At 46.0% G+C, this 103,160-nt stretch overlaps 3 protein-coding genes across 5 annotated transcripts; all 3 read right to left on the bottom strand.

Annotated features, from left to right (window-relative positions):
• Positions 1-9,255: 9,255 nt before the first annotated feature.
• DCTN1-p150 (dynactin subunit 1) lies at positions 9,256-60,662 on the bottom strand. 3 transcript variants are annotated; one of them, XM_077645940.1, is made up of 10 exons: positions 60,524-60,662; positions 57,129-57,210; positions 55,979-56,269; positions 51,572-53,142; positions 45,625-45,877; positions 42,639-42,874; positions 36,952-37,173; positions 29,310-29,452; positions 20,808-20,947; positions 9,256-10,179 (listed from the first exon to the last, which is right to left on the bottom strand). In XM_077645940.1, exons 3-10 carry the CDS (start codon positions 56,259-56,261, stop codon positions 9,773-9,775), a joined length of 3,255 nt encoding a protein of 1,084 aa, XP_077502066.1. In that variant the 5' UTR covers positions 56,262-56,269; positions 57,129-57,210; positions 60,524-60,662; the 3' UTR covers positions 9,256-9,772. The 3 variants fall into 3 exon arrangements, with proteins under 3 accessions (XP_077502066.1, XP_077502067.1, XP_077502068.1); XM_077645941.1 differs by having other exon boundaries at positions 60,406-60,612; XM_077645942.1 differs by lacking the exon at positions 57,129-57,210.
• Positions 60,663-65,177: 4,515 nt separating this feature from the next.
• On the bottom strand, positions 65,178-74,006 carry LOC144113060 (endoplasmic reticulum-Golgi intermediate compartment protein 1-like). The gene is made up of 9 exons (XM_077645955.1): positions 73,774-74,006; positions 73,150-73,284; positions 72,990-73,078; positions 72,808-72,926; positions 72,407-72,508; positions 72,263-72,323; positions 72,033-72,133; positions 71,831-71,953; positions 65,178-66,350 (listed from the first exon to the last, which is right to left on the bottom strand). The coding sequence occupies exons 1-9, from the start codon at positions 73,791-73,793 to the stop codon at positions 66,243-66,245; spliced, it is 858 nt and encodes a 285-aa protein (XP_077502081.1). The 5' UTR covers positions 73,794-74,006; the 3' UTR covers positions 65,178-66,242.
• Positions 74,007-81,139: 7,133 nt separating this feature from the next.
• Positions 81,140-87,740, bottom strand: Mettl4 (Methyltransferase like 4). Its single transcript, XM_077645954.1, has 8 exons — positions 87,527-87,740; positions 87,351-87,401; positions 84,668-84,885; positions 83,681-83,772; positions 81,892-82,136; positions 81,677-81,836; positions 81,524-81,615; positions 81,140-81,458 (listed from the first exon to the last, which is right to left on the bottom strand). The coding sequence occupies exons 1-8, from the start codon at positions 87,734-87,736 to the stop codon at positions 81,396-81,398; spliced, it is 1,131 nt and encodes a 376-aa protein (XP_077502080.1). The 5' UTR covers positions 87,737-87,740; the 3' UTR covers positions 81,140-81,395.
• Positions 87,741-103,160: the final 15,420 nt, after the last annotated feature.

Genomic DNA, 103,160 nt, shown 5'->3' on the forward strand with positions numbered 1-103,160 from the left:
CCAGGAACTACTGGTGCTGTGAGAACATAGAAGGTAACCAAGATAAAACCAGCCTGAGAGTGCATACAAATGCACTCAGATCCATGTAATGGATGTAAAGTGAACTCAAGGGCATGCCTCTACTGCACATCATATCATTGCTATGATCCATTGCTGAGCGCTTTCTACTATGAATTTTTTAAATATCATTTTGCTTCTGTTGCTTAGTTCTGCAAATGTGCCTTCTTAAGCGTTTTTACTGCAGTGTCATTCTATGCAGAAGTTGATGCAGGTGTGCCAGTGTTTATCTGGTTGTTAGTCTGTGTTCTTGTGGCTGCACTGAGGCTCGGATAGTTTTTGGCTGTTGCTCTATCATTTCATGGTTGGTTTATTGGTTTATGGGGGTTTAACATCCCAAAGCGACTCAGGCTATAAGGGACGCCGCAGTGAAGGGCTCCGGAAATTTTGACCACCTGGTGTTCTTTAATGTGCACTGACATCGCACAGTACACGGGCCTCAAAATTTCACCTCCATCGAAATTCGACCAGGTTAGCATGTCCATGACTATACTTGAACACAGGCTAGCAAGGCCACTGTCGACAATGCAGGAGGAGGTGGTGGGTTAACTGTTTCCACTGTACAGTGAACTAACTCATTGCATCATATCTTGTAACTCTCTGGTCCTTGTGAGTTCACATTTACTGTTGCATATAGTTTATGTATGTAGCTTTTTCACATACCCAGGCACCAAAAAAACACTGACGCACATGTGCAAAACAGCCACCTCGTCTTTCCTGGCTTACATTGCAGGTTCGTGGTCATCATTGTATTTCTGTAACATGCTGCCAGTGAACGAAGTATCCTTAAGCTTTAGTATACCTATATCGTCGTATACTATCTGCATAGGACAAGAACAATTGGAAGTCAGTGGGGAGGCCCTTGTCCTGCAGTGAGTGTAGTTGGGCTGATGACAATAATTATAATGAGATGCTCCTGGCTAAGGCACGCTTTCCTTCATTATATAAGATAAAAGATACCCTCAAATCATGGTTGCAGCACTTAGTGACACCTTGAATTAAAAGGCCCACTGGGACTACTGTATGCTTTTCTAAACGAATGATCTATTTTTTTTTTGTCACTACCATGTGGGCATGTTTTATCACAGGTGCCACTGAAATAATATACCATCATGGGCCAGCACTCTTGCTGAAAAGGAAAGAACATTGAGTGCATGTGCATCCTACACACATTCTGCGGGTCACACAGAAGACAGGCAGTGTTGTGCCATCTGATTGGCCCAGCATCAGGGGCTGAATTACTGAACAATCAAATCGCAAGTATGTCTCAAACGGATCCATTAGCCCCGCTCCTATTGGTCAGTATTCATGATTTGAACAGCGCGAACTACAAGGGACAAGAACTGAAGTGCGTCAGCAAACCTTCTGTGTTCCTTTGCGATAGAGAGATGAATTATCTCGGGAGCACCTGACGAATGTTGCGTTTCATGGTTTTTAGTTTTTTGTGTTGTTTTTTCCCTTTGTTTCTTCATATAAGAAAATTTCATTGAATAAACCTTTTAGTTGCGAGTCAGCGCTTGTCCTGTTTCCCTTCTTTTCTTGTCCCTTGTAGTTCGCGCTGTTCAAATCATGAATATCTACCAACTCGCCCAAATCAACGTTTTGCTAAACCATATTGGTCAGTATGTCCGCCATTCTGTGCCGACCAATAGGAGCGAGGCTTTGTGACTGTTTTGAGATTGTGACCATCCCGTAATTCGGCCCAAGGAAAGAGCTGCATTTGATTTGCTGGCAGCATTAAGTGTGCTGCAGTAGTTTCCAACATGCCAATGATGCTGTGGTGAGAGAAAATCGCAAATAACGAAAACTGCTAGGTGAGCCAGGAGCACTTTTAAAGGCACCTAAGACACTTCTAGGGTACTTTTTGGCCTCCTTTCAACTGCTCAGTGCTGTAACTTGTAATATTACTATAAGCCTTTTCATTATTCTTGTATTTTGTGCAAAAGGAGAGGACTGCAATCACTATCGTCAACAAAACAAAGTGCAGCACATTGATTTATGCTGGCAAAAAAAAAAATTGGTGCATCACCATTGCTGCATGAAGTGTGGCTCTACAGTTTCAGGCATGTTTAGAAGAAAGGGGAAGTCTTAGAGACAAATAACAAAACTGCTGATAGCGGTGGTGTAGAGCCCCATTAATAGTATATATTAAAGGGGCTCCGAAACGCCTTCCGAGGAGAGCACATTAACTCACTTAATCACTGCACTGTGTTGCCATGAAAACCAGAGTCAAATAATACTCTTCTGCACGCAGCAGACGACCCACAATCACGCGTCAAAATTGGCGAGCCCTTCCCGGCGACTTTTTCATGCTCGCACCCTCCTCCGTCCCCCGCATCTGCGTAGAAAAGGTGAGAGGTGGCCATTGGTTAGATTCTTTCAGACGTCAGGCAGCTACCGTGGCCGCGGCCAATAAGCCACTTAGCTCCAGCGGGTCGGGAAGCTAGAGCCCCCTTCACATCCTCTTTAAAGGGACACTCAGGGCAACTTTTGTCCCGTTTTTGTCTTGAGTAAAAATTAATTCTATGACTGTTCCTGGACTTATTATTGTTTGGCAGCAGAAGGCATATGTACTGCCAAGAGAATTGTATTTACATATTTTCCTGCCACTTGATTCAAACTATTGTCATCTACACTGAAGAGGACTCCGTAATCGTTTTGAATTCAAGGGCAGTGGTGCCTAGCCTTTGGTGTTCATCCCAAAGAAAACTTGCTGTGCAGCACAGTTTACTTGCAATTTGGCCTTTTCTAGCTTTAATAGCTATTTCAGTGCGGGTAGCATCTTTGTGGTTAAAATGCTGCAAGTAATATGCTGTTACAGGCAAACTGCAATTTGTCCTCAGTGTCCCTTTGAGGCTTGGTCAAGTGCTGAGATAAAATGGAAAAGATTGCAAAGAGAGTGGGCAGGCAACAGTGCCTTAGAAGGGCCTTGTCGCAGGTGTTATTGGCACATTTCCCACGTGCACGTCGCCTCTCAAAGAGTAATTAAGTTGTAAAAAGTATGGCCTCGTCTGGTATGAAAGCTGATACAGAGGTAGTACCCGAAAGCAAGAATTTATTTTTTGGAAAAGTACTTTGGAACTAGCTTGTTGCTAGAACTTAAAAACGAGGTGTGTTTTTGCGCTCATAGTTGGGCAGGAGTCGTTAGTTAAATAATGAAATATTCCCTTTCATAATGGGCCACCTTGTACACATGCTTGAAAACTTGGGTGTAAACATATTTTGTAATGCATGTGCCAAACAAAAATCACTCCCTGTGGTGTTTCCTCCATTTAAGCAACAATGTTTTGGTGCAGTTCAACCACACAAGTAAGGCGCAAGAGTTCAGTCCTGCCTAATTATTCATATGAAGCATTGATTAATGTTAGGGTGCAGGAAAGGCACCGGATATTTGTGGCAAAGAAATGCTGGCATGCAAACCAAACTTTCACTTGCACAGTTTTTGGTTCCTGTGAATACTGCAGCCTTAAAAGGCAAACATTGAAAGCGCAGCATAGTCCAATATAGCCGGTTACAAAAGCCAAAGCTGTTTTTCTTCTCAGCTGACTTTCAAAAAGTACTATAAGGAAGTTGACACTACTGCAGTGACCAACCTCTCTTGAAAGACAGTTACACCAACATGTGTGCTGGAAACATCCAGCAAACTGTTTTTACTTCAAGTGCATACATGATGTTTGTAAAAGATGTATTGTGAATGTATCCTTGTTCGATAGAACCACCACTGAGCAGACATCAACAAGTCATTGTCAGGCTCCAACTCTGGATGTAATCACTGAAGTCCAATTAGATGCCCTTTTTATAATCCTGTTATACACTGTACTATCTAGCTCGGATAAATGATTTATAAACAGGAAAATAATTGTTATGTTCCTCTGTGAGAATGGCATGATTAAATTTTAGATGTGAAGAATTAAGTAATGTGAGCTCAGCAGCTGCATATGCACGAATGCTGCTGTTGTTGTTGACTCAAATACGATGGCACATACCGACGGTGGGGGATTGGCCAGGGTTTGGTGCAGATCCAAACAGGAAAAAACTCATCCAGGTTTATCTCAAGCGGCTCATAAATATAGAGGAATCTGAGAGTAAAATAAAATCACGAATGCTATATCATGGACTCAAGTGATGTCCGTGTTTGCATTTCATTCTGGCCCACCATGGCAAGATGTTTGTTTTGAAGGCCAGTACAGCTTGCAAACAACTTAGATGTGACATATAACCACCATGTAGCAGTCATGATTGGTTTGTGGGTGCTAGTATGCAGTACACGGGTCAATACTCAGATGAAAACAGACTACACAGCAGCATACCAAGATTGTTGTTGTTATCCAATGTCTTTATTAGCTTTAAATCCTTTTTGAGTTTTCACATTCCACTGGTGCAAAGAGGTGACAGCAATAGCTACAACTACCCCCTCCCAAACGAGAGTGGGCACTCCTAGGCTCACTTGGACGACATTTTCATCGTGCAACATATTATGTAGGCAGTGAACAGTGCCATAAGATGTGAACAAAGCTCCGCATACAGTTGCACAGTAAAGAAAGCGTGCAGAGTGTCGTGGCTTTACTGCTTATTTCTAGTTTAATGCCTCGTTCATTAAAAAATGCAGTACCACTAAGGCATATACCTAACAAAAGGAACACTGCGTGGCAATTCTTCAAGTGTTTCGAGCTTGAAATGCAAAAAGATTGAACAATAGTCAGGACTGACCTTTTTTTTTTTGCTAGTGTTAATAATGTTTTGGAACATAAAAAATTTGACATTAATTAGAATATACTGTACATAAGAAGAGACTATGAGCTTGTCTGCAGTCTTCCATGCTTAGAACATTTTTCAGCCACAAATGTGAACAGTGCACACACAACAAAGTGGCTCTGCTGAAGGTGTTCTAGAGGAGGAAATGGAGGGATGACCAAATTGAAATGAATCTACTCAGCTTCAGGGATGACCTGTGGATATACACTTTTATTGAACACTACCTCATTGCGGCCAGTGTGAAATCTGTCCACACACGGCCGATTCGTTAGGAACATTTTATAGCAGGGCCTTGTTTCTAAAGGAACACTGAAGACAAGCTGCAGTTGGCCTAGATTGACAAGTCCCACTTTCTGATGATAAAAAGGCTACTTGCACTCTAAAGGGAGTTGTTGTAAGAGCGAGTACTGAAAGACAGGTGTCATCATCAGCAGATTTCACAAATACACTGCAGTGACACCAAGTGAGATCGGATTACACATCTGAATATCGGGTAACTTTCGCATTGCTACTGCCATTGAATCGCCACCAGGTGCGGCAGACGAAACGAAGTGTTTTGTAAGCTCTTCTGTTTCGACAAATGTGTAATGCAGTACGCCTTTGATGGCAGCCTCTTACACTAGCCATCTCCCGATGCTTCCAAATGATCGCTTCAGACGTCAACTCTTACCTGTACCGCTGGCATCCATTGTCTCACCGATGCAATCTCTCTCCCCTTACTTCGTTATCTGGCGAGGAACTCCTGACTAAAGTGGTCTGTGTTTGCTGCTAAATGCTACTGCGTTTAGAAAGTTATGGGAAGGGAGGCAAAACAAGGGGGAATTAGGATGTGCATGTCCTGTTGTGTTTATGTTCAGTTGCAGTGAAAAGTAAATTCCAGTGCTCATATTGCAATTGTCGAGCTATGCTCCTGACACCTGAACTACTTACTGTGTGCAGTTGCAATGAAAAGTAAATTCCAGTGCTCACATTGCAGTTGTTGAGCTATGCACCTGACACCTGAACTGCTGTGTGCACTTGCAGTGAAAAGTAAATCATTGCAATTGTCAAGCTATGCTCCTGACACCTGAACTACCTCGCTGCAAGAGGGGCAGGGGAACAAATGGGGAGAAAGCGTGTAAGGCCGACTTCCCCTGTGTGGGTGACGGGATAAGCCGAGCATGGTCAATCCACGTACACTCGGTCGTGCTTATTGGACGAGAAATGTGCGGGCTGGGAGGAGGAAACGGGTTAAAAGGCAGGGAAGTCTGTAAGGTTCCCAGTGTGGCGGCCAGCCGTGTTGCAAGTCCATGTAACCATTGGCTTCAGTAATGTTTTGAGTGTGCCAACAGATTGAATTGAGTCATGTATGACTAGCAGCCAAGTAAGTATGGCATTTGTGTTGTAGCTGCAAGTGGCTTAAATTCTGAGATGCATTGGACCCATAATGGCATCCTCCCTGCTAAGGAATCAAAGTAGCAGAGATTCTGAAGCAAGGTGGTCCTAGGTGCTGGAATGTTTTGATGACTGATGCACTACACCATACCACTGAAAGGTCACACAAAACATTTTGCATAAATGGGTATGAAGGGCTGTAACCACTGAAATATGGTGATTATTCAACTTTGCTTGTTTGAGCCAGTTCAGGAGCTCTCGCAGGATTGTACTAAGCTGGGTAGGCCCTAGAAGCATTAAATTTCGATCACTCGCATGCAATTTAATGCGAGGGCATTACTTGGCTTATTGTGCTAAAACCCCGCCGTCATCAGGAAGCCGTGGCATAAATGTGGCCCCCGAATGACATCATCCCTCCTGAAAGCAATAGGCCATTGCAAGTGTCACCGCCGCCACCAAGGCAAGAGAGAGAAACACTCCTCCTCGCACTGCAGAATGCGACTCTGCCCCTCCGCCTCGCCTCGACGAAAAAGCTTTTAAGCAGAGGCCCCCACTAACCCGAGCTGGACGCCAAAAAGTGTGCCGGAGGTCACGCGCTTTTGCAAGGGCTACTGGGAGTCTCTGGCCGACGACACAGCCAATAGTAACACTAGGCCCAGCAGCATCGTCTGGTACATTCTCTGCTGCGCATGCCATGTATGGGGGGGGGGGGGGGGGAAACGGCTTAAAAAAAATTTGAGGTAACAGAGTTCTTTCCTTCCTCCATAACACCACAACAACACAGAGAAAGGAAGCTCCCAGCCGCAGCTGGAAACAGGTCTGGGGGCACCCCTCCTTCTCCCTGGGGTAGCTATACAATACCCCCTCAGTCGAATAGCAATGCAGACCACATTCAAGATGGAAGCAGCTGGCCCCCTCCACCGCATGCACCGGGCCTGACGATGTGGTACATGTAAACAGTGGCGTGCCGCCTCCGCGAGACTAAAGGAAATACGATGCGACCCCCACAACTCGGCGACACACTCAGCGAAAAGTAATGCTCTCTCATTTACTCATCATTGATGCTTAAGTGCCCCCACAATTTTTTTTCATTTAATGAAAACATAATGTTAAGCTATGTTACGTCTTACCCACTTTTAAGCAGCCAGTTGGAACTGTGCCTGGTAATTAAATAATGCCCAGGTAAAGGAGACAATGCACAAGTAGCCTGCCACATTGTGAATGCCACTGCTACTATCTTGGGCGGACTCCTGCATATCTACAGCAAGAGCTGTAGCCGACATTCGTCATACCTTACGAAACACTTCTCGCTCAACAAGTTGTACTTTGCTCTGGCTGGCTCAAATCTCCCATACGTCTGCCCCAGGAAATGCCAGATCACCTGCTGCAACCGTCGAGACTGACAAAACTACCCACCTGTTCTATAGCAACGAGCACTAGTCTAGACTGGAGGTCCTCGACTATAGTGCTTATTCCCAAGCCCAGCAAACCACCTACTCTCCAAAGATTTACGCTTTATCTCCCTTACCTCGTGTGTGGGAAAAACGGTAGAGCAGATGGTTCAGACTTTTCAGGAACATCTCAGTGCCATTGACTTCTTTCCACACACACCTTTGCCTGCTTCTGGAGCAAACTTTTCTGAACACCTCCTCTGTGCAGGTTCACACCTTGGTCATGGTCAGTGTTTTAAATGCTTTTGATAACATCAACCATGATCACTTTATAGATTCCATCCAACACACCCACTGTGGACACAATACATATATTTACTTCACTGCGAAGGCAAACAGCCCAATTCAAACTACACGATACCCTCTCCAACTCTATACTATTCACACAGGGAACGCTGCGGTGTTGTTGCCCACACTTTTCAACCACAGCATGGCTCCCTTGGCCAGGCAACTTGCGCATCTATGCAGCCGTCACCCTCTGGTGCACCCATGGGCCACTTGGAGATGTGAAGGACACTCTGCAGCAGGGCTTGGACCTCATCTCTTCCTCTGGCCTTCACCTGATGGCAGAACATCTGAACTTCTCACACAAGCTCGCTATCAGCATGCTACACCTCTCCTTATTACATCCAGGAAATAAGCCCTAGGTATCTTCTTGCAGTATGCTAGGGATGCATCAGCTTGCCAGGAATTTTCACAACTGGGCCCCAGCAATCCCTTAGGTCGGCCCACTGACAAGCCATGGGACAAGTCTACAAAGGCAACTTGAAGCATTCCTGCAAGCAGCTTCAGGATGACCTCACCAACCTTCCTAGCCTTTACTCACAATGCCACATCCTTTGCAATGTTCAACCCAATGGCCTCATCACCCAGGCGCGCCTCTACCTCAACCACTTTCATCTCAACCCATCATGCCCCTTCCTCTATGCTAACCTAGGGCACAGTCTTTTCCTCTGTCCAGTCACTATTCAATCTGCCAGTTACCCCATATCTTGGCGTGCCTGGCTGAGTCTTCTGCACTGGAGGATCAACTGGCCTTGGTCCGTGAACCTGCCAACCTGCTGGGTGCTTAATTTGCTGCCTGACAAAAAAAGTATCATCCTACTACTACTACTAACACCCCCTTCTAAAATCACTAGGCCCTCAAACCAGAGTGATGAAGTCCAAGCAGCTTCGGTGCATGACATGGGCAATGAGCTGACACAGTCTTGGAGGTGTTACTGTCCCAACATCTGTCATGGAGGCTGCCATGTGGAACAACTTGCCAGGATCTGATTTACAGCAGGACAATTTGGGCAAGATTTTGAGTTCTGTGTGTGATCTGTGTGTGAACACGCAATAGATATCGAGGCTTGCTGTTCTTGTGTTCGTAATGAATGCGAAGGTTTTTCAGAGTAGACAAATCTTTGAAATTGCCCCCACGGTTAGGGCTGTCTTCTGGCTTTCACAAAAAATGTGTGAAAGAAATGTTAGTTAAACAACCGGAGCAGAAGGACGTCACTTCGCTGAACAGTGCGAGTGTCATACTCCCATGTTGCTTCTTTGGAAGTTTTGAATGAACTATAGAAGCTGCACGAGTGATGGAGTATCCATGTAACCCAGAAAGCTCACAGCACTGTTCCTAGTAATGAATTATTTATTTGTCCACCAAAAAGCATGGTACATTTAAACGTAGGATGTTGCAGCATGCAGCACAAAATGCACGAAGGCCATATAAAAAAAAGAGGCTGAAAAACTCTCATGAAAGGTTCCATTCCTCAGTATGCACATCAGGCAAGACAGCTGGCAAAAGGCATCTGTTGCCCTGATTACTGCAACTGCTTAAATATTCCAAGCTTCAACCCAAAATGCGTTTAGAGACAGTGCAAGGCTTGGTGCTAGGAGAGCTGCCATGAGTTATATTATCAAGTAAGCACTGCTACCCACAGTAACAAGAAAAGGACACTGATTCTGTGCGCATAGCAGAGCAATCTTGAACATCGTCTTGCCACACCGGTAGCCACTGGACTTGGTGCAATATGGCAGGGTTTTGGAAGGCACGCTAAACAGCTCTTGCATATGCCACAGCCAGCGCCTATATTTTCATTCCTTTGGTGCATTTAGCAGAGTAATTCTGAACGCCACACTGAGAGTAGCTATTGTGCCTGTAGAAGGCGCACCAGGGCAGGGTTTGGGAAGGCACGCCAGGCGGCAGCCACACGTGCCACGGCCAGGGCACGCAGCAACACGAGCTCATGCCGCGAGGCCTCGAGGCATTGCCGTGCCTCAATCAAAGCAGCCAAGTTGGGACCCTGGACAGGTGCACGCCGATTGCTCAGATCCACCACACGGACCTGAACGCAAAGTGCCAAGGCCTGGCTCTGAGCACGTGCCGCCTTGGCACATGCATCACGCTGCTGCTCCGCACGGGGGGGCACTGGTGCCAGTGGTGGCAGTGATGCCAGCAGCTGGCTCACACGGTGGCTCTCCAGCTTGGCCCTCTCACTGTGCACGTGTCGCAGTGCCACTTTGATGTCCTGCAGCTGTGGCCAGCTTGTGCTTGCTGCAAGAGGGACACATTGGGAGTCTGAGCCGAAAGTTCTCAAACTGGGTTCCTGAAAGGTTTTCTTGGGTTCTCTGCCCCCCCCCCCTTCCCCAGCACATAAATTCAATGAGACCTCAACATCCAATTTTTCACTAAATTCTGGGACCAGTCATACCGTAATTTTTCAGCAAAATGTTTCATTATACAGGTAATAATATTTAATAAAATTTGGGTATTTTTTCAGAGGCCGTGTGTCTATATTTCTTTTATGCACGCATGTTAGGCAGAATTTGATGGAAGCCTAGGCAGATGGAGTTCCTCAGCACCTTTTCAAAGCTGGTGGAGTACCCAAAGGCTAAAAAAAAAAAGACTGAGAAACTATGCACCATGTGCATTGGTACAAAACATAATCCTCAGCATCATTAAACCTTAGTTTGCTCTTTAAAAGAACCTCAAAAAGATTCATAAGACCACCACTTCTGAAGAAGCCAAAAGAATGTCATCTGCACTAATTTTTATTGTGATAGCATTTAAGCAGTCGCCGTGCAGTTTCCGGTTTCTCAGTAACTAAATTATTTGACTGGTCAATTGGGGTCATGTGACCATGTGGCGTCACCACAGCCTTCCCAACGTCACAGGTGGCAACCTGTCCACTAGATTGCGAGCAAACTGCTCGCCGTTACCAAATTCAATGCAGCTGCCACCTACCTGCCAGGGCAGTGGCGCATTGCTTAACCGCTGCACCACTACGCCAGTAAACATACAAGGTCTTCCTGCCATCTGTGAATGCGACTGAGAGGGTCAGTCATCAACCCCACGTGACCACCAGTGGACCAATCATAGGGCACCGCCAGATTTGAAAACCTGAAAACCCCCAAAATTTTGAAGTTGGCCCACCCCCCAAAATTTTGGAAGTAGGCCCAGCCCAGAAAATGTATTAAGATGGATTAGTGGGGATTAGTAAAATCCCATATGATAATCCAATGGAAGGTAGTGGAAGATTCCGGAACGTGATTACTCATGCATACCATTTAAGGGCAATGGAACTGGTTCCAACTGGAGTTTTTGCAGGAAAATTGCAAAGATAGACAAGCATTGTAGACACCATAGCAGGCAACCTAAATGCTATCACATTCTCTTCTGAATGTGGTTAAGAAGGCCTCCAAGTTTTTTTATTTGCCTTGTAGCCCTGAGACCAGAGATGGGCATCCTCACGAGGGCGAGCCCTCATGAGGGCGTCCTCACCCTCACCTCATGAGGATTTCACTCGGTGAAGTGAGGGTGAGGGAGGATGGCCGCATGAAAATTCGTGAGGATGAGGGTGAGGGAGGGCAAGATGCACTGTCTGAGGGTGAGGGTTGTGGTGGGTACTCCGGGCTAATGTTTTTTGTCAGTGTAGCCCATTATGATTTCCCATTTTAAAGCGCTATATTTAGGGTCAAGATTCCCGAGGAAGACGTAGTTTTTGCAGTCTGGAGGTGCACGAGGCGAACACGAAAAGATGTACTACACTGCTAAAAATGCTATGCCGAAAAAAGCAATTCAAAAATCCTATTTTTAAATATCCTGTAAGTCTTAGGTGAAACACCCTGTATTGTGCGCTAACAAGGGGGCATTGGCCGGGGCATGCGGGTGGCCAGCATTCCAACGGGAAGCGTGGTACCGCAGACAGCTTTTTCCTTATCAGCCCCGAGTCTGTCACATGATCACAGTGTATAGGTAAACATGTAGAAATTATACCTAGTAAGGCTGTTGAATTCCCAAGTTCTAAGGCTTGTTTCTCGGAACGAAGTCCGATTTCAACTCAGTGAGGTTTCAAAGAACTTGTTCCAGCGCAAAAAATGCTTCTCGATATTTCACTGTCAAATCAAAGCCTGTTGGCGGCGTTGGCGTGGAATCGTTTCATTCACACTGTGAGTAGTTCAGTACAGTCGTATCTTCTTTCTATTTTCGCTGGAATTGCAATATAGGAAAGCGGCGCTGTCATGTGGTGGGCAAAGCCAGCCACTCTATTCCTACCAACCACAGAAATAAAGCAGCAGGTTAACCACCTTGGTCTGGTTCATCGCTCGCTCAGCCTTGCATTGTACGACCTTGAAATAACAAGAACACCTCTTGGTTTATTTCACTCCCTGGTGAGAGCTCCTTCATTTGGACAGTTTTACCCTCCTTTCATCAAGAAAGGAACAACTCCGGCGCCGCACAAGTGTTCTCATCCCTCCGTGTGTGGTAACCCTCCCCTGCGGTCTTACCCGTGCAGAGGAGGCTACGCTTCGGAGGATCCGGGTCGGGGTTGGCCTCACACCTGCCGTCACTCGGAAGTGGCCTCAGTATCGATATTTCTTTCCTCGGCCTCGGTGTACGATAAGTGAATGCAAGGGCATTGAAGCCGCCATTCACCACTTACTGTGGGACTGCTCAGAGGGACTTTCACCGAGCAGCCCGGCTTCACATATTGCCTGGACGCAGGGATTCTAGCATCGCTCACTACTAGACTTCATAAAATCAGCTAACCTTTTTCCATTACTTTAATCATTAATGAATCCTTCATCACTCCTTCGCCCCTCGATGCCCAGTGGCAACAAATCTCGTTAATAAAAAAAACTGCCAAGCTCTCGAGCTGTGTTTGCACTGTGGTCCTCTTCATCACGTAGCTGCATTCACGCGTGTTAATTTGCCACTCTCTCACTCTATTTTGAAAGCGTGGTCTTCATCATCTTCCATCCGTGCGCGTGGAAGCGTCATCAGACGAGCACGCAGCAAACCACACGAAGTGGCGGGAGATTAGAAGCAGTGAAATTCAGAAGACCCAGTGCAATTGCAATGTCATCGGGTAAGGGTAACTAAGCGACGTACAAACTTTCGTTTTTCTGGGTCTATTCTGCACTTACAACTTACTGTAGTTGTTGTAATAAACACCACTGAATTGTTTTCTACATATTCTTGGCGTACATAAGTTTTTGTACACAGAAACAACAACGTGCTGACCCCCTTTAGCAGTCCACATAGATAACAATGAAATGTTATAAGCGCAGGGCACATGTATGCACGGAGTGCGTGCCAGGAGTAAAGGCAGAGCGATATTTTAGGGCCCAACTCGCAACTGTATTGGTTTTGTCGAACGTATTAGCTCAAGCAACTCACACACACGTACACGCATACACACAACAGTGTAAGCATCTAGCCTCTCGTCCAATAGGGCGTTGAGGGCTTGTCTTGTACGTTTACTACTGAGTAATATTGCCAGAAGTAGCAGACTACAAAAAATAACTGCAGTTATAAAAGAACTGTTAGTGAGGGTGAGGGAGGGCCGATGATGTGAGGGAGAGGGAGGGCCAGCAGATTTTTCGAAGCGACGACGGACGAGGGAGGGCCGGATAACTTTTCAAAATGAGGGTGATGGAGGGCATTGGATTCAAAAGTGAGGGTGAGGGAGGAAAAGCAAAAATGAGGGCATTTGCCCACCTCTGCCTGAGACACCTTTACGGCACTGAAATACCCCACTCAAAGAAGCTGTTGCTTGTACATTTACCATGCAGCACAAGGTCTTAATTTTCTTTTAAACTAACGCAGGCATGAGTGTGCTCTTGTCTCCACTTGCGCAAGAAAATCAACAAATGATGAGATATAATTCTCATAGATGCAGCCGATGCCACAAAAGTTGGTGCACTTAAAGGGGCACTAAAGAGGAAACTGAGCTCGACTTTTTACCGTGGGAACTTTATCTACAAGTTCCGAGCATTCTTGGAAACTTCGTAATATTGTCTAGTGCAGCCAATTTCTCTAATTTAAATCGGATTAAACGTCCCGGCTCCCTTTTTTTTTTTTTTACTCAACGGTGAAGGTAGGAGGAGTGAACTAACGCATGGAGTGCCTTTTAGCCAATCCTGTAGCGGCCTGCCGCTCTGTCACGGCGGAGTGATATGTAAATCAGAGTCCATGCGCATTTTTATTTCCGTGGGCCTAATTTGCAGCTATGTTGTCTGCCACTGAAGCAATTTATTCACAGAAACATAAAAAAATAAATAAAAGCGAAAGCGAAGCCACCACGGAACTGGCTGAAAGGCACTCCACGCGTTCGGTGATCCTCCTGCCTTCAGCGTTGAGTTCAAAAAAAGGCGGGAGCCGGGACGTTTAATCCGATTTAAATTAGGAAAATTGGCCGCACAAGACAATAATTCGAAGTTTCTAAGAATGCTTGGAACGTGTAGATCGAGTTCCCATGGTAAAAAGATGGTTTGGTTTGGTTTATAGGGGTTTAACATCCCAAAGCGACTCAGGCTATGAGAGACGCCATAGTGAAGGGCTCTGGAAATTTCCACCACCTGGGGTTCTTTAACGTGCTCTGACATCGCGCAGCACACGGGCCTCTAGAATCTCGCCTCCATCGAAATTTGACCGCCGCGGCCGGGATCGAACCCATGTCTTTCGGGCCAGCAGCCGAGCGCCATAACCACTTGGCCACCGCGGCAGCTCGTGGTAAAAAGACGAGCTCAGATTTCTCTTTAGTGCACCTTTAAGGGGAGACGTGGCTTTCAAATCACGAAAATCTAAAAAAATTCAATTTTAGAAAATATGAAATTTCGTATCTATAAGGTCTTTCTAATTATATCCAAAAAGATTTTCCCCGAAAACAGCCCAGAAGAAACTTAAAAAAAAATTTTTTTGTGACCATAGGTAGCAAAATCTGGCTGAGAACTCCGTGAAAATGGCAGTTTTCTCAAAAGTGAGTTTTTTGACCCAACTGCCCTGCTTGCAAAAGCGTAGCATGACAATGGCTTCATGGATTTTCATGCAGTTTTTTGCATTGTGTTCCTGGATAAATTTTATGCAGTGAAATTCCCGTATTTCTGAATTACTTTCATTTTTTTACTCTGTCACAGATTTGACATGACACTAATGAGTGCATTACGCAAGCATGTATATAATATTCTGTGTAGAAAAAACTCAAGTTGATAAAGATATTTGCGAATGTCACTACATGAACCATTCCTTTGGTTAAAATTTAAGAGCGACTCTAGGCTCCTACCATGTTTCATTGTCATGAAAGGCTTTCTGCAAGTTTGGTATAGCAATGAAGCACACAAAAATTTACGTCAAAACTGCTGAAGATATATAAGTGAAAAACTGTATTTATTCATTTAGTGCACTTCTCAATAAGCATGCCAAATTTCATCGCTCTATGCCAAAAGATAAAAAATTTCACCCATGAAACCCACATCCTCACTTAAAAGACAAGGAGAGAGCAGCAGGAAGAGTCTGAAGGCCACTTCGTGCATAAGCAAGGTGCCAAGCACAGCAAAAGTGAGAACAGGACTGCACTGCAACAAGCTTCAAAGCTGCAAGATGTGGGTCGCTGCTACACCTGTTCAGTATGTATAGTTAAATGCCCTCCAGGAGTGGGAGTGCCAAATGATAACCATGCCAGTAAGCACTGTTGCATTACACTGCTGAACGATCACAAAAATATGAGTGTGGCAACAAGACCTGAACTAATGGGCAGCATGGGGGGAAGGTGAATGGAGAAAGGGATGGAATGCGCAAAGCCAGTCTCTTCCGGGTCAGCCTCAAGACTTTCCAGGCTGCCATGATGGCAGCCAGGGTGACTGCTCCAGTGGTGTATTGGAGCAGTTCAACTTCCAGGGCTCACTAGCTGCATACAGCATTATACAGGGTGTCCCCGCTAACTTTTGCCAGGGTTTAAAAATATGCCACGGCACTCTTAGACAATGCGACCAAATGCATGTTGCTGGCTATCGTATGGAGCAAGTCACACTATTTTTGTATTGTGCTTAACTGCATAATTAGTCAAGATTAATTAACCAACGTTGCAAGCAATGAAGATAGGTGAAAAAATTCCATTGAGAAAGTTGTAGAATGGTCTGCAAAATGTCCAAATGAACAGTTTCTAACTTTCCATCTATTATGTATTAGCTTTTTTTCACTCACTGCAGATGCCCGAGAAATACAAAAAAATGCCACGTGACATACCCGCTTGCGCGCCGTGATTGCAGTGCTCTCAAACGTTCTGCGTAGGAACGAACCGAACATTTAGCCCAGTGTGCTGCCATTTAAAAGTTGACAGGGCAGCGACGCAGTAGCTAGCCGTGTGATTTACGCCAGTGGTATGCTTCCCTTGCGACGGTTCATGACAGCGATAAACAGAAGCAGCCCTTAACACTCGCGCTGGCATGAATCACACAGCTGGCATAAATCGCACAGGGTCATAGCCCTGGCACCTTTCCAGCAGCAGCACACCAAGCCAAATGAGCTGTTCATTTTTAGGTGGAACGTTTGAGAGCACTGCAATTGTGGCACGCAAGCAGACATGTCACGTGGTATTTTTTGTATTTTGCGGGCATCTGCAGTGAGAGAAATAAAGCTAATACGTAATAGATGTAAAGTTAGCAGCTGTTCAATCAGATGTTTTGCGGAGAGTTCTACAACTTTCTCACTGCAATTCTTCATCTATCTTTATTGCTTGCGAGTTGGTTAATTAACCTAAACTAATTATGCAGTTAAGCACAATACAAAAAATACTGCCTTGCTCCATACAAAAGCCAGCAACATGCATTTGGTTGCGTGGTCTTAGAGTGCAGTGGCATATTTTTAGACGAACTAAAATCAGCTGGGACACCCTGTATAAGGCAAGGGGGAATGTGTCGATCTTGCTCTCATGCACCACTGACAACCAAGCTATGATACAGCACAGGGGCATGTGCTTCTCTCCTTACACAAACTATTCTCATTGATTAGGGGCACCTTGTGGCTCAGTAGGGTGACAAACTTTCCAGAGGGAAACGCAACACAGGTGGTGTCCTTCTGACATCTAAATACTCTGCCGCACCCCTCCTCTGTTAGCAATGCATCTTGCACTCTTTTGAAGCCAAAGCTTCACTATGCTACCTTCCCAGTGCTTGCAGTTTAGACCTTCAAGTGAGCCAGAGGCCAAACCCCTTACAGCACCAGTGTCCACTGATATACATGAGACAGTTACTACACCATTTCCTTTCCTCAAAACCGGTTCGGGTGTCCACCCATATATATGCCAGACAGTTACTGCTCCATTTCCTTTCCTCAAAACCAATTTTAAAAAGCAATCTTCAATTTTTTTCCAAAGCAAAGGAAAGGCGCATAACTGGCCCCCAGGATGGCGGACACCTCAGTCCTGCTTTAAGCTATGTGGTGGCAGTGACAGATGTGCCCTGCATGCATTGGCATTCACAATGTTGTAGCAGGAACACAGCACTGAAGCTGCAGCACTGAAGCTATAGATGTCCATTGCCCTTAGCATTGACAATGTTCTAGACTCCGATGATTTTGAAGAAAGGAAGGCACATAACTGGCTCCCTGAGGCAGTGGACACCTCAATCCCACTTTGAGGTACAGTGGGGGGAGAGAGTTCTGGGCTGCATGTGTTAGCACTGATTTTGAGGAAAGGAAGGCTGCATAACTGGCTCCCTGGGGTGGTGGACACCTCAATTCAACTTTGAGGTATGTGGCGGTGGGGAGAGAGAGATGTGGGCTCCATGCATGAGCACTGACAACGCTGTGGCAGTGGGTGCCACTGCAGCAATAAGGGGCAGCGTCCATTGGGTGACTAACCATTAATTTTGTGGCAGTGGGTGCTACTGCAGCAATAAGCGGCAGGTCCAGTGAGTGACCAACCATTAATTTAACCTCCACCTGGCAGGATGGGCACATTGCCTATCCAGCCCAACCATTAATTTAACCTCCACCTGGCAGGATGGGCACATTGCCTATCCAGCGTGTGGAGGAACGCACTCAATGTTAGAGGCCAAGCTGCCTCTACCTACCTGATACACCACAGCTTTCGCTTTCTAACAAGGTTCAGCAGTAGTTGAACCGCAGCTAATTTTTTTGCAGTCTGTTTAAAGCCAGCTTGGTTGCGGACAGGCTAACTTGGACACTGCAATGCATTCATTTATACAGTTGAAACATGTTAATTCAACAGCATTAACTTGAAACTCCGAATAATCCGAAGTGCTCGCGCGGTCCCGGGCAATGCCCATGCAAGTCTATGGCATTGGACGCTTGCTAATACGGATGCTACACGTCTAGCACCGGTTAACTCGAACGGGCTCCTATAGGAAGGCTGTGCCCAGCTATAACCAGCACGGCAAGCGATCAGTAATATAGCCCAACTCAAACCTGAAATGCATGCCGCAGATTCACTCATGCACCTCTCATATGCATGCAACAGCATGCATGACGAAAAACGGACGGCCCCGACTCGAGAATAGTCCGACCACTAAGTTTTGGTTTCGGTTTTCTCGGCTTTGCACCAGCCTGCGACGACAGCTTCTATCGGTCACGTGTCAGCCAGCCAACCAAGCCCAGCTGAGCGTTTCCCTCGCTTCCATTCGCGTGGTTCTTGCATTTTTTTCAGTGCACCGAAGCTGCGTGCTTGTAATGTGCCATTTGCTGTTTGTGCAGCGCAGCCTCCTCACATATGACACAGCTGCTTTGAGAGGCTCCACTGCTATCGCGTCACACCATGAATGATGCCAGGGAGGGCCTGATCATATTGCAGAAGTTCTGCTTCGACGCTGTACACAATAAAGTATTGATGAAAATACAAAAAAGTCACTGTCACGTTGTTTTCATCTCAAAACCAGGCGATGTTTTTTCACCCCAAAATTTAACTGCGATGAAAGCGGTTCTAGTCAGTTATTTGGGTTCATTCGATAATTCAGATAACCGGACAATTCAAATATTTTTTCTGAAGTTCAAATCAACAAGCTTTTACTGTACGAACGATATAGGGCTGCAATGTGTAACCAAACAGCATGCATAACCTCTTTGCTATACAGTGGACTCCCTTTTTAAGGTGAACTGCGTTAAGCTAAATTCACTGACAAACTGAGCAGTTTTGGGACTGTTGTTTAGTTCCCACAAATAAAACAAAAAAGAAACAAATCTTGGTCAACAAGAACCACTGAACTTGTGCCCACACATTAACACAAACTCTCCCAGTGCAACAAGAGCCTAACTGAACAGGTTTGCATGAGCATGATCTTCTAGCATGAAAAGCAAATGTCGATTTTGGATGGCTTGGCACATGCCACATGATTAATCAAAGTAACTGACAGATGGAAGTTCAAGGTGCCAAATCTTGAATGTGGGGCAGGAAAGCACGGTGGGTGCACTAGAACATTCCAGCCAAGAGTGGCAATGTGCTCCACCGTCTCCAAACTGACATAAATCCTAGCATGCTGTACGGGAGCAACATCATTCTTTCAGAAGTAATACATTACAAGTACCTCAGTCTGGATCACTAATAATTTATTGTGGACAAAACACATTAATACTGTCAAAGCTAGCGTCTTTTTAAACCCTTTTTTTCTTAAAAGGGCTTTAAAATCTACTACACGAGCTGTACGATCTCTCGTATATAATGCCATAATCCGTCCAGCACTTGAATATGCTGTACCAATTTGGAACCCGTTCACTGCATCTAATATCAACAAACTGGAACATATACAACAAAAAGGAGCAAGATTGATCTTCAATAAACATGACCACGCTTCTGTCAGTGAGTTACTTCGACAATGTGGCTTCCCGTCAGTAAGCGAAAGAAATAGCATAGGTAGATTAAAGTTCTTTTTTCAGTTAACAACAGGGCATTACAGCATTAACACATCTGGTATTTTCACTTTCTCGTCTAGCTACATGACAACGACATAAGAGAACACTAATGCCACTAACTAAGAAATAATTGTTTTAAGTACTCATATTTTCCACGAACTACAGTTGACTGGAATAACTTAATGATACATTTAAAGAGAACTCATTAGCATCATTTGAAGAGCACCTAAAATAATTTACTCTATTTGCCTTCTTGTATATACAGTTATGTACATGTACCCACCCTGCCGTGGTCTTGAGCAAGACTGCAGCATATATAAATAAAATAAAAATAAATTAATGTGTTGCACGAAAAAGCTCCCTCCTTTTCTTGTCTGACCCTGCAAATCCAAATCTTGAACTTAAAGTTGTGGTGTAGCATTAAGAGAACATTTTTGCCAGATCCTAAATCCACCCGTTTCATTTCCTTAATGACACTGTCCATCACACTTCACCCACTGAGAGCTGCATCACAAACTTCATGCTGCCAGAGCACAAACTGCCATTCTGAGGGTCATATTGCTGATGCTATGTTTTGTGACCACTGACGGTGCTCTCCAGGAAACTCATTTTGAACTCATAACGGTCCAGCAGGTCTTTGGCAAACTCGCACACAGTACTGTTTCAGCTCCTGTTTGAACACCTGGGATACACCTTGCGCAGACTTTGCAATACTGCAACATTTTAAGTGGTGGTTCCAGTTCACTGAAGTGAACATCCAAATAAACAGAGTTTTCCACCCACAGCCCACCGATCTGCGCAGACGACACACGTAAGGCACATCGTCCAAAAATTTTTCGTCCCTGTCTCGGTGCCAGTTGCTACACTCTTGCCATGAAGCTTCCAAGTTCTACTGCTATATCGCCAATACCTGCCTGTGGTGACTTGGGCCACAAAAAGAATGACCCTTGTTACTCTGAAAGCACATCCAAGTGCCAGAGACTGATATTTACAGCATGTCTGCGGGACATCTGTTCTACCAATGAAAAACAGCTTACCAGGCAAGCCAACTGTTTCTGACAGTCCCTTGTAGAGAGTTTTCTTTGAGATCATTTTTAGCTTGTCTTTCAGCTCGCCTCGCTCTGTCTCCAGGGCATCTATGTCAGCTTGCAGGTGGTCCATGGTCTCCTCAAACTCTCTGCAACCAAGAAAACCGTACGTTACATCCATTATTTCGTTATGAACCACTCTGTTATAGCAAGGTTCAACTGTAGCTGTTTGAATTCATCATTAGAGTCTTGATAACACCTTAACACATGAATATTTTAAAGTTGTTTAAAATCAGTGGTAATTTCTAAAATAAAAGCACTGTTTTATCAATGCAATAACACCAGTCATGCACACAATTTTATTTTCTTTACTGGGCCACCTTGCTTAACAAGCAGTTGCTCACCCCATCTCCAGTGTCACAAAACTGCACTTTTTCCATCGAACGAGTAAATGCATGATCAGCCTGACAAAATTCAGTGCAACAGAATCTGTGTACTGCGCTAAGAGGCTACAAAAGCCAGAACACAAAACAAATGTTCTCTGCATGACATGCAAACTACAGTAAAACCTCGACAATATAATGCTGATTAATGCAAAATCCCAGACAAATCATAGGATTTCTACGGTCCCATAATTTGTAATATAAATTTCACTGTATAATTCGAACCGGCTGCTTGCATTGGTCTGGTTAAGTAATCTGAGGACATCGAGAACTATGCCCGAGTTAGCCGCTAACACCTGAATGGCCAGGTGTAACTGATAATTCGGCATCACATGATGTAATGATGTAATGACTGGCATGTGAGCCCGCACAGTGCAACATTTAAAAGGGCTCTTCAGTGCTGCTTCATGCTTTGTCACGCAAACAGCGGCAACATGCAGTCTTAGCGCATATCATGGCGATGCTACACTGGCTGAAGCAACAGTATGCAGTTCACAAGGCACTGGCCAATGTGTTTGGCGGCGTCCAGCAAGCGCAAAGCACAGCAGCACCAAAGCATTTTGTTTCAGTCACACTGCACTGATCTCATGAATACGAAATGCACTGCACCAGCTCCGGATTGCCCGCATCTCGATGGACTGCGCACGCTTTCTTCTCATCGCTTCTTTTCAACCAACAGCTGCTCCCATGGCACGCCCTTCTGCACGTGCTATGCCAGGCTGCACCAACCTACCGATTCGACATATCCAACCCAGGCTGCCCCCTTCGCACGGGCGGAGAACATCAGACTACATATAAGAGAGCCTGCAAATGGCAATGGGCTTCGCCAAGCACTCAGTTACAATGAGAAAGGCAAAGGTACCCAACCACATGCTGTGCATGTTGAAAGTGACTTGATCTACCTTCAGGTGACCGGCATTGACCCGGGACCATGACAAATCCAAACGAGCTCTTGCTGTAGGAGTTAATCGTTAATGTTGACTGCAGCTTTGTTGAGTGAAATGGCAGAGTCAAGAACTGCACATGGATGAACAATGTTTTGCACCTGCCTTTTTTTGTTTTGCTTTGGTTTTGGAAAATTCGACAACCTAGAAAAATCGATTTTGCACAAGACTTTAGTGTGGTAACAAATGCCTCTTGTATGTTTACTGTGTGTTCCCACTTTGATAACTGTTCAGAAACTAACTCCCTCATGATGTCTAACTTTCATTCAAAAAACGTACCGGTGGCCTACGTAATCACGTATTACAGTATTTATTATGTAAAGCAGTTTTTCAAATAAGAAACAATGTCAAGAACCAATTAAAAATAAGCACTGTTTCTAGCAGATTGGGAAAAATAGGGAAGTTTAAACGCTGGAGAAACTGTAAGCGAATAGCATTATTAGTGAGTCTTGCAATCTAAAGAATAGTACTTATGACTGCAGTTGTAAACATCAAGCACCAGCAGTATGCACAATGTTTATGCAGTCAAATGCCTTAAAATCAAACTACGAAATCTGTTTAATCAAGGAAGCCACAAGGTCTGGTGAGATCCCAATCTTTAATATGTGCTTTGAATGCCACTATAAAGCAAAAATCAATATGAAATTCTCACACCTTAGGTAGCTAACTTGGTGGTTAAAAATTTCTGAGGGCACTTAAGTTTGCTTACATGGTGGAATGCGAAAGCATGTCTTTTGAGGAAAGGGAAAGTTTTTGAGGAAAGGAAAGGGGCGCAGTAGCTCTCACATCTGGGTGGACACTTCAACTGCGTCTTAAAAGCATGCAACTGAAGATGCATATGCCCCTGTTGCAAGCTAGCCTACAACTTGACCAAAACATGCAAGTTATATGCAAAAAGGAATGCTATGACACCACCCGGAACGCTTTACGATGAACGAACGGTTGATCAAAATTTTGGTGCGAATGTAGTCAGGAATACTGCCACCATATTCAGGTCAGCCAGTGATGCCGTCGGAGAGATTTCATCTACACCTTCATGGATTAGGGGTGGGGATTGGGGTATGTTCTTGAAACCGGCATGTAGCTTACTTGTCACATGGCCTGAACTTTTTGCAATCACCTGTCATGTGACTTGATATGACGTCACATTACATCGTTGTCACGTGACTTGGCATGGCATCATATTACATCGTTGTCACATGACTTGATATGACGTTGACTCGTGGCATCACATGGTGCCATTTTGTGCGGACACATTTTGCGGCTCTGACCTTGAAAGTGAGCCATATAATGCTTTCGCATTAGTAACAAACACGCATTACAGTATCCCACCACCATGGCCTTTCTTTTTTTCCCTTTGCCCCTGGCCACTGCCACTGTAGCCTTCCTTCGCTCAGGGGGAGGGAGGGAACAAAAAGGAAGGAAGACCAGGAGGGAAGAAGCAAGGAAGACTAGTGGCATGGCTATACCCACTTTCTTCTTGTTGGCAAAAGAAAGAGGACTATCCTCCAATCCAAGGGTTCTCAAACTGGGTTCTGCAGGCTGCTTTTGCGGGTTCCACGAGCACCTATCTTGGCTCTCTCTCTCTCTCTCTACCCCCCCCCCCCCCCCCCCCCCCCCTTTCCCGTACACTTCTTGCAGGCACGTGCGGGCCAGACATAGCACTTGGTTTGTTAAAACGAATTCCAGTGTTAGCTCCTCCTAGCTCGTTCCTCAGTTTCACGCCTTCGGTGCTGCCGCTGTCCTCAGCTCAGAACATCGAAGCACGCCAAGATACTGTGCGCCAGTAACGGCACGGCATGTCTGTTTTGATGGGAACGCTGACAGCGATGGCTCGCCTGGTGAAATTGGCAGCCTACCAAGACACTGCTGCGCCAGTGTACATATGTATAGGATGGTGGCCTTCCATGTGTGGAAGGCACATAGCACACAAGCCAATGTGTGTTAAGTTTGAGAATGTGCACTTGTGCACGCGGCGATTGAAGCCATGGGCCACACCGCTCAGCTAGCCGAGTCAAGCCACGACAAAAAAAAAACGTGCACATCTTCTGGGGCATTTTTTCTAGCGATTTAATGGCATTGGCAGTGTCAGGGCAAAGTTTTGTTGCTGGTGATCCCATTTGTGCCAAAAAGGTAGTATCTGCCAAATAAAAAAAATGCCAAACACGCGCTGCTGCCAGAGCACGCAGCAGTAGATAGTCTAAGAAAGCCAGGCAAGCCGTCAGGTGATCCTTTGCACAGCCCAGCTGCCGAATGCACGAATGCAGTGGAACACTTGCCTTTGAGACTAGTTTTCGGCATTCTTGCTCAGGAGTTACGTTCTGAGCAAGAGTGAGAGATGGGAATTTAATAAAAAACTATTTGCTAAAAGCAAGAAAACAAAATGTCTACAAAAGCAAACGAAACGGTTAAAAAGCACAAAGGGTGTGACAATGTGACGCTTGTGACTACAGATTGTGAAGGGGCAGTGGGTTTCTTCACACATACTGAAGGCAGTTGGGGTTCCTTCATATAATGAAGTTGGAGAACCCCTGCTCCAATCAATGTCCGAAGAAATGACATCAGGCCCGGTGCATGTCTCGTCACTTCTCCACAGCGTGTGTGTGCGTGCGTGCATGGCATGCATGTGTATATGTGAGGGCATCGTTCAAATATGAAGTGAGGTGTCAGGGACTGTATTCCAATTTTCATCCCTTTCAGCAACACCTGATTGGCCGAAGCGCCGGAAGTGGATGAGTCGCCGCCTCCGCTTTCAGCTTTTTGGCCAATCAGGTGTCGCCGAAACAAACATTTTTGGAAGGAACGCAAATTGGAATATGGGACCACCCAGGTATAAAGTGAAAGACTGGCTTCACAGCTGATACGTGTGTCAAGGACTCTGACCAATATGATCATGTCAGTGGTAGTTGCTCCTTTCATTAAGAAAACAGGGGAGAAAAACAGTTTTTCACTAAACGCCAGTCTATTCTTTAGGAATAAAGCACTGTTTCTTTCAGTACATGCATATCCTGCTTTACAGGGGGCAGTAGAGGGTGTCTGATGCATATAACGGAGTGACCACTTTAAAGAGATTACCACGGCCCTGCCCACTTTGCTGTACAGGCATCTGACTGTATAATCTTCAAGTTAACCTTAGTTTGAAACATGAAGAGACTGGAAAGGCTTATTCATCTGTAAACTAAACCAAAAGGCTAGAGATATCTGTCACGCCATCAAGTTATGTATGGTGGTTACTAATGTTAAGTGGATTTTATCATAAATTCACTAAGTAGAAAATTTTCTCTCCAGCTTTACACCAGTTGCCAATTAATGGTGTTCGCAGGTACAGTTGCATGCAACCGTTAAATACTATATCTTGTACAGGCAGCGGTGCACTGCCCACAATCACCTAATACTGCTTACTTCCTGGCACATGCATAGCCTTGCACTGTGCATTCACTCTTTCCTTACTACTGCAGCGGTCTAGTGGTCTGGGCATCCTCCTCGCATGCGGGAGGTGCAGGGCTCGGTCCCCAGTGCCGCCGGGTACCAACTGGTGATACAATGGGTACAAGCTTTCCCCTGGTCTGGTGCTCGGATTCTTTAGGGTGAAGTGCTTGGGAAATGAGTCTTTGACCCCACCTTGAGCAGAAGAAAAATACCCTGTGCCATGGCGCTCTTTGGCCACAGATGCCCTTGCGCCATAAAAAATCCATCATCAACTCTTTCCTTACTTCTCCATTGGCCAGACATTTTGAACCTGCCGTCAAAAATTTAAGTAAGCACTCCTGGACAAGCTGCACCATCTGGTTTGCTTCTAAAACACCAGCTTTTTGGTTTCAGTTTTGTTTTTTCATTTTCTAGTGCGAGGAGGAGATGTGAAAAATGAAACTGGCCGCATGTAGTCCACCGGTCGGCGATCATGGCGTCTGTTGCGCTATGCGCTCCTTGAAGGTGAAAGGCTACATTGAGCACTTTTGTCAATCCTTATGGTGCCTCTTTTTTTTTACAGTAGCAGTGGCAAGTTAGACAACCGTGTGGAATGGTCGGCTTTCAGTTCCGATTGAGAGACTTCATACTCAGAGGCCCAAGACATCACTGCATGCTCACACGTGTTTCGTTTTACAGTTCACATTGTATTTTATGTACTACGCTTGATTTGTAATAATGAGAGTGGTTTTATTTGGCCTTTTAGGGTCTTTGTAATGTACTGCCAAGATATTTTACTAAATGCACCAGAATATTTTTGATTATGTTGATATCAAGGAAGGCCACACCCTCTTTTCATCCATAGAACCTAATCACTACCAACCAAAAAAGAAAAAAAAAGCAAATGGAGAAAAGGAGGAACTGCAAGCTATGCTAAAAAAAAAAAAATGATGGTCGATTTGCGTAGTTAGGCCAAATGTGAATTAGGTGCGCTAGCACTACAGTTTTCACTTCAATTCCGGTGTTCAGATCCAGTGTTGATGGATCGCCGTTGTTTGGACAGCAGTAATGGGTTAACGTTCATATATGCAGAATTAGTCAATCTCTACATTCATAGATCCCTGAGAGAGCCTTCCTACCACTCCTGGCACAGTGGTGCAGCAGTCAAGCGATGAGCCACTACCCTTCTACGGCAGGTGCTGCCATCGGTGGGACTTGGGTTGCTTGGGTTGGGCTGCGATACAGGTTGCTCTTTGCGAGCAGCCTCTTACGATTAATTGAGCGGCTGCCTGACAGGGTGGGCAGGCTGCTAACCTGCCCACCACTCGGTGGATAGGTCAGCAGCCAGCCACAAAAACGGACAGACGGACGGATGGACGGCTAAATGAGGGGAGTGGCCGCTGTAAGTGCTAGCACACTAAAAAAAAAAAGAGCGGAACTCAGAACAAGTGTAATGTGCAGCACATCCCATATTACAGTAGAACCCTGCTGTTACGTTTTTCACAGGACTGCGGAAAAAAAATGCACCAGCCAGGAAACATAGTAGCCTGGAAGCGCTTTTGAAAAAAATGTACATCGTTGTCTACTCCTAGTAACAGGAGCATTTACAATCGCTTGTATGCACAGAACGTCCTAAATGCCCCATGATGGCTCCCTGTCTACCTGAACAGCTCTTTGTGCAAGAAAGGCAGCAAGCAGCGAAGAGAGGGCGCATGGAGCAGGCAAAGTTTAGGCATGCAGCACAGTTTCATTTTCACGCCTTCAGTCGTTCGCGTTGCTGTGGTGATGGAACGACACCAGCAACTGCAACAAGGTTGACACTGCTGGTAAGTATGCTCAGCATCAACGTGGGTACAACACACCAGAAGACGCCGAACATGGTGGTGGCCAGGTGCTGATGATGTCTAGAGTTCCGCACTCGCTTATCTGCCATTGCCTTTCTGCGCGCAATAAATGTAGGCTGTCAAAATGCCGCGGCAAGGGGTAAAGCACTATCAGGAAGTGACAGTCACGACTTAGCATGCGAGAACTCTGCCACAGTAGTGACGTAACAGCTGGGTCTGCAGTGCATGGGTTTCTATGACAGCTTGGTTGGGACTGTCTCAGGAAAACGTAACAGCCAGGAAAATGCAGTATGCGGGAACGTAACTGGGGGTTTTACTGTTTTACTGTACCTCCACTTTATGTCCTCACACGACTGCTTTCTCTAGTGGCACAGTAGTCATGTTCCCTAACTTGAAAGGCCAAAGAAAGTGCAGTGTACTATGTACGCAGCTGAAGATCACAAGAATGGCATCTAAGAACACATGCAACATTTTGCATATTTCAATTTTTTTGCAATCAACTTCTGGTTTAATGCAGTGGCTTATTTTTGTTTTGCATGTATTTTTTTTTGTTACCAGCATATTTAGCCAATACTTTTTTTAAAGTTTTGCACACACAACTCTGACATTTTCTCATTTGAAAGTATAACCAATAAGCTACAGTTTGATGCTTTACAATGTGCAGTGCATTTGGCACCTCTTGAACAAATAACTTAAATAACAAAAGGGAGGATTGTTGGGCCAGTTGGTTCATGATTCAAAACTGAAAACGGCGCAAAAAACGGGACACTCTGCTGTGTGTGTTGCTTCTCTCTATCTTGTCCCGTTTTTCGTGCCGTTTTCAGTCTTGACTCAAAATTGATCATTTTTCCGTGGTAAAGAAAGAGTTAAAGGCTCAACCCACTGCTGCCATGAAGACTTTGCTTGCCCTGTGCCTATTCACTGCAAAATGCAGAAATTGATTAGAAAGACTCATTCAACTGTCATGGAACACTATGCATGAAGACACAGCGCAAATTATAACCACCACAAATGTGTCGGAAAAAGTGTATGAGCATACCTAAGCCCCTTCAAATTTCTTAACCCTTTAACCGCCAAATTAATTCCCAAAAAACATGCCCAACATCGCCAATCTTTTTCTAGTTATCCATGTAATTCTGGTTCTGAAAATATATTACTTCATTAGTTTATGGTTAGAATTAACATAAAAATTTTAAAAAGAAAAAGCTGCTTTTTGAGGGTTGCTTTCCCTCAGTGCATGACATATTAATGTGTAACAACTCACAGAAATGTGCCGTATTTGATCTAATACGCTGTAACATACTGCAAAGTGCATATACATTGCTTCATCCCAATGTAAACAAGGTTTCATCATTAGCAGTTAACGTGCATTACCCAGCGCGTCACCGTTGTTGTCATAGCATTTGTTTTCGTCGTCATCTGAAACAGTCTCCAGCTTGCAAACGAAGTTAGAGTCACCGTCAGAAACAAATTCTAGATCGTCAGCAATGCTGTTGTCAGAACTGCTCCAAGAAGTAGTTCTTTTTCTCTGAACATTGCTGCCACTGGCAATTTTCATGCATGACGCCGTTATGAAATGACTGTTGTCAGGCTTAAAACATGCGCTAAAGGTGCCAAATGCAAAACTCCCTCTACTGTTGAAAATTGCAAGTTATGCAAATGCTGGTGGTAACTTGTCTTTGGAGGTGGGAGCAGTGCAACATCGAACCGGAAGAGTGTGACTCGTCATTGGTGATATTGGAACAATCTCCCATGATGAGTACCATTTGTGTTGGCAGTTAAAGCGCTGACCCAGTGTCACCACAAGCTGCCTCTACCATGTCTTAAAATTACCTAGTGACCCAAGGACAACTATATCAAAGACTTGCATACTTTTCCTTCTTGCGTAGCCGCATCTTTGTCTCGTCCAGCTGCCTCTGAACCTTGTCAACTCGTTCATCACTGTCTCTTGTCAGCACCTCTAGTTTTTTCTCTGCCATGTCCTTGCGGACATGCATTTCACTGCATTCTTCACTCTGCAAGCAAAAGTAGGGTTCAGAATATTAGTCGCACAGTGAGAATGCATTTGTCTTGTCATGAATTCAATTCCAGAGTATCATATTAGCTGTATAATACAACTGCACAGAATGTAGCTTACTGCAGGCCAATCTGTCAATTGCAATGCATAAAATGCTCATTTACTAATTTCAAGTGAAAAGTATTTTTCGCTACCTTGCCTGTGCTCTCTTTCAGAGAACACAATAGCAATCCATTGGTGAAGGCTAAACCATGCAAGAAATTGGGCCTACAATATATCCTTACCTGTGCTTTGGATATGATCAAAGCAAAAGTGTATACCAATCCTTTCTGTACACATCTTCTACCACAAATGTTTCCAAAGAAAACATACAACCTTTTTATTAATATACTGGCAAAAAACTCTGCAAACGACATTTAAAGCAACTATAAACTCAGACATAGGATGACTCCAGGTTGTTAGATATGCAGATTTGAAAGGCTCCTGAAATGGTTTCAGATCAAGGTGGATGATTCAGGAATAAGGCAACTATTGAAACATAATTTTCTCACAAGAACTTCTGATGTGTGTGCTATATTAAGAGAGGCATGCATGACCAAAGACTGCCCTCCTCTCATTCCATAGCTTTCCTCCTCAACCTGTACACCTCAGTGGCTGGTGGTGTGCTCTGCCCAAAGACCACACTACCACCCTATGATGTGAGCTCTGCCAACTTCCAGCCGAGCGTAGAGGAGCACTTAGCCAGCAGAAGCGTCTCCCACTAAGCCCGCCGAACAAAGGTAGTGAGTTGGTTTCTAATGGCGCAAGGGCACCTTTGGCCAAAGAGTGCCATGGCACAAGGCATTTAATCTACTCAAGGTGGGGTCAGAGACCCCATTCCCCAGCATATCGCCCCAGAGAGGCCAGGGGAAAGCCTGTACTGATTGTAACGCTGGTGGGTACTGCATACTAGGTGGACGCTCAGGATAATTACCTTGACAATTGTACCTGCCTAGCCAGCAGCAACCGCTGCCTGCTGTCGGTGTCGTGCCCAAAAGAGTGGTTGCATTTGCTATACCATTGTGCTTCCCGAATAGTGTGCTGTATAAGCGACTCATTGTTAATTATTTCTGGTGATATAGAAACAAATCCCGGCCCTGAGCATAATGATGTTTTGGCAACGGTCTTAGCAACAGTTCAGAAGATTGAATTAGGACAAGAATCATTTAGGAGTGACCTATTTGCACTAAAGAACTGGCAGGCATCTGTCGATGACGAGTTGAGGCATCTGTCTGCCAGGATCCGTGCAATTGAAACTGACACTGCCGAGTTTAAAAACAGCCACAGCGCTGCAGTATCCAACTCTCCTCTATCTGCCTGTAATTTATCTGACAAACTGGACAATGGAAACACTACACTCCCACTGTGAAGACGCCGAAAACTGAATGCAAAGGTCGAATTTGCGTTTTTTCGTTTTTGCTGATGATCCTTCAGAGTCCTGGTCTTCTGCCGAGGAAAAGGTTATAGCACTCTGTACACATCATCTTGGTATCAATCTGGAACCGCCACAGACTGAACACACCCACCGCATCGGCCAGTACCATGCATATAAACGTAGGCCTATCATAGCTAAATTAACCTTCTTTAAAGACAGGCGACACGTTTTTGAAAAAGCCTATAAATTCAAGGACACCGAATTTTCTGTGCGTGAGAATTTTTCCACCCGAACACGCATCGCCAGAAAGAAGCTTCTCGAGTATGCAATATATATATATATATATATATATGCTTCAAACACCGTGATACAGCCTTCCAGATAGCTGAACCATGCACGAGTAACACACCCACAGAGTAATATCACGCGAGTTTCAAATGCCTTCTATCGATCATGATAGCTTAAGGTATCGCTCACTAATATACCACGTAGCATTCTACCCAAGCACACTGCACTGTGTTCTTATTTAGAAAACAACGGTAGTGACATCTTATTATTAACAGAAACTTGGTTGCACTCAGACGCTGCTGTATTCCTTCAAAAACCCAAAACTGTATCCTTGGGATATATTACAAAGTGGCAGATTCTACAAGCTCGTTCATTTCAGACTTAACCGATAACCTTAGTGCAATTAAAGCAAAATTTTCTGCAGCTCACATCTTCCTTTTGGGCGATTTTAACTATCCTAATACTGATTGGAATAGCCTAACGTCTTGTTCTAGCAACTCTAATGAATTCGTCGATCTCACTCTAGATTTCTCCTTTGTCTAGACAGTTCATCAACCTACCTGCGGTGATAACGTCTTGGACTTGATCCTAACGGCTGCTCCTGAGTACTGGAGCTCAGTGACTTTAGTGAAGGATGTAGTGATCACCTCCTTCTGGAGTTCACATTTACTATGCCTACTTGCCAGTGTATCACGTGGCCTAAATACATCTTAGGTTATAAAAAAGGAGGCTATGATGCCATCAACAGCAGTCTGGAAGACTTTTCCCGCACATATCTTCTAACTTTTTCTAACAGGTCGGTTAATGAAAACTGAACTTTGTTTAGGCTGACCAAAAATAGAGCTAGTTCATTCTCACAGACCGCGTATTTCCTCTCGTGTTAATATATAAAACCCTGGTTCCAAAGGGCATTGCACACGCTAAAAAGCAAAAAGAAACGTATATTTAGGAAAGCAAAATGATTAGGAACACCACAATCATGGCTTGCCCATACATAAAGCAGCTGACCAAAAATACTGCCATGCTTTATGCAAAGCCAAACGAACATTGTTTTCATGTGACCTTCAATCTCTGATCAAGAATAACCCTTCACAATTCTGGAAAACTATCTCACCCAAAAACCCGGATGCTCAAATTTCACTGCAAAACGACACCGGGGCACCCATAAGTAAAGAAGAGTGCCTGCTTGTATTTAAAACTTTTTTCAGCTCTGTCTTTACTCAAGAAGATCATTCCAGTATCCCATAGATAACCGAGGTTGACTATCAGTACATGGAACCTATAACTAACTGCTGCTGGAATTGCATCTCTAATCGATAATCTCAAGTTATCAACTTGCTGTGGCCCTGATGGCATAAATACTAAAATTCTTAAGAATGCCATCAATAATTCTAGTGTTATCCTTGCTCACATATTCGAACAGTCATTGTCTACTGGGGAAATACCAGATGACTGGAAAATCGTTAAAGTGGTTCTAATTTTTAAAGCTGGCGATAGAAATAATGTCGGCAACTACCACCCAATATCTGTAACCAGTATTGCATGCAAACTTCTGGAACACGTCATCACGTCATGTATCGTGTGCTAGCTGCAACACAATAACTTCTTCCCAGACCAACATGAATTTAGGAAGAGATTTTCGTGTGATACGCAGCAAATCGAATTCATTAACGAACTCTTTTCTAATATGGGCAAAGGTTTTCAGACTGACTGCGTGCTCGACTACTCTAAGGCATATGATCGCGTTTCACACTCCTGCCTAATAGCTAAACCGTTATCGCTACACTTACATTCTTAGTCTCATGGGTGCGTAATTTTCTCTCATTTTGCAAGCAGTTCACCATCGCTAACGAATATTCATCTGCTCTAACTGATGTATCTTCCAGTGTTCCCCAAGGCAGCATCTTGGGTCCATTACTGTTTTTAATCTACATCAATGATCTACCATCCAACATTACTTCAACCATTCGACTTTTCGCAGACGACTGCATAATATACCAGAAAATTCGCTCACCCTCTGATCACCTTGAACTTCAGAAAAACTTGGATTAGATCACTAAAGGTGTATCCTGTATCCAGACGGCGGGCCACAAACTGGCCCGCGGACCGATCACGTGGGGTCGACCGCGCGTGGCCCGACCGTGCCTGGCCAACGACAGCATCCACACGACGGACCAAAAGAGTAGGCGAAAAGGCAGGCCAAACCTCTGTGATCAGCTTGCAGCAAGGTTCTTCTCACACTTCAGCATTCGGCAACGAGAGCAAGCGGAATCCGCCGCCGCGGCAGCGATTCTGCCTAAATACCCAGCAGAAAGCTTGATCGGTCGGGGACAGATTTCTGCCGCGGCGAGGAGAAGGTTTAATTCCCACGGCGACAAGCATGGCGGCGCGCTTCGAAGCAGGACCACTGGCTTTGAACACAATTCATCGTTGTTACTGCCTTTTTTGTTTCGTCTTTTTTGTTTCGTTTACTGGCAATAAACGGGGCACCCATCTTCCGCTTCGTCTCACCTCGCCTATAAGAAGGCGAAAGATTTGCTGTATTTTTTATTTAGAGTGACGATTCTGCCCCTTCTAGGCTGAAGAGTAGCGTAGGTTTGTTGAGAGAAATAGTTCCCGTCCTAACAACTAGATGGCACCACAAGGCTGAGCTTATACTCCCGCCCGTGTTTGCATACGCTGAACTAAAAGTGAGAAATGTGAGAAATGCTGTAATGTGCCGAAAAATAACTGCGTTTAGCATACATGAGCATGCATACGCTTGTGACACGCAGACAGCGTCAATTTATGTTCTTTTCTAACCATATCTGTGTACATCGCAAGCGCCGACGTTGCGACTAATTTCGCTCGCTCTCGCCGCCGAATGCCCAATTATGAACAAGCCATAAAGCTGTACTAAGGCTAAAAAGTTAAATGTAGCGTCATCCGACCACGTTGACATGTTAACAGTGGACGCAAAGCTACTTTCGCTGGTGTCACCTCGACTGCCGGGAGTACTGAGCTGGGAAAGACCAGTGTGGTGTAGTTCCCAGACTTGATGTGTGTGAGTAGGCTAAAAGGTCCGTGGTCCGCTGCCAGAAAAAATGACCTCGCATTTCTCATGCGATTTGGTCCGCGGACCACGCGCAGACCTCGTAGACCGGAAGTGAAACCCCACGTGACCGCTAGTCCGCGGGCCAAAATAGGTCCGTGGTCCGTCGTCTGGTGCACATCGTGGAAACTGAAGCTAAATGCTGTTAAGTGCAAAAATGTGACTTTTACCCGCAAAAAGGCACCTTCAGCTTTCACATACTCACTCAACTTACACCCTGTTGCGCATACACCCTCATTTAAGTACCTTGGTGCACACTTGGCTTTCAATCTTTGCTGGAAGACCCACATACATAATATCGCTGTCAAAGCATCACATACTCTTGGCTATCTGAAACGCAGTCTTTGAGATGCCCCAATAACTGTTCGAAAACTAGCTCATCAGACATTTGTTTGTATCCAACTTGAATTCGCCTCATCCATCTGGTCACCGTATCAAGCCTATTTAATACAATCTCTCAAACGCATTCAGAACCGCGTGGCACGAATTATATTCCGGAAATATGACCGACAAACTAGTGTCACTAACATAAAATTATCGCTATCACTCCCGACACTAGACGTGCGTAGGAAGGTCGCTTTGCTTTGTCTTTTACATAAAATAACCTGTAATCAGCATCCTAGTACCCTCCCCATTGCCGACCACATCGCACATCCAGTCGTCTTTATAATCACCACAGTTTTAGGCGCATATTCGGTCGAACCACAGCTTTTAATTCATCAGCGCTGCCACGTGCCGTAGGCTACTGGAATGATCTTCTTGATCGCATTGCTGCCATTCATGACCCTGCAGCCTTTTAAGAGCAAGTACTGCTGTGGTTTTCTTAGTTGCTTTATACACTGCCTTGTACTCTGTTAATCAACTTTTAGTCACGTTTGTTATTTGTCACCTGTTGTATAATGATGCATGATTTGCTTTTGTGTCCTTCGCTTCCTGTACGTGACCCCCTCACACAGTACTCCTATTTGGAGCCTGTTAGTATCTTGAATAAATAAATAAATAAACAAACAACTGGGCCATCACTGCGCTGCGGGACAAAGACCTGCCTCATTCTGACTACACTGTCATTCATATCTCGCCATGAAACCTGAACTTAAAGCTCAGCTATGCCGCATCAATGCAAACACAGGCTTCCAGTCATATATGCTATACTTCTCATTGCAACGTTGCACCATGCCAGCAAAGAGAGCAGTGATTCACCTGGCTTTCCAAGCAGACTGGCCTTGCAGACCACATTAAAGAAAGAGTGGTATCTTGCAGGGGGGCAAACCCACAATGATGCACACTGATTACACGAGTAGGCAGATTGGTTTCACTCTCCACCAGTAGTGTTACATTGGCATGGAAATGCGCAGTTTGTCTCTTATCTTTATATGTATTTGTTAAATTAGCAAAAAATATTACGCAAGCAAATAGTATTAAAAACAAATTTAGTACTCAGTTCTGCTTGAAAAATAAGACTTAGTGGCGAGATCACTTCCAGATGATGCCTGTTACCCACTCGGCCTCCCAGAGGTAACGCTGGCTGAGAGTGCAAAGATATGGAGGACAGAAAACTCAGGAGGAAGCATTACATCCTGTAACTGGCCTCCACAAGCCAAGGCCTCTGGATGCCACTTTCTTTCCGATTCCTCTCTCGCAACATGCTGAACTCGGCCCCACGTGGGCCCAGTCCAGGTCATTAAAACGCACCACGTGCAGTCATGTGGGGGGGCTGACTTGTTGCCTTTTATTTTTATGAATAGGCTTCAAACTTTGTCTTGGGTTTTCCTTCCTCTATGTGTATAGAGAAGAGTTGTTCTAACTGGTTAAATACAATTTTTTTTTTTAAGTTGTAAATTACAGGGCATGTTTAGGGCTCTTAATCTTGACTCTAATGCTTCCAACCACCTCTTCTACAGATTTAACCCATCAGAATATATAACTTCCAAACCCTTTTCAAAGTTCCCTTAACCAAAAAACAAAGTGACAGTGTTGGTAAAAGAGAAAACGGCATAAACCACCATAGGCTCATTTGCATTGTGAGGGATGACGATTTCAAAATGAATTCACTGGTTAAGCTTCAAAGTGTAACTTTTTCCCTACCGTCAGAAAAATGAGGGTTTTGCATGTTCATTTCATTATAGTTTATTGAAACTTATTTGTGGGCAAGTGGGACACCTGCCAGAAGCAGGCTTCAGACAAGTAAACACAGAATGGCTAAATGCGGGGAATGGCCACTGTAAGTGCCAGCGCATTAAAAAGCAGCTTTTCACGCTGAACAAAATGGGGGGTAGCCAGCAGCTTGATTTTACAAATTTCCGAAGAAGTTGTACATATTTATATAGATGTACTAATTAATCAATATAATTAATTATTATAACATATATTACTATTAATAGATATATTATTTTATAGCTCCTTTAAAGTGAATCTAGGTGAGCTGACATCTACACACATAACAAACTAGCTCTGTCTTTCCTTTCCACTGACAAATATAATCTACCTTCCACTGCAAGCTTGGCTTTCTTACAGCAAAGCTACAAGCTGTGCAGACATACACTGCATCCTGTACCCTTTGGGCAGACTGCAGATGGACAATGTACTTATCTTACAATGCTATAAATGACACAAAGTGTCCCTTGTGATCCTATCACTGCAAAGACAAGGGACAGGGAACAGCTAGGAACGAAAACTTGCCTGCTGCCAGCTGCAAGATGCATACCTTTATCTTGAGGGCCTTCTTGAGGGCAATAATGTCATTCTCACGAGCTTCGAGACTGGAACGTACTGCTTCAAGGTCACGCGCCTGCTGTCGTGCTGCCTGAGCTCGCAGCTGAATAGGTGCTACATGCTTTGGCTGCGGCTCCTGTGGCTGCACTGCATCAACCAGGCGCTCCAGGGTGCTCACAGCTGCTGCCAGTGCCTCACGAAGGCAGTCAGGCCCCTGCACCAGCACATAGCCAAGCCAGCTCACTTTACTGCACAGCCAAGAGACCCAGTGTAATTCTTATCCCAAATTCGTGACCCTCGACAACAATACAGCCACAGAGATAATGTGCCAGAGTGATAAAGCTAATTCACTTGACACAACTGTGACCAGAAAAAGCAATGAAAAAGCAATGATAAAAAAGCAAGGGAAATCAGAAAGAAAAATACAAAGTACAAAAAAAAGCTGGACATGCAAGGAACATCATTTTCATGATGAGATGAACTCGATCAATGTTGCTGATCTTGAAGTTCCAATGGTTCGGTGATTCGGCAACACATAGCAGAACAGACTAGATAACTTCTTCGGAACACTGTGTACACTTTATTACAAAGGTAAAAATTACACTGGGCCAGAGTTGTACTAGCGCCGCTCTGCCTGCCAGATAATGCTGGCTTGACCGTCAAACTGCTGCCCAAGTGAAGTCTCTCTAGGGAGTTCCAAGAGACCCTCACCGTCTCCTCTCCAGAATCAATCTACCTCTTCTCTCATTTCATGCCAAAAAGCCACCTTTCAATCCGTTTTCCCAGAATTCTGGGGACCATTTCTTTTGCCAATAGGAATTCAGCTTGTTAGAGCCAATTAGAAGAATTTTGTTCAAATTAAAAGAGCCAGTGACAAACCGGTGCCCACGAAGGTGTTTTTCTCGCGAGCACTGTGTGCATTTCATGGAGCCATTATGTATGTCCGCTTCGGGTTATCGTACAGAGACACACACATACAAAAACGCCAGCAAACACACAAGGAAGGCGAACACAAAGTCGGAACCACGCGCATTGCCCTAGTCGTGCTCCCACCCTTAGCTCCTCGTCTCTGGGACATCCGGTCTGTCATGTGGTGTGCCGTCGAAAGCAATAAGGCATGCCCCCCCCAACCCACCCCCACCCCCCACTCGTCGGCTCTGTTTAGCAGCTCAAATGCGACCTTGAAAGGCCTTGGCCTTCACAGTCGGCCATAGTGCAGTCAGCTAACCGCTGTTCCTGCATGCAATTTACAGCATTTCTTGTAAAACAAACCATTCGAATGGCACCAGGGAAGGGGCTGCCCAAGGAGCCCTAACAAAAATGATAAAACAAAAGATTTAGCTAACTGTGTTGGGGTGTGAGCTATGCGATGGCCCTCTGCTCAACGGCCCACTAACCTTACTTAGCATCTTGTGCAATGGTCAGAACAATGAGAAATAGCTCACACCTTGTGTATACTCTGGAAGGTTAACTGGAAGGAAAGTCAGACAGCCGGAAAAACTGGACTTGCCCAGGACCGCAGTGATACTCTGAATCTCTTCTGACGAAGGAGTGCTTAGTGTTGAACTTCAGACGCTGGTTAGAGCGTACGAGCTTTGAGTCGAACTCTTCACTTGGAAGTGAAACACGAACCACCTTTGCAAGCTGAGTGTTCGAAACTAGGTTTGACCCTGAAAGGGCGCAGCGGGGTTTGCGGAGCCTCCTCCAAGCACACACCCCTGAAGAAGCCGGGCGCGTGGCCGGGGGTGTACCCATTTTTACCGGTGGGTGTCCGGCGGTGGGTTTCGAACCAACCACCTCCCGCAGCCAAAGCGGACACCCGTACCACTAGGCCACGACTACGGTAAAAAAAGGGCCACAAATGGGCTTCTACCGCACAAGGCGGATTTAGGGTTGCTTGACGGCAGAACTTATCTCTGATCCGTCAAGGCAACTGTGGTCAAGACCCTTTTCCCAAGCATCTCACCCCAGAAGAGCCGAGCACCAGACCGGGGGAAATCTTGTACCCATTAGAAAACCAGTGGGTACCCGGCGGCACAGGTAAAAAATGTTCACTCAGAAAGGGCCATTAAAGTTCCATGTCAGCTGTGATCCATGGATAGAAGTTTTGTACTGAAGAGAGAGTTTTCAGAGAAATCGCACAATATTGTTACGTGACAGCCAGCCGAAGAATGAGACGGGTTGGCTGGCGGCAATGAAATTATTCTTTGGCTGGCCGTCACGCAACATTTGGTGTGAGGTGGGGAGTTTATTCCCATCCTGGCCCTGGAGCTTCGGATCATGCATCAGCCATGGTCGTCGGCCGTGAGTTCTTGGACTGCATCGCCCAGATGTGCCCCAGCCTTTCAGACCCGAACCGATCTCGCCGTTGTTCCCCCGCCCCGTCCACCGCCCAGACCACTAGACACGACGAACTGAACCTGACGCAAAGACCCGACCTGCCGACCCGATCGACCCGAGACATTGCCCACACATGACGACACCGTTCCCCTGCCTATGCCGTTCGGCGCGTCCTGCGGCCCAGAAGCTTCGCGGACCAGGAATCATTCAGCCTTCTTCATCGTGGCGGCCAGCACCTCACCACTTTCTCCTTCCTGTCCCACCATCCTCTGAAGCGCATCACCATTTCGCGCATCTCTTTGTCACCGATCGGGACGATCGCTCGGCGGCCCCGGGTAGTATGACGAAGACGAAGCTAGCAGTGGAATGGGACGGAGCGCTCGCGCTAGGCCAGCGGCCATTAAATCATCTCACTGCCATCAGTCAACCTGTCTCATTCTTCGGCTGGCCGTCATGTAACAATATTAGTGCCTGCCATGCGACATTATGACAATGGCCACATTTATTGATTTGACAACAGCCACTGGTACACTGTGACCCAAAGCATCCACTTATCCCAGAGTGGAGCATCAAAACCACAAGCGTCCACTTATCGCAGGGTTCAAGTCAGTTTTACCTCATGCTTGCAGTCAATGCAAGTGGCATGGTGGTACTATCATTACCAGAAGACACACATTTGCTGTGCTATGGTTACTCAAGTGGAAAAGGATCCTCTAATAAGCCTCTAACTGGAGGAAGCAATGACCATGGTTAAAGCCCTCGACTTCCTGTTGCAGAAAATGTTGAATTCCGCGAACTGAAAACAAAAAATCCAAGAAATTCTCCGGTATACCAAATAATGCTTCAGGCTGCAACTCGCATTATATTCGGAACTAAGGTATGAATATAGTGTGAATTGTTTTTTCATTTTATCTTTGCAAGCTTTTCAAAGTAGCTGGTGCTGCGTGGGAGGCTGCGCACATTAAAATATTGAACGCTTTGCTTTGCTCGATTTTGACGTAGACATCTGAAGTGTTGATTTTTAAATATTTCTACATATCTGCTGCATCCGCATTTTAGCATGCAGTCTGCGTTTTCTGGGGTGGCCCTCGGCTATGGTTGGCTTGAACAGTTCGAGACAGCATTTTAATCATATTTCTCTTCATATGTACTCATAAATTCTCACACTCCCACATTGCGTTATATTCATGCAAATAAGGCAAAGTAGTCATTTCTCCATCACACTACCACTCCTACTGATGTCCATAACAACAACAGCATTAAAAATAGAATGTGGCATGTGACATACAATTCTGTGAAAAATGCTAAAATACATCATTTTTCATGGAATCGCAGAAAACTGGAGGCCTTAATTATGGTAGATGCATATAAGGAACATACATAAGTTCTGATGGAAATATGATAAAAAACGGGGGAGGGAGAGAGCGATGCCGCACCTCCTCAGTTGTTTACCCTTCCATAGTGCTAAGTGCTACTGTTGGCATAATATCAAGGGCTAGGAAATACCCAGCTTCTCTTTTTCATTTACACTTTCTTTCCATGAATGAGAGTACAGCTTAGCTTTACTTCTATACATCTATTAAAGGAATAGGGCCTGTGATACAGTACTACTATGGCACTGTAGCAAACAAGGTGCTGTACTACGCACTCTAATAACGAACTTGGCCTACTTTACCACACGCAACTTTACACATGAAAAAACAGGCACATTGACAAAATAACTACGTGATAAGAAGTCTCAAAAAGCTCTTTTATTAGTTGGTTGTCAAAGAATGTAACATATTTCTCTCTATGCAGCTACAATACTCTACTCAAGATTAAAAATGAGTAGCTTTCAATAACATACTAAAAAGAGACACCGCACTTTTACTTATCAGTTCAACAAGTAATATTCTGTTCACAAGAAACCTGTCCTATTACCACTATGTCATAGTGCCAGATAAAACTTGTCATGTCTAGTTTATTGAAAACAGGCAGCAAGCAGCAAATGTGGCATCTAGGAATCATAATTCTACACCATAATAAAGGACATAAAATTTTATTGAACACATCTGTAATGTACTGTAAGTGTCAAATAAACAAGAACTTGACATTTCACAGATGAATGCAAAGACAAAAAAAGCAACAACCAGCACAAAATAAACATAAATATGGCTTGCTATCCCTTCTTAAAAATGGTCACTGCACCCAAGAAAGGGTAATTAATCATGCAAGTTATCTACCTCAAAATCAGCTCATCTTTCATTTGAAGTCAATATTGCCTCTTCTCAGTAGTGTCACCTGCACACAAATCACGGATCTCAACTAAATGAGTTGCAAACAGTGACTAAATCTTTGTGGAGCATAGGCAATCTGTTGAAAAACTATGAATTGCACCTTTCATCAGCTGCTACCCAGACAACTCAGAAGAACTGACTACCTCTTCACATAGCATGCAACTTCATTGCACTGCTTGAGGGGATACAAGCACAGGAAAGCGTCACGTCTGCACATGGCAAAGGACATAAGGCCAGCTTGTTCACCAGAGACTGCCATCTTTGCAAATGTTGATGCGTATGCCAGAGAAGAGTTTCACAAAAGCTGCATTTCTCTCTTGCTCGAAGTCACGTTTATAGAGTGTGAACATAAACGTTTACTGGACCAGACTCTCATTGATCTCTTATAATGACCTCCACTCATCGCAGAGCCTTCCTAGCATCAAACATGGTTTTGTCATAGAAAGGCCCTTGATGGGCTAGCTGTAAGTTAGATGCGACAGTCCTTGAATACTACAACTTCTCTTGCTCAGTGAACGGCTTTCGGTTTGCCAAACTCAATGGTCGCACACAGCTTATTAGTCCTGTGGCATTGCACTTTTCTATACTTTCAGCAGAATAAACGAGCTTCCATCAATCACTGGGCTCAAGCACTTTTTATATGCTGTGCAAGTGAGTCACTGAACCCCACAGCAGTGTGCTCCACGAAGTGTAGATGAGCTCTATATCTCTACTCACTGTTGTTAGCTTGATGCTGGACAAATGAACTGTACTTGATTTATTTCAGCAGCTGTGCTGAAAACTTCTTTACATTGGGGGCACAAGATTGCTCTATGCAGGAAAAAACACTCACAAGGTGCACATCTTGCAAACTGGGTCTAATATCAGCTGCTTTGCTCATGTCTGTAACATGTAATGTACAGAACATACGCGAAAGCAGAGACATAATTCATTTTTCCTTTCCTATGTGCCCTTTGGTTAGAAAATTACTGAAGTGGAAGGTACAGGCAGCAATAAGACGGCACAAGGCAGAAAATAAATTTTAAAAGTTGGGTACACTTTTATATCAGCATCCCGTACACACCTGGTCCTCCTTGCCATAGACCCTGTCAGTGGCCTCATGAGCAAGCTCCTTGAGCTTGTCCAGGGGTGGCAGTGGCTCATGCTCAATGCGGGACGCTACGGCACGCTGCAGGGCACACGCCGCTTGTACCACCTGACCCAGGCTGCGCACCTCTGCCTCCAGTTGTTCACGTGCCTCAGCTCCTAGTGTCACAGGTCCTTCATCTGGGGGCAGCCGCCGGCGAACCTTGCGCACCGCTGCGCACAAAACTCATCACTCAACAGCCTGTGAGTGCCAACACAGTCACTCAGCACAGCACATCAGACACATCAAAGCACATGCTGGACTCCGATGATTAAAGCTGAGTTAAACAAAAATTATGGATAAATGAAACTATGTTTTGCTGAACAGGCACTTTCACTTTAGTGGCCTTTGCTATAGTGGTATTCAAAATACACGCAAAAAATGGCACCCTCACTAGGCATTGTGGCATCCTTCATTATACAGGGCATTTCACAGCTGAGGTGTTCGCTATCGAGGTGTTTGACTGAACCAAAGTTCTGCCTACTTCTAGTGCTTGAGGTTGACGGCCACAGTCATTAATGCTGCTCTGCAGATTGCAAAACTCACAAAGAATGCTCTTCTCGTGTAGTTTCTCCAGCCCATTTTAAATGATCCTTGACATAGTCTCTTATTTGAAAACTACTTAACATAGCAGATACTGCGATACCTTATTATGTAGGCCATTAGTAGGTTTGTTAAAAAGTAGAATTAGTTTCTGAACATTTATCAATGTGGGAACATGCAAAACAGCATACAACAAGAGGCACCGCTTAGTGCAACCACACTAGCTACCTCCTTTCCTTTCTTAGTTATTATGCTAGCCCTTTCCTACTAGAACTGCAGGCAAAAACTAGGTAGACAGAACTCACAGACTGGACCTTCAGCAAAATGTTTGTGAGTACAATGCACGTAAAAGAAAAAGAAGCCCTTGGTTATGTCTCGTTTGATTCCATCACTTTTTCACTAGATTAAAGCTTAAGTAAATGCCGCATTAAATTTCAGCCAAACCTTTGGTACACCGACTGAAACATGACTCACGTCCATAAAAATTTCATGCACATAAAATTCCCAAGTAGCCATTGGATATATTGCACTTATCATTGCACGGATGAACCAGCACATGGTAGTAAACAGAGGAGTCACGAAGAGCATAGCTGCTATCTTCTTTGCTTTCTTGGTGCTGGACAGACTTACCAGGACAGCATAACAACCATCTACAGCTCCATTAATCCACTAAATGTGCCGATTTTTCCTCAACTATTATAATTTTTTAAGCTGGGAAATGAATGAAAAGATCATGTAGCTTTTCGACAGCTGCTTTGTGTCAATGGGGGGAGTTTCATCTAGTGCGGATTCATTGGTGTCTACAGGGCAGCCTATGCTGTTCCCTTTGACTCCTTCAAAACCCTGTCATATAAATGAGGTGTGGCACAGTTCTATAGACACATCTGCACCCCCTTCCGCTGAACCATCTAACTGTTCCGGCCACGCTCCTGGGGGTAGCGCTATGCAGTCCTCCCATAGGGCCTCGAGGCAGTGACAGGCACTAAGCTGTATTTCTTGCGAGGCTGGCTGCAGGCGCACGGGGAGTTCTATACTCGTTTTCATACATAGCAGGCAACGCAACGGAGGCTGCAGAAGTAGTGCGTCCGCGAAAACATATTACTCCGCCACATATCATTCGTCTGTCTCGAAGCCTTGGTGGCTGTTGGCACAAAAACAAAGACTGGTATAAAACAAAGTGGTAGCATTGAGAATTACGGTCGAAGCTGTGAGGCACTCAGTACTTGGACCCTCTGGCTATAATTTGCACTGACTATGAACTATTTTTTAGGCGCGGATGGACTAAAGGCAACTCACCCTACCAACTGCGTATCAGACCGCCAAAGTCATTCTTACTTCTCAAAGTCTCGTTGACTTGGAGGACAAAAAGTGGTGAGAGGTAAAACAAAGTCCAGGAGATTGCCATTCACGGCACTTAAGATCTGCCGCAACAAAATATGCTTCTGCTCACTTTGGTCGTATGGCGAAATACTTTTTGAGCTCGTACTTAGCCTGCGCGAACAGGCGCGCTAGCTTTGGCAGCATTGCCTGCTATGTATGAAACAGAGTATAGACAGGCGAGCGACGAGTGTGGGACACGGCGCTGGATGCATGCAGCAAGGTATGTGAGCGCCCAATTTTCGCTGTCCCAAAGGCCTTTGCCAACAGACGTTTGCGTGCCTTGTGTGGCTGGTCCCTCCTGTCATAAGCCGACAGTTAAGCGCCCCTGCAAAAGCTGCAAACGCGCAACAAAACCCGTCGAGTAACCGCTGCTGCTGGTCTGAGTAAGCAATGATTCACACTAGAATTTTCCCGCCGCGCCGGCCTGCGCACACTAGCCCTTGTTCATGCGCACATCTGCTGCGGCCCACTGTCAGTTGCAGTGGATGGCAGCAGATGCATACTGGCTAAGGGAGAGCAATACAGTGCTGGTGTTTGTACCGTCGCTATCTGAGCAATAAATATGTATACTGGAAATGTTTCCAATTCCCTCTGAGTGAAAGCGCATGAGCACGGCAAGAGCGGACAGGACACCTTTAGGCATGGTTTTCGAGCCCCGCAGACTGTCTCTCTATTGGCACGCCACCATGACACGTAAGGAAGCCCACTCTTGGGCGCACATTGGCACCATGCGCGGAGGGATTTAAGTAGACGCCCACAATCTCTATGCCAGGAACTATATCCACTGCCAAGCTTTCAACTGATCATATTGTGCTAGCAGGAAGCATTCTGAGGAAAGAATCTACGTCCATTTTCACAACCTTCCTGATGCCCGAAAGTGATGGTAAACTATTTTCAAGTCTCTGAAAGTGCTGTCACTGAAAGTGCCATGACAAGTGGGGGACAATTTTTTACACTCTGAAAAACCAAGATAGTCAATAGGTCAGACATGATGCCATACCTTGCACCACGTCAGAGGCTGAGGAAAGGGCAGCATCGAGCAAGGCAGCAAGATCGCCACCCTGTGCGCCAAGCACATGACGCACAAAGCCCAAAGCACACTGTACAGCCTCACAGGCAAGTGCAAGGCATCGCAGGCTTTGGGTGAGCAGGTGTCGCTCATCTTGCCGCTCGTTGGATAGGTGCACCGCGTACAGGCTTTGGAAATAGGACAGTGCCCGCTCCAGGTTCCCCAGAGACACGTTCTCATCCAGCTGCAACAGAAGTGGCGTTCCAGATTTTAGAGCAAATGTGCCGTTTTTGAGTGCAGAAGAAACGATACTGCCACCAGTGGTAACCTATCACAGTTCACAACAGTGCACAGACCATTGCCACATTTATAATGACCTCGACAAACTTGCACTTGCCGTTCCTGCTCAGTTGTTGCCTTCAAACTATACGAATCGCAACTTGTGCACAAAAATTGGAGGGGACATTTAAGCTCCGCCTTAAGGGTATGATGTGATAGCCTAATGGGTTAATGCTCATATATACGGAACTGGTCATTCTCGAATTTACATTCATAGATCCCTGGAAGTCCTCCTACCACTCCTGGCGCAGTGTTGCAACGGTTAACCGATGTGCCACTGCCCTGTGATGGCAGCTGCTGCTACCTGTGAGGCTTGTGCAACCAAGGTTGCTCTTCTCAAGCAGCCTCTTGTGACCAGCCATTAATTTAAGGGGGTAAGCTGGTCTTAGAAAACAAAATTTTTGTTAATGAAGTCACAATAACGAAATCTTCAAGAAACAATATTTTTGCGTGCTTATTCCAAATATTTTATGTAAAACAAGTCCTTGTGCACTTATATAATATGTTATGTAACTTTTTGCTGAGCGCTTTCAATAAATTTTGCTGCAGGAAACTTGCTAGAACACATGGCATTGGCTTGTCTTGACATCAAGCTATGCAATAGGGGCAAAATTATTATCCTGCCTATCAAAGTTGAGTTACAGTGTTTTGAATCTGCCACTTCACAAATTTGAAGAAAAACTTGTATTCAAGATGATTTCAAAATCCTATAACTCACCTTCTATAAAAGGTAGGATGATAATTTTATTCTTATTGCATAGCTTGATGTCAAGAGAAACCAATGGCACGCAATCTAACAAGTTCCCTGCTGCAGAATTTCTTACCCTCGGCAAAAAGTTGCATAACATACTGCATAAGTGCAGAAAGACTTTTACATTAAATTAAATTACATATTTGGAATCAGCATGCAAAAATACATGTTCCCTGAAAATCTCATAATTGTGACTTCATTATTGAAAATTTATTTCTAAGACCCTCTTCACCCCTTAATTGCCAACTGTCACGGTGGTCAGTTTGATCACAATCTGGTGGGCAGGTTGTGATGACGTTACAATGTCACGTGACATAGATGGCCCACCTAGAATGCTTGTCCAGGGATTTTTCGCTCTCAATGCCGAGGGCGCCGACAACGACACTGGATTTTCTGCAGAACAGAAGCCGTAATGCTTTCGCGTCAAAAACAGCCTCCTGAACAGGGGTGTAAGACAGCCAAGTGGAAAAACGCATATTACTAGTGGTCATTTATAACCTCTCAGAACACAATTACAATAGTATTTTCACACTGCTGCTAGGTCACCTATGCAAGAATTTGAAACTACAACCAACACATAGTGCCCAAGAGTTACCTGCCACAGTGGCTCAGTGGTGACAGCTTTAGGCTGCTGTGCTCAAGGCTGCGTGATGAAATCCCACCCATCCCGACCGCATTTCGATGGAGACAAAATGCAAGAACACCCATGTGCTCTGTGATGTCCGTGCACGCTAAAGAATCCCAGGTTGTCACTATTATTCTACAGCCTTTCACTATGGTGCCCCTTACAACCCGTGCACAGCTTCGAGGTGTTGAACCCCCATGTACCACAGACCCAAAGAGTAGCAGCAGCTCCATACTTGTGCAGTTAGCTAGTAGGGTAACTTGCTGAGCCAACTAGGAAAGAGGACATGGAATGAGTAGTGGACATGCAACTGATTCTTTATTGAGTCACTCTAAGTTGTTACAAGAGCTGATTATTTTAACGCGACAGCGTTAAGGAGCTCGTGTCGCAGAAAAGCCGGTGTCGTTGGCGTCGGCCGTGAGCAAAAAATCCCTCCTCCTCCTCCTCACAATGTACGCCACTGCCCCAACAGATGGTGCGCGACGGCAGCGCCTCCCGCTCGTCTCGTTCGGGCGCAGTGGGGCCGTGTAGGCACGCAGGAATCACGCGGTGAGCGGCGAACAACGCAGCGCACATCCAAAGCGCATTCACCACAAAGCTTGCAGCTTGCTGCCCGTTCATTCGGCGCGAAAGCTATGCTGGCATTCGTGGCATCGGGTTTGTCGAGAACGATGTGCCGATGAACTACGACTGCAACTTGAGTCCGCGCATTTCGGCAAGGTGCTTGGCAGCGCTTCTACGTGGTTTGCCGCTCCACGCATTTGCTTCACCGTACGTAGCAGAGCGATTTGTCTAATGGGCAAGGCATCGCGCCGAACGGGCGATGGCGTTCCTTGGACTCCCTGGCAGTGCTGCAACACACTGTCGCATTCTACTCTTAAAGGCGAAGCTTAAGCGTCCTCCAATTTTTTAATAAAACAATACGTAGTTGCAGGCTCAGCATTATGATTTGTTGATTCCTTCATGTGTAATTAGTTTGCTTTCTGCTCTCAGGAGAGCAGCAGGGGACTGAACAGCATGAATGATGTGGCTGCTTTCAAGGGGAGACGCTGGTCTTGAACATTTTTATTATTAAAGACATTGTTATGAAATTAGGTGTGTATGTGTGTTTCTTTTTCCTGTTTTCAAAAATATAATTAGTTTCAGTAAACATCAATTAGTTCCAATATTATAGAAAAATAACTGAAATATAATTAGTTAAATTCTTACGGGTCGTTAAGACACTTTCTTCCCATCTTTTTTGGTTTCGATTCAAATGGGCTGCAGCCAAAGTTCCACCATCTGGAGCTATGCTAATTATACTGTTGTTGAAGTACATCATCATATAAAAATGTTAAATTTTGTCCAAGCACCATAATTATGAAGTATAGTTCACAAAATTTTAAACGTTTGACTCAGCCAATCAAAAACAGCATAGCTCCACAATTTTGTTCTTCCTGAATTCAACCGATAAGACTAACTGAAACAGCGCCATAAAAACATGAAAAAAATTTCTGTAAGGTTAGTCATGTGTCAAAAAACATGGAGCTGAGAAAATCGCATTTGAAGCGCGCGTGCCAGCCATTCGGGGTTCATTCTAGAGGCCTCAAAAAACAGTGGAATGGGAATGTAATAAAAATATTTCACAGTAGCAAGTAATACCAGGTAGTAGGAAAGGGGCCCAGCTTTCAAACAAAACCAAGATGGCAGCCATCTGGGACGCGGTCATGGGAAACAACGGGTGCGAAGTCCTGCTGCATTTTTCTCTGGAAATCGCCATTTCTGGGCTTTGTAGGCATGAAATATATAGATATTTTAGTAGTTGGAAGTCGAATTTCGAACTTGAAGCTTTTTAGGCACGAATTTTAGAGTGTACTGATCCCCAATATGGCAATTTGGCAAAATCGAAATTTTCGCATTTTTTAATCATTTCATGAGCCGCGCCTCCTCTTAAAGGGGCTCTGAAACGCCTCCCGAGGAGAGCACATTAACTCACTTAATCCCTGCACTGTGTTGCCACGAAAACCAGAGCCCAATAATACTCTTCTACACGCAGCAGACGACCCACAATCGCGCGTCAAAGTTGGCGAGCCCTTCCTGGCGACTTTTTCATGCTCGCGCCCTCCTCCGTCCCCCGTATCTGCGTAGACAAGGTGAGAGGTGGCCATTGGTTAGGTTCTTTCAGACGTCAGGCAGCTACCATGGCCACAGCCAATAAGCCGCTTATCTCCGATGGGTCGGGAAGCTCCGCTCCCAGAGGGGCATCAGCGAAGGAGCGCCGACCTTCCAGCGTGCAAAAAGTGACGAGAGGAGAGGGAAAGGCGCAAAGACGCTGAAATTCAAACTTTAACTACAGATAACTCAGCTTCTACAAAGCGCACTTAAAAAATACTTGCTGGACACTATTCGTGAAGTGGCGTGCTTCAATATCCCAGGCATGCCGCAACTTTATTAGAGCCCCTTTCACATCCCCTTTAAGGTCTGCAGGAAAAGTGGTGACCCAAGCACACTAATTTTGCCCAGCTGGAGTATGGCAGAAAAGTATGAAACCAGTACGGTCAAGTCCTCTTTTGGCAAGGAACGACGTCTTTGACATTCAGTAAGCACATTCATCCAGCATCATGACTAGTACAGCACTACTGATCCCCACACGACTTTGCCAGGATAAGGCGACTACAAGACCTAGTTTCAAATCCTTCAGCCTCCCACACAATAAGCAGGTCTCCCTTCAATTTTCAAACCTGTCTCAATGATGCTTAGCACTGCTTACCAATCATGATATGGAATAAACCCACCAGTTAAAGCAACCATGGCTTGGGCTTATCAAAGAATGTCAAAGCTTGATACATTTTTGTGTTTCCTTAATGTTTCCTTCTCCCTGCACAAGTATCTCATGACAGTGCATTTTGGGTACTCTGTAGCTACATTTACTAACAGGTGGCACTATCTCCTCACTACCAGCGCCATTTCCTGGTGACGCTGGAGCAGGTATGTGAAGGATTGTGTTCACCCTCTTTGGCTTCAGAACTTGGCATGCATAGATGTACCTAGCATGCTCCTGCTTCCCAGCAGTGGGACCTAGCCTCATGAGAGCAAGCACCTGTGTGCCCTGTCTGGCTTTGGACATCACGCCTAATCCAGCATGCCTAACATTTACCCATGATTCTCAGATTAGTTCGATACTGTCTTCATTTCCTAAACGCAGCTGCTGCAATCATCTGCTCACCCATATATCATTCACAAATGTAATAAATTCCATCTGTATCAACATCACCATTTTCTTTATTCGCGTGGACACGATCTGGTATGGCCATCTAGTAAAAACACGCAGAGTGAATATGAAGGTGATCTTTTTACAGCTTTAGCTACAAAGGTTCAACTGAGGACAAAAGCCTCAAAAAAATCAAACTGAAGTTGGCCTTTATCGACAGGATACCACGTCCTAATCACAAAGACCACTCTCGCTGAAATAGAGCTTTTATAAACTAGAAAAGACCACAAAACAAAACATAGGTGGTGTCATCACCAACTGATTTTGCAAGAAGACTGCAGGTGTTGACACTGAAATTTTGAAGAGACTCCCAGAGGCAAGGCTGAACCACTATACACTCCAAAATGGTGGAAACGAGTCCTTCTCAGTGTAGACGTCACAAGTTTGCATCGAGTGGAGGGAAAACTTTTAAATCCAATTTCTTCGCCATAAATGTGTCATTTTCACTGGACAAGTGTCAACAAGGCCAGAAATTACTGAGGAAAATAACTAGACAGAGTTGTCCTCAGTGTCCCCTTAAAGCACTGTACCAAAGTTCATCTTCCAGGAACACAAACAAATTACATACTCGCTCTAGTTCCGCCATCCTGCTCTGTCAACTTCACTGAAGAGCAAGTGACTGTTACATGAGCAGAGGTTCATTAGTCTACTTTGGCTCATGCAGACGCAGTCATCTTCACAGTGATCAAGATTGTAATGTTGTGTGTCCAACCGCACAACAGGGCATTGACTTATAAGGTGAACATGGAGAAAGTAGGATATGCAAAGCCAGTACACCTAGGACCCGCAAAGATTGAGGTTGGAAAAACTGGGGGCTTCTGTGCAAACATTACAAATAATGCAGCCAAAAATACAGCATTTGTAATAATCACACAGCACTATCCATAATGATGAACATGCAAAAGTGGCACGAAACCAAGTATACAATTTCAAGGCAAGGATGTTACCAAGTCCAGTATACAGATCGACCCACCTCATCCTTGCGAAGCAGCTGCACATACAGGTCCACCAGTCTCTCATGGCCCAGCATCTCTGGATAGAGGGTGGCTGTCTTGGCAAACAGTTCCACACTGCAACTGTCCAATGCAGTGGCATACTGGTGTAGTAGACCCTGCAGCCGGCCCAGCAGGAAGCGCACCAAACAAGCATGTGAGTACTGCACTGCCTCCACAGGCTGGCCTGGCCCTGGCACAGCTCCTGCCCAGCGCTGCTCCAGCTGCTTGGCCAGGATGCCACACTTAGCACCAAGGCGTGCCACCAGCAGCAGTGTCAGCACACCCTCGTGTTCATGTGCCAAAAAGCCCTCGGACAGGAAGGCTGTCAGGTAATCCACGTGCCGGTTAGACTGTGCCACCTCCAGACGGCGCAATTCCAAATCAACTGCACGAGCATGCGCCTTGCCCTGGGCCAGCCGCAGTGCCAGCTCACTTGCCTCCACAGCAACAGGTGTTGGCTCTGATTGAAGCTGTTGCTCCAGACCCTGAGCTTGTTCGCGCAGCTGTGCCACCAATGCATGGTACTTGGCCAATGTTTGTTCACAGTCAGCCAGGGCTTCGTGAGCTGCCTCGACACGCCGCTGGCTGTCTGCTAGGCGCACGTGTGCCTGGGCCAGCTCTTCACGGAGCTCAAGCTCCGTCTCACGTGCTTGCTGCAACAACTCCTCATTGAGGTCATGCAGTTTCTCCAAATCGTCCACTGCCTCACGCAAGTCACGCAGTTTCTCCTCCAGGTCCAGGTTCTTCTCTGTCAGGTGCTCCACCATTTCCTCTGCACCCAGAGCCATATCCAGCTGCTCCTGCAATTCAGTTATAGAGCATTCTGCCTGCTGGTGCCGCTCTTCCAGCAGTTGTTTCATCCGTGCCAAGTCCTGTGCCTCGGCTCGGCTCCGGTCTAGTTCTTTCTTCTGCTGTTGCTTCTCATTCTTCAACTGAGTCATGAGATCCCGTAATCGCATAAGTGCTTCACGCATCTTCTCATTTTCTTGTGCTAGCTGGCGCTCTTTATAGCTACTTGGCTCTCCGGTAGACAGCTCTGAAGTAAGGGTCTTGTAGTCAAGCTCAAGCATCTCATACTTTTCCTTCCAGTGGTCCACTTCTTGTTGCAGCTGTTCCAACTTCTCCTCAGCCATCTCCTTCTCTACTGTGGCCATCTCCATGGCTTCCACCATGTCAGACACTTCCTCTGCATGGCGCTCTCTCTCGTCTTGAGCCTCCTGAGCCTCGCGCCTCGCCTGCGCAAGCTGCTTCTGCAACTCAGCCTGGGACTCACTGATCTTGCTCTTGAACTCGAGGAGCTGCTGTAGCTGCAGCCTTGTACGCTCATAATCTCGAAGCTGTGCTTTGCTCTCCTGCCTCTTCTGCATTAAGGTGTCCAGCTTCTCTTGCAAGTCAAGAATCTGGGCCTTGAGGGTCTGCTTCTCAGCATCCTGCTCTTTCTGCGCAGCCTGCTTCTCTGCGCTAGCCTCTTCCACCACCCAGGTGCGAGAGAGTGGCTCTGGCTGATCCAGCGCCACAGGCTCTACAGTTGGCCCTGGGGTGGTCGTGGCTGCAGAAAGTGCACATACAGAAACCTTATTGGAGTACCCCCCTATCCAAAGGTTGTGCCAGCTCACAGCACATGTCATGCCAAAGCTGCACGATGAAGGCCCTGTTTTCAAACTCAATCCTGCTGTTAATGACTCTGCCAATGGGCTATGCTCCTGAACAAGCCAATAACCTAAAGCCATGAGAACTGCAGTCAAATGCCATTTCATACTTCAGATTCAGCAGGCTGCTTCATGACTTTTACTTAAAGCGCAATAGATACACAATTTTCACTTGTGTGTTTTCTTCATTGTAATGATCTGCAATATATCCGTTAGTATACATGAATCACTATGTGTTATTCACCTCCAACCGCTAAAAGATGTACAAATGAATTTCTTTTATCATCCTGTTTGAGTTACAACAGCCAAAAGGCGGCTATATAGGTCACGCAAAGCACGAAAAAACTGCATCATAATTATTAGTCCTTCACTCACTGTAATTCCAGCTCTTTATATAGAGGCTGGCTTAAGTGTCGTGGTGAATTAAAATGACAAAGCAGGGATTTTATGTGTTTTTTTCACGCCTCACCTTATATACTGAACTTTAATATCACAGCCATCACATGGCTGTTGAAACTAAAACCGAAACAGAATGAGAGAAGAAATTCCATTAAAATGGTTTCCTGGTTGCACATGAATACCACATGGTGATCCATGTGCACTAATGCCTCATGCGTCATTACAAAGAAGAAATCAGGCAAACAAAATTTGGTGTCTCTATGCTTTAAAAGCTTATCACTACCACACATGACCTAAAGGACTATGTCAAGTGAGCCAGAAATAAGTAGAAAGTCACCTGTGACTTCAAGAAAGGCACGCAGTAACAGCTTTGATTCCAGGTTATTTATATGCCTTTCAGAGAGTGCACATTAGTCAAAAAACAATGCAGGGAACTACTGCTCAGACTTTTGAGGTGTTCTGCATAGAACCCAACGACTTACAATTCACCACTGAGTTTCCTACTAACAATAGAATAAGGTTTTTATATCTGGAACTTGTGCTATCCGATGAACATGTGTGCTGGGTTTAGTCACCGTGCTCCTGGAAGAGCCTTCTGCCATTTCAGTCGGCTCACTCAAAGATAGTGAAGCACGGAATTGCCAAAACGTGCATAAAAGCCGCATTGTAGAGGTCTTGCGGGCATCAAACCCAGACAAGCTTTGACGTACAAGTAAAAAGGTTAAATACTGCAGAGTACCCTTTGAGGCTGCTATTGAATGTAGCTGAGTCATAGATCGCGGAAAGAAAAATTCAGAAGAATGTGTGCACCAACGCTGGTCAACCCACTAAGAAAAAGACCACATGTATCTCATATGTACACAAGGTGTCACACAATCTTAAGAAGATTGTGAGCAAAGCTGGTGCGAAATTGCTTTTCTCCACGAGGAACAAACTAGGTGGAATGTGCAAGCGAGACAAACAAGAAAAAAGGAACAAAGCCTGCGAAAAAAAGCACCGGAAAGAGTTTATGAACTGCTGCTGTGGTGTTGTTTACAAGATACCTTTGTGGTGTGGCTGATACTATATCGGTGAGGCAGGAGGTCTACATGAGCATGCGAAAAATATATAAAACCAATCACGCAGAAACTACATGGTCATACATTGTACGGACTGTGAAGATTGCAATGCATTTTTTAACACCATCACCATCGCCAAATACAAAGACCAGACCTCACGGCTCATCTGCGAGGCACACAACACACATGACTACAGTGACACGTGCTAGCCAGCCATCCTTGGCTCTGATTCCTCAAGAACTCGCCTATCTTAGTCAGTGACACCTTTGATAGTACTAGTTGTGGACTTTCCGCGATATGTTTGATGCTTTGTGTTTTGCTTGCCATGTTTCCTTTATATTGCTGCCTTCCCTGTCGCAATAAATCATTTGGTTGCTAGTCAGCACTTGTGTCCATGTTCTTCTCTTGAGCCTTTTCATCAAGTTTACGGGGTGCGCTACCCTCCACAAGCATGCTCACCACTATCAGAGGCAAGTAAAGGTCATTGCATCACTCTTCCATCTCTCTCTCCACCTCCCGAAAAATAATAGCAAGGTTACTTTTCAATGGCCTTTTGTACATTGCAAAAGCTTGGACTATATACTGTGCACTAACCAAGTGAGGAAAGTTGCATCAGCTCGTGCCAAGAGCCCCATCACGCAACAAAGTTTCTCCCAGTGCACACTTGCTAATAAAAAGCTACTGCATCCCAGGCTATAATGACTCATCTCTTTCACACCACAACTCTGGCTTCCTGCTTTATAACGTCAATTGAAGGAATAACAGCGGATAGGGGAGGTTCCCAGTGATGTGACCAATGAATAAAACGAAACTGTCAACTCGTATAAGCGCTAACCTGAACAGCTAAAAATTGCATGTATCCTTATGAACACAATGTAAAAGTGCTGTCATAAAAATTATAGACGGCAAGGTGGAAATACCAAATCTAACTTGTGCCTCTGCTGGAAAGATTTGCAAAACTTTAATGCTAACAGTAATGAAAAGCAAACTATTCAAATTTTTTTCTCTTTTTCACAGCGCTCTCACTTCAGAAAAGGGCACACAAAAGAAGGGAGCACACTCTTAACACAAATGATGCTGGTCTGTCGGGTAACAACAACAGATGCCACTGAGAGGTGAAGCAGCATGAGGGCAGCTGCAACCACAAATTATTTTGCCTGCTCTTAAAAACTGGCACCAAAGAAGCACTCAAAGAAAGCCACACTCAAAAATTAATTTTCAGGAGCACAATAAATGTGGAAGGCCACATCGAAAGCCAAGCTGCATGCAGTAAACCTACCCAGTGGCTTTGCCTGTGCTGGTGCTTCAGCAGCTGGCTCGTCATCCAACAGCCGGAGTTGCAATTGGCGCACAAAGATGCCATGATTGTCGGCACATGAAAAGTAGGTGCGCCCCTGGACAGTTCCATTGTTCTTGCCCTTCGGCTCATCCAAGACAACACCCACCCAGCGGCCCATGGAAAAACTTGTGCTGCCAACAAAGGCCACCCGGCCCCGCACATCCTTGCCCAAGACTTCCACACGGGCACCGACCTCAATCGGCCTGCCATCGTAAGTCGTCATGTCTTCCCCTGCACATGAAATTTACTTCAGTATCTTGGCAGAGACCTCCTTCTACAGCTGCAGCAATAGGTGCCACTTCGTCACACTTAAAGGGCATCATAAGGGGTACACGAAAACATATAGCACAACAGTCACTAGTATTTTAAAAATACTCACTCTACAATTTATTTACAACAGTTACTCTAGAGAAGCACTGACATTACCAAGTAACTCACAGCGCTGTAGTGAGCATCAATTTATTTCACTTTTGTAAATTAGCTTTTACCACAATAAAATGAACAACTAAACAAGACTACAAAAAAGGACCAATGCTAGAGTCATGAAAGTTGCTAACAGCAAGCTACAGTAATTAATATAAACATGTCACTGCAATGCATGAAGCAAATGATGTATAGTGGAAATCTAGTATGCAAGGGCTTTACGTGCTTTTTTTCACACAGTGGTGTTCTAATCTGCATAACCAGAGTAACAAGGGCCAGGGTTGAAAAAAAAAATACAAACATCCCTGTGTCAAACTCAAATATTTTGGTCCTCAAATTTCCCAAGTGATTTATATCACCACATCAACCAACAAAACACCCAACATTACCCTATTTACCATTCCAACCAGCCAAAGTAAGTGAAAACCTTCAGATAAGCTACCCAAAATATATCATCAATGTACCTGTCTTTTTTTTAACCAGGAAGAGAGCTCACAACATTCAAACAACCTGAAATACGACGCTATGATTTAAATAAAGAACGCTTGCAGGCCATTAGATGTTGCCACTGTGCCAAATACAATGGCCTCACATATTATGTGATGCAACTTTGTTGTCACCTGCGTGGGCAACAAGATCAGCTACGTTGAGGGTGAGCATATCTTACCTAATAAGAAGGTTCAAGGTTTCTTCCAAGAAAGGAGGGCCGTACGCCAAGATGAGCTATCCCAGCCAAATGACGTAATGCCCTGTGTCAAAGTTACACAAGGAAGAATGCCTAAGTAAGCTGTCGGATAATTCAACCCACCCCTCATTAACTCCATGTGAAGAGCTTCTGCATAAGATTATATTGTCATGCCTGCTGAACTGCACGTCCTTCCAAAAAATACACAGCAAGCACACATTAACATCACAAGAACCAAAACAAGATATTCTTCTAGTAATTGTGAAGTGCACCAAATATTGCCCTTTTTCATCAGACATTTTACAGACTTCTGTGCTGAATGGCATCGCTAGTGGTAAACACAACATAAAAACTAAACAGGAAAATGCAGTTCATCATGCTTGCATCAAAATCCTTTATATATTCTTGAAGAAATGCAGATTAGAGCGCCATGCGTAGTTCAATTCAAAACGAAAGTCACTTCACAGAACCACAAGCAATTAATGAAGTGCCACTATATTACAGAGATTATTTTTAAAATGAGCAATGCTGCAGTGCAGCAATGTGCATTTCACAGGTCTTAACCAAGAAATTATACAGATCCGCGCAAGAGGCCAGAGAGCCTACTCAATATGGTTGGTATGAACATTGCTCAGCAATACCATTTTGTGCACGCTAATAGGAGCACTTTATTAGAACTTTTATGACCAATTCATTGTGCAAAAGCGAAAAAAATAATATGGTAGCACTGTTATTCTTGCTAAGCTGAAGCAGTAAAATTAACTGCACATGTAGCAGAAATCACAGCTGTTTTTCTCCCATGAAGGCTACGAAAGAAGTCTCCGGTAATGACAACAATATGCTGAACAGCAAGCACTCAACACAATTGCAATTGATGCCATCCATGCCAGCCTGTCCCAAAAGTAAAAGAAGTCTGACACTTCCTCGTTTTCTGCTGGATCCTTGGACTATGGCAGCAAATGCTCCCCCATTCCAGAGCTGCACCACACATGCACACCATTGAATCTTGTGAAAATGCTAAGAGGTTACCCATCTGACATGTACAGCTAATACTGTAAACAACTTAATTTTCAAGAGGACCCAATTTTCAAGTTTTTTTTTTTAACCACAGACCGCTCACGAAATACTGGTTCTGCAAAATAATTTGGACAAAATGTCAATTGATAATTGCCCCAAAAAATGACGTCTCTATGTCGAGCCCTTGGCTCCTCCATGAGCTTTCTGGAAACCAGGGAAGAGCACGAAATCATCTTTTGACGGTTTCTGCAAGTTGAATTTCATACTTTCCACATGAACAAAGTGAGTGTTTTGTTGTCTGGGCTGTTGTTTTAAAGATGCAGCGGCACTAAGGCGCGAGCGATGCACATGCCCTGACTTAAGCTGCAGAATTCAAGCGTCGGTCTTGCCAAGATGTCATCTTCAGGAACAACAGCCATTCCTGTTTTTTGCCACTGTTGATGCAATGAAAATGGGGCACAATATACTGTTGAGCCACGCTCATTTCTTTGCAGCATCCGAAAGCTTGCACACCAACAAGGAAGATGGAACAGAAAGTGGACTGCAGCCTTTGTCCACAAAATTAACTGCCCGTGAAACATTTTTTTCACCGAGACTTTACCCAAATGTGGAAAATATAGGTAGTTTACAAGAACTTAAGATTAAGAACAGGCTAACTTACAACGTACAACAAAAAGCTGAAAGCCTCTGGGAGGCAGACAATATTTTGCAGATTTGTGATCTGTTTGACTGCCCTACCCTTGTTTTCAATTGCTTGTTTAACTTCCTTGGTCTTAATAATAATAACTGGTTGTTAGAAAAGGAATGGTGCAGTAAGTGTCCCACTATGGGTGGACGCCTCAACCACGCCATGAGGGAAGGGAAGGAGGCCGCAATGAAGGGCTCTAGAAAATTTTCAACCATCCATTGTTCTTCAATGTGCGCCGACATTGCAAAGCACATAGGTGCCTTTTTGCATTTTGCCTCCATTAGAGTACAGCTGCTGAGTCAGATTCAATCCTGCAACCTTGCGATCACCAACCGAACACCACAGCAACAGCGCCACCATGATGGGCCCCTTAGATTTTTTGTTGGGTGCTTTAGGCTAACATAAAAAAACAGCGACTAGAATGCATTTCGTGCTTCATTAAATTGATCATGGATGTGTAGCACATGTCATTACTTCACATAACAGCAGCTATACTGAGACCTAAGAGCATAAGTGCCAATACAAAACACACTTCACCAGTAAAACATGCAAAAAAAACTAACTAAAAGCCAGTAATCTTGCCTCTTTTGTTCTATGCTCAGTCTGCCATGGGCTTTATCTTTAACACTGTAAAGCGCTTAGCTTAAGTTGCAACAAAATATACACAACATTGCATAAATCATGCTTAATCCATGAGTGTAAGCCGTTATCGAAAACATCCGTGCAGTTTTCAGGCACGGCAAACAAAACCTTGACTGGATCGACCTTGACTGGAGGCTTTTTGCCTGCCATCCTCGACATTATATCTGTATGGTGTAATGTTGGAATAAATATTTGAAATTGAAATTGAAATAATAACTGACTTAAAGCATCACATAGCACAATAGCTCTATTTGTCTGAATGAAATACAGACTAAATAGTGGCACTAAACTTCACGCATGACACAAACGCCTTGAACTTCCAATTGTGTTGAGTGCACACACTGTTGTATTGTGAGCTTTAATGCTGAGTTTTAAGGACCGAAACTGTTTCTACCCTCTCAGTGACGCGCTCTGCTTTCATGGCTCAGTGTTGTTTTTCGTAGTGCGCTTCAAACATTTTTTTTTTTTCAAAACACAAAACTAGCGAGAAGTACCAAAATGTTTAATGAGGCATCTGCTGTTTCGACGGTAAGTGAAACAGCAAAGCAAGCATTTTACTGCAACCCCGGATTTGATGTTTCGTTATTGTGCGTAGTACAAGGTGGAGTATCGAAGTACTGTGTCAGTTGGAAAACTGACCGAACGGATTAAAAGGCAGATAAACCAAACAAGCTCCGTTAGCACAATAAGCGAAAATACGTGCCACTTACTGCACGTAGTTCACCAGCGACTCTTTGCAGTCAGCAGCATCTACATGAGTTGCTACGCTTGACCGAGTTACCAAATGGGTACCACGGTGGCCTACCATAAACAGTATTCATATATATGGGCATAAACGCGCTAAGTGGCTGTCATCACTAACTGCTTTCAAACAGCACACACCCACAGGACACAAATGAACCATAGGCGGACCTTCAGCAGCTGTCGTGACACCGAGCGCCGGTGCATGGCTCACACGAAGCTTCAGAGAGTCTTCGTTCGAACATATAAAAAAGCCAAACGTTTTACACAGTTTAAGTGCATTAAATACCTGCGGGTGCTCAAAAGGCCGTCAGAACGTCCGGTGAATGAAGCGCATTGCCAACACAAACTAAACAGCGTCTGCCATTGTTGCAAGGCGCTGTCGATGATGACGGCTATGACGGCATCGCATGACTGCAACAGCACAACAGTCGCATGATTATGGTTGCGATCACGACGTAGCGGCGCATAAACGTGTTATTAACTTTTCAATTATAAAAATAACAAAAATAAAGTTTTTGAATCTAAACAAATATAATATTAAGGCATGACGAAACAGCTGGTCGCAATGAATGGCGAATGAATGGAGTCGACATAGGTGGCGACGGTCTGTGGAGTATTAGACGCACTCTGGCACGGGTCGGCCTGATATTGCACTGCCTCCGGGATCGGCCCGGGGCCTATGGGCCTATTAGCCCGCGGCGCCTTTTCTTTCTATCTTTCCTCTCCTATCCTTTAACTCTCCTACTTTCAGCACGCGGCAGCGAGCCTGGCTCGGTTTGAACCAGTAGGCAGGCCCGTGCACTTTCCTTTCTTCCTGTCAACAACAGCAGCAGTCTGTGGAGGCGACTCAAGCAGGTAGTTTGTTAACAAGTGAAAAAATACGTAGAATCTGCGCACGTTTAGTAGCGTAGAAGCTTAGAGCAAGTATAGCGAAACCACACTTGGTTCGTTTCAAACGCGAGACGAATAAGTCGGAATAAACTTACGTCGGCTGTGGGCGCGCTTTGCCACTTTGTTCGTTTTGCAGCCCCGCATAACGTCTCGGCCGTGTGGTGAAGCCCGGCCTGCTCGGCAGCGAGCGAGAAAAAAAATTTTTTTTTTTTCATAAATGAAGCTCTAGGATCCACCAAAATGAATGAATAAAGTTGGTTTTCACTCTCTGTAGGAGAGTGCCTTCAGACCAGGGCTCCCACAGCAGCTGCCGCAGTCTTCTCCCGGTCCACCAGTCTCAGCTGGTCTCCGTGCTCAGAGCAGTACAAGATCGCTTCCCACTCCTCCAGTGTGGGATTATGTATGTTGGGCACCGCCGTATTCCTTTGGCAGGCCCAAGTAGTGCGATACAGAGTGTGGAAGAGTTGTACGTAAAGCACCATTGAATTTTACTTCGTAGTAAACCGCACATTGTTATATGTAGAAAAACCTGAGTTTGTGTCCATATATTTGGAAACCCCTTTTCACAAAAATAACATGAATGGCTCAAAAATTTTTAAAAATCACGCACAGTACTTTCATGCTCACGGAATTGTAGCCCTATTAAAAAACCACGCACATTTATGCCCAGTTATTTTTGTTATTATCCGAAGCTGTTTCTGCAACGAAACCTCATCTACAGTGTCCTTTAGTAAAATATTACATCGCACAAGAGAAAAAAGTTACAGCACTTCCTAGGCACACCACAGAACTTCGCGACGTTGATCTTTATATCGTTTTTGAAAAGCGATCCCTTTTTTCCAGACATGAAATGGCACTATCATCCTGTCCAGCGGTGATTTCAAATGTAGACAGAATCAATGACTTCGTGAAAACAGCTCTAAATGCTTTGAAAAATTTTTGACAAGTCGCGTGCACAATTTCAGACACCGTGTGACAAACGGGTTATGGCCAGTTAGCCTCCTTTCATGTTTTCGTTTTTGATCTCCTCCTCCTTAGGCTTTTTTGTGAGCCGCTTGCAAAGTGAAATCAGCTTCTCATTTCTTTTCATAAAGGTAGGCAGGCGCCATTGGCGAGACTGTCATTTTTGCCGGGCACTGGCTATAACTTTGCTATAATGTGTCTCAATTCGTAAACTACGCACAAAAGCAGGAACCAGTGAAAACAGACGCAGGACAAGAAACTGCACTTACAACTGATTTATTCCGATGAAGAAACCAGCATTTATGTTTTTCCTGCACAAGTGCACTCTCCAAACAAGTTGATGGAAAGACATTTACGATGATAAAAACTGACACACCTTTTCGGTGACAAAAACTGAAGGATCACTTATGGATGCTTGCTTATTCTTTCTGATTAAAAATGCTTCCAACAGCTCACGCTCACATCTTGATTTCCCCCCACCGATAATACTAGTGAGGTGAAATCAAGGGAAGCAGTGGTGGCAGTCCTTGACATGCAAGGCTAAGCTGCTCCCTGTGCTCGAGCCCGAAGTTGTTCGGTGCTGCCTTCGACATTCATTTAGGCACCCTCCAGTTTGGTCAATATAGATTTTGCTGCAGGACAATGGGATGGAATGGATAGACCACACCCACTGCGCACCTAGTGAACATCATCTGGTGGTTGGTTTTGCAAGCACCAGTTTCCCACTGGCCACCAGAGATTTGTGCACACAAATCGGAAAGTTTACGGGCAGCAGAAAGCACCAAATTCTTGAACTACTTTTTTCAGCCCATGTGACATCTTATGGAAGTAAGGAACCACTTCAATCTTCTTCCTACCTTCCTCCACTGGACTTGAAGACTTAGGTGTTTTCTGCTGCCCGTAAACTTTCCGGTTTGTGCGCCCAAGTCTCTGGTGGCCAGTGGGAAACTGGCGCTTGCAAAACCAACCACCAGATGATGTTCACTACGTGCACAGTGAGTGTGGTCTATTCCATCCCATGTACTGCAGCAAAATCAATATTGGCCAAACTGGAGGGTGCCTAAATGAACATCTAAGGCAGCACCGAACAACTTCGAGCTCGAGCACAGGGAGCAGCTTAGCCTTGCATGTCAAGGACTGCCACCACTGTTCCCCTTGATTTCATCTCACAAGTATTATCGGTCGGGGGAAATCAAGACGTGTCAGCTGCTGGAAGAGTTTTTAATTAGAAAGAATAGGCAGACATGCACAAGCAATCCTTCAGTTTTTATCACCGAAAAGGAGTGTCAGTTTTTATCATTGTAAATATCTTTCCATCGCCTTGTTTGGAGAGTGCGCATGCGCAGAAAAAACGCATAAATGTTGGTTTCTTCATCCGAATAAATCAGTTGCAAGTTCAGCAGTGTTGCATGTGTGCCTCCTATTTCTTGTCCGGCATCTGTTTTGCTGGTTCCACCTTCTGTGCATTATGAACCAACTAGCCCTGCAATTTACGCTAATAAACTACATATGAATAAATGGTGGTTGGTCAACGCAGGCAACATCTGCTTCCGAATTCTACGATCTGGAACTTTCCAGAACATACCAGCTTTCACAACCTCGAAACATCTCAAAACGGTCATAAAGCTCGAGTTCTGCTGTGTTGCGTTGGGTTGGGTTTAGTGGTGCATGAGCACCTAAGGCTATTATGCACCATACACAAGGTACAGAAAATTGTCTTGTGCAAAATTTTATAAAAAGGTGTAAACAATGGTGGTGTAAAGGGCCTAAAAAGTTTTCGTATTACCTAGTGATGACAAACGACAAAAATTTTAGAACTGGCTAATGGTAAAAGCTTTAAAGGTCAGGTAACCTCAGAAGCCATCCTTGGCTGGGCAAGGATCTCGAGGCTCTCAACCAATGAAATAGACACCTCAGCCTTCTTCTCAGGAATGATAAAATGGCTGAGGTGTATCAAAAACCAAGTGAAACAGTGGGTCAGAATTTATAGTTTCTCGAGAAATTAAAAAGTTAAAAACGCAAGACATGTCAACGATTGCATTATCACCCAAGAGCAGTGTTGGATGAAAAGGAATGCATTCATTATAAAATTGAACTTTTTCTTAGTTCTTCTAGTTTCGCATAGGAGAATAAAATGTGAGTAACTAAGTTCATCTCCACATTCTTCACAAAAAGGTTTGTCTTTTGTTAACAGGAATTTGTGGTCAAATGTTTAGGGGAATGTTTAGGGAAATGTTTAGGGGAGAAAGCTGTATAGCTTTCCTATGTAGCCGCATGGCTGTGCTTGTGTGGATGCCAACGAGCAATTACTCCCTTATAACAGGAAGCTGTGTGTGGCCTATTCAGAGATGACAGAGAATCACTTCTATAAGACGTTCCTGGTGCGTACAAAACTTCCACTCCCCCAGTACAGGCTTTACAAAATGCAACTTGTTTATTTCATTTTCCCAAGTTGTCTGCCATGTAGCCTTCAAATTACTATGTATTAATTTCATGCACTCCCAATGGGGCAAGCTGACTTTCTTGATTTCATGACTGCGAGCTTCTGCAGCACACGTCGGCTCTTTCAGTTTCATCTATTCCACTATGGCTTGGCACCCAGCACAATTTTATCATATGTCCCTGTGTTGTGAAGGCCACCACACACACACGCACATGCACGCATGCACTTCCTCAGCCTGGAGCATTTGGTGATAAGTTTTGCTTTACATCGCACTGGTTACAATAACTGGCCTCATTTCATCAAGAAAAAAAAAGTATCCATCATTGCCTTTAGCAACACCTATTCAAATTGCAGGGAAAGATCACTGTGTACATAGCGCACACCTTCCTGTCACGGATAGCCTCACATTGGCCTGCAGAGATAAGCTAGAGATGACAGTGTATTTTTATGCGCAGCTTTCATGCACTAGGCAAGTACTGGCACTAAACATGGTACTTGGCAAAGCCAACCATCAAGCAATATACAAGCGAAATTGCAGATGTAGAGTGCTTGCTGGCTGATTGTAATATAGGACATAGCAGAACATCCCTGGGTAGTGATGGAATGCAGCACGGTACGTCTACTTTCACTGCAGTCAAAAACATGAACTTTTGAAGGTGAATTTATTTTCATCACACAGAAAAAACTTAAATTATAAATGCCTTGCATAGAAAAAGCAAAGAATGCCATATAACAATACACGACATATTCGGCTACTCAAGCTAAGCCAAAATGAAAGCTCAGCCATTAAATTGAACAAGGCAGCAAAACCCAGTCCTCAAATGAGTCCATGTATTCAGCTTCCAGTGCGTGCCAATAATGTCCCACCATTCCCTATATTTTGGAAGCTAAACGCATAAAACAACTAAAAAAGAAATGACATCATATCCTCAATACTGAAAAATACATATAAAAAAGAAGACCTTGCCCTAAATAACTAAACAATGACAACATGAAAGAAGACAAGCATTTGCATTGTGAGCAATTTTAGTACAAATACCTTGAAAGCACATATGCACATACATACATACAGGTTTGCCTTAACAATGAAAGCAGCAGCTTCAGTTCCAGAAACTTCCACACAAAATGACTTGTTCCCTGCTCTGGTTTCCACAATTAACAACTAATGCATAGAAAGAGCAGTGGGGTCGTATTCTTGTGCTTGGAGATAAAACAACAAAAACATGGTCTCTCTAGTCAGCCAGAAAGGACCAGATTCACACTCCATTAAAGCTTCACTGGGGAGCTCTCTTGCACCTTGCATAGCCCACCACCGAGTCAAACCAGAGGCCTCTGCAGGGCTCTTGTCACAATGACTGCACAGCAGCCCCTGGCACTGGGCTGGCTGTCCACCACACCAGTCTTGCGCCATGATGAGTTCTTGCACTCTGCAAGTCAAAGCAAATCTCACGGGTCCCTGCTCGCTCTCAGCACTCAATTGTGCCTGCACACCTAGCGCACGATGCAGTACACTTGGCTTCTTGCAGTGCCTAGGAAAATTCAGTGAATGTTGCACATCATTTCAATGCCCTGCAGTCGCCTGTAATGCAACTTCTGCTCTTACGTGCCCCCCTGGAGTGCGAGCACAAGTAAGTAGCAGAGCGCGAACAGCAACGGAAGACAGCAGAGCAGTGGGGGCACTGCTGTGACTTTGTCCACGCTCTTGCTTCTAGCTGAGCTTGCCCATTTCAAACTTCTTGAAGACCTCAGATGCTGTGAAAACCAGGGAATCCACAATGCCTGCCACGGTGAATGTGCCACCAACAATGGCACAGACCTGTTCACAACAAAGAGCAGCATGTGTCACAAGCAGTTCACAGTTTAAAGGCTCTTCTATGGGCCCTCCACACAACTAGACAACTGCCTAATCAAAACGTTCAAGTGAAATCTAAATGTACCTACAAAACCGTGAGGATGGTAGAAAGATTGGACTAAAAGCAGAAACCATAACTTGTTTTATTCAAATTTAGTCACCAAGCATAATTGCGCACCTAGCAAGTACCACACTTATGCACAGCACCACATCAATGCACAGCAGACAATAAAAAATTGGAGGAGACACTTAAGCCCCGCCTTAAGGATATGACGCGATAGCGTTAATGGGTTATGTATATGCAGAATTCGTCATTCGCTGGGAAGATCACTGGGAAGTCCTCATACCACTCCTGGCACAGTGATGCAGTGGTTCAGAGATGCGCAACTGCCCTGGGATGGCACGTGCTGCCACCAGTGGGGCTTGTGAGACCCAGGTTGCTCTTCCCGAGCAACCTCTCACGACCAATCACTAATTTAACTGCCACCTGCCACGGTGAGCAGCTTGCTCACAATCCGGTTGTTACAGGTTTTGATGATGCCACAAGGTCACGTGACCTAAGTGCACCTCCTGCCCCTAGGTTGCTTTTGTAGGTACTTTTCGTATATTTCTTCTGTGAGCAGCTGCGAGGCTTTAAATAGTTGCCAATGCCGACGACGCTGGACAATTCTTTTCAACATGGGGGTACAATAATGCTCTTGTGTTAAAAGGTAAAATTTCACAACAGCTGATGGCTTTCAGATAATGCGTTCATGCCCACCCGGCTTGTATATCTATGCAGCTCTATTTTTGCAGAAGAGTTGCCTCTAGAACATTAGCACTTGCGGCAAAGCGTCATTTCATTTGTAGAACATTGCGTCACCTCAGCCCTCTGCAAACGTTTTATGTTGATTTTGCATTACACTATGATATCCAACAAAGGTTTAAATGCAGCATGAGTGCATACATATTCATATTTGGAAACCATAGTAGGCAAGAAATCATGCTCAGAAACAATTGAAGCAAACTTTTACAGAAGGAAATGTATTTCAACACATAAATATATTGCAGTGAGAGGGTGATCTCTGATTGTCAACTACCACCTTACACCATTTAAATAAAACTGCAAAGCTGGAAAACGATTTAACTACAACCAGGCCTTAAGGTGCCACTGCCTTTGTGATTGGTTCTGCGTGCAGTTTGAAGTTTGTTCCTTTGTATTTAACAAATAAAAAAGGCCTCTTAATTTTGTAGCTTTTTCATATAACAAGAAAATTCAAGAGAAACACTTGAAGCAAATGGGAGGAAAATACAAATAATGATAAAGGCACCATCTTCCACTCTTCGTCTTAACTCTATTGGAGGTGAATGCTGCTTGTACAAGCTGCAGGTACTATAAGACAGCAAAAACAGACAGTTGAGCAACATTGTGGTAAAGATAAAGAGGGGTGGGGGGAACTGGAAAAAAGACAAGAAGGATAACGCTTAGAGCAAAGCTTTAAAACCCTACTGACATACAAATGATCATCAGCAGGAATCCAGAAACCATGATATGTTCGCACCTGCCCTCATTATTAGGTTACAGGGAACCTAATAAGCCTGAACATCAGAAGGATGGGGGTGTCAAAAAATGAAGTGGTGTTATGGGCTGTAGCCTGCCCTGGCAAGGCAACTGTGACATATACGTTTCAGCTCCAAGTATGGGTAGCATATGGCCCCAAAAAGTAGTGGGACCACACCAAATTGGGTGCTTTTGAATAGCATCAGCCAATTTTAGTAGCAGCCACTAGAAAAGTGAAATGTACAGCCGAAACTGTTGCTGTGCTGATCCTTTCAACTGCTTGCATCTTGTTTTTTTTTTAAGAGCAGCTATTTTTCTTTGTGCACGACAATTTTTATAATCACATGATGTTCATAAAATGGTCTTGTGCCACTGTAGTCAACGAAAATTTGCACGCCCAGACGTCAAGCATGACCACTCAATCAATCAAAAGCTGCTTGACAGAAGTAGAATGGGGAAGCAAGGGCTAAAGACGAGCAACAAATGGCAGCGAAGGTTCCAATGTGGGGGGGGGGACATGCTGGTCTTAGACCTATTTCCCTTATTTTCAGTACATTCCTAATAAAACTGTCACCTTGCTCAGTTTTTTATACTTATTTCAAGTCTGAGATTTCCTTTTCTATAAATTAGATAACTCCTAATATAATTAATTTTAATTATTCATTCATTAGTACCTCTCTGCAAAAAAAAAATGGCTCATTAAAAATAATTTTTAACCCACGGCTACATAGTAAGGTGAGTGAAGAGTGCAATAATCAAAGCAGTTTTTCCCTTTTACCCTCATTAGTAATTTCACAACACTTGAAATAGCAACATTCAAGGTGTGGATACCTTGCATCCATATATTTTTCAAAATAATAAATTTCTGAAGTGTGATTGAACAATTATGCTTTGATTATTACATACACTGTGACTTCAGCGTTCCTTAGCAAACAGTATTACATGTCTATCTGTCTTAGATGTTGGGATCCCGGCCGCGGCGGCTGAATTTCGATGGAGGCGAAATTCTAGAGGCCTGTGTACTGTGCGACGTCAGTGCACGTTAAAAAACCCCAGGCGGCCGAAATTTCCGGAGACCTTCACTACAGCGTCCCTTAAAGCCTGAGTCGCTTTGGGAGGTTAAACCCTCATAAACGACATATTAAGAAGGCAGCCAGATGTCCAAAATTTTCATTCTGTTAAATCATCTGCTCCAGCACAAATTCAGCCCATACGATGATCTGAATTTAATATTATGGTCAAAATACTGACTTCCTGAAGGAAAAAATTGGTAGAGCTGCAGGATAATAGCTATAGACTCCAGAAATGTCATTTTTAGAAAACTGATTTTTGAGTCATTTTTGGTCCAAAGACCAGTGTCCCCCCTTCCTTAAAGAATTTTTTCCAATATGCCAGCTTTAAGGGGGGATGCGGAGCTGAAGGGTGAACATTAGAACCACTGCCACGTCCACAGTCTCCGACTTTGGGACCTCCTTCTGTATTCCAATGTTTTTCTCTAACCTTGTACCATAAACATGTAATAAACGAACCTTGAACATTGAACTGCGCCAATTTTGATGACACTTTCAGGGATGGTGTATCCCTATGCCATTTAAACATAACTAAAATTTCAACATTCAATATTGAGTGTAAAAAAAGTTGTTCACATAAGAATGAGCTATTGAGTGTATCAGTTAAGGAACTCCCATTTTATATGTAATGGTAATTTGTTTACTTTTTCGGCATAGATGGCCGCAAGAAAGCCTCATATGTACAGGACAAGGGGAGGAAATGACGATTACTTTTTCTAAGTATCACACCACTGGAAAGCAGCTTTGCTTTTTTCTGTCAATGAAATTTCAAAATACGCGTTTTTTGTCGCAAATCACCGTGCCGAAAAGCAACTTTTGTTTTTCTGCTGTCACTGCTATTTCAAAATCCTAAATTTCTTGTCGTAAAAACCTAACAACTGAGATGATAAGGGCCCTATCTTATTCCCCAGAAAATTTTGGTTTAGAAACCACCTTCAAAATAAATTTTGTCTCTGCATATAAAAACGAGTTTTCCTAAATGTGCACTTCGGCCCAAAAGTGTGGACTGAGAAAAACAGCTTCAAAGATATGAGCAACTGCAATTTTGTTCGGTGGCCTTTTTTTTCTCAACTAAAAACACTTGCTGAATAAGCAAGACCTTCGTCTTTGATGCGATGGCGTTGAGTAGTAATTTCTTGCAGTTTTTGTTATTTTTGTTTTTAAAATGTGGGGCAACTAGTATATTCTCATGAGGAAATTCACGGAAATTAGCTTGCGGAAGTGGTGTAAGCATCAATAAAAGCAAAGTCTTAAGAAGAATAAAGCCTAACATTTGACTTCAAACGCCACCAGACGTGTTTCTGCCAATCATTGATTTATTTTCCTTTTGCTTGCCAATTACGGCTGGCAAAGCCAAGATTATATTGTTTTTGCTTCCATCTCTAATGCGTGTATGCTGCATTCTTGGCAAAATGCCTAAACAGGTCAGAACAGACAAAAATAAATGACAATATATACCAATTTTGCACTACACTGCGTGTTGGAAACATTTTTAGGAGTGCCTACAAAACCTTGGTCATCATATTCATGGGAAAACACTTAATTTTCTGCATTTCTATCGCGCAGAACACGACCAAGTTTAGTGAGGCATTCTTTTTTTCGAGCTTTTGCTTTTAGTGCTCAAAGCAGAGGATTACAATTTGGAATGACAGTAATGCTGATGAAAGACAGCAGCTGTTGGAGCTTGAGTTTTTACATAAAAAGGAGCGGAATAAAGCAAACACTTTGTAATCCTGCACTGCAGACATTATGCATGTCATATCTCATATCATATGAAAATGAGGAATTTTGGTGCATGAGAAAATCAACATTCTAAAGCAAACAGTCAATTTTCTGTTTAAATGTTCACAACTCTTTCATAGTTGCACCATAATAGAAAAGCTTAGCACACATCCGAAGGACTCAATAATTAATCCATGCTGAAAATGCAGCTCGACATTTCATTTTTGATCTCCCTTGGTCCCACATGTTATTCCTAAACAGTAATCTCTTCACCTTATAAAAAAGTTATTACTCCTTAGCATCTACCCAAGCGCAGGCATACAGCTACAAAGGAAAGCTATATAGCTTTCACAGAAACTTCATAGTTAAAGAACAGTTCAGCCTAGTCCGGCACGCCCGTGAAGTCTTAGGTCTGGAAAGTATTGACCTCAGACCTGGACGAAATGTTCTTTAACTACGAAGTTTCTGTGAAAGCTGGATAGCTTTCCTTTGTAACCATATGGCTGCACATGAATGGATACTAATGGGTAGTTACTCCTTTATTACAAATCTACTCCACCTTGAGGGATTCGCTAAAACATTGGACTCTTCAACTGATGCTTCGAGCCAAACTTATCCAACATAATTTGAGCTGTTGTAAACAACAGCTGAATTGAAAAATTGTACTGTCAGAAGAGGGCTAAAGTAATTAAATATCAAGAATTCTTACAACTTAAGAGTGAATTTTTATAACAGAGAATACCAACATAATAATCATTTCAATAAAAAAAATGGAAAAATGGTAAAATGGTGCCTGCCATCTGAAGTGTGTTTTCAATGCAATGAGTATGCTTTTAAACATGAATTTTCCGCAGAGAGAACAAAACCTTACCACAAACATGCCAAACAAGCTTTTCCTAAGGAAGAAAATTTTAGTCCAGAAGACAACATTTATAACACCAGGCTGCTACAGTAGACCATGTACTCCCGACGCATCCACCTTCACTGGGCATTCAGCTAGCAGGTGCTCAGACAAGAAGGGATCCCACCAAGACAAACGATCCCCGTGCATGTCTCCACGCACCTGCCCCATCGCATCCCTCCGGAGGCCAGGGGCTTCGCAAATCACTCACCGAGGTAAGGAAGCTGTACAGGGGCACGCCACGACGGGTGTACTTGACTGTGATGGGAGTGAGGTCGTAGCGGAACCAGATGGCAGGCATGATGCGACCCGTGTGCGAGATGGACACGTAGCTCTGAACACAGAGGGAAGAAAGAGGGTGAGCTACTCTCGCCACTGGCAAGAAGAGATAAAGGCAGAGCTCGAGTGCACACCTTATAGGCATATGTGTACTGGTAGGATTCTATCCGTTCGCCTCGAGACTTTTCATACACTGTGGGAACAATCTTCATGACATAGTCATGGGACTCAATTCCTGTAGCAGGGAGAGAAGTATGCACAAGGCTGAAGGGCAAGAAAACTGTTCAACGAAAGACTTGCAATCATGCAGCTCAAGGTGCGACCAGTTGACAAGCCGCTGCATCCTTCGTCGGAAGTTGCTCACCATTGGCTCCAGACTTGTCCATTTCGTCCAGGGAGTTGAAGCTGCCCTTCACCTCATCAGTCTAGTGAATGCAACAAGAACATATGAAAGTAGACTGCACCACATGGAGATGCAGAAAGGCAAGGGACAAGGCTAAATACTCACCATTTTGAGACCAAATGTAAGGTCATGAATAATGTGAGTCATATCAATCTTTTCTGGCTGCTTAGCAGCTGCATGAGTGGACACATGAAAGTTTCCCGGTACCTGAAAATTATGGCATTGTAACTTTTTCAGGATGGAAAATATCTAAGAGCATAAACATGCACATAAGCATTTGGCACTAACCAGCTATGGTTCTTAATATTTCATAATCTGGGATTATGCTCTTTTCATTTCTGCTTACTAAACATTAAGAAAAGCACTTTTTCAGAATGAGCAAAGAATAAATGTCACAAGAATATAAACTCTGCCTTTTTAGTTTTCTGTCAGAGCTTCTAAGAGTTAGTTAGCAAAAGAGTTAGTTAAGAGAGTGAGAGTTAGCAAAAACCTATGTTTTGCCGCACCTTGTGTATGAAGAACTTTCCCTCAAACCGACAGCCGGGGCCCACAGGTGTCTTCTCAGTGTTTTCAACAAAGCCAACTTCGTGACGTCCCATGTCATCCTGAATGTCGAGGCCCACAACTGCAAGCATGTTTTAATCGCAGTTATTTTCGTGCTCATCAAATGCGCAGGCGACGCACGTACCGCTGCAGTCGAGCTTGAGGAGCGTGATATTGATGGACACGGGGATCTTTTCTGTACTGCTTGGATTGTCTACATACAGCTCACTGACCCTGCAAGTGTACACCTGTGTGATTCGCAGGCACCGATCTCTGGCCGAAGCGCAATCGGCGGCAGAACTTACAGCTCAGGCGACATGTACGAGATGAACTCGGACAGGAAGAGGATGGAGATGAAGAAGCAGCTTAGGATGGATATCACAGCGCCAGTTACTGTGGGCTGGGTGAGGTCTTTTGGAATCTTGCGGTAGATATCAAACCTGCACCCAGCATGTCAGTACCATGAATTAAATGTGAGAAGCAAGTAACGCCTACAGGTATACCGGTTGCAATCGCTAAATGTCGGCGCCGGACCGCGGCACTAAGCTTGAAAGGCGCCGGCATATTATGCGCCCCGCCGCCAGCCTTTTTGCCAACGCACTTGGCAACAGGTGTGAAGATATGCGGTCCTGTGTAGCTAAAGCGTGCATATGCGTACACGTAAGCAGCTGGGCGGACGCTCTCTCAAGGAGGCCGCAGCCGCCACGTCCCACTCGTGCCAGCGCAGCACCTTTATTGACCATGGAATGGAATGCAATGGTGGTGTGATCGGCGCTGTATTAAACAAGGAGAGTGGGGAGCTCTCGATCTTGCAAGCACGGCGCCCGGTGTTCTACGGTCATTGAAAGCATTGTTTTGCTCAAGTGGCTAAAATGCGGCATAGTATGATATAAGCATAAGAGAAGTGTCATTAGTGTTCGCATACATACCTTCTGACATCGAATGCCATGTTTAAAAAGCTGTACAAAACAAACGTGGCCGGCTAGCAGTGACGACTCGATAGATATGCCGGTACCACCGGTACCACATTCAACGCGGACAGCTGGCCACGCCACGGGCACTGTCAGCGGCAGCACACGGAGTCAAGGAGGCGCGGCGAGCGCGACTCCCGCCGGTGCTGCCACTGGCGGCCTCCCACCCACGTGCCGGAGGCTGATTGGCTGCTGGCACTATGCGCGACCGCCGGATGTCCGCGGCTTCGGTCGTACCAACGTACGCAATAACGACCGTTACGACTACTCTCAAGTCTGCGGAAGTGCTAAACCTGCTTCCTGCACGTTTTGGAGCGGGGTAATTGCACCAGCGCAGTGGGCATATGGCGCCCACGGTCTTTAGAGAGGCGCTACGAGCACGTCAGACCGGCCACTTTCGGTTTGAGGCTTCCGTTTAGTTTTCAGGTTATTGTTTGCTTTTGATTTTGTAACAATCAAATAAGTTTTTCGCGAAGAGAAAGGGAGCAGTAGCTGTCTCACTTCTCGGTGAACGCGTCAACCGCGCCGTGAGAAAGGAGTATAAAGGATGGAGTGAACACAAAGAAATAAAGGGGTGCCGAAGTGGGAGAATAATTTTGATCACTATGAGGAACATTCTAAGAGAAAAGTGTAGTATCTGTTCATAGCAGCTTAGCGCCGCCAGGGAAGGGATGGTGGAATGAAAGACGGAAGAGAGAAAGAGGAGCCGTAATGGAGGGATCGGGGCGAGGCGTCGCGCCGAACGACCGAGGAGTTGTGGGGACTCCTTGGCAGCGCTGCAACACGCTCTCGCGTTCCACACCTAACGGCGAAGCTTACCCGTCCTCCAATTTTTCCTTTCTTCAAAACCAATTTTCAATTTTCCTTCCGAAACCATGATCTCGCGCAGTGAATTTAGATAGGGTGTGTGTAAAGCGAGCCAAGCAAACGCCGCAAGTCTCAGAAACCTGGAAACCCGTTACACATTTTTACTGAGTTTGCTTTTCAGCTAGTTTGCGAAACAGCTAAATTTACAATATTTGCATTGTGGAATAGCAATATGTATAATGCCTATATATGCGAAAATATTTGTAAGTTAAACTGCAGCAATAGGCCGCAGCGTTCATTGGGCGACCAACCTCTCGCGATAACCGCCAGGGTGGTCGCGTCGCCTATCCAGTGTGCGGAACGCACTCAACATTACAGAGGCCCAGCCGCGTCTACCTGCCCGATATACACCACTTCAATATAGTCCTTATATAGTCTGCGGAGCATCCCCTATATGCGTCTCAGGCCTGCATGCCGAGACCGGGGATTTGGGGGCTCCTTCTCTGTGGACAATGAAGTTCTCATTCATTCATTCATTCATTCATACACCACAGCAGCAGTAGTTGAACCGCAGAGATTTTTTTTTTCATCTCTCATGCATGCTCGGTTTCCGTTCCTACAACCAAACGATGGCTGGACGTGAGAGGTGGCTTCAGATCACATGATGCATGAAAAAACTGCAATATTGGTCAAATCTTTAGGGAATTCCCCACGCTGAAACAGATTTGTAATGATCGCTCATTCCCAAACACAACCATACACGTCTACAAAGTAAAGCTACGCCGAAATTATACGTAGTTCAAGAAAAGTTCGTCGCTGATAATTTGAAATGGAAATGTGTTGTCCCAATAAGGAAAGTGACCGCATCGCAAGAAAACGAGAAAGCGCAAAGGCTCGCGTGGCAGCTAAAAAGGTGCCTATAGTCAACTACACGACTTCTGTCGCGTTCATGCGGTATGAAACCCTCTCGGCATTACTGAACACCTGCATCCGAATCTAATGAGATCTACGCGCTTCCAGCCCTACAGGAGAACACGCGCAGCTGTGCCGGCCTGGTTACGCGTCAAGACGTCACCTTTTCGTTTCTCGCGGCTCGCGCAAAATAGGCCCTGGCGGAACTCACCCCCCGGACGTGTGGCGGAAAATTTTTAATTGCGGAAATTGAGGGCACACAAATACACATTTACGGTGGTGCATCGCGAACGTGAATCGCGCAAGCCGGTGAACGAAGGCAGAGGAAGCCGCGCTTCGGCACTGAAATTGCTTTGGAGGAAAGGTGACATTGCTCCATCAAAAAGAGAAATTTAGGAGGGAGCGAAGGAAGGAAAATTGGTCAGGAGGAAGAGAGAGGCTGAATAGGTGGTGGTAGTGGTTTTATTAAAAAAAATAATAGTAAAAATAAAGGAAAACATTTTTGCTAGCCCCGGCATCTGCCATCGATACTGAAGCACCTGAGCTGGGGCAGCGGAAATAAAGGACAGCAGGCAGAATGGAGAAATGAAATTGAGGCTGAATAGCTGAAATAGTGAAAAACGCTAAGGCGCCCGTGAGCTGTGCGGTGTCAGTGCACGTTCCCCAGGTGGTCGAAATTATTCCGAAGCCCTCCACTACGACACCACTTTCTTCCTTTCTTCTTTCACTCCTCCTTTATCCCTTCCCTTACGGCGCGGTTCAGGTGTCCAGCGATATATGAGACAGATACTGCGCCATTTCCTTTCCCCAAAAAAACCATAAAAAACAGCTATTTGAGGCTGAATAGCTGAAATAGCTGAAATAGTGCATCAGTGGGACATACGCCATGTCTGTAGACAGTGCTGCCAGCCGTAGTGTTTTTAAGTTTAACTTGCACCAAGTGGCCCAAGAACTAACGGTAGCGATTTTGTTTGTCCCATTTTCAAGTGGCTGCGATATTAAAAATTTGTAGTTTTAGACGAAAGGCAATGGCGCAGTAAAAATCTCACTTCTCGGTGGACACCTCAACCGGGTCATCAGGGAAGGGAGAAGAGAGAGAGCAAGAATAATGATAAAAAGGAAGGAAAAGGCCCGGCATCTGCCATCAATACTGGAGCACCTGAGCTGGGGCAGCGGAAATAAAGGATAGCAGGCAGAATGGAGAAATGAAATGAAAGGTGAGGGGACAGGAAAAGAGGATAAGGGGAGAGGTAATATACACAAGCTATTTACACAGTAATAAATGTGTACAGGCTGTGTAGTGGAGGGGTACGGATTGATTTCACCACCCGGGGATCTTTAATGTGCACTGCCATATCAAAGCACACGGGCGCCTTTTGCGTTTCTGCTTCATAGAAACGCGGCCGCCGCGGCAGCCGAGCGCACAACTACGTGGTATACCGCGGGGGTTGCAGCCGCGTTGTGAAGGGATGAAGGGAGAAGCAAAGGGAAGAATGCGCACTGACATTGCGCGCCACACTGGCGTCGTTTGTATTTCAGCTGTACCTAAACTCAGCCTACTGAGCCGGGATTTGATAGTGTTGCAGTCGTCAGCAGCGGAACGCCGTGATATATACTTGTTGAGGAAAGTGCACGTTAAAGATCCCCAGGTGGTCGAAATTATTCCGGAGCCCTCCACTTCGGCACCTCTTCTTCCTTTCTTCTTTCACTCCCTACTTTACCCCTTCCCTTACGGCGTGGTTCAGGTGTCCAACGATATATGAGACAGATACTGCGCCATTTCCTTTCCCCAAAAACCAATTATTATTAAAGCAAATGGCGAAACAAAATTGACAGACGGTTTACCTTTGCTCGACACGGAGTACTGTGCAAAAGCACCATATTTTGAAGCTGGAAATCAAAGGTATACGTACCCACAAGCGCGACTGAGGTGTCCACTGACCCAGGGAACCAGTTATGCGCCTTTTCCCCCCACAAAATTAACCGTCTACAACGTCGTCAACTGCAACGCCAATGAACCCAATGAGTGCCGACTGTAGCCTAACGCTTCCAATGCCGCACAACGGTGTCAATGCCAACGCATGCTGCGCACATCTGTCACTGGTGCAACCTCAAAGCGCGAGTGGGGTGTCCATAGACCAACGGAGCCAGTTATTCGCCATTCCTTTCGTGACTCTCAGATAAGCAAGTAGTAGCTGGTTTAATTAAAATAATAAATAAATAAGCAAACAGTCGGTTTTGGCGGGGTCGGAGGCTAACAGTGCTTTTTGCACTTAGTGGGCTCCAGCCAACTATTTCTTGCAATGTAGTGCACGCTACCAGCGCGTGGCAAGTAGTCGATCGCTGCCCCAGCGTGGGCAAATTATTTTTCGTTTCGCCTCCTGGAGGAAAAACACTAAGGCGCCCGTGTGCTGTGCGATGTCAGTGCACGTTCCCCAGGTGGTCGAAATTATTCCGGAGCCCTCCACTACGGCACCTCTTCCTTCCTTTCTTCTTTCACTCCCTCCTTTATCCCTTCCCTTACGGCGCGGTTCAGGTGTCCAACGATATATGAGACAGATACTGCGCCATTTCCTTTCCCCAAAAACCAATTATTATTCGAAACACGGCAGACGCGGTCGGGTTCGAACCCGGGTACTCCGGCTCGGCTACCATGCAGGAGGGTGGGTTAGGCTCGCGCGTGAGAATTGATGGAACACCTGCGGAAATCTATCCGCCGCGGTACCTCAGTGGTTAGGACGCTCGGCTACTTGCCGAGCCGGAGTACCCGGGTTCGAACCCGACCGCGTCTGCCGTGTTTCGAATAATAATATAATAATAATTGGTTTTTTGGGGGAAAGGAAATGGCGCAGTATCTGTCTCATATATCGTTGGACACCTGAACCGCGCCGTAAGGGAAGGGATAAAGGAGGGAGTGAAAGAAGAAAGGAAGGAAGAGGTGCCGTAGTGGAGAGCTCCGGAATAATTTCGACCACCTGGGGAACGTGCACTGACATCGCACAGCACACGGGCGCCTTAGCGTTTTTCCTCCATAGCGTTTTTCCTCCAGGAGGCGAAACGCAAAAATAATTTGCCCACGCTGGGGCAGCGATCGACTACTAAGGCGAGAATTGACTATTATTCTAGATCACTGCGCAATCAAAGAGTCCCATTTGGAGACATTTCTGACCCAGCTGACTGCTGGTAACGACACAGAGGCATGCAACGCAGTGCTGCGCGTTTGTGACTACCACGTATTGTTACCGCCGCTAGCCTGTGTGGTCATCAAGCTAAGTTCGACAGCAGCAATGGGCCCCGCGCGGCTGCGCAGTAGAAAACACGCCACTGTTCATCGACCGGCTTTTCGGACAGCATACCGGTCAAAATTCTTGTACCAGCATTATCAAGAAGCACCAGCATTTGATGAGCAAAACCGCTAAAGCCCATTTATAAGATGTTCACGAATGCGTCGAATATCTCGTATGCTTTATCGGAGGTAACGAACAATAATTCACAGGACACCACTACTACCATTCAGGTCAACAGGAATTCGATACCAGCTATGCTGCCTGCGAAGCATTATGGCCTCATTTCGTGGTAGTTCTGGCTTATAGGTTATACAAACAGATCGCCATGGACCGATCGTAACTGACGAAAACCGAATGTCTTCATTCCGGCAGCATGCTCACTGACTCGCCTAAAAAGAACAAAATGTAATCGGTCTCCAGTTGGAGGATTTGGTCAGGATGAAGTAATGCAGCCGTCGGCGATCCCATAGTCATAGCCTGGCCTGAAAGCAAAACTCAACCCTGGTTGCAGGCGACTATGCGTATATAAGTAACCTGACAAAATCTGGACGGACGACCAGACAACCTGATACGAGCGACGTGCGCAAGCAGCGGTAAGTTTGCCTGAATGCTGTTATGATCAAAGCTCTTAATAATTAATAATTGGTTTTTGGGGCAAGGAAACCGCGCGGGGGGGGGGGGGGGGGGGGCGTATATACTGCTGTCAGAGGAGGACTTCCATTCTTTTCATGCACGTTGACAAAAACAGCTTAATTCATCGGCACACAGGCTCTTTGCACTTTCAAGGTGTTTTGTTTTTGCACAATTATTTCAGAATAGGACTTGATGCAAAGTGTACACTTGTCAGTGAAACCCGTAATGCAGCCGAATTTCGCGACCTCAAATACGTGCCGTAATTTGTTGTCTCTGAACAATTTTTTTTTCTCTGCTCTCAAGGGGCGATTATCGAGAGCAGCAATGGGGGAGAGCGCGGCGCAAAAGCCGAAAGGAGGGACGTCGGCCAGCTCGAATTTTTTACTTTTCACTAAACTGGAGTATGCCTCTCTGCTTATTTAGTCCTTTAGACATTCTGAGCGCGACAAATTAGCTATCTGGAGAATGCAGCGTGTCGCCCAACCGGCTAGCACATCTAGACCGAGGCCCCATGTACATGTCGAAGCCACCGAAAAAAACTGTCCTGAATCTCGAAGGTGCAAGTACGGGAGGAACTACGGGAATGAAACCGTTTGTTACCATGCGTAGCCTAGTAACATTTTTCACTGTGCGTGGCTAATTAAGTACAGTTAGCTCTTAATTCAGTAAACGTTACGAGCGTTCAGAAACATCCTACTCACGGCTTCCGGTGAAGGTGTTTCACACGTATCACTTCTCCTTTTTGCTTCAATTAGTGAATTGGCCACGAGGTTGAGCTCGGAATTAATTTTTACCGCCTGGGATTCCTTGATGAACATGAAAACACCACACGGGCGTTTTCGCATCTCACCTCCAGCAAAGTAGGGCCGTTGCAACCGGTAATCGTGCCCGCGACTTCGCGCTCGCGAGCGGAACGCTGTAATCCGTGGTGGTGGTAACAACTTTTATTTGATATAAAGATAAAGAAGATCCTCAAGGGCGGGCTCCTACTTGCACAGGAGTCCATGGGACTGGGCTTCCAGGAGAGCTTTGTACATCAACCATGTTTGGCCAGTTGGTTGAGCAACCCGCGCAGAGCGGCCTCCGATGAGAAGGGGGATGGGTTGGGTGGGGGGGAGTACTGTCACTGTCATGGGCGTCCCCACAGGTGCCCTATGAGGGTGGCCTTGGCCGCCCCACATATGGAGCAGAGTGGGAAGGCAGGGTGGTAGCGATGAGGGAGGCAGGGTGAGATGTAGCAGTTTGTCTGCAGTTGTCACCCCAGTGCATTTTGAACCTGAGGGAGGGTGAGGCGGCTGTTTGTAATGGGTGGTGATTTGGTGGTATGTGAGTAGAGCATGAGAGATTTCCTGCATGGGGTAGGGTGTCCGACCTTCCAGGGCCCGTGGCGCATACCTGAATTCACTGTAGTAAGCAAAAGCCGGAAGAGCACTTAATTTACACTGAGCAGTAAGAACAATTATGAGCAGCAAGAGAGGCAGAGAACACAGGCGAGGCATGCGGTGAGAGGCAGAAAAGAATCTACGACGAAATTCATTATTATAATCTGGGTTGAAAACGAAGCCAGATGCAGGAACAGGCAGGAGGTAAGTACAGGCTGGGAACCGGCACCAGAAGGGATAGGCCGCCTGCCTGCTGCAGAGAGAAGGAAGAGAAGAGATTATGAATTCACAAATCCACATCCATTCAGATAAATAATCACAAATTTTACTCGCATTGTGCTGTTCGACATAGAACTACATGGCATGTGTAGTCCTCAGGCCACCACTTATACGCGGGAATGAGGTCGACAATAAATGTTATAACGCTGGCGTCTGATAAAATGAATTCGATCACGCATTTGGAAAGTAGATTGAGCGGTGACGTAAGCTGTGCGATTGATATAGTTCTTTGGGCAAAATGGCAGCCTGCGCAAGTTGCGCTCACGAAGCAGCAAGGCACTCAAGAAGGCAGCGATTCGTGGCTTGTGGGCTCGTAGAAACTGTCGTGCTGCAGCTTGAGCACCTGGAAAAAAAAAAAGGTGGGGGGAGATAAAGTACGACAGAGGGCAGCCCGGTCGCGAGCCTTGCCTCATTGCCGACGCTCGTCCAGCCAGGCACCAGGTACCTCGCGAAAAGCTCCATGCACTCGGCGCCGTCCCTCAGGTATGGGCGCACGAGTTCTGCGAGTGTAGGAGGGGCACTCAGTCGCAGCGCTCCCACAGCGCTCGCGCGCGATCGCACCTGAGAGCGGTGGCTTGTGCGAATGCACGCAGGAGGGCACCGACACGAACACCTTGTCCCTCGGCACAGACGCCGACGACGGGCCGCCGAAGAGGACGAATTCGTACGGCTTTTTGTGCGGGCAGTCGAAGGGGCGCACCGGCTCCCCGTGCTTGGTCACCTGCACCGCGAGAGTGTCGCGCGTGGGGCACGGCATCGCTCTGGCGCCTCCGTACCTTGACCCAGTACCACGTGGCCAGGTACGTAAGGCCCCAGGACGGGAGCAGTTGGCGCGCCACAAACTGGAGGTGTCCCGGGTTGGCGGTGCACCACACGGCCACCAGGCATCCGCGCGGAGAGGCCAGTCGTCCCAGTGGCAGCACCGACAGCAGCTCGTCATGGCGAAGGGTTCCGTACGTGCGCTTCCGCTTGGCCGACTTGTTCTGCCACGGCGGATCGAGCAGGATGAAGTCGTACGAGCCTGCGGACAACCGCGCCGCCGATCGGGCATTCGAATGCACGAGGACGGAACTCGCGCGCTCTTTAATAATAATAATTGGTTTTTTGAGGAAAGGGAATGGTGCACTATCTGTCTCATATATCGTTGGACACCTGAACCGCGCCGTAAGGGAAGGGATAAAGGAGGGAGTGAAAGAAGAAAGGAAGAATGAGGTCCCGTAGTGGAGGGCTCCGGCAAATAATTCCGGAGCCCTCCACTACGGCACCTTTCTTCCTTTCTTCTTTCACTCCCTCCTTTATCCCTTCCCTTACGGCGCGGTTCAGGTGTCCAACGCTCTTTCCAGCCAAAACGCTTCCCTATATGCAGTCGGTAAAGAAAAGCGTTCCCTAGGCAGGGAACGCGCTGCAGCAACTCTGCGATCGTACGTTAGTCTCACACACACACAGGGTGTGGCAACCACGCAGTTGCGTCACGCGTCTGGCTACCGCTCTCTCCTTCCACGTTGCTTATTCAAGCCGCCGAAGGAACACGTTTCTGCCCCCCCCCCCCTCCCCACATGCGCTTGGCCTGTTTAGTCTAAACCTCATTCAACCTGCAGGGCTCGCGGCAAGTAACCCGATTAGAATCGAGGCGCCACAATCCTCCTCTGCACTTCACATATCTTACGAATAAAATTACTACCGCGTGCCAAGCAAAGTAGACGGCCTCGGCTATCATTTAGCGATCATTGATTCGAACCAGAAAAGCATTCGCTGCAAGGCAGAGGTGCGCGGAACCATTTTACGTATTCTGAATTTCATTCCAATGGGTGAAAAATGTAGAAAGGGGCGTCTTAATTCCCCCAACTGGTCGCAGAACATGCAATATAAACAGGTGCCAGTTTTTCACTGCTCAGGGGCCGTAGTTGATTATTCATGCCACAGTCAATTTTATTCTTTTCACCCCTTTACCATTGTCAGGCACTGGCTGTGGCATCACGACTGATACGCCAGCAGGCAAAGGTGGGACTAGCCAACATATGACAAAGAAGAATGGAAAGTCAAAATGATGCCTACAAAATACGGCCCCAGGATACAACAGCACGACGTCACAAAACTCCCCGCAGCTGCCAGTGCATGTGATTGCACCTTTGACCTTAGCCGCAACGCGCAGGTTACGCAGTTAACATTCAGTTCAGAAATATGCCACATGACCGTTAATCTCTCACACCTTCACCTCAACTGTTGCTGCTGCTTCGAAACTCACGTTAAACTTGCCGACGATTATCCCTCCCCGTCTACTCACAGGCGAGCTAGGACTATTCCCCCTTCCTTCCCTGGCCTTGCAAAGGCACCACAGTAGACAAATGCATGCGAACAGCAGTGCCATGTGAGAGAGCCACTGCGATTAACGAGACCTTGTGAGATATGCTGTGGCAAACCTTCGACGGCGGTGGTTGTAGCGGGATTGTCCGCACAGTTTTCAGTGGCAAAAATGAATGAAAATGACGTGAGATGCTCGTGGTTCGGGCTTCGCTCCCACGGATAGCGAGATTCGGTGGCAGGCGGCGCCGCGTCAGAGCTCACCTGACAGGTACGGTCCCACGTCGCGCACGTCCCCGAGCTGAGCTCGAGCCTTGGCGGGCAACCACACCGGCTGACCCCGGAACTGGATTAGCCTGCATCACGGTGGGAGGCAGCTGACGCGGGCTATACCTCACACCGGAAACAAACCATCGGGGGTTCGTATTGATATATTTGATCCATTTCACGCTTTGTGTTGAATGTCACATGCATCCTACTCCCTTTTCACCGCGCTGTGTTTACAAATAAAATTTATTCTCTGAACGCACCAGATATGCGAAAACGCTGAAACATGCAGGTTGCAGAAACCTTCCCCTCTTTTTCGCACCTTAACTGTTCGCTACTAAGTAGCACCCGGCTGAAGACCTCAGGTGCATGACTTTTTTAGAAAGTCCAGCGTGTGTGCGCGCACACACGTAGACGCGGCAGGCGTACAGACACACAACATACTGAAATTACTCTACGTCATGCGCTCGTCTATCGAAGTCTGCCGGCAACTATAGGCACAGCTGGTTCATAGCAAACAATAATAACGAACGTCGCTCAGAATGCAAACTCTCGTTCAAGGGCCGATTTCTCTAAGCGTTTAAAACATCGCTCACCATTTTTCATCTCCTGCCCCTTTCAGATCAAAAAGCAAAAACGAGCGTCTCGTTCATCGATCGCAAAGTTGTTACGTAACGTCAAGCAACGGCACGTGACGAAATTTACTCTCTGAAATCTCCAGTCTTCAATTTCCAACCATCTTCATGCGCACCCTCTATTATTTCACCTATATGCTCAGTTTTGGAAGACGAACAACGCGGCAGATAGCTCCGTCAAGCACACGGGCATGACAAAAAGCTGCCGGCGTCTGCTCCCGAGTTCGACCACTGCACATGCATGCGACGGTGATCGAGGATAAGCATCGCGCAGCACGGCGCACCGGCATGCTAAACACGCGCAAAATGACAGATCTGAACCACGTGAGGCCAGCACCGAGGCACGTGCCTGGCGTGCAGCGCCGGGCAGCGGAAGCCCGTCGGGGTCGGCGAGGAGTCGCCGTCCGCAGGAGGGCTCGCGGCCAGCAGGGCGGCGGTCGCGGCGTCCCGAGCCGCGCGATTGTTGTCGCGCACGTTGCAGTCGCTGGCTGGCCCAAGCTCCAGGTGGCCCGCGTCCAGGGCCGCTCGCACGATGCGGCCACTCGCCTCCGCAATCCAGCTGCCCGGCTGACATGCGACAGCGAGCGAACCGTTTTCATGTGGCAATGGACGCGACCGCCACCCCCCTTAGCAGAAAGGCGGCTCGAACGTTACCAACAACGCTGGATTCAGGCTTGCGCCCTCAACCGAGGTCCTCGAGACAGTGACGTCGGCCTTGTGTCATGACGTCGTTATGAGCCGCCTTGCACCTGCTAGTGTGCACATACTAGAAGGCGTAGCAGGTGCATGACGTCGTTATGAGCCGCCTTGCACCTGGTATAGTGTGACATATTAGAAGCCGTAGCAGGTGCACGATGTCGTTATGAGCCGCCTTGCACCTGCTAGTGTGCACATATTAGAAGCCGTAGCAGGTGCATGACGTCGTTATGAGCCGCCTTGCACCTACTAGTGTGACATACTAGAAGCCGTAGCAGGTGCAAGGCGTCTGACCGCGACATCACGATAACAGGTCGACGCCATTGGCTGGAGGGACTCCTCGCCTCTGCCTTCTTGAGCTGCATATCCGTTAACGGCGGCTGTCAAAGGGGTGCAAAGGAGCCAGGCACCCCAAAGAAACACTACGCAGCGTTTCCTTCTTCCCTCCGCGTCAGCAGCCAAGTTGGCACACTTTTTCTTTAAAGACGCCGAAACCACCAGCTCACCTTCGAGATCTGCTCTACGAAGGCTGCAACCTCTGCAATGATGCCTACGCGGAGATCGACTAACCACAGAGGCGCTGTCCGGGAGCAGCGTAGGGCCCTTGGTATGCTCCGCACTTCTGTGCAGCACGCATTTCACGGGAAAGCACGGAAGATGGGCCTCCGAAACAGCGTTCGTGTCCGTAACCTATGCGCTAAAGCAGAATTTCCGTAATTGTGGGGACTCTCGAATGCGTGGCCACTGCAATTCCAAGGAAATGCATTACATCACCTAGCTGCGACGCATATAGATAATCCTGCATTGATTTGCGCTGCATTAGCTCCAGAAAATCCCACTGCGCAGCATTCTAATTACACAACGGCGTTTATGCATCCCGTAACCATCAAAGTTGGAAGGCAGGAGGTGATTAGCAACTTCCAGATAAGAGCGGCAAAACATCTGAGTTGCTGAGCCACTGATTGCCGCAGCATCATTCACTACGAGTTGAAAAGTACGCATATTATTTCATTACTGATCTCCTACTATAAAAACCTACACCTGAGCTATGATATGAGGGCACGCCGCAGTGGAAAGCTCCGAAATAATTTAGGCCACCTTGAGTTCTTTAGCAATCACCCAAATCTCCGTACAACAGCGTTTTTGCATTTCGCTTCCGTCGAAATGTGGCCGCTACGGCAGGGGTCCGAACCCGCGACTCCGCACACAGCGACAGAGCGCCACAGCCACTGAACCAGCATTTCGTAAAAGAGAGGATAGTGAATACTGCCTAAAAACAAGTAAAAACAAAAACGCAAAGTATCACACTGTTACGCTTCACGCGACGATCCTTAAAAGCAATGTCGACACATTGTTTTTAACTTAGTTTCATACAGAAAGTGGAACAAATCTCCACTTGAGACAGCCTGAGCCCCCCGTGTACAGGCATTGCAGGGTAAGGTCATATTCGGAGTTGACAAACAGCATTTCAAGATATGATTCTGCCAATGTCACTTTCTTGCACTACTAAGGCACATGCATGCAACACCTTCGCGGAGCACTTCATGCAGAGCAGCGCAGCACCATTTTCTCGAATAATACTCATAACAGTCTTCAGCAAAGCAGCACTCGGAACAACTCACACCTATTGCAGAGCGTGTCACGCCATCGCCGATTTACATAAATAGCAGGCATGAGGGTGGCGTAAAGAAGCTACACAATACTCGCCGGCTCTAAAGAAGTGGGGTCTTCAACTACGCAGCCACGACTGAAAGCAGCACTGAAACAGACGCATCGCGAGCTCCAAGCAACTGACCTGAAACGACACTGTGCCGAAGCTCAGTGCCTCGCGTTGTGATCTGCAGCAATTGGATTATTTGCCGCAGAGCTTGCACCTCGGGGGCGAAAGCGCGAAAGGTCGCTTTAGTGCCTCCAGATCAATTCGAAGCCGTCCACCACGGAGGCCGAAGATGGTGTTACTGTTTTCTTGAATACCACGTGCTACCGTTATTCATTACCGTTGAGTGAACAGCTCCATATCAAATGAATTACAACGGGCAATTACAGCATGTAAGCGCAGCTCTATTAATTTTACTAGCAAGCGTAGAATGGCAAAAAGCATCGGTGTATTTCATGCACAGGTACTACATACATACACACACAGGAGCGAACACATGACAGCTGGAAGTTATGAAATATAAAGCATGCTCAGAATAAAGAAGGCGCGGACATTCGCTTTTTTTTTAGCGATAAAGTAAACAAAGTGATAAAAGGGCATGCTGCGAAACGTGTTTATTTGCGAATAGCAGAAAGGTGGATTATCCATTTCGACAATGCTGAAAGGACTGCTCTCTTACCTGAACGAAATCTGTCAGCGGAGTGTCGTCAATACTTCGCCGCTTTCGCTTCTGCAATACGCACGACCCAACACATCTCATTCTGGCGGTTTTTCAGCGCGGAAATGCGACAACTTTCATTTTTTGACACTGACAACGCTGACAACTATGCTCACAACTCAGCTTTGACTGCTCACCCTGCGCTCTGTTCCCGCTGCCAGCCTGTCTGCAGCTGAATCCATTCGTATGGGGGTTTTGAAATCAAATAAGATGTCTTTAAGCTTCAAAGACACGTCGCCAGTGACTCCGGGCCGCTGGCATTTACGGTACCAGCTTTCCAAAAGTTGGTTGTGCGATATAAAACAACCGCTTTCACAATCCAATAAAACCGCCATGCGTGCCGCCATGAATGAAACTGGCGTGGCTTGGATTGGCTACACTAGACTCTGATACGGCCATTTTTTTCGGAACGAAGGTACGAACGGAGGCGCAGAGTTCAGGATAAGGCCAATAAAGTATATAAAAAGCAAAAATAAATAAGACTATACCAAATGCTGCGCATTCATCAACTAGTCAAGAAAAAAAATTAATCAGGACTTTTCCAACAGGCTTCTCGACTCCGCCACCAGTCCTCAAGGCGGCGCTTCGTCGCTTCCACCGCTAGAGTCCATCCACCACCAGTGCTCTCCGCCTTTCCGGCCTTTCCAAGCTTCCTTTTAGACACGAAACGGCTCGACGGCTCCCGCCCAGAAATCTTTAATTCTATCTTACGGCTGCTCATGTTCAACATTGATCTGTGATGAAACCATCCAAAACTGTGCACGTATATTCCCAATTGCCCCGCTTGTCCTGTGTTTTCTACCCTTGAAGTCCCCGTTTTCCGCGCTGTAATTTTTTAAAATATGTATCACCATCTCGCCCGCCTTGCTATCGTACCCAATTCCAGTCACTGATCTCACAGCAGCCTATTTGTTCTTAATTTTAATCACCCAGTCTGCATTTTTTTCGCATTATTTGAAAAACGTTTTTGAGAATCTGGCAGTCGATGCCTGTGCCTTGGCCAATCCCCCGCGGTGCGTACGCGCCATTTACCCTTTGAGGACAACAACGACGACTTTATCCACCGTCATTGACTCTTCGAACGAAGTGGGTGATGTCACCGTCCGCAGACCGAGTGCTGTGATGCCGCTGTTGAGAATACGAGCCACAGTTTGGGGCACTCAATGGCAACGTGCTGGATATGATTGGCCGCGCTGCACCTGGGGTTCCGGGTATCCAGGCCTTCGGTGTATTTGGTCTGGATTGTCTAGTGCGTAGACCACGGCTCCGTGCCTCGCAGAGCAGGCCGCTCCCTGTATTGTCATAGATTCTCTCTCTAGCTATGGCATGCTTTGCACTGCAGTACACCGTCAGAGAGTTTCGCCCGGACGTCGATGCTCCATCTCTCTGTTTATGCTTCCGGGACCTGGTCGTGGATCTTCTTTCTGCACTCAGGATAGACTGACAAGCCAGTTTGTTACACTCCATACCTCTCTGCCAGCCTCCGCGTTCGAAGCGTACATTTGGAGTTGGTGCACTATCCGGCAGACCATCTATCCGGACCATCCAACGTCAGGCAAAGCACTCAGCCGGCACTAAAAGGCAAGCTTGTCGATGGCCTTAAGTGCCTAAAAAAAACCACCATGAGAGGTCGTCCTGGACACCGTCGTTATAGTGACGTACCGGCGGGCCCCCAATGTAAGACTGCCGGTCTCACGCTGCCAGACCTCGAGGGCCCTAGCTGTTTGTCACTGAAGACGTGCAGAGTACGGTATCTTCGTAAGTAAGTCCGGGTACCGCCACCAGCTTCTATAGGGCCGTGATGGCCTCGAAACGGCTGAAAGCCTACGGCCTGAGAGACCTCGAGGCGAGGAGCGGTCTCGCCCCTATTGCAAAACCCAGTGCCGCTGGGGTCCAGCGTCCCAGCGCCATAGCTGATTATGGGCCCAGAGCCTGGATTAAAAAAAAAACCGTGACATAGGTGGCATGAAGTAAAAAAAAACTAGAAAGTAAAAAAAAAATCCAGAAACAGAAATATCTTCCGCAGCAAGATTTGAACTGGGCACTTCATGACTACCTGCTTGACTCGCTAACCACTGCACCACATTGATGTTATTTTTTTTGCCTTTATTGCCTGTTTCGACAGTTTACAACAGATCACAAACATGTTCTGCGCTACATTCTCAAACATCAAGAGCCGACATGCGTTTCACTCGCGTGAGAAAATCAAAACTGTTTCAAAGAACACAACTCTCCCATCAACTCGATAACTTTATTTCCAAAACATAGCTCCTTGTACACTTCATGCAGCCTAAATATGTTTTCTTTGAAGTAATCTCGGACAGACCGCGCATCTTCATCGCAGTGGCGTACAGCCATCCTGCTTCGACAAATGCTGTGCAGGCCAAGAAGGAAAATTACATCATATTTATAAAGATCCGGCTCAACGTCCAGGAATCGTATCCCATACGGCGTCAAGGGTAAGTCTTTCTTTACTGTAAGCTGGAGCACGTCCCAGAAGAGCAGCGCATCCTAGCAATCAATAAAGACGTGTTCTATTGACTCTGGTTTGTGACATAACAAGCAGTCAGCACCCCATTGTAAAAACAACCCCTTCTCCTCCATCCATGTTTTAACCGGCAACGTACCAGTGTGCAACTCGAAGAAAAACGTCTTCACACCTGCTGGCACCACCATTTTCTCTACTCTTTATAAACATTTCCTCCTTGGCCTCCACTATACCGAGATCGATATATTGGCTCAGGGAACACACAGTCAAGCAAATCTTTTAGCAATTTCTTACGCGTGACATTTGAAAGGTATTCCAAACTGAACCGAGCATTTAGAAACCGGAAAGCGAAGACCATTTCTTTCAAAAATCTACTTGCATTGTATCGCATCCCGTCTACAGTGGAAATAACATAGTTTGGCAAAGCCGAAGAAAGCCTCACTTGAATAAAAGTCCGCAGGAAAGGGTCGCGTTGATCTCGAAGAAACATAAATCTTGACACCACCTGCCCCATGCAGGCATAGAAAGACCCCCTTTTCTCAAACGCAGAAATAAATTATCATGTTTAGTCCTCTCCCATGAGGACTGCCAAACAAAAACAGCGTTAAAAAAAGTAGTTGTTTGTATGCCGTCAATGTCGAAGAGATTGACGGCATACAAACAACTACTTTTTTTTTTTTGGACTCTTCAATGTTAAGTCTGAGTAAATAGTTCAGCGCCGTCGGTTCAGAAACGAAGTGAAGTTGCAGCCGCGACTAAAGGGTTACCGCTCATATAACGTTGAACATGCTTGCCGGCTCTCGAGGTTTCCCACTGCTGTTCTGAATCTGTACGTGCACAGTGGTTTGCATTTTAAGATCGCAATTTTCATAGCGCTGGCCGTTTGGCTGTGCTCTTGTGCCGTGCACGGAATTGTCGCTACACACGGAGCTCTAGCGCAAAACTTGCTGGCATATTGCGCGACGTAGCTTCACAACCGGCCTACGGAGCAGCGAAGGCCAAATTTTGCTTCAAACTAAGCCTCGTATAGACGTCAACACACCAGGAAGCGTTGGGCAATCGCCGGCTCAACATCGGTACTCAGGGCAAGAAAGAGTACAACACTGAAGAAACACTCAGGAAATAGCCCACACACGCGCTGTGTGCTCTTTTTTTTCTTTTTACACTCTGCTTCATCGTTCAGCAGACTGTTTTTTATTGTTTTAGTCTTTTTGCACCTCTGATCCCACTTGGCCGGAGCGGGGAAGACAGGGAGCGTAAGATCGCTAATTCGTACGCTTCGCTATAGCCTGCGATGAAGCTATAGCTGTGCATATTTTGGCGGTAGCCACTGTATTTCAGTGTCTTCAAGCATATGTATGCATATATTTTTCCTTTCGGTTTTCTCTCGCAGTTTGTTCGCCAATACCTGATCTGAGGGTATGCGCTACGTCGATTGCGCTAGCTTAAGAACGATAAACTGAACCATCTAAACACCTGAAATATCAAGAAATTGCTTTCATTTTCTATTCGGCTGCAAATTGAGACTCAAAAAAACAGCGCTTGCTGCCACAACGTGGTTCATTTGCCCGATGTCTCCGCTCCCAGTTTCAGGACCGCCCGCAATTTATAAACTAACACTGGGACCAGCGTGGTCCCAACGCGTGAAGCACTTGTTCCAGTGCCATGAGTGATATACCAGTGGAAAACAAGCGTGGCAAAGCAGATTCCAGCGTTTACGTCCACCCTACCAACGAAAACAGTGTCTTCCCATTCCACCTTCAGTGAAATTCGCCGGCAGCCAGTGCTCCTGCAGCCAAAACCAGCGCAATAACGATGCTGGTTTCGTGCTGGAAGAGCTGGAGGACACTGGTTTTTGCAACAGGGGCCAGTGCCTCAGCGGGATGTTTTCCCTCATTATATAGTCCTCAGTTTTAACTGAGGACTGAAGACGCAAGGGTGAGCCTTCCTCTGAGCATATATCTAGCAGGGACTGTAGGTCCGGAACATTGTCGGCCGTCAAGACGATGACGTCAGCGTACAGTAGTGCTGGGATGCGCCGAGGCTGCGTTACGTCCTCTATCACGTAGGACACATTGAAGCCGACGCCAGTGTCTGCGAGCCATTTTGCCATGCGGGGTATAAGCAGCAAGAACAGTACAGACGACATAGGGAATCCCTGTCGAAGACCACGAAATATCGACGCAGGCTCCGACAATGTGCTGTCCACTGGAATGCGGTCCAGGTTTGCTTCTATATCTGGCCTCCAGGAGCTGCAGCCTTTATTCCGGCATCTCACTGCTCCTCAACATGTGCACACTCCACAGGGTGTGATGATCAGTGGAATCCTAAGCTTTGGAGATGTCAGGGAAGCCCAGTAGTAGTTGACTGTTCTCTTTTCCTGTAGCACTGAGGGCCTGGGTGACAATGGTTATCCTCGATGTTGCGGCCTTGTCTGAAGCCATTTTGGAGACCTCCAAGCGCATCCGCCTCTTCTGCCTATCTGTGGAGGCGTCAGATGACAATGCAGGCAAAGAGGCAGTAAAGCGCGTTACTGTGGAAGGGCCATAGTTTTCCACTGCTTTCCTATCACCGGCACCTCGCTGTGGTGCCAGTCGGATTCGAGAGTGTTTCCACTCAAATGGGATATAGCTCGATGCCATCCCTGTATTAATGGCATCTCTCAGGAGCTCCCTTGTCTTGGCTCCTGCTTTTTTATTGTAAGGGGATGCCTTCCAGGCCTGCTGCTGTGCGAGCATTCATGCGTTTTATGGCTCTGTACAGCTAGCTCTCTTTGCGTGATGAGGTCCCTGGGTATTGCCTGTTATGTCGATGCTTCCATTGCAGACCTATTAATTTTCTATGCTCCCAGCTTGCGGGCCATGTATACATGCTCATATATTGCAAACACTGCTTCTCTCGGTTTGTCAGCGTTAATCAAAAATATTTATCAAGTGCAGGTGTACCCATGAACGCAAGCTAGAAATTTTGCAGCCGTGTGTCCAACGGTTTTTTTTTTCTCTATGTGATATTTCTTTAGCTTCGTGCTACGGATCTGTATGCCTATAGAATCACGCAACAACGTCTCACGACACGTATTTAGCTGTGCGAGAAAGAATATATGTAAATCAAAATCATAAACAATCTCATGGCAGCAGGAGGCGTATTTTGACAAAGCAACTTGGAAGGCTGCTCAGAGCGCTCCGCTACACAATTCTTGAAAAGGTGACTATATACGTAGGAACACAGTAAGTACACTCTCTGACTCCTAGAAGCACGTGGCTGCAGAACTGGCGCGATCTAACAACAACAACAAAAACGCTGTTTTCGGGCTTTTATTATTATTTTTGCAGTTCTGGGGTTAAAATCTGGCGGTACTTTTTGTGCGCAAATTGGAGTCAAAAACGGGTTAATCAGGAAAAAAATCGCGATTTCGGATTTTTTCGGGTAATGTGTTGCAGCACAAGACAGTTTACAATAACAGTTATTTCTTCCAGACATACAATGCCCTATTGTTTGCTCATTATTTCATAAACAACATGGAAACCACGGGTTTCACTAAGAAAAAAAAATTGTTTACCAATAAAGCTTTTTTTTCTGATCTGTTACAGACATTTCGGCGCGTGCGTCAACAACGGAGCATTGCCACGTCTGAGCAAAAACGGCCTGCCCTTCTGTACCTGTGTACATACAGTGGAAACATCCAGCGTCGCACCGACAACTTTAAACGCGCAAGGTCCTTGGATCAGGGTGTCGTGGGTAGCGCTTCATACACTGACTCTGATAAGAACGTCTTGTCGGTAGCCATGCTTTAGCCTATCGCTTCTAAATGACCTTTTTCGAACTTATCCTCAAATTCATCTGCCTCATGAAAACGGGCCTTACAAGAGATTTAAAATCCCTTGTTGACCGAAGACACCCCTGCGGAATAAGCACTAGATATCCATAAATTTTCTTGTGGAGTCTTCAGCTTTGTGAACTGGAAAACCAACATCTTCTGGAAGGCTCATTTTCGGGAAGAAATCGGATTGTACCCGATTGTTAGGAAATATATGTTCGGAGTGCAGGTATCGGGTTTTACACGAACGCATCTGGCGAGGCTGCATACTGCCAAGACCTCGGTAAACTAAAAGACGGATAACATGCATGTGCGGCCTTTGACCAAACACTTTGAGAATATGCTACGCATACAAGACGTCCGCCTGACCCGTGCCCGCATCGTCCCATGTCCGCATCTTATTGCTCGCCCTGCACCCTGCCCCGCTGCAAGTGAAGAGCACTTGAGCGGATGCTGAAATGAAAGTTTTTTTTTTTTTTGATAGCGTTGTTTATTGCCTCTGGGCATAAGTGGAGTTGGGAAGAAAAGAGAAAGGAAAGAAAAAAGTGGGTGGGTGTTAAATAAAGCAGGAAAGGTGGGCCGATCTAATGAAGGCGAGGAGGGAGCGGTGATGTGGCTCCTGCGACCAATCAATATATGCGGACGGGTTGTCTGGGTGGAGATCCGCTGCTGCCAGGTGGCGAATTCTGGTTGGCTTCAGCGCCGGGCAAACCCACAACAAGTGGTGAATGTCAACCTCAGTGTCTTCCGAGTTGCAGGCTGGACACCCTAGGCGGGGATATAAGTGGCGAAATTGAGGCCACGTCCGAGTTACGGCAGGAGTGCGGGCAACCCCGACCCGGATCCTCCGGAGCACAACCTCTTCTGCACGGAACTTTAACATACTTATTACGCGCAAGCAAAACAAAAAAAAAGGCAAATAACTTTTGAGCCGCCTGCACATAAAAGACCTAGCGGATTTTCCATTCGAAACAAGTAATAGGTGATGTTTTGTAAAAATAATTGTTTTTAAAGCATGCTCCTGCCGCGTCAACGAATTTCGAATGACGGCTCGCAGTTAAAGCACCTTTTCGTCAAAAGTAGCATTAAAGTACTCTTTCTGCAGCAGAGCAATAAAGCACGCTTTTTTTTTTTCAGAAAGAAATCGGGCGAGGTCGAGCGCAGAGCCTCATAAGTTTGTCATGAGTTTGTGCGCGACGACAAAGGATTGCGTGCGTAGTGCTTATTATTGCATCATTTTAGCCAGGGGTGCGGTTTGCATTTTTCTATTTGATATTTTTACTTCGGATAGGGTCACGCGGTCTCAATATCGCAAAAAGGTTGTCGCCTCTCTGTGTTATTGCGTGTCTGTTTTACTGCCTGTAGTATTGCAAGTTCTGCGGCTCTGTGTGAAAAACCTGTACGAAAATAATTTTGGACTGTTAAGCCGTTATTTTAGATGCAATTTGAGGAGATGTTGGCATCAGTTGTCAAGGTCGGCCACTCATTGTCTCCTATCATTATGAATGCCTATAGCGAAAAATGCTTACACCTATAGGTGAAAGGGAACGTTACCACAAACCTGAAAGGAAGAAATCAGGCTTTACCGATCGTATCCAAGCCCTCCTTCCAGCCTTGTCAATGACTGCGTCTCGGTCAAAGCGCTGTACTGTTAATGTGGACGTTGATTGCGTAACATTTTTTCCTCTCTCACTACGCTCACAACAATGAAATCAACAATTTTTTTTTTGCTTAGACGACTAATTCTCATTATCATCCACCTGAGCGCACCGATACGGCTACAAAGGAAGAAAAAAAAAAGCTTTCTCAAAAACTCCCGCAGTTGAAAAATTCGTCCTGCTCCGGGGCTCGAATCCGATACCAGGAGTGCTTCACTGTATTTGCTCGAGTATATCGTTTATTCCGCGTGTATTCCATCCAGGAATGGGGGAAACTGCACTAGACACACGTGCAGTTTCAAGCGAGATGCCCCCCCCCCCCCCCCCTTCTTTATTTGCTTCAAATAGGACAGTGCCGTGTGTATAATACTGCTTTTTAATGTCTCAGCCTAGACGGCTAGGAAATGTAAAAAAAAAAACGGGGGAGAAAGCCACAGAGGAGAGAACAAGCAGAAAGGGGGCGGATCGGGCGAACACAATGGAGCGCCGCCGTGACCGATATTCCGGAAACGTTAAACGCCGAGTGCGGCCCGTCTTTTGGCTGAGAAACAGACCATAACGACGAGCTGGTCCCGTTCTCTCGTAGGCCCGCGAATGGGGAGGAATTAAGCGACGCGTGCAGGTAAACGTGGGGGAGAGGAGGTGAAGGCGAGGAAAGCTCTCTGCCGGGCGCTGCTGCTGAAAACTGAGGGCACTCGCGTTACCATCGGGGCGCCGCGCAGGACCAGAGCACGCGGTGAAACCTTGTTTCTTTTCATTACAAATCGTTGGGTTCCTTTGCGGCACGTATGTGTATGATGCCAAGTTAAGGCGCCAACGGTCGTCAGAGTTGGGCAGGGCGAGGGGTCTGGAAAAAGTCTCTAATCTCTCGGCTGCGGCTGCAAAAAGCAAGAGCGCACAGCTCTAGCTGTCCCTAATTGTACGAGGAAACCAGAAAGAGCAAGAAGTTGACCACAGGGGGAGATATATTTACTTCCTTTGCCAATTGTAGGATACAGTATATCGCACAGGGAGAGGAATATATAGAATCCTAAAAGCGACAACACTGTCCCTCCCTGCACACAGTTTCTTTCCCGTGTATAATAAGCCTCGGGTGGCTGTTGAATTCGCGCACCTTGACAACCAGCGACGGTCGATGTCATCGCGAACAGCCGCGCGGCCGTTGACCCCGGGAAAGCCGAGCGCGCTCCTGCGTTGGCTTTCAAAGCTGCGCGGCGCTGGCAGAAGAAGAGGCGCGCGATCGGCGCGCCGCGGCGGACGATATTGCTTCGGCTCGCGCCAGTTCGGTGCAGCGGCCGGCAAATCTGACGCCAGAGAGCGAGCACAGGGCGCCATGCCACGCACGCCAGTGCTGGGGAGCTGCAACACGTTTGGTAATTGCTGTGGGAGAGGACGCAGAGGAGCTCCTGGGTGATGTCACAAGTTCCTTCTGGGGCGGTTTTTCTCACGGCGTCACAGGAAGAAACATTACCTCCTACTAATATGAATTCCTCCGTCACTATACGCAACATTGTTCGCTTCCTAAAATAAGTGCAAACGAAAAAAACAGATAAATAACTATATAATAGGCCAGGTAACGAGGAGCGTTGTTCTGCACGATAGATTACGGAGACACGACAGAGTGTAATAGGCATCCGTGGTCTGCTAGACACGCCGTATACGTAATCGCTCTTAAATTGATCGAGTGCTTGCAATCTAGCCCTCCGAACGATTCGGCTCTCCTGTCCCGGCAGAGCTGCACGATAGTTTCTGGACGCGCGGCTTCCAGTTCGGAAACCGGCCTGCCATTAAATCATGAAGTGAATGAAAAACTGCACCCCGGAGGCGGCTGCCCGCACGGAGGGGCTCATTTTCTCCCCCGGCATAAGTCACGAGCACCTTGAATCTCTTCCTTCCTGCAGGTAAACACCGCACCAAGGATGACAGTCAGAATCTCTCCTGCACGCACGAAAAAGACAAACAAACAATTCACAAACTCATCGTTGTGGAGGTTCCGTGCCTCCACAAGGAGCCACAATAACACAAACGCGTTCAGGCTGCGACATACGACAGCAGCACGCGGCAGACTGCAGTACCCACATAACACGTTGTTTCGTCGAGTTTATAATATATGCTGCGTGAGAACATTCCAGGTATTCCACTGGCATTCCGAAAGCAGAAAGTCGCAGCTAGTAACAAATTCTGCAGGTTATCAAAGGATGATATACTGCTGCAAAAAAAGTCACCAGTCGCGGCATAGTAAAAAGAAGATGCAGTTTCTTTAGCTCTTACGAGACAACTTCCAATCTCACTATATCAGCATGTTCTCGTGTTATGAAGCGTTCATTATTACAAATCAAGTAACAGACTGCCTCCAACACCGCTTACATTGGTTTCCTAGCTCATCGATCGCACACTTAGTCACACTTTTTTTTAGCTTGGTTCTCATTGCGTGGGACGCCCTGTGTGTATGAGGCTGCGTTTAACACACTTCTCCCTAAAAAAAAAAAAAAAAATTAACGCTGGTGAACTGAAGCAGTGATCAAACATTAACAGCGAGTAGCACACCAGCACAGCGGTATGTCGCCGCCAGACAACACGCCAAAGGCTTCGGTTGGGTGTCACCACGTGACGCCAAGGTCTTGCTGCACGCTGCCCATGCTTACGGCCTGGCGCTTTGAAACCTGGGCGGTCGTTGTACTCGCCGCGCATTCTTTCGTGTAGAAGCCGTTGTTCCTTCTACCAAAAGCCACCAATGAGCGATGTGTCCCTTCGCGTCGTAGATGCTCTTCTTCCGGCGCTATTAAAAAGAAATTCCCCGTCGTGCGTGCCCTCCTGGTGTCTCGACTTGCAGGTCAGCGCTTGTGACTCCGTTGGCGGAAACAGCGCGCTCTCGTGAGGCGACCGCGTTTTTCCTGCGCTGTTTCGAAACATCATCATCAGCCTGACTACGCCCACTGCAGGGCACAGGCCTCTCCCATGTCTCTCAAATTAACCATGTCCTTTGCCAGCTGCGGTCAACCCCGCAAACTTCTTAATCTCATCCGCCCACCTAACCTTCTGCCCCCCGTGCTACGCTTGCGTTCTCTTGAAATCCACTCCATTACCCTTAAGGAGCAGCGGTTATCTTGCCTTCGCATTACATGCCCTGCCCAAGCGCATTTCTATCTCTTGATTTCTACTATAGGATGTCATTAACACGCGTTTGTTCCCTCACCCACTCTGCCCGCTTCCGATCTCTTAACGTTACGCCTATCATGTTTCTTACCATAGCTCGTTGCGTTGAACTTAATTTAAGCTGAACCCTTTTCGTTAGCCTCCACGTTTCTGCCACGTAGGCGAGTACCGGTAAGATACAGCCGTTGTATACTTTTCTCTTGAGGGATATTGGCAACCTTCTATTCATGATCTGAGAGAACCTACCATATGCGCTCCACCCTATTCTTATCCTTCGTTATTTCCCTCTCGTAATCCGGATCAGCTGTCACTAGCTGCCCCAAGTAGACGAATTCCTTTACCACTTCCAGCACCTCATTGCCAATTGTGAACTGCTGTTCCCTTGCTAGACTGTTGAACATTAGTTTGGTTTTCTGCATGTTAATTTTTAGACCGACCGCACTGCTCTGTCTGTCTAACTCGTTGATCATGATTTGCATTTCATCTCCTGAGTGACTCAGCAAGGCAGTGTCATCAGCAAATCGCAGATTATACTTAAGTATTCTCCATTAACTCTTATCCCCAACTGTTCCCAACCCAGGCCTCAGAACACCTCCTGTAAACAGGCGGTGAATAGCATTGGCGACATCGTGTCTCCCTGCCTGACACCCTTCCTTACTGGAATTTTATTGCCGACTTTATAGGGACTATTGTAGCTGTGCAGTCGTTGCAGGTATCAAGGTTATAAAAGCAAGGCTACTGCTTATATTGCTTCCAAGATGCCCGATCGACCGCTTTGGATTCAAATCGGCAGGGGTGGCAAACCCCAGATCTGACCGTCCCACTCGCAAACTTTGAAAGTGCCGCGAGTATCGCTCGTATGTGCCAAGCCCGGTCGTCGGAATCGCATCATCTAGTGTTTCGAAATTATTTTCTCCGTACAGCGGACCACTCCGGTAGCGAACCCGACGAGGCAGCCGGGAAGTCTGGGGCTAACCTTTAGAAGTTGCACCGTGCAGCCACGTGGATGGCGAGGTGTGCCTCCTCCTTTCAGGCTGATGGGCATCAGTTCCGAGGAAAACGCTCTACTCGGCGCTTCGAGGAAGCACGTGCGGCTACCAGGGCACGCGTGCTTCCATCAGAAGCAAGGGCGCAGAGGGGTACGGGGGACCCCAGGCAACACTTTTTTTTTGTCCCAGGAGGGAGCACAATAAGGGGGTCAAGCCCGAGAGTACGGTCGGACAAGGAGCGGGTGGGCGAATGCGCTGCACGTGCTCCGAAGGCGACGCCTGACAGGCAGCCGTTGCTGATTTCGGTCAGCGGACCCTGCTCAGTGCTCGTCCCTCCTGGCGGCGTTTTTTTCTCTTTACTTTTTAACCTTGCTCGCAGGCTTGACTGGCTTCCGCGCAGCGGTGCTGTACGCGGCTCTATTGCCATCCCTCCTCTCGGTGGTGCAGCGGAGGCCGCGCCGGGGATGACGGATCGCTGCCGCCGTCATCACCGGCGCGGCCTCCGCTGTCCGATTCTCGTGCGGCCTCCTCCCACGCGCATCCCTCATCGCGCGGCGGGCCTTATTAGAGCGCGCGCCGCTTCGGTTCAGTAACGCGGGCATTTTAATACGAAGAGTGGCCAAAAGTAAGTGCATGCCACTATTTTTATTTCATTTTTTATTTTGCCCACTCCATAGACTTGATGTCTCTCCCGCCTGGCGGTGCTGGCTGGGCGCATTATTTTCATCTCCTTTTTACTGCTCTATCTAGCGTGTGTCTCTCCCGCCGCGGGATTACGCTTAAACAGCTTCTTGATGACGGCGAAAGAGGAAAAAAAAAGCGCGCAACTAATCAACTCCGCACGTAGTGCAGGGCGCGTAATCCCCGCACGCGCGCCTAGAGCCCGCCCGCCGGTGCCACCCGATACACCACGACCTGCGCCCACTCGAGCCGCGCGGCTCAGCCAATCAGCCGACACCGGATACATCGGCACGGAGCTGCATGCGCGGGTGGCAGCCCTTGGATGGCTCCGACCTCCCGAACAGCCGCGGTGGTGCCCGACGCTGTGGATGAGATGCCTTCAAAGCGCGGTGGCAATTAATGGCCAACTAGCGCAGAGGCCAAACGTGCCTCCAATGGACTCTCTCGGCTGTGTGCGACGTTCAGCTGCTCGGCGTACGCAACCCACAGAGTTTGAGCACAAATTGTGGCTCAGTGCAACGAAATACGAAACGAGCCTTGAAATGATCTGCGATAACGAAATGCGAGCGTACTCTTATTCGTTAATGGGTCGCACATGCTCGCGCAAGCGCATCAGACTGGCATTCAGAGCAACAGCACTAGGAAAACTCAACGCCAGTTGAAGTCGCTTCCCGAACTGGAGATGACAGACGGTGCGTTGAAAACGCTGGCTCAGAAAAGGCCACGTAAGCTGGCGTGCAAAAATCGTTTGTCCCTTTTTCAGAAAAAATAAAAATGTTGCTCTTCGAATGGGAGGCGAGAGCTTATGAACGCATGCATATCCGGTCACACACAGGCAGTCAACTCATTGTAATGATATCACAATCAGTTGACTGCCGTCAAGCTTTTGTAGGTTTTTATTTCCCTCCTTTAAAGGCTCGCTAAATTGCCGGGTTTGTCTTGAAAGCAACTTAATTTTACTCCGCGCATTAAATATTTTTTTTCCAGTTTGTCACATTATATTATAGATTGATATTTCGAGGCTCATTTGTGACAAATTATTAGCGTTTGCCTAAACAGAAAAATAAAAAAAAATCATGTTGTGTCTAGTTCACTGTAGTGTCTTTTTTCGCGCTGTGACGTGTTGGGCTGCCATTTGAGAGCGATCTCGTTTTTCATATTTGAAGAACTGCTCCGTACATATAAGAGGCAACAAGAATAAAAGCGCAACAACGCGACACAAACGACACGACGCCAACGAAGCGTGTTGTGAATTTTTTCCGGAACAATGACCTTCGGCTCATGCAGGCCGACAAAGAAGGAGGGCTCGTCGCCATGCCGGCGGGCATGTTCGGTGAAAAAGCGAATGAGGCCATTCGCCGAAATTTCAAGGCGACAAAACTGAAACCAGGGAAGGTAAAAAGTCAAGCCTTTTCTTTGTGTCAGGAGCTGGGTTTGATTAAGCTCGCAAACGGTATTCGTGACTGCAAGAGTAATAATTTGGATGTAATTTTTACCGCCAAAACCCATAAAGAACTTGTCCCTTTTAGGTGCATAGTCATTGAAAGAGGCACCTGGCAGAATTGGTTAGCCGCTATCTTTTGAAACAGCTCAAAACCTTGGTAGTAGATGATCCGTTCTTTGTAAGGAACAGCCTTGATATTAGTGAATTTTTGAGTAACAACGAGTTCGTCGGATATATCTTTTCAGTTGACGTTGTTGATCTTTTTTACTCCGTTCCACAACCAGAGTTGCTGGCGGCTGTTTCGCTCTGCATTGAGGAAAATGGCCCAATTGCCTTCCAAAATTCCGCGGGCATTTCAGTAGATAACTTCCTGACACTTTTAGAATTTTACTTGGGTTCCACGACTGTCTCGTTCCAGGATCGGGTTGCAGAAGAACGGAATATGTATTGGTTCGTGTGTGGCACCCATACTGTGCAACATTTTTCTTGCGGGTATTGACAAAGCCTTGGCAGGTGCTTTTGTTGACGGCAGTGTTTTGAAGAGTTTTAGGTACGTTGACGACTTTTTAATTGTATTAAGGAAACAATCATCTTTGTCCTACCAGCGGGTCGTGGAAGAAGTTTTAGCTGATTTTAAAAAATCACGCTGGATGCTTAGGTTTTACCTATGAGCTCCCGAAGGGAAATAGCTTGCAGTTTTTAGATATTGACATCACCATTACTGACGAAAGCGCATGCTGGAAGTATTGCCCCCGTGCCCGCAAGGAACTGTTGCCGTACGGCTATACGCATTCGAAAACGGTAAAGCGCGCCGTCGCCATGATGTGCCTGGAATCCTCTCTAAAGAAGTCGTGTTGCCACAAAGCGCAGGAAAGCTTTTAGGCCCTGATTCAGAAGCTGAAACAGGCGGGCTTTCCACCTTCGGTCTTGAGCTCAGTCAGCGAAGCTTTACTAAAAAAGGTGAAGAAAGTACGAAAAGAAAAAAGAGACGAAAGTGGAACCTCCGTAAAGAAAATTAGACCAGTTGTGATCCCGTATTCGCATAAAGTTGCACATAATCTTAAGCATGTTGCTTCCTAGTACAAGGTGCCAGTGGTTTTTTCTGCTCCCAGGAAACTCGCCGCATTGTGCCGAATGACTGACCCGGATAAGGACAAGAATAAAGTTTGCCAAATGAAACATGCTAATCCTTTTGTAGATTGTGCGGTTGGAGTTGTGTATAGCATCCCACTGACGTGTGGTAAAACTTACATCGGCCAAACGGGGCGATGTATTAATGACCGTTTGAGAGAACACAGTCTGTCATTAAAGAATGGGACCGGGTCAAATCTACCGATTCACTGTAAGGATTGCTGGAAAGAAGAAGAAGGAAGAAAGAAGGCATGTGGAGCAAAACTTCTGGAAACAAGTGTAATCTGCAAAAGTAAAGACACGATCGCACGCGAATTGATAGAAGCGCACAGAATATGTAAGAGTGGGAGTGCATGTGTTAGCACCCCGTCGATCGTGATGCATAAAAAAGAACGTCAGTTTTTAGA

Source organism: Amblyomma americanum, chromosome 1 (assembly GCF_052857255.1).
Source record: "Amblyomma americanum isolate KBUSLIRL-KWMA chromosome 1, ASM5285725v1, whole genome shotgun sequence".
In the NCBI taxonomy this organism is placed as follows: Eukaryota; Metazoa; Arthropoda; class Arachnida; order Ixodida; family Ixodidae; genus Amblyomma; species Amblyomma americanum.

What these genes read in the sequence shown, in the direction of transcription:
- DCTN1-p150 (XM_077645942.1), bottom strand. Translation starts at nt 56,261, where the DNA reads ATGACGACTTACGATGGCAGGCCGATTGAGGTCGGTGCCCGTGTGGAA. An exon ending in AGCTGCTTCGCAAGGATGAG is followed by an intron (nt 45,878 to 51,571) that starts GTGGGTCGATCT and finishes CTTCTGTTGCAG; the next exon opens with CTGGATGAGAACGTGTCTCT. An exon ending in CGGCTACGCAAGAAGGAAAA is followed by an intron (nt 20,948 to 29,309) that starts GTATGCAAGTCT and finishes TCTTGGTTGCAG; the next exon opens with AGAGTTTGAGGAGACCATGG.
- LOC144113060 (XM_077645955.1), bottom strand. Translation starts at nt 73,793, where the DNA reads ATGGCATTCGATGTCAGAAG. An exon ending in TCGTACATGTCGCCTGAGCT is followed by an intron (nt 73,079 to 73,149) that starts GTAAGTTCTGCC and finishes GTACACTTGCAG; the next exon opens with GGTCAGTGAGCTGTATGTAG. An exon ending in GGACAAGTCTGGAGCCAATG is followed by an intron (nt 72,134 to 72,262) that starts GTGAGCAACTTC and finishes TCCCTGCTACAG; the next exon opens with GAATTGAGTCCCATGACTAT.
- Mettl4 (XM_077645954.1), bottom strand. Translation starts at nt 87,736, where the DNA reads ATGGCGGCACGCATGGCGGTTTTATTGGATTGTGAAAGCGGTTGTTTT. An exon ending in CGCTGACAGATTTCGTTCAG is followed by an intron (nt 84,886 to 87,350) that starts GTAAGAGAGCAG and finishes GTCGCATGTCAG; the next exon opens with CCGGGCAGCTGGATTGCGGA. An exon ending in CGTGGGACCGTACCTGTCAG is followed by an intron (nt 82,137 to 83,680) that starts GTGAGCTCTGAC and finishes GGTTGTCCGCAG; the next exon opens with GCTCGTACGACTTCATCCTG.